The 143,162-nt window shown below is 46.4% G+C and overlaps 4 protein-coding genes across 6 annotated transcripts; 1 reads left to right on the top strand and 3 right to left on the bottom strand.

The window, feature by feature from the left end:
• Positions 1–15,938: 15,938 nt before the first annotated feature.
• Positions 15,939–29,556, bottom strand: KCNJ4 (potassium inwardly rectifying channel subfamily J member 4). Its single transcript, XM_040233302.1, has 2 exons — positions 29,474–29,556; positions 15,939–18,076 (listed from the first exon to the last, which is right to left on the bottom strand). The coding sequence occupies exon 2, from the start codon at positions 18,035–18,037 to the stop codon at positions 16,703–16,705; it is 1,335 nt and encodes a 444-aa protein (XP_040089236.1). The 5' UTR covers positions 18,038–18,076; positions 29,474–29,556; the 3' UTR covers positions 15,939–16,702.
• A 21,137-nt stretch (positions 29,557–50,693) lies between these two features.
• On the top strand, positions 50,694–63,835 carry KDELR3 (KDEL endoplasmic reticulum protein retention receptor 3). Its single transcript, XM_040233319.1, has 5 exons — positions 50,694–50,979; positions 56,377–56,477; positions 61,098–61,256; positions 62,066–62,318; positions 63,128–63,835. Exons 1-5 carry the CDS (start codon positions 50,889–50,891, stop codon positions 63,166–63,168), a joined length of 645 nt encoding a protein of 214 aa, XP_040089253.1. The 5' UTR covers positions 50,694–50,888; the 3' UTR covers positions 63,169–63,835.
• A 349-nt stretch (positions 63,836–64,184) lies between these two features.
• Positions 64,185–81,904, bottom strand: DDX17 (DEAD-box helicase 17). 2 transcript variants are annotated; one of them, XM_040233288.1, is made up of 13 exons: positions 81,463–81,850; positions 77,296–77,446; positions 76,752–76,851; positions 76,038–76,171; positions 75,666–75,731; positions 74,285–74,426; positions 73,577–73,737; positions 73,321–73,493; positions 72,872–72,982; positions 72,678–72,739; positions 71,853–71,912; positions 67,657–67,893; positions 64,185–66,851 (listed from the first exon to the last, which is right to left on the bottom strand). In XM_040233288.1, exons 1-13 carry the CDS (start codon positions 81,510–81,512, stop codon positions 66,346–66,348), a joined length of 1,953 nt encoding a protein of 650 aa, XP_040089222.1. In that variant the 5' UTR covers positions 81,513–81,850; the 3' UTR covers positions 64,185–66,345. The 2 variants fall into 2 exon arrangements, with proteins under 2 accessions (XP_040089222.1, XP_040089221.1); XM_040233287.1 differs by having other exon boundaries at positions 64,326–66,851; positions 67,651–67,893; positions 81,463–81,904.
• A 17,698-nt stretch (positions 81,905–99,602) lies between these two features.
• DMC1 (DNA meiotic recombinase 1) lies at positions 99,603–134,100 on the bottom strand. Of its 2 annotated transcripts, XM_040233310.1 has the most exons (13): positions 134,016–134,100; positions 133,328–133,372; positions 132,166–132,312; positions 130,326–130,408; positions 124,340–124,392; positions 122,756–122,797; positions 121,422–121,494; positions 116,939–117,030; positions 116,480–116,553; positions 116,241–116,355; positions 115,829–115,889; positions 108,368–108,484; positions 99,603–99,672 (listed from the first exon to the last, which is right to left on the bottom strand). In XM_040233310.1, exons 1-13 carry the CDS (start codon positions 134,064–134,066, stop codon positions 99,603–99,605), a joined length of 1,023 nt encoding a protein of 340 aa, XP_040089244.1. In that variant the 5' UTR covers positions 134,067–134,100. The 2 variants fall into 2 exon arrangements, with proteins under 2 accessions (XP_040089244.1, XP_040089245.1); XM_040233311.1 differs by lacking the exons at positions 116,939–117,030; positions 121,422–121,494.
• Positions 134,101–143,162: the final 9,062 nt, after the last annotated feature.

The raw sequence follows: 143,162 nt of genomic DNA, 5'->3' as shown, positions 1-143,162 counted from the left end.
TGGCAAATGACTCCCCATCTTGTCTGAGCTCCTAGGGGCAGGGCGGTGCCTGGCATGGGCCCTGCAGGCTCTTAGTGAAGTTTGGGTGAGTGAACAGAGACACGAATGAGTGACAGTTTGGTCTGTGAATGACCCAGAGACATCACCTTATGACTCCCAAGATGCTGTGGATCTGAAAGGTCACAGGGAATCAGCTGAGACTGTGTGGACTAGCTTCCAGAAGGACACAGAGGGACTGCTACTGGTGCTTACCTCTGGATATGGGGGTGGAGAGCGAGGAGAGAAGGAGGTTTACCTTTCTGCTTGAATGCTTATCTTCTCTCTTCTAATGTGCATATATTACAATGTGTTATGATTATGATGCACTGCGCACATGTTTAATACACGAGTTCAGAAGTAAATAGTCACCAGGGGAGCCCCTTCACGTTAGACGCCTGGGCTGCAACTCCAAACGATGCAAGCCGTGGGTCTAGGTGCTGGGGGACTAGGATAAGTTCCCCAGGTGATTCTGTTACAGGTGGCCCTGGGCCACACTACGGAAACAAAATCACCAGCTGGGCCCTCTTCCACTGGCCACCAGCCGGGCTAGTTTGCATGGTCTTTTGCATATATTTGCATGACGTCTCTGGTTCCAAATGAAACCCGCGTCAGCCCTCGTTCTGAGGGAAGCCTCTTCCCTCCCCACCTCGGTCCCCTTCGCTGCTCCCATCCTCAGACCTGGCCAGCCTGGGCAGGCACCTTCCTCCTCATGCTCTAGTCACCAGGCAAATATGTCATCCTTTCACCCCATCCCCACACACTCACCAGAAGCCTTCCCCATCCCCAGCTCCGTCTGTTTCCAGTCCCACACGGTCTCCCTCCTCTGAAATCCAAAATACTCATTGCCTCTCTTATGTGCGTTTCTGCGTACTGACCATTCATGGTGGGCCAGGCCTGGGTCAGGCCCTTCACCCGTCTCGTCCCCACCCAATCCTCCTGAGATCCTGTGAGACCAGACCCCATGAGGCCCATCTTACAGATGAGGAAACTGAGCCTTAGGGAAATCGAATGACTCACCAGAAAGTGAACGCTCCTCCCATTCCATGGACCTGCTTCCTGAAATGCCCTTGCGGTATATTCACTCTTCTCATGGCATGGCAACCCACGCCAGTATTCTAGCCTGGAGAAACCCCGCGGACAGAGGAGCCTGGGGGACTACAATCCATGGGGTCGCAAAGAGGCGGACACAACTGCGCGACTAAGCACGCGTGTTAATTGTATTTGGGTATTGTCTTGTTTCTGTTGCTTTTCATTGGGTCTTTGATATCAGCTGGGTCATACACATTGTAAAACCATGCAAACAACCAAGAAATATTTGAATAAAATATGAATCCGCCCCCACCCCCACCTCAGCATGACACCAACCTGCTGTGAACAATCTGGTATCCCCTTCCAACTTTCGTGTATTTACATACAGATGCGATATAGGCAGATATATAGGGATAGCATTTTTATTGTAACATATACTAGCGAAAGATAAACAATTAAAGAAAAACTATGCAGGCACCCACGTGAAAGTGAAAGTCGCTCAGTCGTGTCCGTCTCTTTGAGATCCCATGGACTGTATAGTCCATGGAATACACCAGGCCAGAATACTGGCGTGGGTAGCCTTTCCCTTCTCCAGGGAATCTTCCCAACCCAGGGATCCAACCCAGGTCTCCCACATTGCAGGCGGATTCTTTACCAGCTGAGCCACCAGGGAAGCCCAAGAATACTGGAGTGGGTAGCCTATCCTTTCTCCAGGGGATCTTCTCAACCCAGGAATTGAACCGGGGTCTCCTGCACTGGATTCTTTACCAGCTGAGCTATGAGGGAAGCCCAGACACCTATGTACTCACCACCCATAAACATTGCCGGCACCTTAGAAACCCACCTTGTGCTCCTTGGAAGGTGCACACGCCTTCCTCTTCTGACTTTCCTTACAGGTTAGCCACATATATATGTGCTCTTACATAACAAAATTATAACTGTTCAACTATTGTGTGTGCAACATGTTCAACTTTATCAGGCAAGGTGCAACTATTTTCTGAGGAGACTAAACCAATTTTTACTCCCACCCAAAGGGAAAGAGAGTCCCCACTGAGCCATATCCTTGCCAAATGTGGAACTGTTCAACTTTAATTTTTGCCAAGCTAGTGGGAGTAAAATTCCAACTTGTTATTGGCTTTAATTTAATGCCCCTGTTTGCTAATGATATTTGATGCCTTCTTAGATGTCTTCCGTATCCTTAGTGTTTCTTTTATCTTCTTGATATATCAGCCATTGAAAGAGTTGTGATAAAAATATCTAATTTTGATGATGGATTTGTTTAATTCTCTTTGCCTTGTTTTATACATTTTGAGGTTGTGTTATCAGGTACATAAGAATGTAGAATTTTTACATCTTCTTGGAGTTAAATATTCCTTGTTTCTAATAATGCTTTCATCTTAACTGTCTAAATAATAATAAATCTTTTGATTTTGGTCTTTTTACAGGTAAAGGACTATTCACTTCCCTTTTTCTTCTTATCTGGGCCAGATCACTTCCAAACTACCTCTCTCTTCTTAGTGAGAGGTGATTTGACTTCTTATTTTGAAAATATTCGTATTACGGAAAATTTTTGACATATACCAAAGTACAGAATTTATAAAATGATCTCTCATGTAACCATCAATCAGTTTAGACATGTACCAAATCAACATAAATATTTATACCCACCAGCTCTGCCATCCCATATTATTTTGAAGCAAGTCTCATGTCATATAAATTAATGCTTAAATATTTGTATATATATCTTTAAAAGGACTTTAAAAAACCCAAGTCCCATTATCATCCTGTAACAATATTTCCTATCATCATCAAATATAATTTTTTACTTTGAGTCAAGACCCAAATAAAGACTGTGAAAGCCTGTCATTGGTCAATGTCTCCTAACTCTCATTCAATTTATAGGTTCCCATTGTCTTTTATTTTTCTTGCAACTTGTTTGTTGAAGAAATCAGGCCACTTATCCTTTGTATAAAAATATTTTGTTTGATGGGTTATATAGGTAATGTTCTTTTGCAATATATATTGGACATATTTTTTCTCAGAACACGTAAGCCAATTTTGGGTTTTTAACTGATGTTCAAAACTCCATAGTTACTGTTTTTTGAAAATGTCTTATCTCCTCTACTTACCTACTGTATGTACTGGATGAGATAATGCACAGGACAGACATTTTATGAGCACCTACTGCATGGGAACACCAGACCCCCTGACCTGCCTCCTGAGAAACCTGTATGCAGGTCAGGAAGCAACAGTGAGAAGTGGACGCGGAACAACAGACTGGTTCCAAATCAGGAAGGGAGTACATCAAGGCTGTATATTGTCATCGTACTTATTTAACTTATATGCAGAGCACATCACGAGAAATACCAGGCTGGATGAAGCAGAAGCTGGAATCAAGATTGCCAGGAGAAATATCAATAACCTCAGATATGCAGATGACACCACCCTTATGGAAGAAAGTGAAGAAGAAGTAAAGAGCCTCTTGATGAAAGTGAAAGAGGAGAGTGAAAAAGTTGGCTTAAAGTTCAACATTCAGAAAACTAAGATCATGGCATCTGGTCCCATCAGTTCATGGCAAATAGATGGGGAAACAATGGAAACAGTGACAAACTTTATTTTTTGGGCTCCAAAATCACTGTAGATGGTGACTACAGCCATGAAATTAAAAGACACTTGCTCCTTGGAAGAAAAGCTATGACCAACCTAGACAGCATGTTAAAATGCAGAGACGTTACTTGCCAACAAAGGTCCATCTAATCAAAGCTATGGTTTTTCCAGTAGTCATGTATCAATGTGAGAGTTGGACTATTAAGAAAGCTGAGCACTGAAGAACTGATGCTTTAGAACTGTGGTGTTGGAGAAGACTCTTGAGAGTCCCTTGGACTGCAAGGAGATCAAACCAGTCCATCCTAAAGGGAGTCAGTCCTGAATATTCATTGGAAGGACTGATGCTGAAGCTGAAACTTCAATACTTTTGGCCACCTGATCCAAATAACTGACTCATTGGAAAAGACCCTGATGCTGGGAAAGATTGAAGGCAGGAGGAGAAGGAGACGACAGAGGATGAGATGGTTGGATGGCATCACCAACTCAATGGACATGAGTTTGAATAAGCTCTGTTGGTGATGGACAGGGAGGCCTGGCGTGCTGCAGTCCATGGGGTTGCAAAGAGTGGGACACGACTGAGTGACTGAACTGAACTGAACTCTGTGTCATGCCCTATGCCAGATTCTGAGAAATATAACCACGAACAAGCCAGAAGCTAAGCCTGGAGCTTAAACTAAAGCTTTGGTGGTCTGCAGAACCCCTGAAGAGACTTTGTTAAAATGCAGGTCCCCGCGTCCCATCCCAGACAGGGTGTCAGGGGTCTAATGTGGGACACCGGAATGTGCACTTTTCATCAAGTGCTGTCCTGTGGAAATAAGTGAAAGTATCCATTGCTCAGTCCTGTCCAACTGCGTTGGGAAGTGTCAAGGACACTGTGGGTCGTGGCGACTACACGGGACAGCGCAGTCGTGACCTAGGCTGGATGCCCGGGGCCACAGGGGGAGCGGCGCGGGACTGGATAACGACTGAGAAGAGCACTTAGCAGATTCTGGTGCCCCAAACAAAGTATGCGCACAAAGACACCTGAGCTCAGATCCCGCCTCCAGGCTTCCGCCCCTTCCTCGCTGCTTGACCTTGACAGTGGAAGCTTCACCTCCAAGGCTAAACCTCTGAGCCTAGAATGGGCGGATAGTCCTTCCTCGCGATGGTGGAGGAGGGTGTAATGAGCCGGTGTGCGGCGCCCTCTCAGTGTTGGTGAAAAGGAGGCGTCCAGGATGTGCACAGGTTTGGAGATGGAGAGAGGGCGGAGCAGGACTCCCGGAAGAGACCCCGGGAGCGATGGGCGGGGACTCCCCCACCTTGGGGACTGGAGTGAGGGTTCAAGTTCGCCGGGTGCACTCAGGTTGCAGTCCCTGAGGCCACCACGGGGCGGCGCTGTGGGACAGGGACCCTGGGATGGCGCAGGGACCCCTGGGGCTGGCATGGGGCCAGCGAAGAGGAGGCGAGAACTAGGTATTAGTAATCACTTTCCCGGGGAGGGGAGGATGGGATCGTTCTGGTTCCCTCTGCAGCAGGCGGGGAAACTGAGGCGAGGACCAGTTCCTTCCCTCACCTTCTGAAAGTCAACCAGCAGCTGCTGTGATGGAAGGAACTCGAGCTTGAGCGTATTGGTGACGTCCCGGCTCTGACCCGTCCAGGAACCTTGAATCGCAGGCTGTTTAAGCTGCCAGGGCTGTTTTAATACCTGTAAGACAGTACAGGTGTGATGCCGGTACCTCCCAGCGGAGGAGGAGGGCCAGCCACTGCAGGTGATGGCTAGAAAGGGGCTTTGCTAACTATCTGGTAGGGATCCAGGGTCAATACCTGCACAGGGATTAAAAGGTGAACTTCAAAGGCTGAGAGTAAAAAGAACTGCCACAAGCTAAGTGCTTAATCTCCTTTCCTTTGTCATGATAGCCCATGAGGTCGGTACTAATATAGCACCCATGTTACAGATGAGAAAGCTGAGTCTCAGAGACGTGGTGTGGCTTGTCTGGGGTTACACAGCCAGCAGAGCCTGTCTCCTGACTCCCGGGTTCTGTGCTCACATCTGACCAGACATTAGCTGAGGCTGGAGAGGGGGGACCTCTTCCTGCCCAGCTGTTGTCCTTCATCTCTGGTTCCTGGCTTCCTTCCTCCCTTCTCAGCCTCTCTGGCCTCGCCTTCCCCCTCCCCCGCCCCAGGGTGCTAGTCTGGCGACTAAAACAAGGAGCCTCTCTGTGCCCACAACTCAAGTCCACCAGTCAGAGGGGTCCATGCCCCTGGCTGCAGTGGTGGGCTCAGAGGTGGGCATGTGTCTCAAGCCTGGCCACTGAGGCTGGATTCTGGGAGGGCTGGAAGTATTGGAAGAGGGACTCTGCTTTGCCTGCTGGGCAGTTGTGAGCCTGGGCTTCTGGAAAGGTTGCTTGAGCCTCTGATGTTACTTTCAACCCAGAGGAGCCGACTGACCTGTGGGCTTGTGTACTGGGATGCAGCTGAACCATCTGCAGCCTTCTGCCCACCCTGCCCTGCCCCCACCTCCCACCTATCTCCACCGCCTCCCCACCACCAACTCACCAGACCTGGGATCTGAGGTGTGGGTCCCCCATCCCACCTCCACAGGGAAAGTTCCGAGCGCCACACTGACGGGCAAGGCAGGTGTGCTGAGCAAGATATGCGAAGATGCGCAGCTGGTGAGAAGTGAGTGGGCCCAATGGCTGGAATCCCATATTCTCTTCCCATCTAGCAAAGCTCTTGAGCCTCTGCCCAGAGGGTAGTTAAGAGGGTTCAGAATGTGGCACTGGAGACAGACCCCCCTACACACCCCTCCAGCCCAGGCTCAGATTCCAGCTTCCTCACTCAAAAGCGATCTTGAGCAAATTATTTCCCTTCTCTGTGCCTGTTGTCTTCAAAACAAGGGAAACAGTGAAGTCCCCTCGTATCTCCAGAAATCCTAAATACCCTGCCCATTGGCCACAGTCCCCTCTTTGATAAGACCGTGCTTTGCTCCTGCCATCCCTCTGCTTAGATCTCCTTCCAGCATGACCATAGTGGGGCTAAAAGCATGGCCTCTGAGCACAGGCCATCTGTCACCCAGTCGCACCTGGTGATGAAAGAGAAGGGCACTCTGGTCAGGGGAACTGCAGATGCAAAGGCCCTGAGGCGGGCAGCTGCATAGGCCCACAGGGTCTGTGGGGCTGAGTGAGTAAGCTGTGTGTCTGCACTGCTCACCCAGCATCCGTCTCCCTCATTTGCCTCTGTGAGAGCTTCTGCTCCCCCTAAGATAGGACTGTGGACACAGGGACCGGCCTGAAGGCCCCGGGATGCCTCATTTGAAAAACACAATGAAGAACGGGGAGGGCCTGATTCTCATGATGCACCTCTGGAAGAAATGGTGTCCAGGCGGCACCGAGACCCTCCATTAGAACTGGAATAATTGGAACTGAGCCAGGAGGAACAGGCAGCCCAGCCACAGTGGAAGAAGTTAGCAGGAGGCAGGAGGGGCCCAAGGGCACAGCTTGGCCACGCCTGGCAGGATGGGGGGCGGGGAGGGAGGTTGGTGCATGCCCTCGGCAGCCAAACACCCTTGCATGGCGCTCTGGGCCTCTCCACGGAGGAGCTGGAAGCTAAAATAGGACTCTATTTTGGGGGCCCGAGGCGAGCTGGAATCACTTCCCTGCCAGACGAGAGAGGTTGCCGCAGTCTCTCCGAGGCCAGGCTCTCTGCCCAGCAGGAGTGGTGAGGTGTGGGCCTTGACAGTAGGGTGTGAGGTGGTGGTGGGGGGCTCAGGCTGAGAAGAGAGGAAGACAGTGCTGTTCCAGGGCCTGAGGCATTCATTTTCTCTCTCTGTCCTCCCAGTTGCCCTGGGAGAGGGAGCTGGGGCGCTCCCCATTTCTCTGAAGAACAGACTGAGGTTCAGAGAAGCCAAGTAGCTTGTGCCAGGCTGCTCAGTGGCAGTGTCAGGGGCCCGGATGACGCCCGAGGCTGTGTGCTAAACTCAGTGGTGTACCCGAGCGTGACCTCAACATGCAGAAGGCAAAGCCATGTCCTGAGCACCGACTGCGAGTCAACCCCTCTCCCATGCTAGCTCGGTGACCCCCTGAGTTGCCCCTGGGGACAGAAGCCCCTGTGACCCCCCATTTCACAGGTAGACCTGAGGAGCAGGGTCAGGCCTGGGCTGCCCCGGCCACAGCTGGGCCCTGAGTGCACAACACAGCCCAACACGGGCAAGTCCCTTCTCTCCTGGCCTGTCTCCCCAACTGTTCATTTGAAGAGATGGGCTCAAGGTCTGCGTCTCCCAGGGAGGCTGACAGGGAGCGGGGCGGGGGCCTGGAGGGGCTTCTCCAAGCCTAGCCTCTGCTAGCCTCTGCCACTTCCTGTAAACCCATTTCCGGCCCTTCAGGTCAGGCCCACCTGTCTCCGAGGAGAGAGGAACACGTGGAATGGTTATTATCAGTTCGCTTTTACAGATGAAGCCCAGGGAGGGCAAGCAGATGGGCCAGGACAACCCAGAGAGGAAGGGGCGCCGCTGGCCCCTCGCCAACCCTGCCAGCTCCCATCCCTGCCCTCTCTGCCGCTTCTTCCTGATGCCACCGAGAGCCAGGGCCTTCCTGAGCCAAAGGCTGTGCCCCCACCTGCCCCCAGCCAGGGTTCTTGGTTGCCGGGGAGGCAGGTGGCAGCAAGGCCATTGCGGGCCCCTCCTCACCCCCATCTCCCCTACAGAGACCCGGCCAGAAATAGCCCTGTCCTTCCTCACTGCGGGTTCCCACCTTGGCCGCTTGCCGTGCTCAGCTGTGCGTGTCCTCTCCCCTCTCATCTGTTGGGGAGGGGACCGGAGCCACGCACGCCATGTCTCCCGTTTCCCCGTCAGTCACCTGTCCTGCCGCCCCCACCCCCAGCCCTTGCTGAGTCTCCTCCAGCCGCACCCGGAGTTCCTGCCCATCTCGTTGCTGAGCCCAGAAAGCTGCCCCATTGGGCCCCATTGCCCCAGCCAGCTTCCTTCGGAGGCCCAAGCAGCAGCTCACAGGCTGCACTAAGGCCGGGCCCCCTCAGGGCTGCCGCCCTGCTCGCCCGGGTCTGTGGTGCCCTCTCCCTGCCCGCTTCCCACCCGGGCCAACTGGCGGCCGTGTTCAGCCTCCAAAGGCCTCTATCTCTCACTCCTCTGCTGCTAGACCACCCAGGTCTCCCCACAACCTGCAGGGAGAGACCCCTTCATCTGGTGAACTCTCCTCCTCTCCTGGCGCAGCCACCCCGCCTCCTCGAAGTAGCTGACTCCCCTCCACACCACGCCCCTGCCCCATCTTGCTCTCCTCTCCACTGGTGTCCACTGTGTGTGGCTCAGGGCCTGAAACACTATCAACCCCGAGGCCAGAAAGCCTGAGGTGGAGCCCCAAGCTGCTGCGTGACCATGGGTAAGACACGGGGCCTCCCTGAGCCTCCTCATAATAACAGCATTGCCCTTCCAGGGCTGATGGGGGGTGTTGGTCAAATGAGAAATCAGAGGTTAAGAGGCTCTGTAACCTGTAAAGCACGGGCATTTCATTGTGAGGGGTTGTTGAGATTAACTTCAAGTTGTAAAGGGGGTGTGTACACTGGGCGTGAGAGGCAGATTCACCGTGGGGGCTGGAACAGAGTTGCCATGCCCCCACCCACAGGCTTCAGGGACCAGCATCTGTGTTCCCCGTCTTGATGGTCAGGGAAGGGGCTGGGGTCACACAGCTGCTAAGCGAGGGTTGGCACCAGGCCTGTCCCCAGCACAGAAGCTGGGAGTGGGTTTCTTTGTCCCCTCTGGCCTTCTTCTCATTTCCAGCTTGGGTTTTAGTGGCCTCATAGTCCAGCCCCTGTAGGGCCTCAGCAGGGAGTCCAGCCATACAGGGGACCCCAAACTGCCCCCTCACTGGTGCACAGGTCTCTTCATCAGCTGCTCTGTTGGGTCAGGCTGCCTCAGCCTTTTCCACGGAGCTGCCCCTCCGAGGCTTCTTCTTGAGAACGCCCCTTGGGGAGGGGGTCTCCGCTGGCTTCTCTGCCTCACTGAATGCAGGCCTGGAGTTTGTCCAACTTGGGGCCCCAGAGCATCCAGCTCCTTCCCCATAGACCCACCAGGCCCCATGTGTCGGGGAGGCCACCGTCTGCACCCCCAACACATCCCTGCCCTCCACTCTGGCTGAGTGAGGGTCTCCCTGCCGAGCTGGTGCCTCCCTGCCTCCCTCGCTCTGGGCACCTCTCCGCTTGGCTGTCTGAGTTGCCCTCTGCCTCCCTCTGGCTTGCTCAGAACCTCCGTTCTCCCGCAGGCCACCTCCCTCGCCCACCATCCCCGTGTTTCTCCGTCTCTGACTCTGTCACTGACTCTCTGTCTGTGTCTCTCCACCTCCCCCACCGCTGTCACGGCCGCTCCTGCATCGCTGTATAATATGCCTTCCAAGCTGTCCACACTCCCTGAGCCCTCTCCCACCTTCCTGGATCCCTCCTTTAGTCCCTTGGCCCAGGTGTTGGCAGGGAGGTCCAGGAGGAGGAGAGGAAGGAGAGGCTTAGACAGCCTGGAAAGAGTTGAGGAGGGGAGAGAGCCAGCTGAATCTCTGCTCTTCCAGGCAAGGAAGGTCCCGGAAGCACAAGGCACAGGGGCTGGCCTCCGGACTCTCATTCCAGGGAGGCCACATCCCAGGAGGAGGTAATCCTAGTGACAGGTGGGGGGGTCAGGGGTCTGATTCTGAATTTGGGGCTCTGCACCTGCCTCTCTGTATGACATCTCAACCCCCCTCCCTGGGCCTGTCTTCCCCCGTCCATGGGGACCAGGGGTCCCTCTTGGCTTCCTTCCCACTGCAGGCACCGTTAGAGCTGAAGCCAGCCCTCAGCCAGCAGGGGCTCTGGCCTACCTGCCCTGTTGCTATGGTACTTGCAGCGCAATGGACAGCTACGGCGACTGTAACCAAGGATCCCTGGCCGGTGTCCCAAGCTTGAGCATGGAGTGTCGGGAATTGCCCAAGGTCCCATTTGGCACTGGTGGCAGGGCCAAGGCCAGAGGCCTCAGGACTCCCAGCCCACAGCTCTCTTCCAGCGCCATAGCCCAAGGCTGAAAGGCAGCGGGCCCGGGCCCCAGCGCCATCTTTCCTGTTTGGTTCAGTGCTAAATCCTGTCTCCTAGACCAGGCTCTTCCTTGCTCGCTCAGGTGCTCAACAAATGTTTGTTCCAGGAAGAAACAGATGGATGACACAGAAGCCCTCTGAAATCTGCAGAGGGTGGGGCTGAGGCCAGGACCTGGGCAAGCGCCTCTGGTTGGGATCCCAAAGGGCTTATGTAGGGATCTTATAACAGATTTGAGGCAGTGAGTGGAGTGGGGGGGGGGTGCGGGGGGCATTGGAGGTTACCCATAATTGGAGGAGGGAGCCAAACTAGACTTGGGCATCCTCCCAGTTTGGCCAGGTGTCGGTTCTGTCCTTCCCCACCATGTTCCCAAGACCTTCAGTTGTCCTGAAGGATGTTGGAACAGAGCCCTAGGTTGTCAGACGTGTCAGGGCCCTGGAGGTCATTAGTCCAGCGTCTTAACTGTGAAGATGAGGGGAGTGAGTTTCAGAAAATGGAAGCGATTAGCCAGGATCACACAGTAAGTCAGAACCCAAACTCCTTCTCTAGCCTCCGAGTCCTCATGTACTGAGAGCTAAGTGAGCTATCAGGCTTCCCTTTCGTCATGGCTGCCAGGAAGCTCAGAGGTCAGTTTTGCAAACTGTGTCTCGTGTGGTCAGCCCATCAAAATCCTGGCTGGAAAGTAGTTCACACGATCTGGATCCAATAATGTGCCCAAGACCACGCCGGGCCTGGTCACATATGAGATCTCATTTAATCCAAAGAGCAAAGCATGTGACATAGATACGAGTGGCCCTTTTTAACAGATGAGGGAACAGGTTCAGAGCCATAAATCAACTTGCCCAAAGTCACACAGCTGGTAACTGGGAGAGACAGAATTCAGAGCTAGGACCCCCTAGGTCTCATACTCACAGTCTTCATAAATATTGACATAAATGCCGTTGCCCTCGGCTCCGTGCCCCCGTGCCAGCGCTGTGTGCGTTGCCAGTCTCCCGCATCTACTCTCACCCTGTCCACAGGGAGCCCCTTGAGGAGACTGTGGAGGTGGGGCTTGGTTTTGAAACCTCCCCTTTCCAATCCTGGGAGCCCCAGCCCTACACTGTCCTTGTGGAAAGATTCACGTGCTGGGGGTTTGCATTTTTAGAAAGTCTGGCAAACACAGACCAGACAGCCACAAGAAGGAAAAAAAAGTTAAAAAACAAACAAAAAAAGGTACAAAGATGTTGATCACAGCATTGTGTATCTTGGAGAAATACTGGAATTCATCCACGTACAGGAGGGAAAGGGAGCCTTGGAAGAAAAGCTGTGACAAACCTAGACAGAGTATTAAAAAGCAGAGACATCACTTTGCCAACAAAGGTCCATATAGTTAAAGCTGGTTTTTCCGGTAGTCAGGTATGAATGTGAGGGTTGGACCATAAAGAAGGCTGAACACCAAAGAATTGATGCTTTTGAACTGCAGTGTTGGAGAAGATTCTTGAGGGTCCCTTGGACAGCAAGGAGATCAAACCAGTCCATCCTAAAGGAAATCAACCCTGAATATACAATGGAAGGACTGACGCTGCAGCTGAAGCTCTAGTACTTTGGCCACCTGATGCGAAGAGCTGACTCATTGGAAAAGACCCTGATGCTGGGAAAGATTGAAGACAGAAGACGGGGACGACAGAGGATGAGATGGTTGGATGGCATCACCGATCAATGGACATGAGTTCGAGCAAGCTCCAGGAACTGGTGATGGACAGGGAGGCCTGGCATGCTACAGTCCATGGGGTCACCAAGAGTCGGACACGACTGAGCGACTGAACAACAACAATAACCTGTGGTTAGGATTCTGCACTTTCGCTGCTGAGGCCCAATCCAATGTTCAATCCCTGGTCAGGGAACCAAGATCCTGTAGACTGTGCATCACAGTCAAAATAATAAATAAATAGATAAAAAAATAAAACCACCAGTATCACCAGCTACCTCCTCACCCCTGCTAGGGGTTTTCTCAGCAGTGCTGGGCCACAGGGACTCTGTATTAAAAAAAAAAAAAGAAGAAGAAGAAGGAAAATGTGTAGAATCCTTCAATACCAATAAAAACCAGAAAAAGCTACAGTGAGAAAAGCCAGATCCAGGAAGAAGGGGCCAGGGTCACAGCCATGGGAGCTAACTAAAGCCTGACACAGATAAGGGGGAAGATGTGATGGGGTGAAACAGCTGAGTTGAATGCCTTCTAGATTCTTTTCTATTTCTCTTTAAGCAGTGTGAGTTCATAAGGAAAATAAGTTGGTTTTTTTTTTTTTTTTTTTGGAAGCTGGCAGGAAGGAAGCAAGCAAAGATGAACCTACAAGAATTAGGCCCTAGTAGTGGGGCTTTTATTTGGGATGCGGGCGGCTGTCAGCTGCGTGAATGGAACCCTCTTACGCCTCGGCCCCCACCTTGGTCCCCCTTTCTCTCACTTGATGTCCCGCCAGGGCTGTGACTGAAGGAGGCGAGATAGGGGAGAGGCAGGGTCCCCACTCCCTGGCCCCGCAGGAGAGAGAGAGGCACAGGAGCCGAGGAAGGGCTTGACGGCACCTCCAAGGCCCCTTCTGTGACTACAAGCTCGTGATAGCTAATGTTCTTACACCCCCAGATTCCGCCATCTCCCCCACCCCCATTTCAGGGCCGCCGCCCGCCCGGGAGTGAAGGAGTGAAGCGAGAGATCAGAGGAGCTGCCTGCCGGGGAGCAGGGGAAGGGAAAGCAGGTGGGAGGGCTGTGAAGGGAGCAGGTGGGAGAGCCAAGGTGAGTCAGCACTGATGGAGCAGCAGGCTTGCAGCCTGGGGCCTCCCGCAGCTGTGTGCTCGCCTCTGCGCTCTGGGCTGGCTGCGCTGCGCGCCCTGCCCCCTGCGTCCCTGTGCTCCCCACCCCAGTGCCCTCCACTTTGATAGCCCAGAGTCCTTGCTGCGGGCGCTTGTCAAAACTTGCCTACCCTGTATCACGGGCACATCTCAACAGGGACAGGGGCCTTTCTTAAGGAGCCGCTGTAGCGAGTGTCTGAGCCAAGTGGCCAACCAGTGACGAGCAAGGTGTTTAGGAGGGATCTTGCAGGGGCCCCCGTATCGCTCTGGATGGGAGGCCCACTTAGGGTGGACTGCACACTCTGTCCCCCTGTCCTTATGGGTGGAGGGCAGGACAACCTCTACCCTGTGGAAGGTACCCGAGTCTGAGGTCCTCTTTAGCTACTGCCGGCTGCCCTGGGCGCCAGAGCATCACTGAAATGAAGCAGGCAGGAGGGGATGAGGTCAGGGAGTCCTCCCACGGGCCTGCAGGGCTGGAGGGAGGGATGTCACTGGGGTTGGGGAGCAAGGCCCTGGGGTGCGGCCACCTAGGGCCCTTCTGAGAACATGGGCAGGCGAGCAGCCGCACTTGTGTCTGGCTGAGTGGCCCCTTCAAGGCCCCCAAAGATCACGGGTGCACTCTGGGAAATCTGGATAGGGACAAAGGAGGAAGAGAGGAAGCCCCTTCCACCCTCTCTTAGCCTCGACCTCAGGAAGAATGGGAGTGAAGGGGAAGCTGGCCCCGGGGGGCTCTGACAGTTCTCACCTTGGTTCAGACCAGCCCCTTAGTTCTCTGGGCCTCCATTTCCTCTCTGAGACCAAATCCTTGTCCCACTTGCCTGAAAGGTCTTATGCAAATAATAAGAGACAGTGAGATGAGTTGTTGGGCGCTTGGCCCCCTTTTCTAGGAAAGAAGCCTCAGGTTAATTTCTTAAACTTAAAGTACGCAGAATGCACCATGATTTACCCAAATGGCCAGCATGAAATGTGGGGCTTCACAAAGCAGCCAACGGCACTGGATAGCAGCTGAGCCTGCCTCCAGGTTCCCATCTGTGTATGGGATTCCTGGGAACAAGGAGGGTGCCCTCTGCTTCCTTGTACCCTGAATGTTGGGTACACAGTTGGCACATACAATAGACTTAGAGCTGGAAAGAACCCCCGACTCAAAGGTTCTGGGACAGACTAGCAAGGATGACCACAGGGCCACCTGCTGTGTATGCCTTTTGCCAAGGGACGTGACCACGTTCCCAGAGGATGGAGTCAACTTCCTGCCCTTTGAACCGTGACCTGGATTAGCGAATAAAATGCCATGGAAGTGACGTTATACAAGTTCAAGGTTAGACTCAAGAGACCTTGCAGCTGCTGCCTTCACCCTCTTCGACTGCTGCCCCAAGACTCCGTGAAGTGATCTGCTGTAGCCTGTTGGAGGAGGAGAGGCCAGTGGAGGAGAAACGAGGCCCCCAGGCCAGCAGTGAGACCTACTGCCCGACATGCGAGTGAGTGAGGACCTTATGGCCTGGCTGACCTCCACGCTAAGCAAGGCTGCTGGAGTGGCCCATAGAAACAGGTGAGGAGCTCCCGCCAGCCCACCCACACTACCTCAGGAAGAATAAACCAGTGTTGTCTACGTTTAGGGCGGCCTGTTACACAGACAAGCTAACTGAAGCCTGAAGAAGGGAAGAGACCCACCCAAGGCCCCACAGTGAGGAGAGACCAAGTCCAACTATGACCACGTCTCCCAGCTGCCCTGAGAGCCCTTCCCACCGCAGTGTCCTGAAGTCAAGCTCATCAGCCCAGCCCCGTGTGTGTGTGTGTATTTGCGAGGGTGTAAACCAAGTGGGCCCTTGCCAATTTTCCCTGAGTTACAAAGGGCTGGCTGACATCCACACAGGATGTCCTTGAAAGGAGGTATGGTTCATTCCATTCTACGGAGAGTGAAACTGAGGCCAGGAGTTGCTGGGCAACTTGCTGACAGCCACACAGCTTGTTAATAGCAAAGGTCCGACTCAAACCCACTGAGACCTTCTATGCCCATTTAGGACCCTTTCCACTGGCTCCCAGAAAGGAGACCAGCAGGTGATAAAGTTCTCTCCAAGGGTTGGTCTCTCAGAAAAGGGCACACACATATACAACCATACAACACACACATACATACTCCACACACATATAAAATACACATGCCACACCACACACATACACACACATACATTTACACCATACACACATACATACCATACACAAATACATATCACACATACACACCACACACACACACACACACCATGCACACACACACACACTCATATAACACATAGAGCACACACATACATACCACACTCACATGCACTTCACACACAGACACACATCATGCTGGTCTCTCTCTGTCCCTCTTTCTCTCTGTCTCTTCTTCCCAACCCTCCATCTTCAACCAGCCCACCCCTAGTGGACCATATACTTTATTAAAAATATATAGTTACAAACTCCATTGTCAATCTGGCCTGGGCCTATGGGCCCAGAGGGACCGCAGGGAGGGACGGCCCTTATCCTGCTCCTTGGGGTCCCACTTCTACACCCAAACCCAACACTATCCAGGGGCCAAGACAGCTGGCTCTAAGGGCTTCGAGGGACAGCCAGCTGGGTGGGGAGGGGGCGGGGTGCCCAGAGAGGGCCTGCACCGCCTGGTCCTGCGGGCACACATGGCAGAAGGTGGATTCGGTGCCTCCATCTTTCCATTTATAGATATTTACAAAAGAAAGTCATGAGCAACAGACCACAGTCATGCAGAAGAAACGCACCCCCCTCCCACCCTCCCAAACTAGCCAGTGGCCCACCCCAGAACCACAAGATGCCCACCCCCCAACAGTCCAGGCGCCTTCCCCAAGGTTCTGAGAGCAAAGGGGGAATGTCCTTGAAGGGTCGGTGGGGAAAGGGTGGGGGGTCTGGGGTTCCTGAGCTCGCTAGTGGGTAGGTGCTGAGGAATTGGGCCGACCAGACAAAGGGTGTTCTGGCCCTTTCCCAGGCCTGGGTTCTGGAGTCAGTAGGAAGGGCTGTCCCAGTCTTTGAAGCCCCCACGTCCCTCCAGAAGGTCCGGAGCCAGGGTAAGTTCTGTCCTGAGTGTGGAGGGGGTGTCCTGGCAGCACACCCCCTAGCGAGGCTCCTGCGGGAAGCAAGAGGGCGGGCTCGGAGGTCAGATGGCAGACTCCCTGCGGTAGGAGATGTTGTCCAGCGGGAGGGTGGCTTGCATGCGCTCCAGATCCAGGTGGCTGCCAAACTCCAGCATCCGGATGATGCCCGCCTCCTCCTTGGAGCCTGCCTCCAGGCCCAGGCCCGCAGCCACGGCGGCAGCGGCCGCAGCCTCCTCCTCCATCTCCTCTTCCTCCTGGCTCATGAGGGCCAGCTCGTTCTCGTAGCAGAAGGCACTGGGCGGGGGCGGCGGGGCGGGCAGCACGGTGATCTTGCTCTCCTGCAGCTCCCGGGCGGAGCAGCAGGGCGTGCCGGCCACCTCGTAGGTCTTGTGGAAGCGCGAGTAGTCCACCTTGTAGTGGCTCTTCTCCTCGAAGACCACGGGCTCGAAGCGGTGGCCCCACAGGATCTCGCTGGCCAGGTAGGAGCTGCGGGCCTGGGTGGTCATGGCCGTGGCCTCCACCATACCCTCCAGGATGACCACGATCTCGAAGTCCTCCGACTCCAGCTCCTCCTTGCCCATGCCGTAGAGCGGGCTGTCCTCGTCGATCTCGTGGACAATGATGATGGGTGAGACCAGGAAGATGCGGTCCAGGCCAATGTCGTAGCCCACGTTGAGGTCCCGCTGGTCCAGCGGCAGGTACTCGCCCTCCTGGGTCATGTAGGGCTTGATGAGCTGGGCCCGCACGTGCGCCTCCACGATGTGACTCTTGCGTAGGTTGCCCACGCGCCACATGAGGCAGAGCTTGCCGTCGCGCACCGAGATGACGGCGTGGTGGCTGAACAGCAACGTCTGCGCCCGCTTCTTGGGCCGGGCCATCTTGGCCATGATGGTGCCAATCATGAAGGAGTCGATGACACAGCCCACGATAGACTGGACCACCACGGCGATGACAGCCAGCGGGCACTCCTCCGTCACGCACCGGAACCCGTAGCCGATGGTCGTCTGCGTCTCCACTGAGAAGAGGAAAGCGCCCAGGAAGCCATTCACGTGCATAATGCAGGGCTTGGGGGCCCCCGGCGCCGCCCCACCGCCTCCCGCAGGGGCCCCCGCCGCGGCCCCCGCAGGGCCGGCCTCCAGGTCACCGTGGAAGAAGGCGATGCACCAGAAGAGGAGGCCGAAAAAGAGCCAGGAGGCGAGGAAGGCCGCGGAGAAGATCATGAGCATGTAGCGCCAGCGCGTGTCCACGCAGGTGGTGAAGATGTCCGCCATGTAGCGCTGCGACTTGTTGCTCAGGTTGGCGAAGTAGACGTTGCATTGGCCGTTCTTTTTGACGAAGCGGTTGCGGCGTTTCCGCCGGGGCACGTGGGCCTGCCCGTTGCGGCTGTGCCCGTGCATGTCCTGAAGACGGCGTGGTCACCTGGGAAGACGCAGGGCCTGCAGGGGAGAAGCCAGACACATGAGGTGCCAGGGAGCGAGTGGGTACTGTGGGGGATGGCTCTCCAAATGCCCCCAGGGACCCAGGTTCTAGGGTGGCAAGGAACCTGCCCAAAGATGCCCAGGAGGGGAAAAGCGAGGACTAGGACCCAAGGTTTCCTTCACCCCTCGGGCAGAATGTTCAGATGGTTCTGACAGCAGCGAGGAAGTGCCTCTGTGGCCAGCCCAGCTCCCAGGGTTGGGGCCTGCTGGACCAGTAGCTGAGGCCACTGGGATTCAGGTCCGAGTCCCAGCCCCTCATGCTGTACCCTCTGCCCATCATCCCGCCGCCAGAACCTCCTTTGATTGCTCTTCCCTTTCCTTCCAGGAGCTTCCAGACGCCCATCTCGGCACCACCCCCCACCGATCATCTCACTGGCCCTGAACAGAGGCTGTTGTGAATGCTCTGGGCCCTGCTCCCCTCCCTGTGTTCAGCCTCTGCCCTTTGGGTCTCTTGAGGGCTGGACATTGCCTTGTGCTGTCCAGTTCAGCAGCCACTGGCCACCTGTGCCTCTTACATTCAGTTAAAATGAAATAAAACGTCAGCATCAGTTCGCCAGTTGCACTAGCCACATTTCAAGGGCTCTGTAGCCACGTGTGGCTACTGGCTACCATGCCGGACAGAGCAGGTTCAGGACAGTCCCCTCAGTGCAGAAGGTTCTGCTGGGTAGCACTGGGACCCACAGCCCCACATCAGTTCCTGTCCTGTCCCCAGACTTGTCAGGAGCTGCGGTGGATGAAGACTCCGAAGTGGCGGTCAAGACGGAAGGAAGGGGAGCTCTGAGTTTTGACCCCTGGGTAGGCATCCCTATTTCATATCACAGGTGAGGGAATGGGGGGCTTAGAGAGGAAAAGTGATCTATCTAAGGCCACAGAGCAGGTAAGGGGGGTCCAGATCCAGGAGTGTCTAACTCTTCAGCCCGCAGGTGCTGTCATTATCACTGAGTTTACTGTGTGGAGACCCGGGGCGGGGTTAGAGGGAGGAGGGAAGCAGACATACTACTACTACCTGGCTATGTTTATAACTGCAGACAACTCATTTCTCCTCTCTGAGCTTCAGTTTCCTCATCTGTAAAATGGGGATGAAAACCCTGCCTCACAGGAACCCAAGGAGACTGTAGGTGCTCTGTGAAAGCCAGTGCCTCCTGCCTTCCTTCCCGTTTCCCAGGGAGCAGGAGGAAGCTGGTGAGAGGTAGGATTTGCCTGTCAGCGTCCCCAGCTGTTTCAGTGGAGGCGGCCTCTCACCGTGCTGGGTGGCGGGTGTACCAGCTGGGCCCATGGAGGGTAGATGCCCCCATCACCCCTGGCTTCCATGGGGCCCCAAGAGAGAGGGATGGTGCTGTCCAGGGCCCCAGCTGGCTGGCAGAGCCGGGGCTGGGCCCAGGCCCGGGTTCCTAGTAGCGTTTTGGCCCAGAATTATATAAGGCTGGAAGTTTCTATTTTCTGTTCTATTCTTCTTCCTGATCTAATTGTGCATCTGTGGCAATGTTTATACACTCCCCGGTTCAGGACAACTCGGTTGCCGCAGCAACCGGTGCGCGCCAACGCTGTAATTTAGAGATCAACGGCTTCAGCGCCTGCCTCTTCCCAGGAGAAACTCCCTCTCTCAGCCCAGGGAGAGCGAGCCCTGCCCCCCCTCCTCCCCCACGGTCACCCCACCCTGACTCTGGGTTCATCTCCCTTTCCCCCTTAAAATGAGCCCCCTGGATCCACCCAGTCCTGAAGTCCTAGATCCACCATGTAACTTGGGCAAGTTACTTGACGGCTCTGAACCTCAGTTTCTTCATCTGGAAAATGGGACCAGTGAGACCCATGGGTCTGAAGATCTAACAGGTAATGAATGGGGGTGGGCAATGCCGGTCCTTAAGAGGTCCTGGTTTTAGCTGGGAGTCAGGCCTTCTCTGCTACCTCCCCTAGCATCCCAATGGCCAGGGCTCCAGGTGGTAGTTCCAAGGGATTGGGGGCCAGATGTACCTTCTAGGCTATAAATGGCTTTGAGGGAAGTCTTCCTTCACTAAATATGCCCCCTTTCCCTTTGTCTCATCATCGCCAATGCTTCCATGAGCACCACAGAAAGAACCAGAGCCCAAAGGAAGGGTTTCAAGATGAGTGATTTCAAGACCCTCATTTTGGGGTTTGCCTGGTGGCTCAGTGGTAAAGAATCCACCTGCCAGTGTAGGAAACTCAGGTTCGATCCTTGGTCCAGGAAGATCCCACACGCCTCGGAGCAACTAAGCCCGTGCACCACGACTACTGAGCTGGGCTCTAGAGCCCAGAAACCGCAACTACCGAGCCCTCGCAGCACAACTACTGAGGCCCATGCACCCTGGAGCCCACGCTCTGCAACAAGGGAAGCCACTGCAAGGAGAAGCTGAGCCCTGCAACTAGAAGTAGCCCCTGCTCATCACAGCTAGAGAAAAGCTGGGCAGCGGGCGGCAATGTAGACTTAGCACAGCAACCCCACCCCCCCAAAAAAAAAACAACCAAGACCCTCATTTTACACCTGAGGCCAAGGAAGCTCAGAGCTGGGATGAACTTGCTAAGGGTCCCAGAGCAGCTGGGCCAGCCCTGGGTGATCACCTCAATCCCACTCCTGGAAGCTCAAGGTGCTCCTGGAAAGAGGAGCTTCCTCCCTGGAGGGGGTTGGGGTAGGGTGTAGGGTGTGGGAAGAGAGGGCCCCAGTCCAGCCAGGCAGGCCCTAGACCCAGTGGCCGCGGCTTTGCAGGATAGAAATAGAGGGGACAGAGAGCAGTGACTTGGGCTTTGGTGGCTGAAGATGGTGGGGCCCAGAGAGAGGGAGAGCCCTGCCCAAGGCCACAGCAGGGCCCGCGGAGCTGCGGGACTTGTCTGCTGCCCAAAGGGACTGGCCCTGACCTTGGGGATTCCTCTGGTGCTGCAGGACAGGGTTCTCCACGGCGCTCCCCGCACCAGCGATGCCGGCTGTTTCCCATCCCTGAGTGGAAGTGACAGGAGTCTCAGCCAAGCCCCAGGAAGAGGCTCCGCATGTCCCTGACCCCATGCTCTCCACCCTCTACACTCACACCCTCCACTTCAACGCAGCCCCAGCCTCGCCCTCTAATCAGCCCCGCCCCATCGGCCCCGCCCTCCCATCAGCTCCGCTCTCCCGTCAGCCTGGTCCTCCAGCCTCAGCCCCACACGGTAGCCAGGTGGAGACTCTCATCTCCAGGCCCCGTGCCTCCTCTCTCGGTCACAGGACCCCATTTCCCGAGCCCCTGCCCTAGGCCAGGCCCTGGGCCACCCCCGCCGGGTGCATCAGCTCGGGATCAGAAACGTCCACTCCTGGGAGGCTGGGAAAGCAGACACCGAGAGCAGGTGCTGTCCCTAGGCCCGTCACCCTCCACCTCGGGGATCCGGCGTGTGGCGCGTGCCCTTGAAGAACCTGGGCTGGTGAGAGGCCCAGCCCCTCGTCTGCAGTGACCCTTCCAGATACACCGCTGCCCCGTCACCGCAGCCCCTGCAGGAGCGCGGGTCGGGGTTGGAGGCGGGGCTGCGCTGTGCTGCCGGCACCAGGATCACCGCAAAGCGAGGAGTCCGACGCTCGGCGAGGGCCCGCGGATCACTGCGGCCAGAAGATGGCCAGCTTTTCTGTCCCTCGCTTGTCACACGGATCTTCCTGGCGAAGGCACATGGGCCCGAGGGAAAAAGTATGAAAGAGAAAGGGCCACAGACGACGGGAGAGAGGCGACGGGCATTGGCAATTGGGTACCACCCCCCTCCGAATATAGATACTTTATTAAAAGAGACAGCAAGAGAGCCCTGGCTATTCAGTGCCTGCACCATGGCTACAGTTAAGTACTTTTCTGGAAGGCAGGGAGCTGGTCTTACCCGCTTGCACCGAATGTGCCTCATGAGCAAGCACTGGAGAACAGGGTTTCCAGGATGGGGGCCCTAAGGGCTGGCCCCCTGGCTGCCTCCCTGGGTGACCTGGGACAAGCCCATCCCCTTCCTGCTGGGTGCTTCCTGCTGTTCCTGTCCTTTATTCTGAGTGCAGCCTGCAACATCTTTCGTGGTGAAAGTTCTTGCTTTGGGGGAAATGATGGGTATGGGAGATGCTGGTTGCTTTTTTTTAAATGTAATGTCCTTTCTTGGCAAAGTGGAGCATTGACAATGCTGTACAAGTTACTTTATGTGGGCGGGGGGGGGGTGGTTAATTTCGATATGCTGTGAACATCTGGAATCTAGACAACTAGGGAAACTGAGGCTGAGAGCAGGGCTGCAGCACGCGAGTTGGCAGCTGGCAGACACTTGAGCCTCTGGGAGGGAGTGAAGGTGACCAGCAGGGTTGTCAGCTTGCTCTCCTGCCCCTTCCTAGGGAGTTAAGGAGGGCTGGACCCTGCCTGCCAGGGTGTCTGGAGGGGCAGGAGGACCAGCCCGCCCCATGTCCTCTTAGGCTTTACTTATGATTTTATGACACTGAACGCTCCCTCCTTGCCCACAACTCCTTTTGCAAAAAAAAAAAAAAAAGAGAGAAACTACTAAAGTGGCAACAGCTCCTGCAGGCTCCAGCAGCTCAGGCAGGCTGTGGGGTGAGTCTCCCCACAAGCACCCTGCCCCTCGTGGGAGTCACAGTGGTGTCCGCACATCTCAGCGTGGGCCCTGCTGAACCTGCCATCCCTCTCAGTGGCTGCCCTCAGAGAAGGAACACTCTGGAAGTGCCAGCTCTATGCCAGGCGCTGCCTGGTCTCTCTCGCTGAAGCATCACTGCAACTCTTTGTTAATTTAACAAGTATTTATTAAGCACCTACCACAGCAACAAGCAGGGTTATTATTTCTCTTCCCAGCTGAAGAATCACAGGCTGGGGGTGGGGTGGGGATGGGGGAGTAGAGATGGGGTCACACAGCAGATGAGGCAAAACCAGGATTCTGACTCAGGCCCGCTGGCTCCAGGCCCCGGCTCACCCTGATTCCCAGCCTCTGGCCTTCTCTCCACCTCTCATGATGCCCTATGCAACCCAGACCCCCTGGTGCCTCTCCCTGGCCCTCCAAGCTCAGCCCGAGCGCCCCCTCTTCTCTGAAGTCTTCCGAGGCTGCACTGCCAGCTGCCAGCCCTGCTTTCTTGCAGCCCCTTGGCCGTCACTCAACTTCTCTTCAACTGTATGGAAGCATGAGCTGGTTAAAGCCTCACATTTGGGGCTTTAACCAGCACGTTAGGCTCTTGGGCTCAGTTCTCCTTCTAGCATATCCTCTGTGAACCTCAGTTTGCTCATCTGCAAAATGAACATGGTGCTAACAATGCCTGCTGCTGCTGCTGCTAAGTCACTTCAGTCATGTCTGACTCTGTGCGACCCCAAAGACAGGAGCCCACCAGGCTCCCCTGTCCCTGGGGTTCTCCAGGCAAGAACACTGGAATGGGTTGCCATTGCCTTCTCCAATGCATGAAAGTGAAAAGTGAAAGTGAAGTCGCTCAGTTGTGTCTGACTTTTAGCGACCCCATGGACTGCAGCCTACCAGGCTCCTCCATCCATGGGATTTTCCAGGCAAGAGTACTGGAGTAGGGTGTCCTCGCCTTCTCCGAGCAATGCCTACCTCACCTATATAATAGAAACATCGGCTGAGGGGTCAACAGGGCATTGCAGGTAAAACGCAAAGAATGAGATGAGATGAAAATGATGATGACGAGGATGAGGTAAGAACTCTGGCCTGGAAGACCAGAAACCCAGCTTCAAGACCCAGCTCCACCACTAACTGTTCCAGCCAGGGGCTCCTTCTCTCCATCTATAAGATGGGGGACCTTAATAGCTCTCCAGCAGGGGAGTGGGGAAGAAGGAAGTGGAATGAAAGAAGGGCCCAGCACAGTGTCTGTAATTAGGCAGGCGATGAGGTGGGTGCTTCTGAGTCTAAGCAGCCTCCCCCTGCCATGAGCCCTTCGTGGGCCTGGACGGGAGACTGACTCTTCTCCAGAGGGCGAACCCACAAGGCAATGTGGGTGGTGCAGGGCCAGGATGGGAGGTATAATTTCCCTGAGGGAGGTGGGAGAAATTAACTCCACTGTCCCATTTCCCAGCCCTCTGAGGAGCACAGGGCCTCCCTCTACCCCAGCTCTGACTGAGGCCTCTCAGGCCTGGACTATCTGGTTGAGGGATGGGGGGATCGTCCTTTAATCATATACACCCAGGGATTTGGAGGAGGAAAAAGACTTAATGCAGGCAGCTGAGCTCAGTGCCTCCAAGAGTAAGAGGCAGCTGGGGATGGCAGCCATGAGGGTGTCCCATCCTGCCCACGGCTCTCTGCGGGCCTCTGTCCCGCTCTGCAGGCCCCCTAAGAGGTTGAACTACCTTCTCTTGATGATTCTCGAGATCCCACACCTTCCCCCTCCCAGGGAAGTGACTCTGACTCTGGAGTCTCTGTGCCATTTTCTGACTGTGTGACCTTGGGCAAGTTACTTAACCTCTCTGGTCCCTGCGAGCCACATCCTTAGGTGGGACGAATAGTATGCCTCACTGAGGAGTAAATGGGATCATGCACAGGTGCCAAGCACAGAGTAAGAGGTTGATAAGTGATACAAACAGTTCTTTCCTGAAACTCCATCCCTGGATTTCAGATGTCCTGCCCTGCAGCCCACCCTGCACCATCACGTGGCCCCATCCAACTTTTCTTCCACCAGCACAAGGGAGCAGGTGAATAAGAGCAGTGGCCTCAGACTCTCACAGAGCTGGGCAAGAGGCAGGCTCAGTCCTGTCTGGCACCAGCAGGATCCTTGACCTCTAAGCTTCAGTGTCTTTATTTGCAAAGGAACATAGTAACGCCTACCTTGCAGGGTGGTGTCCTGAGGGCCAGAAGCAGATTGTCAACTGTCATAAAAGTGCAGGCCACACTGTGGGGACTCAAGAAATGCTCTTCCTCCCCGACACCTTCTTTGGTACCCCTAAATCCCCCTGCACGCACAGTCCCTCCCCCACTGGGCACGGTGTGACGGAGCAAAATCCACACAGAGCAGTTAGTATGCACTTGCTCTGGGCGGGCACTGTTCTGAGTGCTTTACGCTGATCAATTCCTGCCGTCCTCACCGTGACCTCAGAGGAAGTTTCCATTTTCAGCCCTACTTTATTTATTTATTTATTTATTTTTGGGCTACACCTCGTGGCTTGTGAGCTCTTAGTTCCCCGACTAGGAATCAAATGTGTCCCCTGCAGTGAAAGTGTGATTCCTAACCACTGGGCCACCAGGAAACTCTCTGTCCCTGCTTTAGAAGTAAGAAAACCAAGGCACAGAAAGGTTCCTCAAGTTGCTGAAGGTCACACAGCTCACAAGTGGTAGAGCCAGGATTTGGGCCCAAGCAGTTGATGCCAGCGCACATTCGTTAGACAGTCTGCTCTCCTGGCCTTGGAGTAATGCTGTCACATCCAAAGTCTCTTCCACTTAGTAAGCATTTTTCACGCCTGCCCTTCTACGTGCCGAGTTCCGTCCAGTTCAGTCTTGTTGGGAAAGGAGAAACTGGGTCAGAGGGCAAGTTGGAGCCAAGCTCTGGGTCCCTGACTTCAGGCCTGGCCAGGTCTGAGCAGTGTGGGGCCAACTGGCTCATTCTTCCAGCTCTGCACCTCACCTCTCCCTCCAACCATTTAGCCCCCCAGTGAGCAGGTTCAGAAAGCGAATTCCCCCAAATGTCCAGCTGGGCCTTCCAGTCATGGCCAAGTGGCAGGAGGATCCAACAGCCCGGCTCTAACCTGCAGGGATGCCCTCTGCTGAACTGCCGAGGCCTGGCCCCTTCCATGACTGATAGCGGCTCCCTACCCACAAAGGAACCCTTTCTGTTGGCCAGACAGTCCCACCAAAGAGGCCCCTCAAACACTTTTGTCCTCTTCCTTACAGGAATTTGAAGGCGGATCCCCAAAGGCTTCTCTTTCCCAGAACAACCTCAGCTCCCTCACTAGTGGGGGAGCCAAGGCCTTGCTGTGGCTTCTAGGGACCCTCTCTGCTGCGTGCTCATCCCTCAAGGGCACTCACTCCTACTGCACACTTGCCTTGGGTCAGGCACTGGCGTGGACTCACCCAGCTTCTACGTAACACATAACAAGCATTTGCCTGGGTGGCAGCCATGGATTGAAGCGAGCTGCTTGAAGGAAAAGTATGGGGCAATGTGAGAAAGAAGACAACGGGCCCTGCTTTGATGCAGGTCCCTGAAGGCCTCGTTGAGAAAATGACGTTTAAAACTGAGACCTGAGGAGTAGGTAGATGCCAAGACAATATGAAGAGTTGTGTATCTGTGTGAAAGATGGGTGTAGAACATTCCAGAAAGAGAATCTGCAGTAAGACCAGAGAGCAGGAGTGAAGTGAGCCAGAGGGAGGAGAGCTGCCCCAGAGGAGGCCCCGGGGAGTGGGGCGCAGGGTTGTGGAATTCACCCTCGTGGTTACGGGAAACGGCAGGCGGTCAGGTTCTGCCTGGTTTGATCCTTTAAACTTTCACATGACATCTTTAAGGCAACTAGGGCTAAGCAGTCATTATAATAGACCCTTGTGTATCCACCACTGGGCTTCAGGAAAAAAACATCCTCAATATGGCCCCAGTGGCACCCCTGCCCTTGTCTGGCCTCAGAGGCCACCGCTGCCCGAGCGTGCCCGCTTACTAGGGGATGAGATGTGCCAGGATGCTGTGTGGGGCACAGTGGAAGCTGGAGGTCGGCAAGAGGGCTACTGCTGCTGCCCAGGCGGGTGATGATGGGCGGCTTGGAGCTGCTAGGGTGGTGGCAGTGTTGCTCAAGAGAAGTAAGCAGACTGGGGACACATTCTGGACAAAGAGCCCCCAGGCTGTGGGGGTGGGCTACGTGGAGGGCAGGGAAGATGGGTGTCAGGAACAGGTGATGGTGAGATGCTGAAAGAGGACCAGGTCTAAGGAGCAACAGTTCCCAGTGTGCAGTGGCCTTGGAATGGCCACATGGGGAAGTCCAGGAGACTCTTCTGACGGGCACGCCTCGGGGAGGTTGTAAGGTGTGAGAGTGGATGAGATGTCCTAGGCAGGAATGCTGGATGAGAAGAGAGTGGGGCTTGAGACCCAGCCCCGAGCATCTCCTGCATGTCAGTGAGAACCCGGCTCAGCAGATGGAGGCCAAGAGGCAGACGGAGGGGAATGTGAGGACAGCGGGGCCCCTGAAGCCGGGAGAAGGGGAGAGGTGAACAGAGTTGACCAGTTGACCAGCCCAGCCCACCAAAGCCAGTGGCTCCACCTGCCTTCCCCACTAGGATACATTCTCTCTCCCCAGACACAAACAGGTGAAGACTCCTCATGGGCAGAGGAGAAGGCAAGGTGCTGGGCAAGCTTGGGGAGGAGGGGAAGGCAGGGGGGAGGAGGGGAAGGCAGGGGGCAGGAGCAGAGGTGACTTTAGGACAGCCCACGACTGCCCTCCCCACCCCAGCCGGGATGTGGATGGAGATCCTGGCCAGCCCCTCCCCCATTGTCCCCAGGACCAGCCCTTTCCCCATTGTCCCATTTTTGGCTGCTCAGCAAACACATCTCCAGGAGCGGGCTGGGCAGGTAGGTCTCTCAGACTTGGGGGAGTCAGGGCTGATGCCCCTGGCTCACCCAGGATTCCCCGGATTCTCCACAGGGTTCACAGGCCAAACCTGAGAAGAGGTGTATGCAGCGGGGGTGGGTCAGGGGATCAGAGTTGAGTGCCGGGGTAATTCAGCAGAGGCCACCCCGGGTGGCTTCGGAGAGCCACAGGACTGCCTGCGACAGTTGTGTGGGCTCCTGGGACCCGGGCCTGCAGACAGTCCTGCACTCGAGGAGCCAGGTGCCGGGTGTGCCCGGCCCAGACTGGAAGCAGCCCAAACAGGATGGCGCGCCATGTAGCCAGGAAAAAAGGAGGGGGAGGCCGGTCAGGAGCCGTGTGGGTCTCTAAGATGTGTTTTTAAGTGAAAAAAAAAGGCAACCGTGGGGAACACTGAGTATAGTATCTACCATTTGTACAAAAAAGGAGAGGGAGGAAATTTACAGATACACATATTTGCTCATCTGGGCTTGTCTGTGGATGGGGACCCAGGAAACTGGTGACACGGGCTGCCTCCGGGGAGGGGAAGCAGGTGGCTGGGGAAGGGGTGGGAGGAGGAACTCTCACTGTATTCCCGTTTGTGTCTTTTTAATTTTAGAACCATTTGAATGTATCACCTACAACAACAAAAAAAAGACACAGAAAACTTTCAAATTACTGTGCACATATGTGTAGAAGGGTCATAGCATTCATAAGGTCCTCAAAAGGGACTGTGATCCTGGAAGGGGAGAGAACAAACACGACTTAGGTGCTGACTGGCCGTGGAAAAATGTCTTAACCTCTCTGAATTGCTTCCATAAAAAGGGGAGGGATTACGCCCACTTCACAGGCATGTTGCAAAGATGAAAAGTGACCTTGGAGGGTAACGCGTTATCAGCTGTGCATAGACGCTTCTTGAAGGGGATGACTTGTTATCCAGCTCTCTCTACAGCCCCTCCAAGACTCCTATGAGCCCACGGTCCTCCCAGCGGTTCTCACGGAGGCCGCTGGCTCGCCCCTGCCCCCCTCCTTGAGTCTTCCAGGTCGAGGGCCTCTCTCTGGGTCACCCCTCTCCCAGCCTCTCTGTTCAGAACCCACTCAGTGTCCAGGCTCAGCCTCCACTCAAGATACCACCTGGCCCCGATCGCCCTCCCAAGACAAGCAGATTTAACTCCTGCTCTGGGGTCAGAAGGCATCTAAGAGGCATCGTGAACCCAGCACAGCCAAGATGGGAGGATCGCCCTTCCCCTGACTTCCCCATCTCACTCTGTGACCTCCTGGGGGCCGCTCAGGCATCACACCTTCAACCCTCCTCAAACCCAAGCATCAGGATAACATCACAATAACCAACATTAGTGTTTACTCTCCCTGGAGAAGGAAACCACGGACAGAGGAGCCTGGTGGACTGCAGTCCCTGGGGTCGCAAAGAGTTGGACACGACTGAGCGATTAAAACGAGTGTTTACTCTGGGCCAAGCCCTGGAGGCTCCTTTGACCCTCATGACATCCCAGAGTTGGGTGCTGTTATTTTTATTCCCCACCGTCCCTCCCGGAGTTCAGGAGCTGCCCCCAGTGGGTGAACGGAGACACTGAGACCTGGACTCGGGCCCCACGCTGAGTCCATCCAGCCTGCAGCACCCTCCCTGCAGCCAGCCACACCCCTGCCGGCAACTCCGTGTCTCCGCACGGGCTGAGGACCCACGTCATGCCTGAGCGCGGAGCTCGGCTTCTCACTGAGTCCTCCTGCCCTCTGACCTCCCCTCTCCGCTTCCACCCTGACCCCTCAGCCACGCAGGCCCTCCTTCTTGCCCCTCTGGGTCTGTACGCTGGCCATCCCTTTTGGATAAGATCCTCCGAGACTCCCCGGTTCGTACCTTCCTACCGTTCCAGTCTTGACTCAAAGGCTGCCTCCTCCGAGAGGTCCCCCAGGTGCTCTCCGTCTGCGTCCTGATCTTCCACACAGCGTTTGTCTGATCCAAACCTATCTCACCCGCAATCTCTGCAAGTGCTGAGGGACCTCCACCCTCGGCTTCACCCCGAACCCCAGTGCCTGGCACACGGGGACACTTTATAAACATCCGACGACTGCCAAAACCAAGATAATTTCAGCTTGTCATAATTCCCGTAAAGGACCTACGGAGGGTGATGTGACAGAACGTGACCAGGAGGAGCTATTTTTGTCACCAGAGTCAGGGGAACCTCTCAGTGGAGGTGGCCTCTGAGCGGAGACCAGAAGGAGAGCTTCTGCGGTGCTGGAGCGGGGCAGGATGTCTGGGGCCTTGGGCCTGCACCTCACGCTCTCATGGAGCACTGGCTTCTTTGCAGGTGTCCCCAGGTGTCCTCCCAGTGGGGTGCCCAAGGTCCTAGGCCCAGAAGAAAAGCTCCAAGAACAGGAGGGGGCAGTGGTGGTGTGGGCTACAGGCAGGGCCAGCAGGAGAAAGTGGTAGACAGGCCTCGGAAGGGCCAGAGACAGTGGTAGGAACAGTCCTGCTCATCCACGGCCACGAGGGACTGTTGCTATCAGAATGCCTACTATGTGCAGGCAAAGAGCTACAAGCTCACCGTCATCTTTGACCATCTGAGCGGGCTCCTGATGCCAGACTCTGACTCCATTTATTCATTCCTTCATCACCCTAAAAACACGCTGAGCTGGAATGGCAACTGCCCTCATGCCTGATGCTAAAGCTGAAGCTCCAATACTTTGGCCACCAGATATAAGAGCCAGCTCATTGGAAAAGACCTTGATGCTGGGAAAGATTTAAGGCAGGAGAAGGGGACAACAGAGGATGAGACGGTTGGATGGCATCACCGACTCAATGGACCTGAGTTTGAGCAAATTCTGGGAGATGGTGAAGGATGGGGAAGGCTGGTGTGCTGCAGTCCATGGGGTCACAAAGAGTCGGACACGACTTAGTGACTCAACAACTGCCTGGTGTGTGTCCAACACTGTCCAGTGCTTTCCCTCAGAGAGCACTCTGTAAATTATTGTGGAATGAATAAGCATTTATTGAGCACCTACTGTGTGCGGGGAGAAAAAATGAATACGACAGCACTCTGCTTTGCTGACTCCTGTGTACAACTATCTGCAGACAGGAGGAAAGGGTCCTCATGGCCAGAGGGCTTAGAGAGAAGGTCCCCAGAAAGACATGGAGCAAAAGACATTCCCCAAAGGGGAGTCAGGGCTGGGAGGGGCAGCAAGTGGGACCTAGGCCTCAGGGTGGGATGATTAACCAGGAGGCTCAGGGGCCTGGAGCTAAGTGGGCAAAGACAGAGGGGTCTGAGGAGAGAAAAGCAGCAATTCTTGGCACTTACATTCTCAGAAACCAAACATCCCAGAAAAAAAAAATCTGGACACTCAAGCCTCTCTCAGTGGCACCTCCAAGATTTCTACACAGAGGAGAAGCTTTCCAACTTTCTGATCAAGACCCAGAGTGAAAGCGAACATACTGTACTTGTTATACAATATGGTCCATATATTTTAAAAGCTGAAATAGGAGCCTCACCCTATTCACTCAGCCAGTAAAGAGTCTGACTGCAATGCAGGAGACCTAAGTTCGATCCCTGGGTCAGGATGGTCCCCTGGAGAAGGAAATGGCAACCCACTCCGCTGTTCTTGCCTGGAGAATCCCATGCACAGAGGAGCCTGGCGGGCTACAGTCTATGGGGTCGAAAGAGTCGGACAAGACTGAGTGACTTGCACGCACAGGAGCATCACAAAGTAATATTTGCCCTCACATATAAGTGTTTGAAATTTTTTTATTTCATTAAAAAAAAATAAGTAGTGGACCCACAAACTCAATTTCACAACCATTAATGGGTCAGGACGTGGACACAGGTTGAAAAGCACACACCTTCGTGGTGCTTAGGAGCTGTGAAGAGTTTGAGATGGGATCTAGAGCTTATCTTGAAACTGTGAGTGACCATTCTTGGATTGTGGGCTTTTGTGGGGGGACAACTGTGGGGTGAGTTGTTGGAGGCCAAGGGGGAATATTTGGACAAGACTGTCAGATCCTCAGGGTCATAGGACCACCACGCTGTGGCCCAGACAGGAGGGACTTCAGGTTCTGGGTCCAATCCCTTCCCCGGTTCTGGGCTAGAACCCACTGATGTCCCCTACAACAGATGCCAGAGCAGTTGCTTGCCCACCTCCCATGATAGGGATCTCAGCCGCTTCTCAGCAGCTCACTCGAGTGTGGGGAGTGAGGCTGTGCCAAGCTATTAAGGCAGCTGATGACTGGAAGTCCTTCCCAGGGCTGACTGTTCTCGCTGTCCCCTGGCCTGTTATCTCAGGGATTCGGGCCAGCTTGAGCACGAGGCTATGGCCTGCTCTCTGCCCCACTCGGGTCCCTCTCCTCCCTGTGGCCTGGCTCCTGCCCTGTGTCTCCGGGGTGGCCCTGGGGCCCAGCTAGAGAGAGGCTCCTTCCAAGGTCAGCTGGCCTCAGGATCTGCAGCTGCACAGCCCAGCGCTGGTGCTCAGCCAGCCCTGCACCCCCACCCAGCAGGTCTGGAGGGCTTAGCGGAGAGGTCAGGTGCCAACACTCAACACGGCCAGAGCAGCAGAGCCTGAAGGTGATGGCTGAGGACCTGGAAGTTTGCCAAGAGTGGCCACTGAGTGGGCGGGACACACAGAAGCCTGTGTCCACAACAGGCCAGGTTATACTCCCAGGCTCACGAGATCTCCCTGGAGACCCGCAGGCGCAGGGGCACTAGCCCACCCAACGAGTCAGGGGATGGAGGCTCGGAGGGGTGGAAAGGCTGCTGAAGGCCACACAGCCTCTCCGGGGTACAGTTGGACTTAAACCCAGATTTTCTGTCCCTCACCCACAGGGACAACGGAAGCCAAAGGAGTGCAGCCTCACGGGGAGCAGGGGAGAGCTGGTCTGCCTCTGGGAGGGGAACAGGCTGGAGTCCTCAGGCCCCAGGGTCAGAGCCAAGGCAACAGGGCCAGGCAGGTAGCAATTAGCTGAACCTTCCAGACACAAGTGGGCTGCCCCAGGAGGTGGGGAGCTCCCCCTGAAAAGGGTGCAGGGGGCTCTGATGCCCATGGGTGAGTGACTGCAGCCGTGTCTGCCCCCTCCACGTCACCCACAGCAGGGTCCCTCTAACTCTGGGCCTCCCACCTCCCTTGGGTGGCCTCATGGAGTTCCCAAATTTCTGACTCCCATCCCATCTGTGCCCCAGGCTGAGTGGCACCTTAGCTCTTCCAGGCTGGGGATGGAGGGCTAAATTTCTCAGGGCTGCAGTGGGAGAAGGGAGGCTCCAACAGGAATGTGGGGTGGGGGTTAAAGAGGAGTTGCCGGGTTGGGTGGGGAAGAGACTTCACTGGGGCATCCCAGAAGCCAGACGGTAAAACTTGGTGCCGATTCTGCCTCCGAGACAAGGTTGGGTGAACGCCCCTCGGGAGGCCTCAATCTCCCCATCAGTAAAATGGGATCAGCCCCTCATGGTGGACATAGGCCCTCCTCCTTGGCCTCTCTAAGGTCCTCTCCTATCCTAGTAGCCTGGGTGGGGCTGGGTGGGCACAAGAACAGATGGGGTAGCAAAAGGAAAAAGCCAGGCTCTCCTCACCCAACTCCATCACCATAGGTTGTCCCTTTACACAGAGGAGCAAAGAGAGGTTCCCAGGGGATGTTGACCTGGTGAATGTCACTGGGAATAAGTAAGTGATCCAATCCAGGCCTACCTGACTTGGGCAAACTTCTTCACTCAGCTGCACCCACTGTGACAAGGGGGGCTACTGCCCCTGCCCTTCTCTCCCACCTAGAGGTTTTCCCAGGAGATCAGCTCATCCCCCACGTAGATACTGGGAGCATCTCACGAGACAGGGTGTGTCGGCAGCCCTAGGAGGGGAGAGGCAAAGGAATCAGAAGGAGTCCTGCGCTCTGGTCCAGCCCCAACTCTGTCACCCTTGCTGTGTGACCTTGGGCAAATCACTGTGGTCTCTGGGCTCCCAGCAGAGTGCTAGAGAAACAACAGACACAGGAGCAGGCCAAGGCTTCAGGGTAAAGGTGAGGAGGGTGGCCTCCATTGTCCAGGGGCTGTTTCTGCCCAGCTCCACCCATACTCCACCACATCTTGCCCCTGCCCTCCTGAAGTCCCTCAGACCCCACACCAGGCCCACCCAAGCAGGCCTAGACCCAAGCTGCTGGGTGATGGGTCACCACGGCAACGCTGACTCCCCACACAGCTCCAGCTGGGGTCTGGACCACCAGGGCCTACCTTTATTGGTAGCCCCGCTCCTTGACCTGTCAGTGCCCCTCATGGATGCCTCCCCCTGCTCATGGGCCAGATGTTCCAGCATCTGGAGTAGGGCTGGTCAATGACTGGCCAGGTAGCCACAGGCGCAGGGTGGGGAGGGGATGGGCACAAGGAGAGGAAGGAGAGCCCTGGCTGGATGGGGTGCACCGTCTTTCCCTCAGGGGGCCAAATGGAGGGGTGAAGGATGCCTAGAACTGGGGCTGGGTGCATTCCCAGCAGGACAAACAACACATGGCTCTTTCTACCTGTCGGACCTGGAGCAGACTCTTCCTTCTCACTGAGCCTCAGTTTTCTCATCTGGGAAGTGGGAGTGATGGCCTTCACAGGGTGCTACGGAGGATTAAGTGAGATCACAAACATAAAGTTCAGTGTAGAGCCTGGCACATCGGACCGTGTCCCACTCCTGCAACTGGACCTCTGGGAAAACCTCTGTCACCCCAGCTGCCATCCATCAGAGCCGTTCACATGTATGAGTGTGTGAGTGAACAGATGTGAGTGTGTGCAAGCATGTGAGAGAAATTGTGTGATAGTGGGCCAGAGAGCTCAGGAGTTAGAGGGGGTGTATGTGAGTTGGGATGAGACTGGGGAAACATGGGTGGGGGCCCCGGGGGCTGCACCCCAGCACTCCTCCCACCCGTTTGTCTGGTCTATGAGTCCTGAACAGAAGCAGTGGTCTGGGAGCCTGGCAAACCCCTTCGGTTTCAAACCGGTGTCTGGTCGCTTTCCATTTGTGTCCAGTCGGCCCCTCCCCCTCGCGGAACCTTAGTTTCCGGGTCTGTGAACAGACAGAATCATCGAAGCCCAAGTCAGGTTCAACATGGGGACCAGACGGCGGGCTGGGCTGCGGGGGCAGAACTGGCCCAGGCCTTTGGGAATGAGGCGGGGCCGGGGGGTGGGGGGCGGTGAGGAGGGAGACCCAGAGCTCGCTGGAGCGTGAGCTCTCCCGCCCCCTGGCTGCACCCCACCCACCACCCCGGCAGTCCCTTGCGCGCGCTCTAGATCGCGCGCACGCGCGCGCGCGCGCGCGCGCGTGTGACTCAAGGTCTATTCATAGCTGAGCTCCACCAGCTGCAGCGTCACAAGCAGAGGGGCCTCAGCCCATATTATTATTTCAATTACCATCTGAATTAAAAGTTTGAGCAGCGATCAGCCCACGTAGCGAGGAGAAGAGGGAGCAGGAGAAAAATAAAGATGAAAAAGAGAAGAAGGGCTGTGCTCCGAGATTTCCCCCCCACACACACACACACACTCCAAGGAGGACTGAGTCTCTGAGGAGGCTTAAAGGTTATGCCAAGCCCCAGGATTCCTGCCTGCCCCTCGCCCGGGGCCCAGGGTCCTCGTGGGAATGGGAGGAGCGTTTCTAGAGGACAGCCCAACCACAGCTACTTTGTGGACACAGATCACTCAGTCCAGACTCTTCACACGGATGGGCACAGCAAGCTCAGAGAGGGTGAGGAACTGATCTAAGGTCACACAGGGCGCCACACCCACGGCTCCTGGCTCCAAGACCCTCTCTCTCACCAGACAGGCCCCTTCCACGGTTTCGCTAGACCTCGCGTGTTGTATGACACCGACGGCTGTGGGCGGCCCTAGGGCAGGACCAGGGAGGACTGAGGTGGGCCTGACATCCCCACTGGTTTCTCTTCCTGCTCCCTCCTCCCTGTTCCCAAGGCTGGCTCCCCTAGCCCAGAACCACGCACGCAGCTCTCTGCCAAATCACCCGCAGTCTGCACCCCTAGCCCCAGACTTCACTCCACCATCAGCCCAAAGACCCCTCCTTGCCACCAGTGCAGGGGACAGAGCCCTGGCCCAAATCTAACTGTCCAGTCACCTTTGGGCAGGCCATTTGCTGTCTCTGAGCCTCCGTCTTCCCCTTTGTAAAATGAGTTTTCCTCCTAGGCGCATGTCTATTTCTCTGTCTTCAGAACGGAGCCCTCAGAGGATCTCTGAGGGGGTGTCATATTGTGGGGGCGACACGCCATCTCTTGCCAAGCCCCAGCCCAGGGGAGGGACATTTTCCAATCTTCCTCAAGGAAGTCCCAGGGACAGCCCCAGAGAATTGGACTGGCCCGCACTCAAATCCAGGCTCCTCCACTTCCCTGCTGTGTGACCTTGGACAAATCACAGAGACTCTCTGAGCCGTGGCTCCCCCATCTGTAACACGGGGACCTCAGCTCGACATTGTGGGGTTGCTGGGAGGGTTAAATGAGAAGGCTTTTTACAAAGGCTCCTAGCTTGATGTCTGGTGCGACGCCGTTTCTTTCTGGAAGCTGGTAAGTGACGGGGCTGCCTCCCAGCCCCTCCTAGGGACAGCAGAGACCCTGGAGATCTTGGAGATGAGGATGTTATCAACCTCACCCAAAAAGCAGGAGTCACCAGCTCAGGACCCTGGCAGGTACTCATCTGGTTCTGTCTGAATAGCTCCCGGAATGAAGAGCTCACTACTTCACAAAATATCCACAGAAGCACCTCCAGCTCTGGGAATCTTCTAGAAGGGGCCAGAATCTTCCATCTTAACCCCCAATCCAGCCTGTCTCTGATGGAGACTGCCTGAAACTGCCTTGAAAATGAGTCTGAAAGACAGCTCTTCAAATAGACTACACAAGGGATGGGATTAATGGTCAGGGAAGGTGGGGGTGGGACAGCCAAGAAGCAGGGAGGGAGGAGGGAGGGACCAAGGGTCTCTTAGAGCTCCTCAGAGCTCCTGGGTTCTGTCTGGGCTGGGCTCAGCCTTCCACAGGAGGCGTGTGCCTGTCTGTCTCTCTGCTTGCAGCTGGGGCTGGGAGCCAGAAGCTCTGGGTTCAGGCCCTAGATCTGCTTCTTCCAACCCCAAACCATTACTGTGACCGGGGTGGGGCGGGTCTAATTCCCTCTCTGGGCTTAAGTTTTCACTTTTGCAAAATAAATAAATAAATAAGATCATCAGATCAGTGATGTAAGTGCCAACCCTTCTGTCTGAATTGAAACCTTGTCTTGTCAGTGGCTGCTCAGCTTGCACCCCACCTCCAGGCTGGCGTTCCAGGAGCCAAGGGGTCTCCGAGTGTCTGGTTTCAAGCTAGAGACCTTGTCTCTTCCCCCATGCTCCTCTTTTGTGTCTAGTACCTTTTTCACATCTAGTGCTTTTGAGGGCTCTATCAGCCAGCCCTATTTTACAGGTGAGGAGATGGAGGCCTAGGGAAGTGAAGTCACTTGCTCAAGGTCACAGAGAGCCGAAGTTCAGAACTCCAACTCTGTGACCAAGAGAGCAGCAGGACTCAAGGGCATCTGTTTTCAGGAGAGTCACCAAGATCTCGAATGGCCAACTGTTCTCTATCCAGATGTAGGCTTTGCCCAGGGTGGTTGTGTCAGGGGGCTGCCCAAGGTCACACAGGCCAAGCAATGACAGATTGGGGTCCAGAACCCAGGCTCCCTGCCTCCCGGGCCTCACCCTGCCAGGGGGACAGCAACACGGTCTGACCTCCTGCCCTGTCCAGGGATCGCCACGATTAGACCCTCATCCTGCCTCGAGGCCTGACTTGGCGGCTTCCAGAAGCCCTCAACACCTGAGACTGAGGGGGAAGAGTAAGCAGGAAGACAGGAAAGAAAGTTGAGGGTTGGCCGCTTGCCCCCAGCCCTCTGTCCCTCCCTCTCCTTCTCTCCTCGTGCAGGGGGAGCGGCGCTGATGTAATGCACTCAGCTTTGGTCCCGGTGCCAATCTCAGAAGAGAGACGACAGATTGCGTGAGCCAAATTTGGCATCCTAGGGGGAGAGGCATGAAAAGTGGAGATGTGGAGGAGAGGAGCGAGGAGCCTGGGAGGTGTGGGAGAAGGCCCCCTGCCCAGCAGACCCCCAAATGCCTCCCTCCTTCAACTCCGGCCCCCTCCTCCTCCCCAGCTCAACCTGGGCTCGGGGCCTCCCCTCCTCACTCTGAGAGGCCAGCCTGGCTGCTCCCCGGACCCTCCAGGCCCGGTGCTGCTGGTCCTGCCCGCCCCCCCACCCCCTCACAACACACTGCTCCAGCTCCATTTCCCACCGCCGCTAGTCTCCTGGTTACCATGTTGCTGGTTGTCATGTCGCTTACATGTCCTCGTGACTCAGTGGTCCCCGCAGAGGGGCCCCCTCCTCCTCACACCCCCCACAGCACACGCCCCCGCCTCCCCCAGATCCACATTAAGAACCAGCCCGCCCTGTAAGCCTACACGGTTCCTCCTCCCCTTCCCTCTTAGATCCTAAGCTGAGAAATTTTTTCACAGCATCTCCTGAAGCGACTTCATTCTCAGCTCTGCAAATGTCTGTTAAGAACCTACTATGCTCTGGGCTTGTGTCCGCTGCTTCCCGAGACCTGACATTGTCTATAAATCACTCAGCAACCCAGTGAAGGCAGTACCATCAGTACCACTCTCCAGGTGGAGAAACTGAGGTTCAGAGAGGTCAAGCGAGAGACCCAAGGTCACCCAGCAGAAATTCAAGGCCAGCTCTGTCTATTTCGAGTCACCCCCAAAACTTTTTATGGGAGAAAAGCTTCTCATTCAAGGGTAACCCAAAGGTTCCTGAGAACTAGCTCTCAAACCCCAAGTCCCTCCTCTAATTCTGAACACTACTCTTCTTGGTCAGCCCTTTTCCAGGCCATATTCCCCTCTCCTCATTAGCTCTCATCTTCCCAAAGGTAAAAGGAATCCTCACTCCCAACTGCTCAGTGCATTCCCCAGCCTGTGAACAGCTCTCAGCTCATGTGAGCCAAGGCCCCCCCACCCCGACTTGGAGGTCAGTGGGACACGCAGTGGTGTCCTCATTCCACAGATACGGAGGCTGAGGGTCAGGGAGAAGAGGGACTTGTCCACCGTGCTGGCTCCTCAGCTAGCTGAGCTGATTTCTAGGAGCCTGAATGGAGGATATACAAGGCCCACTGCCTGGCATGGAAAACCCCAGAGAAAGCCCATCCTCTTGGTGGAGAACAGAGTAGAATGTTCTAGGTTCAGCCTTCCGATTTGGCTATGGGTCAGCTCAACAGCCAATAGCCTTGGCTCCTGCCATGTTGCACCTCAGCCCTTACCCCACCGCTGTCTTCTAAATTTTGTTCCCTTCATCCTTGCCCAAGCTGGGACCACAGTTTGACTCTCAGGCCTCCAAATACTGCTAAGGGCTCCCCCAAATCTGAAAGCCCTGGAGGTCACAAGACTGGATGTGGGGGAGAAGCAGAATAGACATTTTACACACACACATGCACACACACTCAGCGGTCCGGCTCCTCTCTGAACCTTGCATGGATGGCTCTTGGGCCTGCCTCTCTTAGTTCCCCAATACCTCAACATGCTTCTTGACACTCTACTGCTCTTGAGGCCCTCGCCTGCCAACTTAGCCAGGCTACCCTCCACCTGTCTCTCCCCCACCCCAACCCCTCCCCCTGGTAGAGCCTGGGCTCTGGGGACAGAAGTGTGATGGAGATGCTGGTGCGGGGAACGCTGGACACTGTCGCAGTTGCAGGGAAGTTTCCCTACTCCAGGGCTCATTCAGACCTCTCTTTCCTGGGGGTTCTCTGTCTGGACAGGGAAAAGCAGTCTAGCCTTTCTCCACAGCCTGCCTCCCACACTGTGAAACATGAACTGCCTTCTTCCCTGGATACCCGTCCACCCACCCTAGGGTCTTGGGGTCCAAAGTAGGTACTCAAAACACAAGTGGGATTTTGTTCAAGCAGGGCCCTTTGCCAACAGGCTGCAGTTGGGGAGATGAAAAGGAGACGGACCCTTACCCCCTCCCCCCTTGCCACAAGTCACCTGCCTCGAAACTCCTCCAACCCAGTGTGACAACTGGAGGTGGGTGGAGGCAGGGAAAGGTCATGGCCGGGACAGGAGGTCAAGGCGCCTTTCCCTCACCTCTACCCCCGTTTTCTGGCAGAAACCCAGACCTCGATGCTTCCGACGACGACGGATAGAGGACAAAACTCACCAGATCCCGGGGAATCGCCTGACCGCGTTGAACGCGCGCCTGGCAGCGGGAACCCAGGTTAGAGATCAGGTTCAGAGCGAGCGGGGCCCGAGCCGCCAGGTCCCGGGACACACAGACACGCACGAGACCGGACAGACAGACGGAGAGCACCAGCGGCGAGCGCGGGCCCGGCTTACCGCGGGGCGCAGGGTCCGACGAGTCTCCGGGAGGCGGCGAGCCGGCTTTACATCCCAGGCGCAATCGGGCGGGCGGCGTCCCGGGCGGGGAGAGGGGAGTCCCGGCGCCCCCTCCCCGCGAACTCGGCGGGCCGGCCCCGCCGCCCCTTTCCGGCTGTCTGTGGGTCTGTCCGTCGGTCCCCGGGTCTCCTGGTCTCCGGGCCGTCCCGCGCCGCTCCCCGCGGGCCGCCCAACTTTTCAGCGTTGCCCTGTGCCGCGCCCTCGGCGCCGCCTCGGCTTCAGCATCGTCGGGCCCCGGGGCCGGGGCTCAGAGCGCAGGGGTCCGGGGGCCCATGGCGCTGGCGCCCCCCCGCCCCCGCCTCGGGCGCCTTCCCTTCGCCGCCCCCACCGTCCTCTCGCTGTCTCCTCCGCGCAGTCGCCCGCCTTGCGCTCCGATCCCTGCCCCGCGGCGCTCGCCTCCAGCCCCTAGACCCCCGCGGCCGGCCGACCCGGGCTCCGCCGCCACCTCCCCGCCGCGCGCTGGGCTCTGTCTCTCCCGATCTCTGCCGCCCCCTGGGTCTCTCTCCCCGCGGGTCCCGGTCTCCGTCTCCGTCGCCCTCCCAGTCTGCTCCCTGCCGTCCTCCACCCCTGCCCGGTCTCTCCCTTGCCTGTCTCTCTCTCTCTGTCTCGCTCGGGGTCTCTGTCTCTCTCTCCCTCCCACTCTCGCTGCGGCCCCCCGAGCTTTCGGACCCAGGCCCCCGTCGCCTGCGCCGCGTCCCCGGCCCGCCCGGGAGCCCGAGCTCCCGCCGCCCGCGGCGCGCCGAGAACTCCCAACTCGCGGCACCCGCTCCGCTTTGCGAGACTTTCGCCCCTCCTCACACGTGACCCGCGCCCCACTGCGGAGGCCGCGCCCCCCACCCTCCCAGCCCCGGAGCTCCGGGCGGCCCGCGGGGCCCGGCCCTGCCCCTTTCCTCTCCGCCTAACCGGGCATCACACCCCGGTCCCAACCGCCCGCCGGCCGGGGCCGAGCCCGGGCTGGGGGCCCGCGCGGTCCGCTCCTGCCCGAGATCCTGCCCGGGTTTTCCTCCTCGCTCCGGGAGCGCTCCTGCCGGAGCCCATTCCGACAGTCCGCTGCCGGGTTTTTTCGTCCCCCTCACCCCGCTAGGGGCAGGTGGAGAGGGTTCCTCCGTGCAGCGAAGGGACTGTGGGTGGGAGAGGGTTGGTACCCGGCTCGGTGGCGCCGGGTCGCCCCCCTCTGCGGTCCCCTTCCGCTCCTGAAGGACGGGCAGTTAAGGACCCTACACACCCCGCTCCCGTCGACGGAGGTGTGGCTCTTCTGGAACGACCCTCGCAATCAGCTAGGTAGCACTGCCCCGTTTTACAGACAGGGAGACTGAGGACCAGAGAGGGTCACAAGCTTGCCCAAGGTCACCCAGAGGTGGACCAAACCCCAGGCTCTCTCTGTCTGCATCCCCATTACCCCCAGAGTGTCTCTAAAAGGGAAGATCGCACCTTCTCGCACTGAGTAGCGCCAAGGTTTGGGCCCCACACTCTGGACGTGGGGCGAAGACCACAGCGCTTCGTAGTCTCTGGCTAGTCAGCCACTTCCATGGCCTTTCTGTCACCTCACTCCAACACTCTCAGGATGCAGGAGGTTGGAAGAGGCAGGGTAGGAGGATGAGAGAATACCTGCAGTTAGACAGCCAGAAGGACTTCCCTGGGAGCCTGGACATCTCTGACTGGCCCCAGTTAAGAGAGAGAGACTGAGGCACCCCAAAGCCAAACTGAGAACTTATTGAATACGAAATCTCTGGCTCCTCCTTCAAGCCGATTCTCTGAAGTTGCGCCAGCCGCAGGAACCAGAGCACGTGGACCACCATGACGGTTTCCAATCCCCGCAGACCCTCCCCACCCGAAAGGATCCAGTCCCATCTCCTCCACATGGTGTACAGTCAGGTCCCACCTTATCCCACACCCCAGATACCCACACATACACCCTGGTTCCTATGGATTCCAGAACACACCAGATGCCTCCACACCTCTCTGCTTTTGCACATGCTGTTCTTCCTGCCTGAAATGCCCTGAGAATTCCTGTAGTTGCCCAGTGCAGCCTCCACGCTGCCTCCCCTAGGAAGGCCTCCTGCTGCCCTCAGCAGAAATCACCCATCACCTCTTCATTCACTCATCCAGCACTGGGCACAGGTTTGGTTCTTGTTAAGTGGGCTTGGGAGTCAGGCCAACCTGGGCTCAACAGCACCTAGGAGCTGCATGAGCTTGAGCAAATTTTTGTATTTAACCTGTCTGTAAAATGAGCACCCTCACCATTGTGAGCACCTCACAGGCACAGATCAAGTGAGGTGGATGCACTAGAAACACACAGCTCATAGTAGGTGCTCAATAAACAGGACCATCCCTTCTCCGTCCTCCCTTCAGCCCCGTGCAGAGCTCCATAGCGCATGGCCCATCCCATGCCCCGCTTCCTCATTACCCTGCTGTGCCCTCCCAGGCAGGCAACTAGGACCAATGTCCCATGGAATGAGTCTTTGATGTGTGAATGGCTGGGGAATTCAGGCAGCCTGAATGGTCAGCGGCCATGTGTGCCTGGTAGCTATCATTCCTTTTCATGAATTGAAAGTGGGAGATGACGCAGGTGAGACAAATGGCCTGTGATCTCTTCACCTGGCCAGAGGCTTAGCCTGGTCGCTGCCTTGGGGGTGAGGGGTTCAGGGGAAGGAAGAGGAGTGGAAAGGAGGGGGAGATGGGGACAAGGGTATCTTTAGACCTTGAGCGTCTGTTTTCCTGGGATCGAACCCAGTGCTAGGTCTCTGGGGGGCAGCTTAAGGAGAAAGTGGGGACTCAGGGGTAGTGACTTCAGTGAAAGGGGAGGAGGAGGCCTGGTGGCTGTGAGTCACAGGGGTTGAGAGGAAACCTCTGGTGATGGTCCACTTGCTAGGCCTGGGGCTGCAGTCTGTGGCCTCCCCTGCTACGGAGTCCTCTGGAGGCTTAGGGTGGGCTGAGGGGAAGTGCAGAGGGGCTAAAAGGGGACCTCCGGGCAGGGAGAGCTTTACGGACTCCAGAGAAGAGTCTCTTCAGCACCACCCACTTCCGTGTGACTCTAAACAACTCACCTCACCTCTTTGGGCCTCAATGTCCTCACATGTAAAGCAGGGAGGATAATATCCATTTGAAGGGGCTATTCTGAGGATGATTAAAGGCTAAAGAAGAATTTGCCATTCTTGCATAGCAGGCCGGGGCAGGGGTGGGGAGTTGGGGGGAGGCTTGAGAGACAGAGGCTGCAGGAGGTAGGCTTGGGTGTCAGAAGCTGGGTGACCCTGGGCAAGTTGCTCGTCCTCACTGGACTTCAGAGGCCTCAATCTGTCACGGAGCAATCCGGCCTGGGGTCCCAAAGGGTAAATAGGCTTTGTCATGATGCCGGGAAAGATTGAAGGCAGGAGGAGAAGAGGACAACAGAGGATGAGCTGGTTGGATGGCATCGCCGACTCAGTGGACATGAGTTTGAACAAGCTCCAGCAGTTGGTGATGGACAGGGAAGCCTGGCGTGCTGCAGTCCATGGGGTCTCAAAGAGTCTGACACGTCTGAGTGACTGAACTGAACTGAACACAGAAGCAAGCCTCCTTTGAGTGCCTGTCATCAGCCAGCCCTGCTGTAGGCCTTCACGAGTGTTGTCTCATTTAACCTTTACAGGAGCTCTACGACACAGCACTTGTTACCAGTGGGGAAACTGAGGCATGTGGCCTGGCCCTGGGTGGCCGGGAACTGCTCTCTGCAAGGGTGAGACTTGCTCTGAAGTCTGATGCGAATGATAGTAAAAACCTTCATTTATCTATACATTTTGCCAAAGCTTCCTGCCCATTCTCTATTCTCGCATTTGACCCTGATAACAACTCACTGAGGTGGAGACTCTGACTACCCAGGTAAGTTCACAGGTAAGAAACCTGGAGAGAGGAAGTGGCTTGCCTGGGGTTGCTCAGGGTGTTAGCAAGTGTCTGAGCCACGATTTGAACCTTCTCCTATTTTCTGGGGAAAGGTCACTCCAGGCCAGCAGAGCACCCACTAACTGACTCACTCTGGGAGCCCAACCAGGCCTCCCTGGTTCAACAGGAGCCCTGAGAGCTTGTGCAGAGAGCTAGGTGGACTGGAGGGGAAAGGAACTTGGGCCAAGCAGCTGGGACAGCTGGGGAGGGGAGGGAAAAGTCTACCTCGAAATAGCAGGGTCACAGAGTCCAGAAATTTTCACCTAGAGAGTTTCTTAAAGTCAGACAAGCCCATTCTACAGATGGGGCAAACTGAGGAAGCCCAGCTGCTTAGATTAAAAATCACCTCAGGACACAGCTGGCCTGTCTCAGGGCTCTAAAGCCCCAGCAGTTCTGAGGGGTGAGGACCAGAGGTGGGGAAAGGGACATTGGGGGTTCATCCTAGCAAGCTGTGCCCTGGGAACAGAGGACTGCAGGGGTCTCTGTCGCCCTCCACTCCCACCCTCACCCACCCCCCAGCACTCACTAGTCACCAGGGTGGAATATTTTAGCACCTATAGAAAAACCGCCACAGACGGCCGTGGCAGCTGTTGCTAAGGAGACGCTCCCAAAATAGCCCCCCTCCGCCAACCTTTCCCGCTGCTGCTCCTGCTGTGGGGAGGGGAGGAGGCCAGGCAGAGAGGGGGTGGCACACGAGTCCTGGCCCTAGGTTCATTCACCTACCCTTTGCCCCCAATGCCCACACTGGTCAAAGACCCAGGCAAGCTCAAGACCTGGACAGCCACAGGTCTGCAATGAGGGCAAGAGCAAGCAGAAGGATGCCTGTGGTCTCAGCCACAGTCCTTAGCTAGGAGAAGGTCACCCAGATGAAGGGAGATGGGACAGAAAGAGTCCCTGCACCCAGGACCCCCAGCACACTGGCACAATCACAGACCTCACAGTTTCACACACCCACTTGTGCACACCACAAATACAAAACCCACAAATGTCCACCTAAATATGCATAAACAGCATCAAAGACACAAATAGATGCATGGGTAAACACATATGCCACAAATATACAACACACACCTGCAAGCCCTTAACACATACCACACAGCCCTTAATACACACATTTACATACACACACTCAAATACACATCCCAAGTACATACACACACACTCACACCCCAACATACACATGCCGGGCACATGTGTACACATACACACATATACACCAAAATATATAGCCTCACGGCACATGAATACACAACTGTCCAAACACGCCAGGCGTGAGGCGTTCAAGGGCACTGAGGATTGTAGTCCTGGGTTCTGTTCCGGGACCTCAAACGTTCTGGAACCTCCAGATGTCCTCCTGTAGTGGAGAACCCCTGTGATCCAGCCGCAGGGTGGAAGATTAGGAGGGTGGGTGGGGGTGATGTCTCTGTGAACCCCTTTAAATGGACAGTCTGGGGACCAAAGGATCCCTGGTATCTGGGAGAGATCTCAGAGCCCATTTCTTAGGAAGCAGGAAATGGGGGCAGGGAACTCTCACCTGCAGACTGGAAATCTCCGGGCATGGAGAGTTCCCGGCCCCAACTTCACGTGCAGCTGGCTGTCACCCAGGCTGTGGTTGAGGCTGGGGTGATGATAAGCAGAAGGCAGTAGGTTAGCGATGGTCATGGTCCTTGACACACGCAAAGCACTTCAGAGTTTATAACACCTTTACACCCCTGATTTCACATACTTGGTAGCAGCTATGCTGAGATGGTGATATTGTCCCCATCTCTGAGACCCAGACAAGAGAGGGGACCGACCACATAGCAGGTCACTAGCAGAGTCGGAACCAGACCCCAAGGAGATGCCGGCACACAGCCCTATGTGCCATCCATTTGGCTGCCAGACACAACTGGAAAGCAGGCCACCAGGGTGCCGCGCTTGGCTTTGACCCTAATTTGCTCTATGATATAGGGGAGTAGTCAAGCCCTCCATCTCCCCACCTGGAAAGCCGAGAAGGAATCCCTAGGGATGGATGAGTTCAAGCAGCAGTTTATGGCCACGGCCAGGGCTGGGGAGTGGAGCTTGCCGGATGCCCTCGGAATGCCAGCGCAAGGACAGGGCGCGGAGTCTCTCCCCTCCGCCCTTGGCCAGCCGCCCTCTCCCTCCAGCCTCGCTCCGTGGCTCCCGTTCCGTAATCCGGACTCCGGGGCTTCGGTGGCGCCTCGTCACTCGGGAGACGCGGCGAGAGCGGCTTGCGGTTGCCTTGGGAACCTCGCCCAGGCTCTGGTGCGCGGTGCACGACTCCCGGCTCAGAGCGCTTTACCTGCGCTGCGCGCGGAGATTGGCCTTGGGACTCTCCGAAAGACACCTGTCGCCAGCGGCGAAGGAAGGGGGCATCGCGGCCAGGGTTGGTTTCTTTTACTTTAGGTGTAATTAAACGGTAATACATGCATCTCAAGTGTACAGCTCAATGCATTTCTTACATATGTTAAATACCCATGTAACCACCACTCGGATCTAGATACAGAACACTTCCAGAGCCCCAGAAGGCATCCTCGGGCGAGAGGTTACCAATAGTAATCTTTTTTTGCACTTCTCGGGGAATAAACCAGAAAAGGACTGATCGCTTCCCGAGGACATGGCATTTCTGTGTTTTCTCCTAGCTCTGCTTTGTTTCGTTGGGCTTCGGTGTCCTGTAAACGGGACCCGGGGCCGGCGTTTGTTGCGTGGTTTATTTCTTGCAAAGCGCTTTAGAAACCTAGCTGACTTTGACCCTGATATTTACCCTCTGAAGTCAGTACTTGGTTTACACTCAAATGACCGATGAGAACACTACGACTTGGAGAAATGAAACAAACTGCCCAAATTCAGACAGCTCATAAATAGTAGAGCTTGAAAAATCTTAGTTCCCTCATGGGGGATTGAGTTTAGTCCATGAGCGACTTCACTTTCACTTTCTTTCACTTTAAAAGGTCAATGAATGAGTTGGGGCACGGCCTGGGAAGAGAGAGGAGATGGGACTTCCCCGGAGGTCAAGTGGTTAAGACTCCATGCTTTCACTGCAGAGTGCTACAAATAAAATATGCTGGGAGAGTCAGTGGTATTAGGCACATGTCTGCACCTTTGCACCTGTAGTTCTTTCTACTTGGGACTGTACTCTCTTCCCCCTGGCTTTGACCTGAAGGCAAGCTCCTACTCATCCTTCAGAGCCCACTCTGGCGTTCTTTGAAAGCCTTCCTAACTGCAGTTCTGCCTCCTGACTCCCCCCAGCCCAGGGTAATTACTCTCTCCTCTGCACCATATCCAGCCCTTGCACAGGCACCTGTCCCCGACGGCGCCCCAGGGGCTCCTTAGGTCTACACCTACAATAGCAGCAAGGCACCTGGCACACAGCAGGTCTTCAATAAATGTGCTTGGGACTGAAAGCGGAGGAGAGGCTTTGGAAACTTGGTTTCCCGCCCTGTAAATATGGGGCACACACTAGTTCCTACAGAACGTCACTCAAAATACGTTGAGCAGAGTGGGAAGGGGGGAACTTCCGAAACACCTGCCTGGGAAAAGCTCCTTCTTTCCCCAGGGGGTGGAGGAGCGTCCACTCGTTGCTAAGAACAGAAAAAGCATAGTGGCCCCCAGGAACTCAAAGAGAGTCCCAGGAGCCCAGACCCATAGCTTCCTCTTCTTTCCAGGGTCCTGCACAGCCAGAGGCGGCTGATTAGGGGGCTAGGCGTCCTCATGGTTGTGATTTTCACCTTACATCCACATTGAATTTGAGGCAGTTGGCAGGATATTCAATACAGTGGTGCAATGTAACAAAAGGCTAGGACCAGGAAGGAAAAAAAATCTGTATATACATTTTCCCCTCTATCATTGAACAACTCCCCCATTCTCTCTCCCATAAATCTGACTTTGAAAGCATACAATCTTCTTTCTTCATGAGGAAAAAAGAATCCTTATCCTTTGAACTGAAGGAAATTTCCCTCTTGGCTTCCCCTCCATTTCATTCCTAGAGTAGACAAATTTCAGGTGTCAGGAAAAGTGAGGCTTAGAGGGGTGAGGGACTTGTCAGGAACCCCCCAGCATCCGGGAGAGATAGGTCTGATGGTGCAGGTGGTTGGAGTGCCGGCATGGGCTAGAAACAGAGCGGGTAAAATGAGGAGGGGATTTTCCCTGTGCTTCATGGGGAGCTTTGAAAAATGCAACACCTTGAAGATGGGGTAGGTATGAAAAAGGTGGGGCCGATTACTACGGCCAGAGTGATAGAACTTTGGGGAGAAGAGGTCTATGTGACCTGTGGGAGCAAGAGACAAGTTTGAGCCTCAGTTTTCTCATCTGTAAAATGGGAGTGATGAGCTCCCTGTCCTGAGACATAGGGAGTATCAGTTTCATAGGGAAACTGGGAAGACTAGCTGTAAGGGGGACCAAGTAACCAGTTAGCAATACTTCTTCCTCTTCTTCTTTTTAATATTTTGTTTATTTGGTTGTGCTGAGTTTTAGTTGCAGCATGTGAGATCTAGATCCCAGACCAGGGATGGAACCCAGGCTCCCTGCACTAGGAGCGTGGAGCCTTAGCTACTGGACCACCAGGGAATCCCCAGTCAGCAATACTTCTATCTTCATTATCCCCATTAACAGATGGGAAAGTGAAGGCCCAAGGAGGAGACATGGCAGGCTCAAGGCCACTGTGGCAGGCCCAGGACAAGCCCTTGGCCCTGGGACCACCCAGCCTGAGTTCTTCTCCTTCCACCACCATGATGGTCCCTCCTCAGACTTCCTCTGGCCAGGGCCAGTTCCCCTGTGGTCCCCCTGGAGAAAGAGAGGAAGATTCGAGCCCGTTCCAGCCCCCGCTGGCAATTGGGGCTGCTTCTCAGGAGGACAGATGTTTCACCAAATGGCAAATGCACGTGCTTTTCCCTGGCTTGGGGAGGAGGTGGGCGCCTAGGAGGGGATGCCAGCTGGTTGGGCAGAGAGAACTGTAGCCACACCTGAGGGATTTAAATAGCCGCCGCCTTCTCTGGGGTGGGGAGGCATCTGGGCAGGGTTTGGAGGGAGCAGGGAACACAGCAGCCCATTCAGAACCTGTCACAGCCCTGGGATGAGTGCCTGGTTCTTCCTCCCACAGGAACTTGGACCACACAGCTCATTTTGCTGGGTCTCGATAGCCTTTACCTGCAAAGTGAGGCTTTAAAACCTGCTTCAGAAGGTGACTGTTGGGGCCAGAGAACCTAATATGCCTGACCCATGCCTGGTACCCACTACCCAGTAGGTGCTCAATACTTGCTGGTTATCCTCACCAGGGCAGGAGTCCCCACAGAGCATTCTTGACAAATGGGCACCCCCACCCCACCCTGCTTACTTACCTCTCATCACCTCCCATGACAACCCACAGTGTAATGTAATGATTTAATTGCATGAACACTGGAATCAGACTGTGTGTGGGAATCCAGGGGCCACTATTTAGTGTCTGTGTGATGTTAAGCAAATTGCTTAACCTCTCTGTGCCTCAGTGTTCCCAGTGTAGAATGGGAATTATAGTACCGCCTTCTTAGTTTTGCTTAGTTCGGTGCTTCTCGAACTTTCGTGTGCACACACATCACCCAGGGATGCCGTTTAACAGCAGATTCTAATTCAGTGGATCTGAGGTGGGGCCGGAGATTCCGCAGTCCCAACAGGCAATACAGATGCTACTGGTCCTTGGACCACATTTTGAGTCTCGAAGGACTGCCATGCCCTGGAGGCATGGTGAAGGGGCCATGGGAGTGTTACAAGTAGAGGAGGGATAGATTTAATCAGGGCAGAGCCTCTCTGGCTGACTGGGATGGGGGAGGGGGCAGAGAGGAAGTCAGTAATTTAGGGAGACGTCGAGGTCCTGAGTAGGAAAACGGGCTACAGGGGTCAAAAGCGGGGAGCACATGTGACCCATTACTACAGATGCAGACACCAAGGCCCAGAGAGGGTGGCCGGTCTGCTCAGGCCACACAGCACTGACAGGACTCCTCCCCTCCATTGGTCCTTCACCCTTCACCCTCCCAACTTGCTGGCCCACCGCCCTCTGGAGTCTCTCCTGGCCTGTGCCCCTGTTTGACATCTTGTCACACCAAGAAGAGGGAGACGCTAGTGAAGATCCTGCATCTCCCTGATAGACCTGACCTCTTCCATGCTCACGGTCATCCCATTTTACAGATGAAACAACTGAGGCCAAGAGAAGGAAAGTCTCTCAGCACCCTGGCTGGAACCGAGGCCCACCTGACTCCCAACCAGAGAGTCTTTGGTTACTGTTGCCCAACAGGTCAGGTCAGGACAAGGTGGCTCCTGAAACAAACAGGTGAGAGGAAGGGGAAACTGGCTCCAGCTCTTCTCCCTGCGGGAGAAAGGAGTTCAAATCCCAGTCTGATGATGACCATAGCAGTGGGTCACCTGTTTCTGGGGGCTTCCAACCTGCTAAGCCCATGCCAGGCAGTGGCACGTGGGACCCCACTTCACCCCAGAACGGGTCTTCTGAGCTCTGTGTACAGATGAGGGAACCAAGGCAGAAAGAGGGGCCCAGTGGCTCACCCACGGTCACCCTCGGTTCCAAGCAGGGAAGGCAGGGGCCCGGACTCCCGGGACCCCTCTCAGGGGTGTCGGCGGAGTGGGACGTGGCAGGCACCCCGTGGACACAGAGCGGCCCGGGGCGGCAGTCGGCGAGCCCAGGCCGGAAGCCCCCGGCCCGCGGGACGGCCCGCCCCGGGAGCCGAGGCGCTGGGCTGGGCCGGGAGGCGGGATCTCGGGCGGCGGCGCTTCCTGGCTCCCTGGCACGGCCGCCGGCCCGGCCACGTCACCGCCCGGCCAAGAGCGCGCTGGCGGAGCGGCCGCGCCCGGACGGGAGCGCGGAGCTCGGGGGCGCAGGACCCACAGGCCGGGGCCGGGGCCGGGGACGTGGCAGCCGCCTCGCCCGCCAGAAAAGTTTCCCAGGAGTTGGCTGCGCGCGGGCCGGACCATGAACGTGTTTCGGATCCTCGGCGACCTGAGCCATCTCCTGGCCATGATCTTGCTTCTGGGGAAGATTTGGAGGTCCAAGTGCTGCGCGGGTAAGGGAGCGCGTCCCGGGCGGGAGGTGGGGGCGCCTCGGACGGGAGGTGGGCAGCCCCACGCCCCTGCTGCGAGGCTGGAGGGGAAGAGGCTCCTGAATGTCTCTGCAGATTGGGGACTTCGGCTTGGGGGTGCTTGAAACTGTCTTCGCAGAAATTAGCTTCCAAAGAAAATGTACAATTGTACAGTATCAGAGGAAACGGACACGTGGAGGTAACGGAGGATTGCCTCCCTCCCTCCCCCAACACTTGGCACGGCCGCTGGTGGTTGGAAGAGGGGATAGAGAGGTGACAGCCCTTTTGCTGCCCAGGAGCAGCACCGCTTGGGCCCTTGTGCCCTCTACCCTCACTCAGGCCCGCGGTGGGGAATGGGAGGTGGGGGCCAGGAAGGCGAACGCACAGGAAGTGGCTCCAGACTCTCAGGGTCTTCTCTTGCCCTCCCCCCCCCTCCCCCCTGCCCCCTGCCAGACATCCCCCCATCCCACCCCCACCCCCCAGCTGGGCCCTCTTTCCTTGTGATGTGGCAGGAGAGGCATCAGCTAGGCCCATGTGGGCACAGAGCTGCCCATGAGCAGAAGCACAGAGAGGGTGGGAGGGGGTCCCCCTTTTGCCCAGCAGTCTGGCGGCCCCGCTAGGCGGTCAGAGACATCTCAGGGCTGGACCGGTGGTAGCCAAATAGACCCAGTGCATTAAGAGGCTGCCCGAGCGGCCTGAAGCCATCTTTGTCCACTAGTGTCCTGGAGGTGCCTGCCCTGTGCTTGGCGCTGGGGTGAGGGCCTACAGAGAAGGGCACGGACTCCTCGTGGGGGCCAGCGAGGCAGGGAGTGGACCCCTGAAGACTTCATGGAGGGAGCAGCTCTGTGCTGCTCTGTCCTAGAAGACAGGCAGTGTGTCACACAGGAAGGGCTTGTGGTGTCACAGACGGCAGGGCATGTCCTGGAAACGGGAAGCAGCCTGTCTTCAGGGTGGTCCTGGGGGGAGACCAGTCCACGGGGGTAGGAGGTTGATCAGATGTGAAAGGGCCTTGTCTGATGGGCTAGGGAGTTGGGACTGGGAGCCAAGGAAAGTTTGGAGCAGGGGAGGGGGCTTGTAAGGGGACTCTGGAAGCTGTGGGAGAGGCTGAGAGAGCAGCATCGAAGCAGGAGGGAAGGGGTTGGGGGTAAGAGGTGGGTGCTGTGAGCGTCATTGCAGTGGGGCTGGAGGCCTTTTGGGTTTGGGGTCTCCAGGGAGACAGGCACTCACAGGTTGGTTCTTGGGTTCCCACTTAGGGCAAGTGGGCTAGGAATGCTGAGACAGGCTCCAGTGAGGGGTAGAATCTAGCCTGGACCTGTCCCTGTGGGGAAGTGCCCTGGACAGGGTGAGCCACTGTGACCAGGAGAGGGCGCTGTTCCCCACCCGCTCTGCCAGGCACCTGGGATAGAAGCTGGCCACACAGGCAGAGATCCTGGCCTGGTGGGGCTGAATTTAGAGATGGCAGGCTGTCAGCCAGCAACGGTGGTAGCAACCAACTAAATTATATGGTTTGTCAGAGATGCTCAGTGGCTCAGTGGTAAAGAATCTGCCTGCAATGCAGGAGATCTCTGAGTTGGGAAGATCCCCTGGAGAAGGAAATGGCAACCCACTTCAGTATTCCTGCCAGGAGAATCCCATGGACAGAGGAGCCTGGTGGGCTACAGTTCATGGGGTCACAAAGAGTTGGACACGACTGAGCGACTAAACAACAGCAATGGGAAAAGCAAAGGGCGGATGAGCGGGAGGGCCCTTGTGTGTATGCAGAGGGATCAGCACAGGTCTGGTTGGGAACAGAGGAGGTGAGCGCCTCCCCCAGGAGCAGGCCTGGGTGACACCCCAGCGACCCAGCCCCAAAGGCAGGAGACTGGCGCTCCCTTTGCACTCTGCTGCTGACTCCTTGTGTGACCTGGGGCCTCAGTTTTCTTTATCTGTCAAAGGGTAGGAGGTCTGCACCTGGTCAGTGGGTCCCCCAAGGGACTCTGGCCAGGTCCAGGCTCCTGTTCTCCTTTCCGTCCTGAGGTCTCCGTGTGTGGCTTGCTTTGGTGTAAATTATTCACTGGTTTTTAAAGAGTGTGGAAAACCAGTGTGCTGAAGACCGCCAGCATTCCTGAAACGCTAGGGAAAATGTGAGTGAAGCCCAGGGGCCTGGCCGGCTGGGGATGGAAAGAGGGGAGGAGTGGAAAGAAGCTATGTGGGGGATAGCCCTGTGTTGCCCACTGGAGCCTCCTACTGGACCCTCCTGAATGGGGTTGAGGCCCCCTGCACCGGCCAGACCTAAGTGCGGGCTCTGGGAGGTGGTGTAGACAGTCTCAGCCCAACCTGGCCCAGTTACTGCCTCCTGGACTCCATCCCCTCCCCTAGAGGGCTCCTTCCCCCGCAGCCAGGCCCCCTGCCAACCCCCCAAGAAGACACTTGTATTCCACATTGAATCCTAGTTAGGCCTCATGTCAGTGCATTTTACAGATGCCAAGTGTGATCAGGCTTGCCATGCTGGTAGGAAAGCTGGCACATGGACCCAGAGCCCTCCAAAATGTGAGGGGCTTCAGCAGTGTTCATCCTCAGGCATTCAAATTGTCCCCCCCCTCCTTCCCCAGAATGAATGTCTCCCACCAGAGGGATCATTAAAAAAGGTACCAATCAGGCATACAAAGGAGTCAAACCCTGAATCAGGTCATGTCACTTCTGGGTGTCCAGCTACCCAATCAACCCATCACCTTTAGAGTGAAGTCCAGAGATGAGGGGACAAAGGTGAAAGAGACTCAAGGATGGCTCTTGGTTTTCTGGCTTGAATGTGGACGGAATGGTGGTGGCGTTTATGAAGGACGGAAGACAGGAGAAGGAGGGGATTCAGGGGGAGATGGTGGGCTCTGCCAGGTAGAAATATGTAGGTCAGAGAACCAAGGAGAGTCTGGAGCTGGAGGTGTGGGATGGGATGAAAGAACAGAGGGAGAAGAGAGCTTACCCTCTGAGGATTGGGGTTTGAGGAGGACAGGAGCAGCCAGGGGAGGTGAGAAGCTGGCAGTGTGGGCAGTGGCAGAAACCTGGAGAAGGGTGTGGTTGGAATAGATGGAGTGCCCCACTGACTCTTGAACAGTTGGGTGAGTGAGGACAGAGTTGTTGTTTGGATGCAGAAACGTGGGTATCATGGGCCATAGGAGTGGGTTGGTGATGGATCCAGACCGCTGTGGGTTTAACGGGGCGAGAGAAACAGGAAGCAGGGCAGCCGCTCGCTTCACCCTGGAACCACCTCCATGACCATGTATCAAAAGTGGCTAAAAGTTGACCGAGGAGCATGATGGCTAAATGCAGCCTGGAATCCTGGGTCAGCATCTGCAACAGGAAAAGGGCATCAGTGGGCAAACGTGAAATCTGAATAAAGTCTGGTGTTTAGTCAACGGTGCTCTGTGCTGTGCTTAGTCACTCAGTCATGTCCGACTCTTTGCGACCCTATGGACTGCAGCCCGCCAGGCTCCTCTGTCCATGAGGATTCTCCATGTAGGAATACTGGAGTGGGTTGCCTTGCTCTCCCCCAGGGGATCTTCCCAACCCAGGGGCTGAACCCAGGTCTCCCACATTGCAGGCAGATTCTTTACCGTCTGAGCCACCAGAGAACCCCAAGGATATGGGAGGGAGTAGTCTGTCCCTTCTCCAAGGGATCTTTCTGACCCAGGAATCGAAAGGGTCTCCTGCATTGAAGGTGGATTTTTTACCAACTGAGCTACCCAGCTCACTATTGGGAGCTATCCACTGCCCCAGTAGTGCTCTACTGATGCCAGTTTCTTAGTTTTGGCAAATGTTCGGTTAGAATAGGAAACAGGAGTCCAGAATGACGGTGGCTAAAAGATAAGGAAGGGAAAAGTCCGGGAAAATAGAACAAAGGAAGGCCCGAGGACCTGAGTGAGGACCTCAGGTAGAACAAACAACACTCCTGGCTGGCCCAATTTACATAGGGTAGGCCCGGGGGGTGGGGCTGGTGTGGGGGAGGAAAAGACCTATAAAAAAGAGGAGCCAAGGGCCGGGGTCTCTCTCTCTCTCCTGCCTGCTGGGGCGCTCTTCTCTTTGAGTCTTTGGGTCTACATGCCCTCACACCTGAAGGATGGTTTTTCCTGCTATTTTCTAAATAAAATAGAGCTGTAACACAGAGCTTTAACACTGATTTGTCTAAGAGCTATAACACGGTCTGTTCGAGACCTCAGAGCTGTGACACGCCGATGGCTTTAATGTGCATCACTCCAATCACTCCGTGACGTCACTCTGTGACAAGACAGAACCGAGGAGCATACGCTCGCCTGACATCATGCAAGGTGTTAACATTAGGGGAAGCCAGGTGAAGGGTGTATGGGGCCTCTCTGTACTGTCTACAACTCTACTGTAAACCTGAAATTATTTCCAAATAAAAAGTTCAAAAAGGAAAGAGACCAAAGCAGATGAGAAAATAGCGTGGTAAGTAGGAACCCAGTTTTGTCAGTTTGAGCGTCCATTGTGTGTTGTGTATGCACGTGTGTGTTGTGTGTATGTGTGTGCCAGCAAAGATCAGGAAGGTTGTACACACAGGCTTTGTGATTCAGAAGACTGCTGTTTTTAAATTCACATTTCTGTGTATAGTTCCCCAGGTGGCTCACGGGTAAAGAAGCTGCCTGCCAAGCAGGAGACTCGGCTTGGGTTCAGTCCCAAGGTCAGGAAGATCCCCTGGAGAAGGAAATGGAAGCCTACTCCAGTATTCTTGCCTGGGAAATCCTATGGATGGAGGAGATTGGCAGGCTACAGCCCATAGAGTTGCAAAGAGTCAGACACAACTTAGCGACTAAACATGTGTTACCTGGTTTTTGTTTTACAAAGGGTAAAAATAGTTGTAACTTTTATAACTAGAAAAAAAAACTTTTTTACTCAAAATTTGGAAATAGAATGCTCCCCTGGCCGTGCGCCTTCCTCCACCTGCTGTGTCTCCCTGGTGAATCAGTGCCTTGTAGAGCCAGTGAGCTGTTCCAAAAAAAAAAAAATGGAGCTTTGGGGACCGTCAGTGGAACGATGGAGGTGGAATGAAGAGAAGCCTTGACACCTCTCCTCTCAAGCCCGACTCCCACCACCCCTACACCCTCCCCAGGGCAAGAACTGAGGCAGGCACCTGCAGGGGCCCTGGGAACTCGGTACCCATGTCTTTATTTGGAGACTGGGCGACAGATTACAGTCTGGTGAGAGGAATAGATTCAAGTGATCAACAGGAAGGCGTGTTTCCTGACCCTCGGGGGTGACAGTGCCCTGGACAGGGTGTCACCACTAAGCGGGCACTCTAGAGGCCTTTCCAGCTCAGGCTCTGGGCTTCTGGAGTGTGTGTGAGCCTGGGAGCCTGTATTCTTATTGTCTCTTGTCCCTATCCAACCGCAGGCATCTCTGGGAAGAGCCAGATCCTTTTCGCTCTCGTCTTTACCACCAGGTACCTGGACCTGTTAACCAACTTCATCTCCATCTACAACACAGTAATGAAGGTGAGGGGGATGGGCAGCCATGGTGGGGGGGCCTGCTGAGCACCCCCAGATGGTGAGACAGTTTATGCTTGGGGACTCAGGCTGGGGAACCAGCCAATCTTAGGTTTGATTTCTGGCTTTGCTGTTAGTAGCTATGGGGCCTGGGCTTGGGCAAGGCTTCTGGCCTCTGTGTACCTTGGTTTCCTCCTCTGCAAAATGATCGTTGTACTTGCCTCAGAGGGTTTTGTTGTGAAAATTAAACAAGGTAATACATGTAAATATACAATAGCTATCATATATTTAAAAACTCAATAAAAACTATTACAGTGGTTAAAAAATAAGCAAAAAAGGAAACAGGATGTTGTGAGCTTTCAGAGACCTTATTGGTCCATTTCTCTGACAAATATTTATTGAGCACCTACTGTGAGCTAAGAGGGCTTCCCAGGTGGCCCAGTGGTGAGAAATCCTCCTGTCAGTGCAGGAGACACAAGAAACACAGGTTCAATCTCTGGGTCAATCTCTGATCTCCAGGAAGATCCCCTGGAGTTGGAAATGGCAACCTATTCCAGTAGGTTGCCTGGAGAATCCCATGAACAGAGGAGCCTGGTGGGCTACAATCCATAGGGTAGACGAGCACCCAACTGAGCAACTGAGCATGCATGTGAGCTAGGAAGCTGAAGGAGAAATACAAGACACCCATACTCATGGAACCTACAGTATAACTGGGGAGACAGATAATGAAACAAGTAAGAAAAACTGGCTAGGGAGAAGGCTATGCAAATAATTAAAATGGGATGCTGTTTCCTTTTAATTATAAAGACAAAAATTTTAAAAGCAGAGTTACATGATAGAGATTGGCTAGGAAGCTATTTGGAAAAGACCCTAATGCTGGGAAAGACTGAGGGCAGGAGGAGAAGAGGCTGACAGAGGATGGGATGGTTGGATGGCATCACCGACTCGATGGACATGCGTTGGAGCAAGCTCCGGGAGTTGGTGATGGACAGGGAGGCCTGGCATGCTGCAGTCCGTGGGGTCACAGAGTCGGACACGACTGAGCGACTGAACTGAGAGAGCTATTTAGAGAGTGTGGTCAAGAAGGGCCTCTCCAAAGAGGGGATGAGAGAGGGGATGTAAACTGAGATTTGAATGACACAGGAAACAAAGCTCAGAGGAAGACATTTCCAAGCAGAAGGAATAGCTGGTGCAAAGACCCCCCAAGACAAGAACAAGCTTGATGTATTCAAAGGGCAGACAGAAGGCAGACTCAGTGGGAGATCAGCAGGCGAGGGCTGCCTGCTGGTGGTGGGGATGCCCACAGAGGGCTGGGTGAGGGCGGATGGTGCAGGTGAACCATTTAGATTCCATTTGCAGTGGGAAGCTGTTGAAGTTTGGTCCTATTTCACAGAAGGAGAAGCTGAACATCTTTCAGCCCTGGGTCCTGGCTGTGAGGTTGTGTTGGAGTGAGACATTTTCTGAGGCTTTAACCAATCATCCAACACAATTTAGTGGAAAGAGCCCAGATTTCAGAGTCAGTAAAATGGGATGTAACTGGATGCTGGTAGCAGAGATGTGGGTTATTTTAATAAGGTTAGGATTTATTTTTACCTCACTCATAAAACAAAATCTGGAAGTGGGTAGTCTAAGCCTGGAATGGCAGTTCCTTTTAACTTTCTGCTCTGCCGGCTTTAGTGTGACCAGTACTTGAGTTTGTTACCCATGCAGTTGCTCAGAAGGGCCTTATGCTTGGTTTAATGCTTTGCTGTTGCCATTTTGAAATTCTTATTTTTTAACAAGAAGCCCTGAAAATGATATAGCTAGCCTGAATGTGATATCTATCCTTAAGGTTGCCTCAGGGTCACAAAATAGGTACTCCTACCATCACATCACATTTGGGATAGCAAGGAGGAGGAAGGAGAAAAAGAGCAATAGGGTGCCTGCCATCTGGGTAAGCCCTTTTCATAGAGCTTTCCAGTGACTACCATCTGCATGTCACTGACCATCCTTATCTGCAAAGGAGGCTGGAATATGTAGTTTTTAGCTGGGCACATTGTCTAATAGGAGTCCTGTTTTTAAGGTAAAAAAGCTACATGGGCAGAATCCTAACTATCTTGCCGGGCTATTGTGAAGATAACATGGGAATCTATGTAATATACCTACCTCCCAGCAGATATTTAACTAAAAGTGAGTTCTCTCTTTCTCCATATCAGAGATGTCCTTTTGGGATTCTGGGCATCTTGCTCCTAGAATTGGTAGAATGGAGGATGCTCTTACTTGTGGTGTGTTGAACTCAGTGTGAACTTCAGTCTGAGGTACTGAAATCACTGTTTACTTCAATCCAACAAAGAAGTAGCAAACACTGCCTGCTTAGTTAATTTCTCTTCCCAAGGCTTTGACTTGGGCAGTCCTGGCAAGAACTGTAGACCCAGCCCTTGCCATGGCTGAATGAGGTCTAGTCTTCAAAGAGGCCAGTTTCCAAATGTGTGAAATGAAGAAGTGATCTCTACTTCATTGATTCATTCACCCATTCCAGCATTTGTTTGGGGCCCTGAGTTAGATTCAGAGGCAGACAGGGCATGGACCCTCTTAGGGAATCTCCTCCCCAAGGGGAGACAGGCTGGTCCATAGACATTTACAGAACATATGATCACAAGCAGCAATGAGTCTTGTTACATGGGGGTATGGTGACACAGAGTACGTGTGCCTCTTTCTGGTGAAAAAAAGGCTTTGAGGAAATAACCTGAGTTTTGAAGTGCAAACACTTTTCCAGGCCACTGTTTTCCTGGACCACCAGCAGCAGTATCACATAGGAACGTGCTAGAAATGCAAAATTCTCAGGCCTACTCAGACTCACTAAGTGAAACCCCCTTGCCCCTGAGGGTAGGGCAGGGGCAGCCCTCTATATTTTGATGCACATTCAGGTTTGAGAACCTCTGGCCTAGGTTAGAGGCCAATTATAAAACCATTATATGCTGGAGGACAGCTACTCTAGTAGAAAAAGAGCACTTTTCTGAAGGATTGATCATCACCTGATTCAAAGAATTTTAGTCTTTGTGGAAGTATGCTCTCAATTCACTGATGCAGACCCAAGAACTTGAGGCTTTAAAAGAGCCCTGAAATGCTACTGCTGAATCACTCGACAAAGACCAGTTCTCTTTTTTTTGGCCTAATGCTCCACAGTGAGAGGACACCTGGGCACCTCTGGGTCATCATGGTAGCACTATCAGTCCCAGTTAGAAGCATGGAGTCACTTAACAAAAAGACCATTAGCTTCAGATTCAATTCAGAAATTGCAAACACACTTTACCTTTTCCAACTGAAGTCAGAATACTCGCCCTCAGGTTTGGTAGGTCCCAACTCAGGCAACAGTACATGAACCATGAACTTCCAGATGTTCAAACTAGATTAAGAAAAGGCAGAGGAACCAGAGATCAAATTGCTAACATCTGTAGGATCATTGAAAAAGCAAGAGAGTTCCAGAAAAACACCTACTTCTGCTTTATTGACTATGCCAAAGCCTTTGACTGAGTGGATCACAACAAACTGGAAAATTCTTCAAGAGATGGGAATACCAGACCACCTGACCTGCCTCCTGAGAAATCTGTATGCAGGTCGAGAAACAACAATTAGAACTGGATATGAAACACCAGACTGGTTCCAATTTGGGAAAGGAGTATGTCAAGGCTATATATTGTCACCCTGCTTATTTAACTTATATGCAGAGTACATCATGCAAAATGCCAGGCTGGATGAAGCACAAGCTGGAATCAAGATTGCTGGGAGAACTTTCAATAACCTCAGATATGCAGATGACACCACCCTTAATGGCAGAACTAAAGAACTAAAGAGCCTCTTGATGAAAGTGAAAGAGGAGAGTGAAAAAGTTGGCTTAAAACTCAGCATTCAGAAAACTAAGGTCATGGCATCCGGTTCCATCACTTCATGGCAAATAGATGGGGAAACAATGGAAACAATAAGATACTTTATCTTTTTGGGCTCCAAAATCACTGCAGATGGTGACTGCAACCATGAAATTAAAAGATGCTTGCTCCTTGGAAGAAAAGCTATGACCAACCTAGACAGCATATTAAAAAGGAGAGACATTACTTTGCCAACAAAGGTCCGTCTAGTCAAGGCTATGGTTTTTCCAGTAGTCATATATGGATGTGACAGTTAGACCGTAAAGAAAGCTGAGTGCCCAAGAATTGATGCTTTTGAACTATGGTGTTGGAGAAGACTCTTGAGAATCCCCAGCAAGGTAATCCAACCAGTCCATCCTAAAGGAAATCAGTCCTGAGTATTCATTGGAAGGACTGATGCTGAGGCTGAAACTCCAATACTTTGGCCATCTGATGCAAAGAACGGACTCATTTGAAAAGACCCTGATGCTGGGAAAGATTGAAGGTGGGAGAAGGGGACGACAGAGGATGAGAGGGTTAGATGGCATCACCGACTCAATGGACATGAGTTTGAGTAAACTCTGGGAGCTGGTGATGGACAGGGAGGCCTGGCTTGCTGCAGTCCATGGGGTTGCAAAGTCAGACATGACTGAGCAACTGAACTGAATTTAGGGTAACTTTGAAGCCCCCAAAGTAGGTTGGGAAATGACTCCATTGATTCCTGTGTGTCTGTCTCCCTTTTCAGATGGTTTTTCTCCTCTGTGCCTATGTCACAGTGTACATGATCTATGGGAAATTTCGGAAAACGTTTGACAGTGAGAATGACACATTCCGCCTGGAGTTTCTTCTGGTCCCTGTCATTGGCCTTTCCTTCCTTGAGAACTACAGTTTCACTCCTCTGGAGGTAAGGGAAGGGACCTAGAGTACTCATTTCCAAAGGTAAACACATTCCCTAAAACCCTCACCTTGGTAATATCAGGGCTAGCTTTCTACAACTGTGGCCATTGTTTGTTAGTTTAGAAATTACCAATAAGCTAGCTACAGTGCTCTTCTTAAAAATAGGCATGTCTAAGTAGTCGTGTTCATAAACAAAGCAGGCATCACAGTACCACGTAATTCTGAAACCCTCTGTTCAACAGGTGATTAATGGATACTAAAGCACAGTCCAGACCGTTTTCAACTCAGTGGGTCTGGCCTCTGACTCAAGAATCTGTGGGGCAATAAGCATCTGGGGGGATTCTGATGGTGATGTTCATGGATTGTATTTTGAGTAACCATAGCCTCAATTAAGGCGAGTTTATATGATAGAATTCTGCAACAAAAATTTTTCCATAGCAACATTCATACTGTTCTGGAAAAAGCAGTACACTTAGATCTTTTAAAATATTTTTTTTACTTTCAAAGAAAGGGGTTGAATGATACACTGATGAAAACATTTGAAAATTTCAAGAACATGATTCTGGGAGTTCCCTGACCATGATGAATGGGTTTCCAGGCTTTCACTCACTGCCTGTGTGGCCTTGGTTCAATCTCTGGTCCTGCAAGCTGTGTGGAGTGGCTATTAAGTAAATAAAACCTGAAAAAAGTGTGAAATCGTTCTCTTTAAAAAAAATTGGTTTTGCTTCACTATATTCTCACCAATAAACATTGTTTTGGTAACTAAAGGTGGCCCCTTCTTGATCAGCCTCCTCTGGATCCTTCTCTTTGGCTCAGATCCTCTGGACTTTCTCCATCTACCTGGAATCAGTGGCCATCCTGCCCCAGCTCTTCATGATCAGCAAGACTGGCGAGGCTGAGACCATTACTACTCACTACCTGTTCTTTCTTGGGCTATACCGAGCCCTCTACCTGGCTAACTGGATCAGGCGATACCAGACTGAGAATTTCTATGACCAAATTGCAGTGGTGTCTGGGGTAGTACAGACCATCTTCTACTGTGACTTCTTCTACTTGTATGTGACCAAAGGTAGGTGCTGGGAGAAGTGTCACTGGCGCCGGCTCAAGATTAACGATCCACTCAGTACTCAAGGGGATATGGAAGTGAATACAGGCAAGTCTGTGCACTTCATGGTGCTTACGTTCTAACACAGGAGACAAATGTTTTCAGGAACCTAAGCGCTATGAGAAAATATAGACCAATAATCCTATTTTTATATACAGTGTACAGGGAAGACAGTTGAGAGATGACGTTTGACACTTGGGTTAGGGCAATGAAGGACAAATATTGATACATTTCTAAGTTTATGTGTAAGCCCCAAGGCAGAAACCAGCCTGGCATGATACAAGACAAAAAGGCTAGTATGGTCAGAGATATCCAGAGTAGGGTCTCAGTAAGTCAGGGTAAAACATTCACAATGCATTCTAAACACAAACAGCAGCAACTGGGTCCTCTGAAAGCCAGTCCAACTGCTGTGTAGGATAAAAGGCAACCAAAGCAGGGAGATATGGGGCAGTTGTAATTGCCCAGGAGCTGGTCATCAGTGGAGAGATGGTGACATTTCTCAGGAGTGTAGCTGATGAAAACCATTGATGTGCTGTGAGATGTGAAACAGAATTAAGGACAAGTGCTAGATTCATGGCCTACCAAAAGAGGGGGTGGTGGTATGTGTCTAAGGTGGAGTCAGTGTATCTGTAGTTAACCTGCAGCGGCATCTTCCCTTGACTTTTAATATCTAAGTGAACACCTGTGAAAAGGGCATTAGATACTAAGATTATACAAAGTTAGTTGTAAAGGAGTCCTTTCATGAAAAATTCTAACTTCAGCTTTTCTTCTAGTCCTTAAAGGAAAGAAGTTAAGTCTTCCAATGCCAATTTGAAGGCCATCAGAGATGTTCTACACCCTAACAAGGACACAAAGCAAACCATCTGACGTGCTCCTGGGCGATTTAGACACAACTGACCAAATGTTAAAACTGAAGTCAGAGAAATACTTCATGTGGAATTTAGCAAAGCACTGATCCTTCTATTTTCTCATCACCATCTCCCTTAAATTATAGAGGTAATTAAAACGGGCCAATCATGCAAGTATGGTACACCCTCACAATGTCAACTGAACCATCAAGCAAACCTTAGAATGGATGGAGTCAATTGTTGTTCCCTGGCATGAGACTCATGCTAACCAACAGCCAATCCCAATCTGGAAATACACCCTACTGTGTATGAGGCAAAAGCCCCAAATGAGTATACTGTTAATTTTTTACTTTCCAGGTAGGAGACCATCATGTTTAGGGTGTCTAAGATACAAAGGTGTCACAGGTGGGAAATGTTATGAGGAAACACCCCAGGCTTTTTACCTACTAGGTATTGTCTTGATGCTTTGTGACTCAAATTCTTTTCACATTAAGACCAAGTAATCCCACCTCCCTTTCACAGTTTTAGGTGCTAAGGTGTCAAGTCAATTGAACATGGTCTTGAAGCAAATAAAAATAAGAGACTGTCATTAGGTTACACCTTTTTTTAAGGCAATAAAAATCTCACACCTTATTGTCAACAGTGTTTTATTTATACCTACAAAAGAAACAAGATGGTATCAAAAGGACAATTTACCAACTAAGAATAGTAACATAAGCTCTTAGCATCCTGTGCCTGAACATCACACATCTACAAATCTTTCAAGTCTTAACGCAACAGGAATGTGTTCAGAGACCAGCAAGGACATAAATAGAGAGCACTGATCCCAAGCAAAAGCCACCAACCTTTTAGATGAGAGAAGTCCACACAATGAATTGTTAGGGAGCAATGGGGAGAAGCAGCCCCACAGCTTAATGTAGAACTAACTCCTTCCCCTAGATGAGTTTCAGTCATGACTGCAATTATTAGCATCAAATGAGAATTCTGCTCATGTTCTGAAGCAAAGGCAGAACCTGAATCATGAGTGGCAGACACAAAGACAGAAGACTTCACTCTGGAGCTATATAGGAAAAGCTCAGTAATACTAAGATTTTAGCTGTGCTCAGGCCACAACAGCTTTTGAGTTTGGGGATATGCTGTTATTTTGACTTTACCATAACAATCCCTGGTGGAAAAAGGGAAGCAAGCAGACCAAATACTTACTGCTCCTTTGCCCCAAGACCTTTCTCACAAAAGGATGCTTTCAGAGTTACAAGAGAGGACACCCCCATGGTGGCACCTTTGTGTTAAAATCAGATTTTGGTGTATTAAAAAAATGTCTACAGTGGACTCATCAGTGCTGAGACACACTTCTCTCATAGGGAGACACTTTGGTGTGAAGCACAGAGAAGAGCTGCCGTTGCTTCTCCTGTGCCTACCACCCTCCCTCAGCCTCAACTTCCATGAGGAGGAGAAAGAGAAGTTAGCAAAGAGGAAAGTAGGGGAAAAAAGATGTCAAGTTCTCACATGCATGTATCTCGGCTTATGCTGACAACCTACCTGTATGCTGCACATTCAACCCCACTTTTCAGTACCCCTCAGAAACAATCCCTTCTCTCTCCCTGAAGAATTTTAAGAGGAAAACAAAGACCTCAAAGATTTAGATATTTTGATCTTACAAACTAGTAAGCACTCTCAGGCCTAAGCCAAAGAATGCAATGAAGCCTTCCCCTTTAACTACACCATCAACAATACTGATAACACCAATAAAAAATTAACAGTCCCACACTGGACATGAAGAGATTTCTGAGGCTGTCTGATCTCCTTGTCCTCTTTACAGAGAACACAAGAACAGAAATTTCTTTCCAGGCCCATCTGCTATAGAAGTCTCAGTAAAACAGTTGGTATTACTACAAAAGGGATAATCTCACCTACCTTTCAGGTGGAGGAAAAGTAAAAGGACTTGGGCTTTAGTCCTCTAACTTTTCTTAAGCGCTACCTACCTGTAAAAAGCTGAGTGCGAAAGGATGCTGAGGAAATTCGCATCCAAAAGTTGTTACAAAGCACTGAAGAGAACACAGTGTGAAGACAGGAAGAGTTCTTTCTCAATAAACCCTTTAGACCTTCAAGGTAACTTGGCCAAAAGGGCTGAGTAGCCAATAGAGTTGCTGTTACTCTAGCTCTACAAATACTGGGTTTAAAAAGAAAAAATTTGCCCACTGACTATATCGTTTATTTAAACGTAGTTCTTACACTGCAGGTGAATGCATATTTAACCGGTTAATAAATTTCCAGTGAGCATTTATGTTCATTCTGCTCACAGCAGCTGTCTGGTTAGGAAGATATATTTCAGATGGTCCCTGGTCATGGGGAAGAAAAACAGGCAGCTCCCACCCAGATGCTGAGACACTACATTTAACCACTGCAATAAACATTTGGGTTTTTGAGGATACACTTAAAAAAACTCTTATCTCAGCAATTTAATTTCTAACCTGACAATTAGAAAGTTGTTTCAGTACTTGGGAAGGGGGAAGGCAGAATGTAAAGGAGACAAAGCCAATTAGGATTTTTCTTTAAACTATCAAATGCACTTAAGAAGCAATCAGCCAAAATGACAATGGCAAAGCAGAGTCTTAAAAACTCATCAGGCCTAAGGAACCTTGTTCCAGCTTGAAAAAGACCAAAGGAAAAAAAAATACAGAAAATGTGTAGGGAACTCCCTCTTGGTTTTCTATCCCAGTATGAGAGCAATTTAAAGCACAGGCGCCATCTTCTGCAGAGTTCAACCCTCCACCCCAACCCAAACTCAGGACCAAAAAAAAGGGGGGGGGGCTCCCACAAAAGGGCCTAATACCTTACTTTTTCTTTTAAGATGAAAAATAGCTCAAATATCCTCAACATGCAAGAAGCTGGGGGGAAACCTCTTCCAGTCGGCTATACATACATATATATACTTTTACAAAATCTGTTATTACAGACTGGATCATTTTGGCAGGCAGAAGAAACCTGGCAGTGAATCCTAACTAATCTGCATTAAAGACAAATCACAATGGTTGGGGGAAAAAATTATAAAAGAGAAAGAAAAAAGGAAGAGAAAAATAGGAAAAGATAGCGTTCCTTTAAATGTAGTTAAGTCTGCACAAGTCACTACCACTTGAGTGGCTTCATTTCCGTGAAGGAGGGGGAGGAGGAGGAGGAGGGGGGTACTGGTAGGCAGTCTGCCCCATGTAACCTATCATATTAGTAGCTCCTGGAGGCTGTGCAAACTGCTGTGACATCAGTGGCTGTGGCTGCTGCCCAGACCGGCCTATCCCACTAAACTGCTGGCTAGAGCTCTGTGAACTTCTCCCAGTTGAGGTGGTGCTACTGGCCCCGTAAGTGCCAGCACCATATTCTTGGGCTGTGTAACCACTGGTGCCATAAGCAGCTGCCCCATAGGTGCCTTGACCATAGGTGTATTGGCCTGCTTGTGCTCCAAAGGCAGAATTTGGACTTCCATAGCCACTGCCGTTAGCATAACCGGCTCTATCGGTTTCACCACGATCCCGATAGCTTGCAGAGTCTCTCCGGCCACCATCTTTGACCCCTCGAAGCCTCCGGTCACACTCATCCTGATACATCAAATTGGGATTGTTGGCTGAAGAAGTGGTCCGGTATCGAGAACGGCCGCCTGATGAAGACACAAGAATTTTCAACGCCAGATATATGATCCAAATACAACCACATGTAAAAATGTTACTAGATACGGTTCTTTCTTGATCTTTAGCTAAGTCAGTTTCCAAATAACTACTTTAAAAATATAATTTGATTCTTTAAGAAGATACCTTCAAAGAATGGTAAACATTAAAGGATATTCAACTTTTCATCTTTGGGTTTTTTTTTTTGAGGATTACCAAGAAACACACTCTTAAAAATGTAGGGGAAATGGTAAGGATGATTTAAAAACAAAAAAGCCCCAAGCAGCTAGGTTCATACGACAACAAAGGAATCCTCTACTAGCGCACACTGGTTCTCAAATGTTACTTTCCAGACATTAATTGCACCAGAGTAATCTCTCAAGCTTTAGGGTTTTGAAACGTCCAGGTTCCTAGTTCAATTCCAAGCCCACTTAAAGTCTTTACTTTTAAAAATTTCTAAGGGAATCTTGATGTAGAGCTTCAACATATAGTAAGCTGAGGGAAGGGGCATGAAACACAGATCCTAGTCAGTATATTTCACAACTGTCCAATTCAGATCCAGTAACTTTGCCCATATAACATTACTGATTTCTCCATATGGATAACTCAAAACTTAATATACTACAACATACTACCTAAGGCTATGACAGTCACTCACACCTCTGTTTTACTCAAAAGAGATTATGAACAATTATTAAGCAATGTAACATTAACCTCCACTGGATTAACAAACAAGGCACAATGAACACAAAAAAGATACCTTGGCAGTACCTGGAAAACTCCAGGACTTACCCTTACCCCCTCCTCCGCCGCCTCCTCTGTGGTCCACCAGCTGCATCAATTTTGGATTGATAGCCTGATTAGCCTCTTCTAGCACTTTGATCAACTCTCGGGCCTGCTTTAGGTTCCCTGGGGTAAAGAAGGTGTAGGCAGTGCCCTTGTTGGTACTACGGGCTGTTCGGCCAATACGGTGCACATAATCCTCTGAGCTGTTTGGATAGTCATAGTTGATCACAAACTTGACATCTTCCACATCTTCAAAGCCAACGTTGAGTCAGTGTGTAGGTTGATGTGGCAGGGAAAGAGAAGGTAAAGGACATGCCAACAACAGGTGGGAAGCACGAATGCAGATGACAGCAAGAGGAGAGAAGACCAAGTTAGTAACCACTCTGAACAGGAACAAAAAAGACTCATCCCAACAGAGTACAAGAGTATTAATGATGCTTGGGACATGCAGAGAAAGCATCAGCTGTAAAATCCTAAGGGAATCCCATTCAACTATTCAAACTCCTGCCTCTTTCATATTTTAACCAACATACTGACAGGAGTTGTACTAAATTCCAGTTCCATCCTTTTCAAAACTGGAATGTTTAAGGTAATACCACCATTAAGCTACAAGGCCAAATCACTTCTACTCTGTTGGGAGAGCCTGGCAAAATCTACCAGTAATATAACAAACTTACCTTTAAACCAGTCACAGAGCAAAATGAAAACAAAAAACAAAAAAACAAAAACTTCATATACTTTATTACTGCATTTACATGGAGACTTAAGATTTTTAGATTAAGAAATTTTTGCTTATATTAAAAAAAGACAAAATTGATCAGAGCCAAAGTTAAATACACTTATTTTCCTTTGCAGAAACATCCAAATTATCTTTCTTCTTTCAATTACCACAAGAGCACATTACACTAAAATTTCACTGTACTACCAAGCCCAGCTCTTGCCAAATGAGTTTTTTTTCTCAACTCAAGGTTACTTCAACTCAGTCCTTACTTCAATTATCAAAGATTATCTACATAACCTGGAAAATTAAATAGCCAAAGAGTGTGGGAAAACATCATGAAACCTTGAGACACAAGTTTAATGTTCTGTCCACTGCTGGGAATTGAATTGAACAACCTCCTAAACTTTTAAGTATGTAAATGTTAGTGTAATGCTTCCAACTAAATGTATATTTTTACCTACTTAAACAAACAAATTTAAGAATATAACAAAGAATCCTAATGTTTTGTGGAAAAAAATCTGCATTTTACAAAGAATATTCAGAAAATATCCTAGATAAAACACAGATTTTTGTGATATAAATAATTAAAAAACATTCTCTGTTTGTTACCAGACCGATGCACACTCCCTCCTCCTTTGGGAAACCGCTGCAGCCGATCCCGTCTCTTTGCCTTTTATTTTTGGCGGCCTCCTTTCGAAAACTCCGCCTTCTGACACGGGACCACTGGAGCGCGGGGAGCATGCATCAAGGGTCCGTGGCAGTGAGAAGTCCCCACACACGCTCGCTCTGTGAACTGGCTTAGATGCTTCTCTGTAGCCCCATTTGGTTGCCAAGCGCCGGAGAACCTGGGTTCGGGTAAAAATTTCAGGTCCTCCAACGCCTCCCCCAAGGATAATTGGGGTGATTGTAGAAAAAAATAATTAATAAAAAAATGTAAGTTACATCCAAAGGGTCAGACTGCATCTATTGCCCAGACTGGATTAATTTCAGGGGAAAGGGGAGATGATTAAAAAAAAAAAAAAAATTCAGCTGTTGTTAAAGGGCCTGTGAAGAAAGGGGCATTATGTCTGTTTCTTATTACAATAAAGGCTCCTCAGTCTTTACTGACCCCTAAAGTCCTGAAATCACACCAGAAAGACGAGAAGGCAGTTATCACAGGGGGCAGCGTGAGTCTCCGGCTAGGGTTGATGATGTAACAAAAGGAAAACAAAAATTTACAGGGCCAGGATGGATGTGAGATGGGGCAAGTGGGGAATTATGCTCCACGATCGCATCTTCAGAGCTAGAACGCTCCTTAGTCAGTCTCATTGTGTATGACCACAGGCAGCAGAGCAGGCTGAATTACTGCACTGGACGCAGATTTGTGCTTTCCTACTAGAAAGCACTGGGGACTGGAGTCAACAGTTCAGGTACTAACACTTGGGAGTATTTCTGGAGAGGTTCAATGTGGGGCAGACACGGTGCAAGTTCTTCATACTAGAAAGGTGTCTTGTATGTGCACATATGGCAGGCTAAGGGCATGTAAGAGCAAGTGCAGAATTTGGTTTCTCCAGTCAGCCTGCCCTGATGTTATTTGTGCACTGTCACAATATTACCTTGGTGGCTTTAGAGAAGATGCTGTTGCAGAGTAAGAAATCAAAAAGTTAATATTTTAGCCAGCTGCCTAGGGTAAGAACTTTTTGTCTGACAAGCCCTATGACATGGCCTGAATCTCCAATCACTAATTGGGAGGGACTGAAACTAGCCAATAGGCTCATCTAGAGCTGCTTCCGGCCAATGTAGATTTGCCCCGGCCATGTACTGAGTGATCTGCAGCTGCTATCAAAGCTTCTGTTAAAAAACAAAACAAAATAAATTCAATACTTTTAGCTTAACAGTGTGCAGTTTAAACAAAAAAAAGGAAAAATTAAAAATATCCCATTGGAAGGGGAATAAATAGAATGACTATTATAAAGATGACTATTATTTCCTGAGGACGACTATTATAAAGTTATGGGAATCAGAACTTACCTGAAGGGAATATTTAAGAGGCCATCGCTCGACAGGAAGTGAAAAAAGGCCTGGTGACTCAGCTGAAAATTGCACCCCTGTCTATGAGGTAGAAGCCTTCACTTTCCAGGATCTTGTAGGACCTTGGTCAGCATTCTGCCATTTTGGTGGGTTTCCCCCTTCCTTTTGATTTTTACAAGGCAGCAAACAAAGGGGCCCAAAACAATCACTGATGTTGAGTAACAAGAAACAGACTCAGATACGTTCCCTCTCCCCTCTCTTGGATGAGTGGGGGTGGGATGAAGAGTCTAAGTTATTCTAATGGCAGCCAATTGATTTGGTTTAGAAATGCAGGGGGACATGGAACAAATATTTTAAATTGTCTAGGCAAGATGCACAAAGAAGCTACCAGCACATAGCAAGCCTGTTTAAAAACCACCATCACTGAAAGCTTTTATGTAAACTGCTTTCAGGCTTCAGCCTCTTCTCCCAACAGGCCCAAGTTCTAACCGCACAGATCCAGACATGACCTCAGAGGGTAGAGACAATTTTTCAGTCATGGCTGCAAGTCACCACTTCTGAAGGAGGGAATACGATGAGTGCAATGTATAAAAAGCCTTCATTACTTTTGTAATCCAGTTCAAATACTTGCTTTATGTTGAGTATCATAGGGAATATGGTTGCTTCTTGCCTTACTCAGCAAGAAATATGTCAATAATTTAAAAATATCTTTGTAATAGAAATACTCTTGTCATTTTTTAAGATTAAGTTTTGAATTACACCTATTTTTCTCAGAATGGGCTAAAGTACCACAAAATATCTCTGCATAAAATCATAATGGGTTTAAACTTCACAACATCAGCTTCAGATTAAGATCTTAAATTGGAAGACAGCAAGCACATCAATGATATGAGTATGGGTGGGAAGAGGGGCTGACTGAGTGCTCATGATAATTTTACTTCAGTAAATTAAACTGGGCAAAGCAGATTTAATTGCTGAAAGGTATTGTATTTATAGACTTACTAAATCCCAAGAATATATTAGCATTCATGGAATTGTACCTCCACAGATATATTCGTAGAGGGGAAAAAAGTAACTGAAGAAACTAGCTTCTAGTAGCTAGGTTCAATCAGGCTCATTCTATTCACCCAGAAAATAGAATAAAACCAGGAAGAAGTTGAGCTGTTCAACTGAATGTCTCCTCTCCCTCCAACTGTTTAATAGTCATGCCTAGGCCTTGCTGCAGACCAAAGCCTGTTTGTTAGGAGCAGGAAGAGACTTTGAAAATAAAAAGAAAATAAAAAACAAACAAAAAACCCACCAAGGTTTAAAAAAAAAAATGTGGGGGGTGGGGGGAAATCACGTACTTTGTATGTAATTCTTCTCTTTTAAATATTTATCTAAACACATGTATATGCAACTCTAATGTGAAATGACAAGCAAATCTTTAAACCAAAAGATATATATACCATTGACAGAGACACCTATCTATACAAACCTAGCCCACGGGAGGCTACATCTGTGGCAATGAGAATGGGAGCCTTTCCAGAACGGAACTCTGCAAAACAAGGATAACATCATGAAAACCAAGTTATAAAATCAAAGCTATGTGATATATCTTAAAAAGTGACCAAATAAACATCCCCAGCTCTCTGGCCTTTTCTACCATGTTAAAATTTGAAGTAATGGTGTCAGAACATACCAAGCTCTTTTAAATTTAAAGTTAATAGTAGAGGTCTCTTATTCTAACGAAATGACACTTGATGGGCTCCAGAATAGCTCCTGGACAGAAGTTGGTCACCAGAAAGACCAAGCTGTGATTGGAGAAGTGTGGAACTTTGAGCCCCACTCTCAATCCTCAGAGGAGATGGAGACTGAGTTAACATGATGAAGCCTCCATTAAAATTTCTGGGAGCTCCCAGGCCACTGTACGTATCTATAAAGGCAAGAACTTATTAGATAGAGTGGTTTAAGTGGTGAAAAAGTAGTATAAAGACCCAGCATTACTGACATTTAAAAGTACAGTGGAGATGACAAAAATGCTCTCAATATTCAAAAAACCAGAGCAGAGCTAGGCAAACTCTGGTCTATGGATCAAATGTGGTACAAATCCCACTTTTGCAATAAAGTTTTGCTGGAAAACAGCCAGGCTCTCTTTACATAATGTCTATGGCTATATTTGTGCTGCAATAACAGTTAAACAGTTGTGACACAAACCACTATAAAATCTGCAAAGCCAAAAATATTTACTACCTGGCTCTTTACAGAATGTTTACCAATCCCTGAAATACACTGGAAGGACAACGCTTAGTTTTGAACTCACCATTAAGTACCCAATCTCTTTCTGGTTGACTCTTGTCTCCATGGATACACATAGCTGGCCAACTGTCAGAAGAAAAAAGCCAAGTACATATTAGGAATTATTGAAATATTATACAACATTAACAGTACCAATTTACAAATTCCTACTGAATTATAAAATCCGAGGCAAATTAATTACATCAGTGCTGCACTTACCCATCTCTGCGCATCCTTCGAGTGAGGTCATCACAGCGTCTCTTCGTCTCTACAAATATTATGGTTTTATTTTCCTTTTCAGCCATTATTTCTTCCATAAGTTGGATTAACCTGAAAACCAGATGAAACAATGAAATCATCTAGAGAAGACCTCCTTATACATTATGCAGAAGCTATGTTTCCAGTATGAACCCTTCAGAGTTTTAGGATCTTTTCAAATTACCTTCAATACAGCTGGGAATTATCAGAGCTGGTCAAATTTAAGAATCCACAATTCCCGCCTTTAACCTCATTGCTCTGGTTACATACATATTGGATTGTTGGAAAACAATGCTTTTAATGTGTTCAAGGCTAGGAAATACTGGCTTCTATGAATAACACTTTAATTTTAGCAGATTATTAGAGGAAAAGTTTTATCAGCATTATCAAGACAGTGAAATCTCTCATACTTGTGGTCTTTTTCGCTTTCCATGCAGACGTCCACAATCTGGAGGATGTTGTGGTTGGCACTCAGCTCCAGATTACCTACGTTGATCTGGGTGTAATCACGAAGAAAATCCTCTGCCAGCTGTCTTACTTCTTTCGGCCAGGTGGCACTCCACATTAATGTCTGCCTATCGGGCTATCAGGAAAAGACAGACTTTCTTTTAGATTAAGGAACCACTATAGGCAAAGGGTATTAAAAAAAACATAAGCATTACACACCCTGATTTGGTCAACAATTTTACGAATCTGGGGCTCAAAGCCCATATCAAGCATTCTGTCAGCTTCATCCAGTACAAGGTAAGTACATCGGCGAAGATTTGTCTTTCCTGACTCCAGGAAATCTATCAGACGTCCAGGAGTAGCTATACAGATCTCAACACCTGTAAAACCAAACCAAAGATCTATTCAACTAAGAATTCTTTAAATGCTGTTCAAGCTTCAGCAAGTACCTGGAAAAAACATGACGTAAGAAGGCAATGGCACCCCACTCCAGTACTCTTGCCTGGAAAATCCCATGAATGGAGGAGCCTGGTAGGCTGCAGTCCATGGGGTCGCTAAGTTGGACATGACTGAGCAACTTCACTTTCACCTTTTGCTTTCATGCATTGGAAAAGGAAATGGCAACCCACTCCAGTGTTCTTGCCTGGAGAATCCCAGGGACGGGGGAGCCTGGTGGGCTACCGTCTATGGGGTTGCACAGAGTCGGACACGACTGAAGTGACTTAGCAACAAGAATTTACGTATAAAAACCACGTTAAGTCTCTAGCCACACTGGACTTTCATAAAATAGCATTTTAACCGCATTGGAGAATTTCTAAGCTACTAAAATACTGATCCCCCCGACCCCACCAGAATCCACTATTTTCCTGTTCTTTTTCATTTACAAAACCTGGTAAAATAAAACTAAAAATGCTGTTTTTTTCTTACCTCTCTCCAAATCTCGAATCTGGGGACCTTTAGGAGCACCTCCATAGATGCAAGTGCTCTTCAATCTGGAACATTTGCCATAGTCATCAGCCACCTGCTGTACTTGCTGGGCAAGCTCTCTGGTAGGAGCCAGAACTAGACACTAAAGCAAACAAATCATTTGAGACACCACCCCAAGTTTAAGGGGAACAAAATGAAGTACAAAAAGGTTACTTAATTCTCTATTGTCTAATCTGGGGTAGGGGTCTGGGAAGGCAGCAGGTTTTAGATACTGCACTGTAACGTGGCTAAAAATTATATCCCTAACATCTTACAGAAAAACCTGAATGACTCTTTTGGTCAATCCAATTTGAGAACTAATATTTGCCATGTAGTATGATGGTTGACTTTTGATACAATTCATTAATGTGTGCTACATAAGATTTATAGACTGTATTACCTAGTTTTAACTAAACAACTCACAAAATGAGTAAGTAGCTACAATATTCCTGTAACAAAACCAGGTTAAGTCTCAAACTTTACTTAATTATCAGAACAAGAAAAGAGCAGAGCTGACATTTTTCTGACATCTAGTTTAAGCTCTTGGCCAGGCAAATCTGGCAAAAACAAGGATGATTTATACACAATGTGACAAGTTGGTCAAATAAAATTGAGACACTTTGAAACAGGAATCATATATGCTGGTAACAATAACTCTCACTTGGTATATCAATCCATTAGACATTAGTTAATGATAATATTGCTAACTCCATTAGCCGTATGAAATACATATTATGTAATGAAAAATTAATGCACTACTTCTTGTGAAGCATTAAGACATACTGTATAATGTACATATTTATAAACATATAGTGAGTGCAAGCTCTATTAAAAAAATGTTAAGAAAGTACATTCAAAATGTTTGAAGACCACTACTGAAATCTTACAGTAAATAGCATTAACTGAAAATGATCAAACCAGAAAATGGTGCTGGTCTATGAACATTCCAAAAGCATTACTTAAACACAAAAAATAAACATCCCAAACCTGACTTATATCCACAGAGCAAGAATCTCATTTTACACCTTTGTATCCCTCACAGTATCAATGGGCAATTAAGCAATCCACCTGTATTTAATGCACAGAAAATGCCTACATATGAAGGTAACAGGTACAGTAGTTAAAAGTAAGACTGATTCAAATTCCAGCTCAGCAATTTAATTATTGTCTGACCCTGGGCAAGTCACTATACCTAAGATTTACCAGTAAGACAATATTTCCTCCAGATATGAAAGGTGGGGTAGCGAATGAAATCTGAGAACACATGTAAAGTACAGTGCCTGAAACATAATAATAAACTGTAGTTATTTTTCGAAGTATACACAAACTGAAATACACTTACAATTGGGCCATCTCCTCTTTCCAAGTAAGGCTGGTGGTTAATATGAACAATTGCAGGTAGCAAATACTGGAGGAGAAAAGAAGGACAGTCTTATACCAAAACTAAGCCATTATAGTAACTGTTCTAAGTTATCACAGTAATTGATAATGTCTAAGTAAAACCAGGAAAGGGAAAACAGAATTCACATCTCTTACATATATATGCAACGCAAATGTGAACATAAAATGCTTCCACATATTTCAGATAGCTAAAAAGCTGAAATATTACTTCCACTATCTGAATCAGAATTTTAAACACTGAGAATATATGTAATATTTACAACAGCAAAATAAGTTACCACAATATGAAAAGTCTTCTCTTGTAGGTACATACCGCCAATGTCTTCCCAGAGCCAGTCTGAGCAATGCCCACCATATCCCGGCCACTAAGAGCCAAGGGAAATCCCTGGCACTGAATTGGAGTTGGTTCTGTAAAGTGCTGATCCATCAACACATCCATTACATATTCTGTACAAGAACAGATATTATTGCTTTTAGGTAAAACTAAGAAGTGAACCTACAGCCAAAAGAAATTATACATCTCTCCAAGAGAAGCAGTAGTTTTGTCTTCAGTTACTGAAATTCAGTTATCTGACCTGCCGACTACTTCTCAAGAAGGCTACTGCCATAGCCATCTACCCTTATTCTCGAAAACTTGAAAACCATTGGTCTAAAGTATCTAAGGTACAAGGCATAGGCACCTAATAGCCACCTATTGCTAATCTAATCCAAATTTCATCCAGGTAGAAAGCAATTTTATTTTGCTATTTTTCTAAAATGTAGAGGCAAAACCCCAAGGAAAGATGAAAACCAACCAACCAATCAAACAAAAAACCCTGCAAAAGACCCAAAAAAGTTCTAAACTGAGAACACACGAGCATTAAAAAGACAACTCCTCCCCTAAAATACTTGAAGAACTTTTGTGAAAGGTTTCTATTTGTCTTTTCAACAAAATCCCGAGCTGGGTCAAAACCTTTAAATAACTTATGAGCACAGTGACCATTCAAGCTAAATTAATAATTAATATACTGGACTGAAAAGCACTTACGTGGGAAGTTAGCATGATGGAAGGCAAACACAGGTTTAGGACAAACATCTCCCCCTCTCACTGTAATCTCTTTCTTTCGGCGTAATTCATCAACCTCATACTATTTAAGAAACAAAGTAAGACAAATCAATAACCAATTTATTCTAAACATGCAAAACTTTATGTTCCAATATAGCATAACAATGATCAAATTCACAATTACAATGGAAAACATGTTTAACACTTCTTACAGTGTTTTTCATGTATGTTCAACTTCACCCAACTTTCTAAGTCAATGAAGCATGCAGTAAGTTTCATTTTCCACATGAGAACAGTTAACTCAGAAAGATGAAATATAACCAACATATGAGAATCAAGTGCTTTCTCTTACAAGTATCAGCTTTCCTAACAAGAACCAAAGAAAAAGCCCCACCACACCAGAATAAAAAACACAAGAGTAAACTTTGTATATATATATGTATGAGTAAACTTTGGCTAATTTATCTACTTGGTTCATTACTGTTATGTAAAAAAAAGGTAAATAAATACCGCCTCTCAAACTTACTGGAGTCAGTCTTGCCACTTCTGGATGTTCGACATAAAAATTCTTCTCAAACTTGGGGAGCTCACTCAAATCCCACTTCTTTTTACGTAGACGCTCCCCAGGATTACCAAATTTCTTTGGGGGAAGGCCACCACCACCTCTTGCTCCAAATCTAGAAACATAAAAATTTTCAGTTTATTAGTATTTTTAAAGCAAAATATTTCAGGTGTCATAAAAACATGCAAAAAGATACAACTCTTAAGATACTACCAGCCCCCTCCAAAAAATAACTGTGTTAAGTACTGGCATAGTAAACAGTACAAATTGGCATAATTGTATTCATTCAACAAATAGTTACTGGGTATCAACTATAAAGTGGTGCTAAAAATAGGCGGGAGCCTGGTGGGCTGCCATCCATTGGGTTGCACAGAGTTGGAGACGACTGAAGCGACTTAGCAGCAGCAGCAGAAATACTAAAGTGAACAGAAATTGCTACTTTTATGTAATATTCTGAAATGAAGCTAAGTGAGGACATTAAGTTTAAATTAGGGCAAAACTATGGACAGGTAGAAAAAGTTATCTAAGGTCTTTAAAACAATCTAAAAATCATTCTTTTTGCTTTATCTTGCTTTCACAACAGACAAATTCAACTGGAGTACAAATATGGCCATTAGCCAAACTTGAAATGTTTTGTTTCCTAAGAAGAATCCTAAGATGGTCTTCATTTCTGTATTTCAACCTATTAAAATGCAGGACATTGTTTTGGTGTACAAATATACAATGTTTTCATCCCATTTCCTTACTCCTGAAAACACTACACCAAATTTAATTCTCCTTTTCTACTCTAACTCATTCATAACATCATCTTGCAAGTGGTTCCACTAGTTTACTAATCAAATGGCAGTAGATGTACTAACCATTCTAAAGCACATCAATTTCCTGGAACTCAAAATGCTCTTAAAATTTCTTGGCTTAAAGAGCCAGCTAGATATTTCTCTAAATAAAAATACACAAAGACTGATGGCAGGAAATTTGGGACCATTAAGTATTTACATTCAAAAAGACAGAACCTGGCAGATTCCATTTATATTACAGTTGATCAATACCAATCGACACCTTCAATACGTCCTCAGGCTTAAGACCAAATAGGAGACTGACTCCTCCTCTCTCCCTCTTAGGTGAAGTAACTAACACAGTTCTATCAATAAATAAGGTTCTCTACAAATAAAAAAGCCAAGTCTTTAAACTGTCAGTCTTGCAAAGAAAAATGACCAAAGACTAACTTTCAGAGGTTGGCTGCCTAATTATGTGGTTCTTCAGAAAAGACCTTAATGCTGGGAAAGATCCAAGGCAGCAGACAGGGGAGGGAGAGGATGAGATGGTCCGATAGCACCACTGATTCAAAGGACACGAATCTGAGCAAACTCTGGGAGACAGCAAAGACAGGGAAGCCTGGTATGCTGCAGTCCACAGGGTTGCAAAGAGTTGGACACAATTTAGTGACTGAACAACATATGTGGTTCCTAAAAAATGCCATTTCAATGCTGCTGCTGCACTCCAATATTACTCAGACCTCAAAATTAACAACCTAGAAGAAAACAGAACTTTTGAAAAAAATGTCCAAGACTTATTCAAGATAGCCCTTATTTTTCAAAGTTTTTCCTTTTCCCCTATTGCCTTGGCTATTTATCCAAGACATATCATTCTTCTCTAAAGATATACTGTAATTTGAAACATGGGATTCTTAAAAAAATACACTTTCTACCACCTTTCTAAGGTTGACTACAATATCCAATAGAGCCTTTCCTCTTGTAGAACCTGAGTGCATTTGTATAATCATTTAAATATCCATATATCCTAACCTCTTGCATACTATGCTGCTCCTTAATGTTTTTGAGTATTAATTTTGATTTGCAATAAAAGCCAGTTTCAAAGATTTACACATTAACATGCAGAATCATGTACAATGCATTTGGACTGTACATGTACATACACTGCGTCACCCAGTCCCCTTTCTGTACATTTAAGAACAAAACAATAGCAATTCAAATAACAAAAGAAATTTCATAGTAAAGGTGGAGTTAGGGCACAGACCTTACGAAAGTGCCATTTTGTTTGAAACATTATTTAAGTCTTTTCTTAATATCTGATACTTAAGAGTCAATATGGGACAAACAGTATGGATCAGCAATTCACTTTTTCTGCCTTTCAGATAATAAATCTTTTCTTATTAAAGCATATATATGGTAAATATAAAACATCCATGGTAAAGAAATAATATTATATTTTGATAGCTTCTATGTGCCTATCTCAAGTTTAGAATCCCCATCATACCAATGAGTACCTTGAATTTTAGCCATTCCCTTGTATTCTGGTCTTGTCATCTGTTAGTTTACTTACGTTATCCTTCTAGGACACCTTGTATTTTTACTTAATATTATGTTTGTGAATCATACATGCTGATATAAATTTTTCTTTTTCACTGCTGTACTGTATTCTATGGGACGAATTTATCCAGACATTTGAGCTGTTTCTAATATTCTGTCATAAACAACACTGTTATAAACATGGATACTGAAGAACATGTACAAGGGTTTTTCTAGGCCTATGAGTCTAGGGTATAAAGCTTGAGAGGAATTTTGGGTCGTTTTCATTTTACTAGGAAACATTAAGTTCTTTTTCCTAAGAGGCTGTATTGAAATTCATTATAAATTTGGCTATACTGTGAAACACTAAGCAAACATTCCACTTATAGTCTTCTGAATTTAAAGCTAAAATCAAGTATTTCCTTTCCGAACAAAGAGTAAGTCAAAATAATCCTTTTTATTTAGTAAGTGAAAGACGCTCAGTCGTGTCTGACTCTGCGATCCCATGGATTATACAGTCCACGGAATTCTCCAGGCCAGAATACTGGCGTGCTAGCCTTTCCCTTCTCCAGGGGACCTTCCCAAGGTAGGGATCGAACCCAGGTCTCCCGCATTGCAGGCGGATTCTTCACCAGCTGGGCCACAGTAAATCAAATAATTGAGGAGCGTGTGACTATTAGGTCTGGTAGTTATGTATTTGAACCACAAAAGACAAAAATGTTTGGAGAAAACAGCTTTAACAGGATGCCTACTACAGAGAGACAATTACACACACTATCTCAATTCTGGGGAACAATGCAATTACTATCCCCATCTTCGGAAGAGAAAATCTGTTCACAAAGGTTCAGGATCGTGCCCAAGGTCACACACATACAATCTATATATATTAAGACGTGGCGTCCCCAAAATTTTTATCCACAGATAAAAAATTTTTTAAAGCGACTTTTTCGATTAAGAGGAACCTTAAGATTTGAATCTCAATATCTAGGAGGACTTCACGTTTAATCCTGTTAACTTCCAACCCAGTAACCGTGGCATTACTAGATCAAAAAATTTCAAGTTAAACCAAGACGTTAATGGTTCAGGCCAATTAGAAAAGAAAAAAGAAATGTTATAACAAACAAAAAACTCCTCCCTCCCGCCAAACGACGGTTTTAGACAGCAAATAATATCAGCAAATGTCGCTGGCATTCCAATGTGCTTCCTTAAAGTACAACTAAACGTAATTTTTAAATATTTTAAAATCTGCAAGTCCGCTTCTTAAAAGTCCCTAGTTTCGAACCAGGTTTCCAGTTCCATAACCAGGGAAGCCATTTGCCGTTAAAAGACTTTCCCAGGGTGAACTCGGAGACCTCATCCTTCTCTCTCAGCAAGAACATCCGCATTTCACGATGAACACTAGCCCTGGAGAGATCAAATGACTTGCTCAAATCCGCCGGGCTCGAACGCCGGGAAACTGAGGAGGCCCGGGCTGGGTCGGCCGCTTCCAGAGGTCCCCTCCTGCTGCCTGTGGGGCTGAGGCCCGGCCGCGCCGCGCCACGACGACCGTCCGCAAGCAGGGGCTGGGGCGTCGCCAAGCCGCCGCCCCCTCCCCCCACCGCCCCGCCAGCGACCCGGGGCCCAGGCCCACAAGAGGCCCGCGCCCTAAACTGCTATTAAGTCCCGGGTCGCCTCGCTTCCCAGTCGGGAGCTTCGCTCCTAGGCCCGCAGTCAGCTCCCCAGTTTTCTTTCCGCTTGACCGCAGGCTGCGGTCTCCTCAGGAAGCAACCTCCTCCCCGCCCCCCGCGCACACAAGGCCTTTCCTCTCCTCCTCCCCCCTTACCCTCCACGGTCACGATCCCGGTCCCGGTCCCCAAAGCCGCCTCCGCGCATGGTCCCAAACGGATAGAGATCTGGGAGCGGGGCACGGATGGCCGGGCTCGGGAGGGCCTGCGGCTCCGGTCTGGTGACGACCGATGGCGGCGGCGCCTCCGCTGTTGGGGCGGCGGCAGGCGCGGCGCTCTCTCGCTCCGACGCGCTGTCTCCCGTCGCAGACGCCACCGTCGCCGCCTCTCTCGTCGGAGACGGGAGCAAAACACAGAGAATCGGGGTTATAAAAGCAGTGGGTAGGTTTGGCTACGCTCAAACCCGGCACTGCCGCGGCTTAGGCGTCTCCTTCCCTTCCCAGCGACTGCACAAAATGGCGGCCGCCGCTGAGACTGCTCCAGCTTAACGCTACGTACGTCGGAGCCAATACGTAAACAGCGTCTCGGAATAGCCCGAGGGCTTCGCGGAGTACTACGGATATTCTTGGAAACGTTTTACGTCAATTGCGGAGATGGACGCACTTCGCGGTCTGTAGCAGAAAAACAAAGTACGGATTGGGCGTAGAGTTCTCGCGCCTCCTGAACCAGAACTAGGGGTGGGGAGGGGAGGGGGAGAGCTACGTAACATTCTTGGCGTCGTTAGCCGGCCCACTGTTGCGAAGATGCGCAGTGTGCGTAACGCATTCTGTTTAGAGAATAGAGGATTTTGCCGGGTTCCGACGCGAGACAAAATCAGGGCCTGCTCGTACAAATCGGTCTGCAGAGACAATAACCGTCCTCCATATTGCAGGCGTCAACTTTCACGGTTTCTAGGTGCTAAAATCCGAGGACCGTCTTCAGGGACCCTGGCTGGCGCTCCTAGACGGTCTTGGCCAGCCCTCTGGTCCCGTCGCCCTGGACCTGGCGAGACTGGCCGCGCGTCCCGGCGCCATTTCCTATCAGTTGCCGCTCAGCGCTGTCGCCGGCGGCCATGATGGAGGCGCCTGGTCCTTTCTTAGGGGGAGTTGGTCAGGCGCCGAGGTCCCAGCTGAATTAGACCGCTATCCTACGCTTCGTTCACAGTGAAGTGCATTTTGTGAACAGAATATTTACATTGTACCCGGCTGGACACGGTTGACTTAACAAAGAGCTGAAGTGTGGGTGGAGCCCCTCTTTTAAGGTAGACGCTGAGGCCCCTGGGCCGACTTTAAATGGCTCTGCCTCAGAAGACCCGTTACTGGCTCTTCGCGCTCTCCCCAGAGGAAAAGATTTAGTTTAAAAGCGGTGGTCTTCAGATACTGAAAAGGTGAAGGCATAAGTACATGTTTTTAAACAGGAAACAGGCTAGACTGCCTTCTCTCTCAATCCATCTAAGCTGACTTCCTTCTCCCTGCTTCCTTCTCTTTCCAATTTCACTTTTAAAGTCTCACAAGCTTGGCCAGACGGCGTCACAGGATTGTCAGCTGCTATGGCCCTTGCGGAGTAGCTTATGGAACGATTCTTATTTCTACAGGTGGTAAAGCCCCCATTTGGGGTGTTGAGTGGAGTCTCCTACTCTTCTGAGTGATTTCCCAAATTCTTAGAGAAGTAGCATAAGAAAAGGGCTTCCCAGGTGGCACTAGTGGTGAAGAACCCGCCTGCCAATGCAGGAGACATAAGAAATATGGGTTGGATCCCTGGGTTGGGAAGATCACCTGGAGAAGGCAGCCCACTCCAGTATTCTTGCCTGGAGAATCCCATGGACAGAGGAGCCTGGTGGCTACAGTCCATGGGCCTGCAAAGAGTTGGACTCAACTTGAAGCGACTTAGGCAGCAGCAAGCAACATGAGGGAAGGTCCTGACCTGCGAGAAGATGTCACTTAGGCTGTAAGGAAAATGGACAGTCATGGATTTACTGGACCAAGTGTTGAAAGTCTAATGGTCCACACACTGTGCCAGCTACTGTGGCACAGCAGTGAACAAATGAGATCCTGCACCTGTGCCGTTAACACTCTAGATGGGAGAGAGACAAATATCAGGCAATTGCTAACTAAAACAAATTTAAAGCATAGAAAAGGGATAGTGTTGGCGGGGGAGTGGGGCGGAGCGACGAATACTTGTAAGAGTGTTTACATGGGCTGTCTTGAGAAGGCCTTCGTGATCAAATGACGTTTTAAAAGACTTTATTTTTATTTTTGGCTGAAGTGGGTCTTCATTGTTGCACACGGGCTTTCTCTAGTTGACTCAAGTGGAGCTACTCTCTAGTTGCCCTGGGAGGGCTTACTTGCTCCATAAGCGTGTGGCATGTGGGATGTTAGTGTTCCCTGCATTGCAAGGGGAATTCTGAACCACTGGGCCACCAGGGAAGTCCCATTATGTATAGTCTTTTCTAAAATTGATACGACTGAGAAATTTTTAAAAAATTGCACACTTCCACTTTACAAACAAAAATATTTCTACTCAAAATCTCACAGGTGACAAATAGAAGGACAATGGAAACAGTGTCAGATTTTATTTGGGGGGGGCTCCAAAATCACTGCAGATGGTGATTGCAGCCATGAAATTAAAAGACGCTTACTCCTTGGAAGAAAAGTTATGACCAACCTAGATAGCATATTCAAAAGCAGAGACATTACTTTGCCAACTAAGGTCCGTCTAGTCAAGGCTATGGTTTTTCCTGTGGTCATGTATGGATGTGAGAGTTGGACTGTGAAGAAAGCTGAGCACCAAAGAATTGATGCTTTTGAACTGTGGTATTGGAGAAGACTCTTGAGAGTCCCTTGGACCGCAAGGAGATCCAACCAGTCCATCCTAAAGGAGATCAGCCCTGGGATTTCTTTGGAAGGAATGATGCTAAAGCTGAAACTCCAGTACTTTGGCCACCTCATGGGAAGAGTTGACTCACTGAAAAAGACTCTGATGCTGGGAGGGATTGGGGGCAGGAGGAGAAGGGAACGACAGAGGATGAGATGGCTGGATGGCATCACGGACTTGATGGACGTGAGTCTGAGTGAACTCCAGGAGTTGGTGATGGACAGAGAGGCCTGGCGTGCTGTGATCATGGGGTCGCAAAGAGTCGGACATGACTGAACGACTGAACTGAACTGAACTGTATATTGTGAAAAGAGTAATGACTTCATAACATATCCTTTTGCAAATCAGAAGAATTCTGGTTCTTAGTTTTCAACAAAAGAGGAGGAGGACTACAGGGAATTTTCAGCTGATCTTTTAATTTCTTAAGATAGATTACTGGATTTCTGCCCTATAACTTGGAAGAAGATCAAATAATTGAGGGACACTACCATAACAAAACTCTTTCCAGTCCCACCTACTAAACTGTGTGATCAAAGTTTCTCAGCTCTTAATGGCTATAGAAAGGGAGAAAAAAATTGTCAATATAATATTTTTCCATGGATACAGGAGGATCCTGTATATTATTAGTATGCAGGATACTATTTTTAGTCTCTCTTATTAAAAGAGGCATTTCCATTAAAATTTTAATTCCTGTTTGATAGTTATTAAGGTTGTAATATATTACTTTGCTTAACTGCATTTCAATAATTGCAATAACAATCCAAAAGAAATTTTAATACACAAAGAAAATGAAATGATGAATAAGACATTTGATATGAAACTACAATATAAAATTCTAGAAAGAAAATAGGATTTCAAAGAGAAAAATGAACCATATATTAATAAAAGGTTCAATTCTTAACTTTTTTTTTTGTCATGAGGCATGCAGGATCCTAGTTTCCCAACCAGGGATGGAAACTGTCCCCTGCGGTGGAAGGCTGGAATCAACCACTGGACCACCAGTTCAGTTCAGTTCAGTCACTCAGTTGGTTCCCACTCTTTTTATCCCCATGGACTGCAGCATGCCAGGCCTCCCTGCCCATCACCAACTCCCAGAGTCCACTTAACCTCATGTCTATTGAGTCAGTGATGCCATCCAACCATCTCATCCTCTGTCATCCCCTTTTCCTCCCACCTTCAATCTTTCCCAGCATCAGGGACTTTTCAAATGAGTCAGCTCTTCACATCAGGTAGCCAAAGTATTGGGGTTTCAGCTTCAACATCAGTCCTTCCAATGAATATTCAGGACCGATTTCCTTTAGGATGGACTGGTTGGATCTCCTTGAAGTCCAAGGGACTCTCAAGAGTTTTCTCCAACACCACAGTTCAAAAGCATCAATTCTTTGATGCCCAGCTTTCTTTATACTCCAACTCTCACATCCATACATGACTACTGTGAAAAACCATAGCCTTGACTAGATGGACCTTTGTTGAGAAAGTAATGTCTCTCTCCTTTTGAATATGCTATCTAGGTTGGTCATAACTTTTCCTCCAAAGAGTATGTGTCTTTTAATTTCATGGCTGCAGTCACCATCTGCAGTGCCTTTGGAGCCCCCAAAAATAAAGTCAGCCACTGTTTCCCCATCTATTTGCGAAGAAGTGATGGGACCGGATGCCATGATCTTCGTTTTCTGAATGTTGAGCTTTAAGCCAACTTTTTCACTCTCCTCTTTCACTTTCATCAAGAGGCTCTTTAGTTCACTTTCTGCCATAAGGGTGGTGTCATCTGCATATCTGAGGTTATTGATATTTCTCCCGCAATCTTGATTCCAGCTTTTGTTTCTTCCAGTCCAGCATTTCGCATGATGTACTCTGCGTATAAATTAAATAAGCAGGGTGATAATATACAGCCTTGACGTACTCCTTTTCCTATTTGAAACCAGTCTGTTGTTCCATGTCCAGTTCTAACTGTTGCTTCCTGACCTGCATACAGATTTCTCAAGAGGCAGGTCAGGTGGTCTGGTATTCCCATCTCTTTCAGAATTTTCCATAGTTTATTGTGATCCACACAGTCAAAGGCTTTGGCATAATCAGTAAAGCAGAAATAGATGTTTTTCTGGAACTCTCTTGCTTTTTCCATGATCCAGCGGATGTTGGCAATTTGATCTCTGGTTCCTCTGCCTTTTCTAAAAATAGCTTGAACATATGGAAGTTTACGGTTCACGTATTACTGAAGCCTGGCTTGGAGAATTTTGAGCATTACTTTACTAGAGTGTGAGATGAATGCAATTGTGTGGTAATTTGAGCACTCTTTGGCATTGCCTTTCTTTGGAACTGGAATGGAAACTGACCTTTTCCAGTCCTGAGGCCACTGTTGAGTTTTCCAAATGTGCTGGCATACTGAGTGCAGCACTTTCACAGCATCATCTTTTAGGATTTGAAATAGCTCAACTGGAATTCCATCACCTCCACTAGCTTTGTTTTTAGTGATGCTTCCTAAGGCCCACTTGACTTCACGTTTCAGGATGTCTGGCTGTAGGTGAGCGACCACACCATTGTGATTATTTGAGTCGTGAAGATCTTTTTTGTACAGTTCTTCTGTGTATTCTTGCTACCTCTTCTTATATCTCCTGCTTCTGTTAGGTCCATACCACTTCTGTCCTTTATTGAGCCCATCTTTGCATGAAATATTTGTTCCCTTGGTATCTCTAATTTTCTTGAAGAGACCTCTAGTCTTTCCCATTCTACTGTCTTTCTCTATTTCTTTGCACTGATCACTGAGGAAGGCTTTCTTATCTCTCCTTGCTCTTCTTTGAAACTCTGCATTTAAATGGATTTATCTTTTCCTTTTCTCCTTTGCTTTTCGCTTCTCTTCTTTTCACAGCCATTTTGCTTTTTTGCATTTCTTTTTCTTGGGGATGGTTTTGATCCCTGTCTTGTGTACATTGTCACAAACTTCCACCCATGGTTCATCAGGCACCCTGTCTATTGCAACTGGCGGTCTCAGTGCCGCCTGAGTTTCTGTCTTTCTAGTCAGACCTCCATGTCACAGTCTCCTTTCCAGTGTATCCAGGATCTGAGGGTGAGCTCAGTTCAGTTCAGTCGCTCAGTCATGTCCGACTCTTTGCGACCCCATGAATCACAGCACGCCAGGCCTCCCTGTCCATCACCAACTCCCGGAGTTCACTCAGACTCACGTCCATCGAGTCCGTGATGCCATCCAGCCATCTCATTCTCTTTCGTCCCCTTCTCCTCCTGCCCCCAATCCCTCCCAGCATCAGAGTCTTTTCCAATGAGTCAACTCTTCCCATGAGGTGGCCAAAGTACTGGAGTTTCAGCTTTAGCATCATTCCTCCCAAAGAAATCCCAGGGCTGATCTCCTTTAGGATGGACTGGTTGGATCTCCTTGCGGTCCAAGGGACTCTCAAGAGTCTTCTCCAATACCACAGTTCAAAAGCATCAATTCTTCAGCACTCAGCTTTCTTCACAGTCCAACTCTCACATCCATACATGACCACAGGAAAAACCATAGCTTTGACTAGACGGACCTTAGTTGGCAAAGTAATGTCTCTGCTTTTGAATATGCTATCTAGGTTGGTCATAACTTTTCTTCCAAGGAGTAAGTGTCTTTTCATTTCATGGCTGCAGTCACCATCTACAGTGATTTTGGAGCTCAAAAAATAAAGTCTGACACTGTTTCCACTGTTTCCCCCATCTATTTCCCATGAAGTGATGGGACCAGATGCCATGATTTTGTTTTCTGAATGTTGAGCTTTAAGCCAACTTTTTCACTCTCCACTTTCACTTTCATCAAGAGGCTTTTTAGTTCCTCTTCACTTTCTGCCATAAGGGTGGTGTCATCTGCCCATCTTAGGTTATTGATATTTCTCCCACAATCTTGATTCCAGCTTGTGTTTCTTCCAGTCCAGCATTTCGCATGATGTACTCTGCATAGAAGTTAAATAAGCAGGGTGACAATATACAGCCTTGATGTACTCCTTTTCCTATTTGAAACCAGTCTGTTGTTCCATGTCCAGTTCTAACTGTTGCTTCCTGACCTGCATATAGATTTCTCAAGAGGCAGGCCAGGTGGTCTGGTATTCCTATCTCTTTCAGAATTTTCCACAGTTTATTGTGATCCACACAGTCAAAGGCTTTGGCATAGTCAATAAAGCAGAAATAGATGTTTTTCTGGAACTCTCTTGCTTTTTCCATGATCCAGCGGATGTTGGCAATTTGATCTCTGGTTCCTCTGCCTTTTCTAAAACCAGCTTGAACATCTGGAAGTTCACAGTTTGCATATTGCTGAAGCCTGGCTTGGAGAATTTTGAGCATTACTTTACTAGCATGTGAGATGAGTGCAATTGTGAGGTAGTTTCAGCATTCTCAGTATGAAAAGGGCCACCAGGGAAGTTCCTTATTCATGTATTTTTAAAGCATGATGTTGGTATCAAACTGCGTGGTATTTAAATTCCATTGGCCACCTGATGCGAAGAACTGACTCATTGGAAAATACCCTGATGATGGGAAAGATTGAAGGCAGGTGAAGGGTATAACAGAAGATGAGATGGTTGGATGGCATCACTGACTCGATGGACATGAGTTTGAGCAAGCCCCGGGAGATGATGATGGACAGGGAAGCCCTGGCGTGATGCAGTCCATGGGGTTGCAAAGAGTTGGACATGACTGAGTGAACTGGGATGCATTTAAAAGAGTGATATGACAGCTTCATTTAAAAATGTTAATGTTTCAGTGTATCATAAATTACATCCTTTAAAACAATTTAAACTGATAATTTTAAAAGTTTAGGCAGCAACCTATTTTTTCAGAATTTTTTTAAGCAAGTATGATTTGAAGGGCATTAATCTAAAAAAGCGAATACAGACCAGGTAGGGCCTGAGGGAGCTGGAAAGCCATGCTCCATCTAAAGCAGCTGCTTTACTGTCCAGCCAATTATTGCCGAGCAGAAATTTAGGCACAGAGTTGTTGATTATTAACTAATAGAATGTGTGTGTTAGTGACTTCTGTATTAAAGAGGCATAGAAGAATGGAATCCCAGGTGTTTTGCAGTTTTGCTAGTCTGTAAGTGTCTTGTTTCCTGTGACCTAAAGACGGAGCTTTAGCTCCACAGTCTGACATTCAGGGCTTCCAAATTCTGCCTCCAACCTCATCACCTCCCTGCTTTAACAAACCTTTATTCTCTACTACCCACCCCACCCCCCGCATTTCCCCCCAACCTTTGTGATTATTTTTTTGTTAATCCCTCTAGAGGCATGCAAATAGGAAAACTCAAGGTTCACTTCTGCTCCTTCCCCCACCTTCGAATCTTAGCTATGTGATCTCCTGTCCTGTGGCACTTAGACACCACCTGAAAATGATATACATATATATATTTTTTCTGTTCTCTTTATAGATAATGGGGGCAGCTGTTCAGTTCCTCTGCTCAACACACAGCACACACGCTGGCTGAAAAAGAGTGTACAGACTGTACAGTCAGCTCACTAGGGTTGAAACAGAATTAAAGAGAATGACTCAGAGAATAACAGTATTAATACATCTTGAAAGCTCTAAATGAGAAAGGGGGATAATTAGCAAGGTGTGACAAATACTACATTCACACACAAATGTTTGGCACTTATCTTTAGGAAAGCACAGGGTGCTTCATCCACAGTGCCCTTTGCCTCAGCACATGGACCTTTCTAATTAGCGTGGGAGAAAAAAATATTATTTGATGCAAAAAATTGTTATAGTTCCCTAGCAGCCTTCTAAGTTAGGGAATCCTAATGGCTGAAGCCTCTTTGGTTTGTTGAATATAAATGAATTTAAAGATGGTGTTGCCTTTTGCCTTCTGAGATGGCCTACACTCTGTCTGTGGGCCATGTTTCTCCCAAGGCCATTCTTGCCTTTTGACACGGATCTGCTCTATCTATGGAATGTCTGTCTCTCTAAGTAAATACACAGATACACTTCTTACCTCTCACTTTGTATCTCACTGATTCTTTATGAGATGAGACATATACCTACTGAGCTTCAGTCCTGAAAACAGATGGTTCTTATTTTAATTTCTTAAAGATGGGTTTTGATGAATTTCAGACTCCAGGTGGATGATGTTCTTTCTTCTAATCTCTTGGTTCTGGAATCTGATCCTGGTTTGAAACTGAGCAGGACCCTGTAGGGCTCCCAGGAACTAAGGCCCCCACCTAGGTGGAGGATGGCAACTTCAAGCTTAGCTCAAAATTCCTGGAACATCATCCTGCTACCTCCTCACCAGTCAGAAGAAAGTCACCCACCCTGCAGTCCTCACCCCAAATTTTGCCTAAAAACTTCTCCCCCAAAACCATAGGGGAATTTGGAGTTTTTCAACATGAGCCACTTATTCTCCTTGCTTGGGCCTGAAATAAAGCTTTCTATGCTCCAAAAATAAAAAGCAAGATAAAAGACAATGTTAAATGATGGGAATGGGAGAGTAAAATCTGAGAAGCCAGAGAAAGTAAAAAAGTTTTATATGGGCAAAGTGGGGGAAGAAAATAAGATAATGACTTCACCTTCAATAATTGTTTAGTCACTCAGTTGTGTCCGACTCTTTGCCACCCCATGGACTGCAATACACCAGGCTTCCCTGTCCTTCGCTATCTCTCAGAGTTTGCTCAAACTCATATCCATTGAGCCAGCAATGCCATCCAACCATCTCATCCTGTGTCTTCCCCTTCTCCTCCTGCCTTTAATCATTCCCAGCATCAGGGTCTTTTCTAATGAGTCAGCTCTTCACATCAGGTTGCCAGCGTATTGGAGCTTCAGCCTCAGTCCTTCCAATGAATATTCAGGATTGATTTTCTGCGGGATTGACAGATTTGATCTCCTTGCTGTACAAGGGATTCTCAAGTCTTCTCCAGCACCAGTTTGAAAACATCAATTCTTTGGTGCTCAGCCTTCTTTATGGTCCAACTCCCACATCCATACATGACTACTGGAAAAACCAGAGCTTTGACTATACAGAGCTTTGACTATACAGACCTTTGTCAGCAAAGTGATGTCTCTGCTTTTACTGTCTAGATATGTCATAGCTTTCCTTCCAAGGAGGAAGTGTCTTAATTTCATGGCTGACAACAACATCAACACTGATTTTGGAATCCAAGAAAATAAAGCCTTTCACTGTTTCCATTGTTTCCCCATCTATTTGCCATGAAGTGATGGAACCGGATGCCATGATCTTAGTTTTTCTGAGTTTTAGCCAGCTTCACTCTCCTGTTTCACCCTCCTCAGGAGGCTCTTTAGTTCTTCACTTTCTGCCATTAAAGTGGTATCATCTGCATATCTGAGGTTGTTGGTATTTCTCCTGGCAATCTTGATGCCAGCTTGTGATTCATCCAGCCTAGCATTTCACATGAAATGGGCTTAGGAGGGCTCAAGAATTAAAGATCAGACCTGCCAGTTAGACTATGCCTGCTGGTGCCTGGGAGGCCCTGGGAGTCTCTCGAACTATATAGAAGGGTCTTGTCTTTGCTGGGAAATACAGACAAGTCTTTCTTTTTCCTTGAAGAAAACCAAGGTGATTTGAGATTCTTGGTTTGCTTCTGACAAGCATAAAGAGGAAAGTCAGTCCTCAAAGGCTGGAGGGAAGGAGTGTATGCTGAGTTGTTTCAGTCATGGCTGACTTTTTGTGACCCTGACTGTAGCCTGTCAGGGTCTTCTGTCCATGGGATTCTCCAGGCAAGAATACTGGAGTAGGTTGCCATGCCCTCCTCCAGGGGATCTTCCCCACTGAGATTGAACCTGCATCTCTTATATCTCCTTCATTGGCAGGCGGGTTCTTTACCACTAGGACCACCTGGGAAACCTAGAGGGAGGGAGTAAGTAAATGCTAAAATACAGACCAAACTCAGTAGCTGAGCAAGAGTTAGAGAGGTGGGTTCATGTTTTTTAATAGATTACTCTGTGTTGCTCAGATAGATACAGCAGTGTTGAAAAGATATGGAGCTGAGTGGAGAGTCAGAGAGGAAAGTTGGCAACATCCTTCTAAGAAATAGAATGGAAAGGAAGAGAATTGACCCCAAAGTATATAATTATGTTACAGTCAATTGTATTCTAGAAATAGACTTAATAATGTTAAGAAAAACAAATTGGCATCAACAATTAGAACATAAGGACAAAGACTGAAAACATCAATAGGTCAGTTAAACACCAACTGGTGTCTCTAAGATATTAATGAGAAGGAAAACTCTGGTATTTACATAATTTTGATCACAAAGGCAAAATATAATTTGCACACACTTAGAGGAAAACCAACTAGCATTAGGGTTATCTTTGATAAAAGACTGTACCAAACAAGGACATCAATCCCAAATAAACGCACAGCCCTACCTGATCCGGAGGTGGTTCCTATTGGTACTGGGTGGAAATCAGTTGGAATCGAAAGAAGGGGCTTTTGCTTTTGTATGCATATGTAATTCTAGACATGTTTGAGAATTTATGGAAGTGCTGCAGCTCTGTTGTTTCCCCTTAAAATGACTCCTGCTCAGAGTAATGAAGGGGACTTTCCTGGTATCTCAGTGGTAAAGAAACCGCCTGCCAATGCAGGAGACTCGAATTCGATCCCTGGGTCAGGAAGATCCCCTGGAGAAGGAAATGGCAATCCACTCCAGTACTCTTGCCTGGAGAATCGCATGAACAGAGGAGACTGGTGGGCTACAGTCCATGGGGTCACAAAGAGTCAGACATCACCGAGTGAGCACACACACACGCACTTCATAATACACTGAAAATATACATTGAATGAATGAAGATCAATGTAATGGGCTACCAGAACCCATTAATAATTCAAATTTTATGTCCAAGCAGCCTTATTCTGAATCTGTGTCCATCAAGCATATTTAGCTTCAAATGAACTTGCTCACTGAGGCAATGGGCTGGCTGTTCAGGTCAATCTTCACATCTGGTCTGCTTGACATTATATTCTACTCTTCAGTGTCACTGGCGTCCTGGTATACTCTCCCTGGCAGCTTGTGTGTTTAGTCAGGCTGAAGTTAATTTCTCTAGAAATTAACCAGTACTAGGGCACTAAATGGGCTTCCCTGGTAGCTCAGCTGGTAAAGAATCTGCCTGCAATGCAGGAGACCCCATTTCGATTCCTGGGTTGAGAAGATTCCCTGGAGAAGGGATAGGCTACCCACTCCATTATTCTTGGACTTCCCTGGTGGCTCAGATGGTAAAGAAACTGCCTGCAGTGCTGGAGACCTTGGTTTGATCCCTGGGTTGGGAAGATCCCTGGAGGAGGGCATGGCAACCCACTCCAGTATTCTTGCCTGGAGAATCCCCATGAACAGAGGAGCCTGGCAGGCTGCTGTCCATGGGGTTGCAAAGAGTTGGACACTACTGAAGCGACTCAGCATGCATGCACCCAGGGCACCAAACATACTGAAGATGAATGCTGAAGGCCTGACCCTGAGGCATGGAACATTCACCCCCACATGAAATCTCCTGGGAAAAAAATCCAACTAGCTTTTCCAAGTTGAAACCCCTTTCTCTGGGCCTGCCTTCAGACTTCCATAGTCTTTAAAATGTTATTTAAATATTGAAGTCATGAGTTTCTATTTAACTTTCCAAGAGTTTGTCTCACATCCCTGACCATATTGTAAGTTCTTGAAGACAAACGCCCCACCCCAAAGGGCTCAAAACAGTACCCTGTAGAAGACTGTTGTACTGATGACCTCCAAGAAAGCACATTTCTTGGTATTCAAGCCCTGGTGTAATCCCCTCCCACAATGACTCTGGACCTCTTGTGTGATTTGCTTTGGCCAATGAGACAGTAACAAGCATAAGGCAAGTAGAGGCTTGCTAAGCATTTGCCCTTTTGGAACCCAGTTGCCATGTAAAGCAGCTCAGGCTAGACTACTGAATGATGACAGACGTCTCACTTTTTCAACCATCCCCACAAAGATACCAGGTATACAGGGAAAGCCATCTTAGACCCTCCAGCCAAACCACAAGCTGAATGCAGCTGTATGGGTGAGCTATTTCCTTGCTCCTGAAAGAATACCTTGTCTTTATCTAGATGTTTTCAAGTTAAGATGTGAAGGCAGAACTTCCATAGTCATCTTCTGACCAAAGTGGGGCTTTTAGAGACCTATAACCATATGAGGGGAAGTGAAAAGAAAGAGTATGAACCCTTGATGATATTACAGATTTGCTGAATTAACTAACATAGCAGTTGGTTGACTTCTGCACTTTTTATTATATGAGATAGCATATTTCCTCATTGTTTAGGCTACTTTAAGTTGGGTTTTCTGTTACTTGCAGCTGAGGGCATTCTAACTGATATACTCCTCAACCAGCTTTACTCGTACAAGTATAAAACTCCTGAAGTGCTCTGCCTTGTATATAGTAATAGACATTTGAGAAATTTGTCATTGCTGAGAAAGTAAAAGATGATTTTGTGGTAGAAACTGGTAGTTGCTTACCAATAGCCATTTTCTTTCCTCCTTAATTATAGAACTACGATTTTCAGCTGGGGATACTGCTGCTTACAACAAAAGACAGTATTTCCCACGTCCTTGTATATTGATAGAGCCATATGACTGAGTTCAGGCCAATGAGATGTAAGCAAAAGGTTTTTTTGGGAGAGGGCTTCATAGGAGCTGACTCAGCTGGAAAGGACCCTTTTTGGCCCTTTTACCTTTCATTTTTATTTCCCCAACTTGATCTCTCTGATCATAGTTCCAGTATCATCTTAGGCTATGAGCTGATGCTGAAAATGGAAGCCAAGAGCAGGATGGAAGCAGAAAGCCTGGAGTCCTGATTACAAAGTAGGGCCACTCTAATAGTTCTGGACTTGCCTGGCTTCAGATTTCTGTCTACAAGAGAAAAATAAACCTTGATTTTGTTTAAGATACTATTATTTGGGGTTCAGTCAAGTAAAATTCTGACTAATAGTCTTTTCAACAACTTCCCTTTTAAAATATTGAAGACTGGTATAGAAGAGTATATGAATAATGAGGAATCATCCACCTGAGTATTAAGTAAGCCCTTCCTGGCTTTCTTTTTTTCCAGTCCCCTGAAGCAGCATTTGGCTGTCACCTTGGTTGGAGTTCTAGACTGCAAGTGATAGAATCTAACTCTGACTAGTGAAGCAAAGATAAATTTATCAGGACATTAGGAGTCATTGAATTGTCAGGAGGCTGGAGAACTACCATAGGAAAGGACAGGAGTCTAAATAACTGTGCAGTTTAGGAGTCAGAAGCCTGCAGTCTAGTAGCAGGAACAGCTTGTTCAGGTCAATGCCACTGCTGCCAGCCTTCCTGCCCTTTCTGTCACTACATGTATTAGTGACCTCTAATCCATGCTCTCATCCTTGTGACCATTGCTCAGTATCCAATATCTCAGGATAGACTACATGAATTGGGAAGAGGTGACTAAAAGAAAACCAGAGTGTTATTATGATGGATAAAGGAAAATTGTGCAACCAAACAGTGATAAACATTCACCATATCCTACAAACCTGAGTCAGGTGAAGGAGACAACTGGCTGAAAATTGGTGTCTAAGGTTCTGATCTCTCTCCTCTCCATGAAAGATATCCCTTTTCTGAGTCTGGTATACTGTATTCCCTATTTTTGGCTTGACCACCCTATTCTGATCTCCTAGCTTTCTGTCCTTGTTTTCCTTTGTTCTTTATTTCAAACTCTTCATCTTCTAAATATATACTAGGTTTCCCCAGATTTTGCCTTCCATGTTTCTGACTAGCAGGTATTGAGTTCAGGTTGTATCTAGTGCATCCTGGTGTTTGACCATTAACTGTGTCTGATTCCTACCATACTTCTTTGTGTCCACCTTAAAATTCATATGTTGAAGTCCTAACCCCAATTCATCAGCGTGTGACCTTATTTAGAAATAGGGTCACTGCAGATGTAATTAGTTAAGCTGAGGTCTTACTGGAGTACGGTGGGCCTCTAATCCATTATGACTGGTATACTTATAAAAAGAGGAAATTTGGACAAAAAGACAGGCACACAGGGAAAAAACCATGTGACGATGAAGACAGAAATCAGTGTGATTCTTCTACAAGCCAAAGAATACTGAAAATTACCAGAAGCTAGGGGAGAGGCATGGAACAGATTCTCCTCGCAGCCCTGAGAAGGAACGAATCTTGACCTTGGCCTTCTAGCCTCTAGAACTGTGAGACAATAATTTCTGTTGTTTAGACTTATGGTTGCTGGGGGGAAGGGACAGTTAGGGAGTTTGGGATGGTCATGCACACATTGCTGTATTTCAAATAGATAACTAACAAGGCCCTATTGTATAGCGCATGGAACTCTGCTCAATGTTATGTGGCAGCCTGGATGGCAGAGAGGTTTGGAGGAGAATGGATACATGTGTATGTATGGCTGAGTCCCTTCGCTCTTCACCTGAAACCATCACAGCATTGTTAATCAGCTATACTGCAATACAAAATAAAAAGTTCAAAAACAATAATTTCTGTTGTTTAAGCCATCTAAGATTGTGGTGCTTTATTATGGCAGCCTTAGCAAACTAATAGAAACCTACCCTCCCAGGTAAAGTCCTTAGTCTTTATTTGACACTTCTTCATTTGTATTCATGATACAAACATAATCTCCTCTCATAGGTTAAAGAAATTTGTCAAGTCACCTGTGACTCTGCCTTCTCTTCCTCTCTTTATATTCAGTCTCACGCTAAATCTTAACTACCTTTTTGAACTGTCTATCCATTTCATTGCTACCACCCCAGGCCCATTCTTTATCACCTAACAACTGATTTATCATAACTGTTTCCTAAATTAGCTCCCTGATGCCAGTATTATTTCCCTTATCTGTTTTCCACATCTCTATCAAATTAATCTTCCAACTCTCCATGCCAACAGCCTCCAATCAGAGCATACCTGAAGCCTTTCCTTCTTTCCTCTATAAAGCCTTCCCATTCTTCTGCCTGCCTTTGCTTCTCTACCAAAAGTAAATTAAGGTCACAGACTCTGGCTGTAGCAACTCTGAATAAATAGCCTCTGTTCTCATTTGGTGGTTTTTGCTTGTTTCCACAGAATGAATAATCTGTGGAGGAAAAAGGCATGCCTTTTCTAGTGGGATGTAAGTCTAGAGCTACAAGCAGCATTTTGGTTACTTACTATGTGGGGAGAGCCTGAGAAAGAACAATAGCAGCATGCAAATGAGCAGAGCAGGAGACAGAGGCAGAGAGAAATGTCCTGATGATTCTGTCAGACATCTTGGCTCCAACCATGGATGGCTAAGGTCATCACCTCTACTTCTGGACTTTTCAGTCTCTTGAGCCAATAAATTCATGTCTTACATTTGCTAGTTTGAGTTTCTGTGGCTTGCAATCAAAATAGTCCTGACCAACAGCATCTCTTTTTTGCCCCTTGGAATAAGAAGCCAAAGTGATTTCTATAGTCAGATGGAGGAGGAAGACTGGAAAGACTTAATACTTTGGTCAATGGTGACAAATAGAACCTGGCCTAGAAAAGTTCAGTGGGCACTGCACAATCTGCTATGCTTTCCCAAAGTTGGGCCCCAAGGTTATAGGGTTTTTCTTTTTAGTGCACATTCACATGCTTAGCTACTGTTCTCTAAAGCACGACATATAAGAGTGGCTCGATCCAGAGAGGTTTCCAGCCTTAGCCATGTGCCACATTGAAACCAGCCTTTCCCACAGAACGGTAGTCCTTGTGTTTCCACCTCTATACCAATGGGTAAATTCTTCTTTTCTGGGCGTACTCAGCTTAACCTAGAACATTTTCCTGAATTTCAAATCTTAAGAGCTTTATTTCCTGTCCTACTAAGAAAGCTCTGGGCTCCTAAACAGATTAGTCCATTCCCTCTCCAAGAATTGGCATACCAAGGAATCTCTTGGAAATGCTCAGTTTTTATCAAGTAGTAAAACCTTCCCCTCCTCAGGAAAAAAGTGTGTATTTATATTTGCACACTAAAAAAAGGCCAAAAAGTGACTTTGCAAAAATATAAAATGACTTTAACTTCTGCTTATTCAGGGGAGCAGCTTCTGAGATTTAAAAATAATAGTAAAATTTAAAAGTTCTTATTTCCCATTACTTCACACTATAAACAATTTCTGCTTGCCAAGTTGGTCTCTGTTCCTAAATCCTAGCTTTTATACATCTGCATATGCTATCCCACAGCTTAACTGTTCCTCCCCCGCTTCTGGAATCACAGAATCCAAAGTATTTTTTAATCATTTGCTCTTTCATTCTTTCATAAACATTAGGAGTTTCTTTCAACTAGTATATACATTCTTTGGAGGGCAGGAACCATACTTCTTTTGTAGATTGTTTAGACTTAACATTCACTTGGTGAGTGAATGATTTAATGGATAATCAAATACCTTTTGTAAGAAATGGTACTTTTAGCACTTGAATTCTCATACAAGTGGATGCAATGTAAGAAATTAAACCTTTTTGAGACCTATAAAGACTGTCAGTTTAAATATTATTACTGTTTTAATTTATAAATATTTTTATTATACATACATTTTGAAAACCAGATTTTATTTTTAACACTTAGAAAAAACAATATTTTTACACATTTATAAAATGAGTACACAAAAATTTTACATTTCAATTAACCTTAGTATTTTAAAAAAGATTTTGAATTCTCTACCCAAAACTTAAAATATAAAAGTCACACTATATTGACCACCTAAAATTGTAAAGATCCTAATTACCTTTGCTTTTATCTTCCCAATCAGAAGTACATTAAAAAAAAATTTTCAATTTGTTTAAAAGTCAAATGATTTTAAAATTTAGCTTAATTTAGGGACTTCCCTGGTGGTCCAGTGGTTAAGACTCTGTGTTTCCAATGCAGCGGGGCACAGGTTCAATCCTGCGTCAGGGAACTAAGATTCCACAAGCCATGTGGCCATAAATAAATTTAAAAAATATATTAAAAAAAATTAGCTTAATTTAATGTTTCATTTCTGTTGCTGAAAATGTGAATGTACAGTTTGATATCATAAATAAAAAAGCTTTTTTGTGTGTGTCCTGTAAACATTCCTCCCTCCTTTGTAAGTTTATTCACTTTTGTGTTCATGGGGAAGTTGCAGGAGAAGGGGACATTTCTGAGCTCTTAGACTTTCCATCTGCTTAGTGGCTCACTTTGTAGAGCTAAAGTGAGGTAATCCCTCCCTAACTAATTCTCATAATGTTTATTCATTCATACACATATTTATATTCCTGAATTGACATATAATGTATAGTTATTATAAATCAGAGACTTTTAAAATAAATATGAGTTAAATCTCTTTTGCTGACTTTCCATTAGTAACACATGAAAAAAAACCAAACTCTTACTTCAAGATCTGAAATTTAAGACTGCTTTTCCATTTCTTCAGCTCCTAATAAGCACTAAGAAGCAATCTGCATCAATTTGCCACCTACTCCTTGGCATCCCCAATTCCTCCAGCAGTTATTGCGAAGGTGGCTTCATTTTCAGGCATCTCAGGGCTAACAGAATACAAGGGAACAGAAGTTTATAAAAAGCTCTATTGCTATAAATACTGTATTCATGTCACAGGCATCATATTCCTATTAGTCTGAGTCTCCTGAGACATGTGAGTTGGTACAGCTAAATGTGGATTGCAGAATTTATCTACAAGTATTATCAACTGTCACAAACATTTATAGAATAACTTCTATATAATAACTTCTAAGGTTCTGGATGTCAAGAAAAATTACCCTAAACTTGGAAGTAGGCAACAGGGATAATTGGGTGTTCTTACAGTGCACTATCAGGCATTGTGCAGAAGACCTTTAGGGGCTTACTGATTCTAAATGGTATGTACCTCATACAGCTCAATAACAAAAAAACAACCCAACTGGAAAATGGGCAGGAGACCTAAACAAACATTTCTCCAAAGAAGACATATAGATGGCCAATAGGCACATGAAAAGGTGCTCATCATCACTAACTGTCAAAGAAATGCAAGTCAAAACTGCATTGAGGTACCACCTCACAGTGGTCGAAATGTCCATCATTAAAAAGTCTACAAATAACAAATGCTGGAGGGGATTTGGAGAAAAGGGTACCCTCCTACATTGTCGGTGGGAATATAAATTGGTACAGCCACTATGGAAAACAGTATGGAGGTTCCTTTGTTTTTTGGAGGTTCATTGAAAAACCAAAAACAGAGTTGCCATATGATCCTGTAATCCCAGTCCCGGGCATATATCCAGACAACACGATAATTCAAAAAGAGACATGCACTTCTATGTTCACAGCAGCATTATTTACAATAGTCTAGACATGGAAACAACCCAATGTCTATTGACAAATAAATGTATATATGTGTGTGTATATATATGTTTATGTCATATATATATATATATATACACATAATGGAATATTACTCACATAAAAAAATAAAATAATGCCATTTGCAGCAACATGGGTGGATTTACAGATTATCATACTAAGCAAAGTAAATCAAAAAGAGAAAGACAAATACCATGATATCACTTATATGTGGAAACTAAAATAAGACACAAATGAACAAACATATGAAACAAAATAGACCCACAGATAGAACAGACTTGTGGCTGCCAAGGCAGGGTGGGGAAGGGAATGATTGAGAGTTTGGTATTAATAGACGCAAACTATTTTATCTAAAATGGATAAACAACAAAGTTCTTCCTCATAGCACAGGGAACTATATTCAATATCCTGTGATGGAAATGAATATGAAAAAGAATACATATATATGTATATCAGAATCACTTTTACAGCAGAAATTAATGTAACACTGGAAATCACTTATACTTCAATACAATTTTTAAAAAATAATAAAATAAATAGTGTGCATCTTTCCATGACTAATGTAGGGAAAAACTGTGAAAGACTTTGAAATGAACTAAAAGATTACTGAGTACCTTCAGTGGAAAAATAGGTTGCCTAACACATCTTTCCAGGTTATACAAATCTATGAGGATTCCATGGTTTTCGTTGTCTTTGAGCCATTTTACAGCTCCATGAGCTGCAGAAAACTATGAGTAATACAAATTATTCTTGTCCATAGAAATGTAAATTATGTGAAGAGGAATGCAATTGATTATTGTCCTATGGATACTGACCCATTTTTATCAATTTAGAATTCATTTCAGCATTATTTATATGACTGCATCTGTGTGTTAATTTGATTTTCCCTTTGATCTGGTTATAAAATCTTACTGGTTCCTGCATGACTTACTAAATATGATCTTTGACATTTTATATTTGTACGAGTCATGATTACAATCTCTTTATTTTTTTACCCCCCACTACAAGCTCTTTTAAATTTTACATTTTAATTTATTTTACAACTCTATAGGAGTAGGATTTATTTGTAGAAAACCGATAGCAGTGCAAATTATTCTTATGATGCCAGTCTATAACAATGGAAATGAATTTCACTGTGTAGAGAAACAATAGGTTTCTCTCCAGTAGAAACGACAACTTCAAATGTTATAACTTATTGCCTGGTAGGATATTAACCAGTTTTGAATCTATTAGCAAATTTATTTCTTCATTGAATTGACCAACTACATAAATCTCTGTTCCTCAAATTATCCTTTAAATCAGTGGTTTCTTCATTAATTGAGATGAAGAAAATCTCTAACACATGTCTAAAGTAATGTTTTTAATTTTTTTTTAATTTTTTAAAAAATCAGACTTTAGCAAGTACTAGACCCCACAGAATTTATAAAATTGAGACAGCCTTTACTCTCAAGATGGAGAAGGAAATGGTAATCCACTTAGTATTCCTGCCTGGAGAATCCCAAGGACAGAGGAGCCTGGCAGGCTACAGTCCATGCGGTCGCAAAGAGTTGGACATGACTGAAGTGACTTAGAATGGATGTGTGCATTACTCTCAAGAAGCCTAAAAGGTGAACTACGATATAACAAATATGCAAAGTAAGCTAAGTTCCTTAAAGTCAGTATACATTATAGAACTCTAAGGAAAAAAGAAGTTATGCAGGCTAGGTTACTCAGGAAAGGTTTCATAGATTATAAAGGACTTCATAGAGGCCTGTGAGGCAGAAATGGGGGTATTCCATTTCTAGCATGAATTAAGAATAGTGCCATTCATGTAGTGCTCTGTAAAGCATTGTGGAGATGGGTTTTTATTCTGACTCAAGATGAGGAGCTATTGGAGGGTTTTAAACAGAGGATAGATATGACGTGACTTGGTGTTATAAAGGATCATTCTGGCGTCTATGCTTAACATAGACTCTAAAGGGGCAATGGTAATCTAACTACCTGGGACGTTGGTTTTCTCATGTGTTGTTATTGTTGTTTAGTCCCTGTGTCCAACTCTTTTGGGAACCCATGGACTGTAGCTAGCCAGGCTTCTCTGTCCATGGGATTTCACAGACAAGAATATTGAGAGTGGGTTGCCATTTCCTTCTCCAGGGGACCTTCCCAACCCAAGGATCAAACCTGTGTCTCCTGCATTGGCAGGTGGGTTCTTTACCACTGAGCTACCAGGGAAGCCCTTCCTCATGTGTAAATGGAGATAATAATCTCCATTTGGCACAAGGCCTAGCACATAGAACCCGCTCAATAAGTGTTAGCTAGCATTGCTATCATTTTTAGCTTCATGATCTTCTCTATTAAAATGTTTTTTCTAAAGTCAAGGAGAATTCTTTGTGAGAAATCTTTAGGAATCATAAAGAAGGAAGTACAAGCCGCACAGAAAACTATTCTGACATTTTAAGTTCTGATCTGGTTTTGCTATTTTTATTCAAATTTATGGATATCTGACATAATTAACTTCTATGATAATTTTAATTATCCTTTGTTGAATCTGCAGAACCCTAGTGTTCTCTTAGGACCGTAAAAACTTCAGGGGTTATTTGTTCCTAAAAGTTTAGAAGACTTGATTAAATATACAAATGATTGAACACGTAGAGGGAGTTCATTCATTTGTTAATTCAACAAATAGTTATTGAGCTCTTACTAGATGCCAAGTACCATGCAAAGTGCTTGGGACATTAATAAACCAGACTCAATCATTGAAGTGAGAGAGATGTACATGTAATTGGCTGATTACAATTCAGGGTGAAAGATAGTTGGGAAAGTTCTAAGCACAGCAATCTGTCCAAGATATAAACCAAGAAATTTTAGTAAAAAGATGAAACAATCTGACTCTCTACTTAATTCAACAAAGTTCATTTGTAACAAATTTCTAGAGATTGCTGAAGCTCCACAAAACATAGCACTTGCTTATGTCTCATACTCTATGAGGACCAGTGATGAAACGTGAAATGGTCTGAATAAACACCAGATAGAGGGACTTCCTTGGTGGTGCAGTGGATAAAAATCCACCTGCCAATACAGGGGACAAGAGTTCAATCCCTGGTCTGGGGATATTCATGCCACAGAGCAACTAAGCCTGTGCACCACAACCTCTGAGCCCATGCTCTAGGGCCCATGGGCCGCAGCTCCTGAAGCCCGAGCGCCCTAGAGGCTGTGCTCCACTACAAGAGAAGCCACCATAATGAGAAGCCAGAGCACCATAACAAAGAGTAACCCCTGCTTGCTGCAACTAGAGAAAGCCCGTGTGCAGCCATAAAGACACAGTACAGCCAAAAAAAAAAAAAAAAAGCAAAAAACAAACAAACCCAGATAGATAGGGGAACTGATTGCTTAATATTTCATATTTTTAATTACAATACATAATAAGTACTATGATTCATAGCTAAGACCAGATTAAGAGCTCATGTGATTTCTTTTGGCTGATTTTTTCCTCCCTAGGGTTAAGAGTTATTACAAATCTTTACCTTGTTGCCCAAGACTGGCTAATCAGTCAGTCACAAATATTGTGTCTCTGTTATGTCTGAGGCACTAAGAATACAGTGGTAAGCAAGAGAATAGTGTCCCTGTCCTCAGGGTATTTACTGTCTAGTAGGGATGAAATACATAAATCATTACCAATGGAAGGTAAGCTTCATGATGGCAGAGTCTTGTCTCTTTGTTTGGTTCACTGCTCTGTCCCCAGAATGAAGAACAGCTGAAGTGTAATACGTTTCTCTGTAAAAACCCACTAAGCTTGTAACTGTTTTCTTGTACTGTTTGATTTTATTGATTTTTTTACCATGTACATCAATTACCTTGTCAAACTTTATTCATATATTTGCATGTGTTTATATATTATATATATGAAAGTAAAAGTTACTCAGTAGTGTCCAACTCTTTGGGACCCCATGGACTATACAGTCCATGGAATTCTCCAGGCCAGAATACTGAAGTGGGTAGCCTTTCCCTTCTCCAAGGGATCTTCCCAACCCAGGGATCGAACCCAGGTCTCCCACCCAGGTGGATTCTTTACCAGCTGAGCCACCAGGGAAGCCCAAGAATACTGGAGTACATAGCCTCTCCCTTCTCCAGGGGATCTACCCGACCCAGGAATCGAACCAGGGTCTCCTGCATTACAGGTGGATTCTTTTCCAATTGAGTTATCAGGGAAGCCCATGATATATATATATATATATATATATATATATAATACATGCATGTACTACAAACAAAGCTAGTGGAGGTGATGGAATTCCAGTAGAGCTATTTCAAATCCTGAAAGATGACGGTGTGAAAGTGCTGCACTCAATATGCCAGTACATTTGGAAAACTCAGCAGTGGCCACAGGACTGGAAAAGGTCAGTTTCCATTCCAATCCCAAAGAAAGGCAATGCCAAAGAATGCTCCAACTACCACACAATCGCACTCATCTCACACGCTAGTAAAGTAATGCTCAAAATTCTCCAAGCCAAGCTTCAGCAATACGTGAACCGTGAACTTCCTGATGTTCAAGCTGGTTTTAGAAAAGGCAGAGGAACCAGAGATCAAATTGCCAACATCCGCTGGATCATGGAAAAAGCAAGAGAGTTCCAGAAAAACATCTATTTCTGCTTTATTGACTATGCCAAAGCCTTTGACTGTGTGGATCACAATAAACTGTGGAAAATTCTGAAAGAGATGGGAATACCAGACCACTTGGCCTGCCTCTTGAGAAATCTATATGCAGGTCAGGAAGCAACAGTTAGAACTGGACATGGAACAACAGACTGGTTTCAAATAGGAAAAGGAGTACGTCAAGGCTGTATATTGTCACCCTGCTTATTTAACTTCTATGCAGAGTACATCATGAGAAACGCTGGACTGGAAGAAACACAAGCTGGAATCAAGATTGCCGGGAGAAATATAAATAACCTAAGATGGGCAGATGACACCACCCTTATGGCAGAAAGTGAGGAGGAACTAAAAAGCCTCTTGATGAAAGTAAAAGAGGAGAGTGAAAAAGTTGCCTTAAAGCTCAACATTCAGAAAATGAACATCATGGCATCCAGTCCCATCACTCCATGAGAAACAGATGGAGAAACAGTGGAAACAGTGTCAGATTTTATTTTTGGGGGCTCCAAAATCACTGTAGATGGTGACTGCAGCCATGAAATTAAAAGACGCTTACTCCTTGGAAGAAAAGTTATGGCCAACCTAGATAGCATATTCAAAAGCAGAGACATTACTTTGCCAACTAAGGTCCGTCTAGTCAAGGCTATGGTTTTTCCTGTGGTCATGTATGGATGTGACAGTTGGACTGTGAAGAAAGCTGAGCACCGAAGAATTGATGCTTCTGAACTGTGGTGTTGGAGAAGACTCTTGAGAGTCCCTTGGACTGCAAGGAGATCCAACCAATCCATTCTGAAGGAGATCAGCCCTGGGATTTCTTTGGAAGGAATGATGCTAAAGCTGAAACTCCAGTACTTTGGCCACCTCATGGGAAGAGCTGACTCATTGGAAAAGACTTTGATGCTGGGAGGGATTGGGGGCAGGAGGAGAAGGGGATGACCGAGGATGAGATGGCTGGATGGCATCACTGACTCGATGAATGTGAGTCTGAGTGAACTCCAGGAGTTGTTGATGGACAGGGAGGCTTGGCGTGCTGCGATTCATGGGGTCGCAAAGAGTCGGACATGACTGAGCGACTGAACTGAACTGAACTGACATATGTACATACATGTGAAGAGCTGACTCATTGGAAAAGACCCTGATACTAGGAAAGACTGAAGACAAAAGGACAAGGCAGCAGCAGAGGATGAGATGGTTAGATAGCAATGGACGTGAATATGACTCAATGGACATGAATTTGAGCAAACTCCAGGAGACAGTGTAAGACAGAGAAGCCTGGGGTGCTACAGTCCATGTGGTTGCAAAGACTGGTACATGACTTAGCAACTGAAAGTGAAAGTGAAGTCGCTCAGTCGTGTCCGACTCTTTGCAACCCCATGGACTGTAGACTACCAGGCTCCTCCGTCCGTGGGATTTTCCAGGCAAGAGTACTGGAGTGAGTTGTCGTTTCCTTCTCCAGATCTTCCCAACCCAGGGATCGAACCCAGGTCTCCCGCATTGCGGGCAGACGCTTTACCATCTGAGCCACCCGGGAAGACTACATGACTTAGCAACTGAACAATAGCTTCCCTGGTGGCTCAGAGGTTAAAGCGCCTGCCTCCAATTCGGGAGACCCGGGTTCGATCCCTCGGTCGGGAAGATCCCCTCGAGAAGGAAATGGTAACCCACTCCAGTATTCTTACCTGGAAAATCCCATGGACGGAGGAGCCTGGTGGGCTACAGTCCATGGGGTCGCAAAGAGTTGGACACGACTGAGTGACTTCACTTTCACATACTCATGTATGACTCCTTTTGAATTTGGACAGAAAACCCCAATGGCTTCAGTCTCCATAGGAGAAGCTGAAAGTGACATGACTGTCCAGAACATTCCAGCACCATCTTTGCAGCAAGAGACAGGAGAGGGGTAAGATGTACTATGCAAACATTACAGGACATGACAGGTTATTGCTTTTTAACAACAAAAGTACCAGTCTCCTTCCATGCTACATACTTGCAAATCTTGAAAAATTCCATAAAAATCTTTAGTCCCAGCCCAATGCCAGGCTCTTGTTTTGCAGTTCATCTCTAAGTGGCCAAAATATTAGCTTTCTCACTCTAAAGATTGTTTTCTTATTCTCTCCGTTTATTGGCTTCAGAGGCTCAAGGAGCTCTCTCAGGTCAGAGAGGGGCAAGAGCTGGAGCTGGAGTCCTGAAGCCCAGCAACCCTACCAGCTGGGCGACAGCATCCTAGGTGTTGAAGCCCAGCTCCAATAGAAGCCCCCATGCCGACCAGACTCAGGGCTGAAACAAGCGCTCAGAACCAAGGGCTGCTCCTTCCACCTCAGCCTTTCCAGACCCAGTCAAAGGTATGTCTACTGAGGAACAGCTGCAGGAAGGGTAAAGGTCCCCTTCCCTGCCAATCCTTCAGAGATAACAAAACAGGCAAAAATGGGGGAGGTCCACAGAGAAGGGTCAGCAGCAATGCTCAGGAAGGGGTGAGCAATGTCTCCTCAATTCAAATCACTTTAGGTTTCTATTGGTAAAATCTAAGCTTATAACTATTAATTAAATAAGTAAGTACTGTGAAAGAATATAAGGTGTAATATATTAACCTAGACTGTAAGGGTCAGGGAAATGTTCCTTGAGGAAGTGCTGTTTAAATTGAAACCTGAAAAGAAAACTAGCAGAAAGAAGAACATCCCTATAACATGCTGTATATTTCCTGCATTTACCTCACTTAAAGTGGAAATCAATTATTTCATTACCTAGCTTTACTGTGGAGAAGGCAACAGCACCCCACTCCAGTACTCTTGCCTGGAAAATCCCATGGACGGAGGAGCCTGGTAGGCTGCAGTCCATGGGGTCGCTGAGAGTTGGACACGACTCAGTGACTTCACTTTCACTTTTCACTTTCATGCACTGGAGAAGGAAACGGCAACCCACTCCAGTGTTCTTGCCTGGAGAATCCCAGGGACAGCAGAGCCTGGTGGGCTGCCATCTATGGGGTCGCACAGAGTCGGACACGACTGAAGCGACTTAGCAGCAGCAACAGCAGCTTTACTAAGATTTGGAAGGTCAGGGACCAAGCCTATTTGTCAACAAAATCCCCGAATCCTTAGAACCTAGTACATATTAGGGACTCCCCAATGAATTTAATACTTTTTGAGAAGGAAATTCAAGCATGTAGGGTCTGCCCTTGGAATAATTATAGCCTCTCCGGAGAAGTAATTCTATATAACATCATATGCACAATAATCTAATTAAGAATAAAAAAATATTTACCTGTCATAAATCTTAGCAATTCTCAGCTCTCCTCTTCCTTTTCGCAAGCTTATTCTTGTTGTTGAAGCATGCGCCAGAATGTGTCCCCCAATGGGTTTTTTTGGGTCTGCTTGAAAACTGAATTAACAGAACACTTTTCAGGTTTCATCATATGAACTATATACAAAAATACCTGCGATTACAAGGCAACTTTTCTATGGAGAATGGCAAGGGATAAATAAGAAATAAGAAACACCCAACCCTTCTGCATGATGCTCTGATGTAAATAAAAGCAGATTGAAAACCTCTTTCTTGCTCATTAACTGTACATTGGAAGCCTTCAATGTTGTATGGTTCTGAATTTGAGAAGAGTCTCAGAAATATATTTATTGCTGATGTCTAAAGTTTATTCTAAAATAGGATACAGGAAAGATAAGCTCTTACTATGATCATATGGATTCCAAAATAAATTATGATTACAAGGTTATTACAAATACTGACACTCTTGAGAGATAGATATGCTTACTAGGGGACGAACACTCATTTCCAAAGAGAGATGATTTTGAATGAACAAAATGGGAAATAAATGATACGATATGCAAAAGTGCTAAGAAATCAAAATAGGAAAGATAACATGGGGAGAAAATGTCCTAAAAATAACTCATAACGTAAGAGGTTATACTTATTTAAAACAAAGTACAACACAGCACAATAAATAGCCTTAGCTCTAGAGAATATCAAACCAATTCAAATTTTACTTGTTCCATCAAAGTGTTCAGGATTCTGTGTAGAACTTCATGGGGAATTTATGGCTCTTGACTTTTCTTGTAAGTTACCAACACTTTAATAATTTAATAAAAGATATAAACTCTTCCCCAGAAAAATGCACAAATGTATAATACAAAAATTTTCATGTAAGTTTAGGAGATTCATAGTTCCTTCCTGCTCTGGTGTGGACAGGTATTAACAATAATAGTAACAACCAAGATTTATTGAGTCCTTACTCTGTGGCAGACACTCTTTTAGCTCATCTAATTATTTCCCTTTGCTGGGATTCCATATTTAGTAAATAATTTTGGATTAAAATTTGGATTCTGCCTACAGAATCCAAGGTCTGTAGGTCTGCCCACAAAGAGAGAATATCCTGGTCATAAGAACCTCAAATGAAGTTACATTTTTCTTTATCAGTAAACTGGCCCTCTGATCTTTCACTGAGTCTCATAAATTTGATTAATGTGAGTCTGCCCCTAAGAAATGGATTTGTTCTCAGTGGATGACCAAATCAATCCTCTGTAAGGGTAAGGGCCCTGAACTCTGGTCAACTCAACAGGGTCATGGACATATCCTTCCTATCAAATGACAGCATGCTAACCTTTCCCCTGGCATATACAGCTTTAATGTTCTATGTGGCATAAGAGATTTAGAGTTAGACCTGAGTTCAAATTTTGGCTTACCAGCCAGCCATATGACCTCAGGAAACTTGTTATTCATTCTCAATGTCTGTTTCTTGATTTTAAATGGAAAATAATAACTGTATAACTGGTACAGTAGTTGTAAGAATAAAATGAAATAGTTTAGATAAGGCAGTAACCCAGTAACTGAAATTATTATCTGCTTTCCTAATCCTGACTCACTATCTATGTTCCCTTGGGCTAATTATTTACCTTTATGAATCTGTTTCTTTAACTGTAAAATGGGAACCAAAAAAGCCTCTTACTTTTTAGGGCGGTTGTGAAGATTCAAGACGTATTTCATACAACTCATGAGGAGCCTACTACATGCCAGGAACAGTGCCAGATCATTTACAAAGCATTAGCTTTACCCTTCCAGTAATCTCGGCACACAAAAGACATTCAATAAGTGGAGACTATTATTATTTAACTAAATGATTCCGTTAAAAGAGTCACTCTTTCAGTGACATGTAAATCAAGAAATTTTTCTTCAAGCCTATTTGAACTTCTTGAGTGTTTTAGCAATTATAAACATGTCTTGAGGTAAAGTGCAAGAAGGTATAATACCATTCCACATTCATTTAGAGGGCTTTAATTTACTTCTATTTCTGACCAAGTGAAAACAGCTTCAGAAAGCCACCCACGTCCTTCCTTTAGCCTGTTCTCTTATTTCCCCTTCTTCTATATTATCTTTTCTTCTTTTCTCCCTTTCTCAGGGGATGGGGGAGTATGATGAGAAGAAGGAAGAGACAGGGGTAGATATTAGGAGTAGAGAGGCCAAGAAACACTGTTTCATTTATCCTGCTCGAGCTGAACAGGATACAGCATGTTATATCGTTGACGGCAAGACAAAGAACCTCATCTTTCAGCTTCAAATCAGGGTGCAGGGAGCATAAGATTATGGTGATGGTAGGGCAGGTGGCATTTTTCTGGGATGAAACAGGAAAAACAGCACAGTGAGGCTAAAAGAGTATCAGCGTTGCAGTTAGATACCTAGGTTTAAATTCTGGTTCCTGTTTTTTAACTGTGTGATTGATCAAGTAGGCACTCTAAGCCTCTGTTTCCTCCTTTATAAATTAGGAATAACAACAGTGTCTACTTCAAATACTGGCTGGAGTGGAGACCTTGAGAGGTCCAGGCAAGGGCAAATGTGGGAGAAAATTGATACTCCTGGTACTTTTGACTTGCTATGGGGAAAGCTTAAAGATGGAATTTTTTAGCAGGAGTCCATTGAGAGACTAAGTGAACATGTCCAAAAGTGAGGAGGATGTTTTGAGATTAGAGGAAGATGAAGAGAGAAGAGTACTGCCAAAAGAGCGGAATTTTGGCAAAAAAAAAAAAAAAAAAAGGATGGCTTCAAAAAATACAGCGTGTGTAAGTTTTGTTAAATAACCCCACCCACTATTTCCTCTCAAACTATGCAGAAAAATCTACACATTTAAAAAATTTTTGAAGACAGAATTCTGGGTTTTGGGTGGTGAGATGGGGAGAAATGTGGCAATATTTTGAGACTGGCTTCATAGAGAAGGGAAGTCTAGGAGGTGAGCTAAGCCTTCCTTGGTAGCTCAGTTGGTAAAGAATCTACCTATAATGCAGGAGACCCCAATTCAATTCCTGGGTAGGGAAGATCCCTTGGAGAAGGGATAGGCTACCCACTCCAGTATTCTTGGGCTTCCCTGGTGGCTCAGACAGTAAATAATCCATCTGCAGTGAGGGAGACCTGGGTTTGATCCCTGGGTTGGGAAGATCCCCTGGGTGAGGGCATGGCAACCCACTCCACTATTCTTGCCTGGAGAACCCCAGGGACAGAGGAGCCTGGTGGGCCCCAGTCCACAGGGTCGCAAAGAGTTGGACACGACTGAGGGACTAAGCACAGCACAGTAGGCGAGCTTTGAAGGGGTGATATGAGAATTACATGAGATGAGAAGTGAAAGCACTTGGCACATGGTAAGCAACCAATAAATATAAGCGCTCTTAATTTCAAATAATTTAAATGTTGCACAAGGTCAGCATGCTAGTGATCTTGGCTTAATGTTTTTTCTCTACCATATTGCCTCTTCAGTTCAGTTCAGTCCCTCAGTCGTGTCCGACTCCTTGCGACCCCATGAACTGCAGCACACCAGGCTTCTCTGTCCATCACCAACTCCCGGAGTCCACCCAAACCCATGTCCATTGAGTCAGTGATGCCATCCAACCATCTCATCCTCTGTCATCCCCTTCTCCTCCTGCCCTCAATAATTTATACCAATGATGTAGAATCAGTAAATGACATCCTTAAAGAGTAAACTGCACATTTACAGGACTGCAAACATTCTAAGATGACTTTTTGTTTTAGGGAAACAAATACACAAATGAAGTAGGGGGACATCAAGGTCTTATTTGTTGCTTATCTGATTATTTGCTATGGTATGGAGCTTCACAGGCTGATACTTTGACTATTTCCAGGCCTTTATCAACTGGATCATTCTAGTCCTAAAATCTGTATCTGTGAGCCTTATCTAGGAATTACTGCTCTGCTGTATCATATGGCAGCTCCTCGCCTCTATAATTTTGTTCCTTTTTAATACGATGTGCCATCGAGTATAATGCATGGGATATAAGCCTCAATTATTGTCAGTGTACTTGGCGACTCATACCAATTATAGTGATATTTCTCTGACAGGCTCCAGGAGAGCTGCAGCTTGGAGTTCCTTAATACTGAGAAACAAAGATATTTTCTTTATGGAAAGTATTCTAATAGCATTTGGAATTCTTTAGTTTAAAATTTTTTTTAATTTAGTTGTGGCAATTTATGTGCTTTACAGCACACGCATTTAATTTATATTGTCATAATATTAATACATTTTAGAATATACTAATTATAGTGAAACTTGTTTCTGTATAACCCTGCTAGGTGGAGGAGATGCTATTTCAAAGCAGATTCACCAAGCAAAAATACTAGCCTTTGTTACTTTCTTTGGCTCTTTACCTAGCTTCCTTCATTACAAATCTCCTCTGCTCTCTGACTCTTCAATTATCTTCTTTCTGTCACCTCTTTATTTTTCTCTTACTGGAGTCAATTCAAAATGATTTGATTCTCTTCGAAACTTTTTACAAATATAAGAAAAAGAATCCTATCTGACCTAATTTCCACAGACTTCTTTTGCCTTCTAACTCTAGATCGACAGTTTTGGCCTCTTCAATGTTCCCTCCCAACACATGAAGAAAGAACATTGCTCATTGCTCTTTAACTTGTACTGTTTTATTTGAATGCAACCCACTTCCTCCCTCTGAGCCAATGAGTCATTTTCTCTTTTTAAAGTGAGCCTTAAAAATCTTCCATTTCTCTTCAGCTTAAAATTATTCTTTTTGTGAAGTACTTCATGTCCTGTGTTTGAAAGACACCACATAAAACAGAGATTGCCCTAACCACTCAAGGACTACAGACTTTGCATGACATATCAAGACTTTAAAATTTAAATAAAGTGGACATCATGTAGTTTGTTTTTCCCTAGTGGAGGCAAGGCAGATAGTCTAGTTTGTTCACTAGTGAAATCCCAGAATCTTGTTACATAGTATATTTTCAATAAATATATATTGAATGAATAAATAATTTCTCTCTCCCCAGTCATTTTAACATGCTTGGACTTTCCTGGTGGTCCAGTGGTTAGGACTCCACACATCCACTGCAGGGGGCTCAGGTTCAGTCCCTTGTTAGGGAGCCAAGACCCCACATGCCTCAAGGTGAGGCCAAAAAAAATGACCAAACCAAAAAAAAAAAAAAAAAAGTGCTTAAAACCTTTCATGTAGTTAAAACTTTTCACATTGGCATCTCTTGTAATTAAGTAGAAAATAAAAATGGTACTGAAAAGTGAGAGCTATATCAAACTGCAGAAGATGCAGCAACAATCTTAGGCTGAGTTCAGAAAATGCCTAAAGAGAGATACATTCACTTCAGAACAATTTTCAGAATTTACAATATTATATCAAATATCTTCTTATATATATCAATGATTGATTTATCTGCTAACAAATGACATACTGACTCAGTTTTAAAGTAACAGAACTTTGTATTGCAGCCATCACAGTAATAACTGATTTAAACAAGAATCTCCAATAGGGACTTCTCTGGTGGTCCAGTGGCTAGGACTCTGTGCTCTTAACTCAGGGAGCCTGGGTTTGATCTCTGATTAGGGAACTAGATCCCATACGTTGCAACTAAGAGCTCACACGCCCAGTGAAGATAGAAGATCCTGTGTGCCTCAACTAGGAGCCAGTGCAGCCAATAAATCAATAAATAATTAAAAACAAAAGAATCTCCAATAGATGCTAAAATCAATGGGTGCAGAACATAATACTTACATAAGTCTCAAAGTATCACCCCAGAAATTACTTATTAATTACCAAGGGGAAAAGGTTTTTTACAATGGAGAAATCTGGTGAACACCATCTTAATCACATGATCAAACTTAACATCAGTAATAATGGGACAAACTGAAAGAGTGTGCCTCTTGATATGATATATGGAAAAGTGATATATAACATCACTTATATAGTTTTCCTGCCAGATGTGTTTAACATTTTAAATAATGAGAAAAAAATAAACTCCACATTGAGAGACATTCTGAAAAACAATTGGTCTGTGCTCTTCAAAAATGTCACATGCTCCCAATGCAGGCAGCATGGACTTGATGACCCTGTGTGCCGTATGGTGCAACAAAAACATCAATGTCACAAAAAACAAAGGTTGAGGAGCTGTTCTGATTAATGGAAACTAAAGAGACATGACAAGTACATGGAATGCATGTTCCTTCAAACTACAAAGGCTATTATTGGAACAACTGGAGACACTTGAATGTAACTGTACATTAGACAACTAGAACGCCAGTATTAAATTAGCACCGACTGTGCTAATTATGTTGTAGTTATGTACAGGAATGTTCTTCTTCTTAGAAGAGATATGCCGAAGTTTAAGAAGTGAGGTGTCATGATGTCTGCAAATAATTCTCAATAATTCAGGGAAAAAAACTCTCAAAGGTTTCACAAAACATATACATACATATATAAGCCTGTGTACGTATGTAGTATATAGAGAGATTTTACATACACATGCACACACACAAACACATAGAAAAAATATGACAAAATGTTAACAACTGATGAACCTAGGCAAATGATATTACTTGTGTATTTATTGTGCTAGTCTTGCAACTTTTCTCTGGCTAAAAATTATTATAAATAAAAAGCCATTGAAAAGATCTTTAAAAAAGCATAGATTCAGGTTGTTTGGATTGCTTATCCAGATACATACTGCTCAAAATTTTTGATGGTGGCAACTAACCTTTCTTAGAATTCTCTGTTTCACTAGACTACTTTCACTCTCCTTATGTTTCTAATCACTGCCATCTTTCAAGAAGAGGCATCAATATGTAAGTTATATGCACAATACGTCAACAAAAAATGAATATTTCTAACATGGACTAGCATGGACTGAAATTCTGTTTCCTCAAATAGGAGACTTCTCTCATAGGACTTCCTACAAATATACCCCATGTATATCCTGTAGAAAGCCTGCTTTTCTGTTTTCAGGCTAACAGCTTATCGGTGTAACAAAAACCATTCATGTATTTTTGGTGAGAGAAGTTTCCACATCACTTCCTGCACATAATAAATGTCACCTCCCCCCCTGTAAGAAACCATTCATGTATCTTGTATATAAGTTTTTATTTCCAAGATTTTTTCTTATTGTTCTCCAATATCCTTTCAATCTTAGACAAAAAAGAACCTCAAATATCTCTGAAAATAGTTAAAATATTGCTTTGTTTTACAAAGAACTAGAGACAAATAGATCTGGATAACAAATAAGTGATATTTGCAATTATGAAGTAATATGCACTGTGCAAAACATGATTTGTGACAGATTTGTGCCCATATCAAGACTGATCATTTTGGAATTATTTCCTATTCTACACTCTAAACCCTTTTTTTCCCCCACTTTAACCCTTTTGATATTAACTTTTGTGAAATACAAAAGCAGAATATTGGGGCTTACGTCATAGTTGCTCCTGGGTCAGCAGTCATTTGATTGGTCACAAACACAGCTACATTATATTCTGCATCAAGAAATAAAATTAAGAAACCAAGAGAATGGCAATATAAATATTAAAAGTTCATTGCTTAGATTTCAGAGTTTAGAAACATTGTGCCATGAATTTCTTTGATAAACAAGATTACATTCCTGTTTTTTCACTGTTAACACAAAGTTATTGTTATATTATTTAGGTACCTTATTGTTTTAGAATCAGTATTTCTGGTTTTAAAAAAGTGTTGTATCCCCATGAAGGAAATTTTATCTTTTAAAAAACAGATTGTCTCCTGACATTATTCTGAGCTTCTCTGCAAAGCTTATCCAGCAAATAGTCACAGATGCTATTCTGATATCACCGTTTATTTTAAACATCTACCTTCTGAGATTTTTTGGAGTCGTGACAACATCTGGGCCAGTTTTTGCTGCCGTTCAGCCAACTCCCCACGACCACTGAAATCCACTCGGAAAAGTGCCATTATTGAATCAATGATCTGTGTAAATTAATGTAAAAATAAATAATGCATTTGGAAATGGAAGTTAATTTGAACTAAAATCAACAGAAAAAAGATAATATGCTAACTAGCTGCAGATTGAACAGTATTTAAAAGCTTGTACCAGGAGCTTAAAGATGCCAGCTTCTTCATGGAACTTTGCTGCTACATAATCAAGTAGCTCCATCTGATGTTCACCTGATGGGAAACGCAGTGGGAAAATGTTATACAAGCTGGAAGAAGCGGAGACTAAGATCATGTGTGTCCTTGGAACTCAGCAAAAGAGAGCCCCTGAAGGATTTCTTAATTATTACTTTATTAAATATGTAGCATACATACCAAATGATATCGTATCCAAAAGAATGTTACTCTCCATTTCAAAGACATAGAATAAGAAATAATTTGAGAGCATTTCAATGTCTAAGGACTTAGATAATAAAATCTGTGGACTGACTAAATAAATCTGGAGAAAAGTAAAATAGAAAGAGAAAAGAATAATGTCAAAATAAAGTATCGTTCAAATAATACATCAATGCTGCCAACCTTAAAACAGCCTAAGCATCCAATTGCATGGGGTTCTTACTAGTATATGCACGTGCATAAAGTACATTGTCCAGGACTGCATTATGGTCTACATTGAAGCGATCAGCAATGTCCCGAAGGCGATCTGGACGGCTGGAGTATGCCAGATTAAGGATCCAACAAATCAATTCCAAAAAGTTTAGACAACAACTACAAACAATAATGCTCTAAGTAAATGAGAGGCAAAACACTCTACCTGCATAGGTATTCTGAGGATGCTAATAATCACCTAAAATCGATATCAGACTTTATTTTTACTAAGTGCCTTAATTAGGTAGTAATAACAGTGATAGAAATAATGAGACAGTAATTAATTTAAATATCAAATTATCAAATCTAAACAACCACCTTGGAAGTGAGTTGTTGTGGCCTATATTACATTTTACAAATGAGGACACTGACAGAGATTAGGCAAATGACTCAGAGGTAGGCAGCAAATCAGTTATAACAGAAAAACTAGAAATTAAGATTTGTGAACCTCTTTTGTTCTCAATTCTATAAAAATAGATCTCTTCTATGAAGATAATATCACTGAATTATAATTCAAGTCACTTCAAAGTGAATTAATTCACTCATATTCCTCACTTGTTCAACACGCAACAGTTTAATATACCACTAATCACACGTTGCCAATAAATGATAAATTTGACTACATGAACCAAAAGATCAAAAAAGTCACTTTAAGGGTACATACAGAAAGGAATTATCATCATATAGTTTTTCATTTATTTTGGGTTTAAAATCCACTTTCTTCTAAAGGAGTCGTAATAGCATTCTGAAATTAGTAAATTCATAGACGGGACAAATTCGGTGTGCCTGGAAAGGTATTCTAGAAGATGCTAATATTCACTTATATCTATCTAGACTATAAAGAGTATTAATAAACATCTTTTTAGGTCTTTGGTGATCCCAATATTTTCTAAAATGACATAAGATAAAATGCATGTCCATGGACTCATTTCACTTTGTTTACAGTATCTGTGTTAATACTGATCATACTATGCTGTGCTGTGCTTAGTTGCTCAGTCGTGTCTGACTCTTTGTAACTCTATGGACTGCAGCCTGCCAGGCTCCTCTGTTCATGGGGATTCTCCAGGCAAGAATACTGGAGTGGATTGCCATGCCCTCCTCCAGGAGATCTTCCCAACTCAGGGATCAAACCCAGGTCTCCCGCATTACACACAGTTTCTTTACCGTCTGAGCCACTAAGGAAGCCCAAAAATACTGGAGTGGGCAGCTTATCCCTTCTCCAGGGGACCTTCCCTACCCAGAGATCGAACTGTGGTCTCCTGCATTGTAGGTAGATTCTTTACCAGGTGAGCTACCAGGGAAGTATAAACCAAGGACCATTTATAACCTTATTTGTTGACACTTGGAACTAGTTCAGTAAATGTTGAACTGTCTTTAGCATTTCCCAGTCATGCTGCTGCTGCTGCTAAGCCGCTTCAGTCGTGTCCGACTCTGTGTGACCCCATAGATGGCAGCCCACCAGGCTCCCCCGTCCCTGGGATTCTCCAGGCAAGAACACTGGAATGGGTTACCATTTCCTTCTCCTATGCATGAAAGTGAAAAGTAAAAGTGAAAGTGAAGTTGCTCAGTTGTGTCCAACCCTCAGCGACCCCATGGACTGTAGCTTTCCAGGCTCCTCCATCCATGGGATTTTCCAGGCAAGAGTACTGAAGTGAGGTGCCACTGCCTTCTCCATCCCAGTCATCCTACAGCACTGTATGTTTTCTTCAGAGCTACAATGACAGCCACTGAAATCTTCTACTGCTGCTGAGTATACTCAGATGTTACTGGTAGACAAGTCAAAGAAGACAAGGAATGGAAAGAGATAAAAAATTTTTTTTTCACTATGTCAGTTTTTATAAAACCAGGTGACTGACTATATAATCAGGAATGTAAAGTTGGGCTTACACTAAAAGGAAGTTTAAGCCAATTTACAAATGTTTTTTAGCAAATCAGCATATGGAATTATCAGCATATTAACCAATTACCAGTGCAAGGCACTATGGAGGATTTAAGGAGTCATAAGATAATTTATGCCATAAGTAAGTGTAAAATATAATTATGTAGGCAAAATATAAGCACATAAAAAGAAGAATATCAAGATAGAGCAGTATACATGTAAGAGACACTGAAAGAATGAGAACATTTCACTTGGGCCCTTGCACATCCTTGTTCCCCTGCATTCCCTCTTACACATGGCTCTTAGCTGTTTCTACCATTCTGGATAAAATCCAAATTGCCAAATAGTGGCAGATATTCTTCAAGAACAATTCCTCCCTCTCAAAGAACCATATTTAATCAACTATTTCTGAAACTAGCTGAACTCCAGCTGAGCAACTCTTGCTTCAGTCCTATTGTTAAAAGCAATGTCTTCTGAGCCTGACAGCTCTTCAAACTATCGTTATTTCTTCTTCTATTTATTGGTTAATTACACACTACGTCAATTCCTTACTGTTTATTTGCAACAAGTTTCCATCATCTTTCTTTACTGCAAATGGTCTCTTGGACTCCTAATTGCAAATCTCAGTGATCTTTCTCAGTTTACACCCTCTCTCTGTATGGAACCCCTTTTCTTCTTTAAAAAAATTTTTTTTTGGCTTCATGGTGTCTTAGTTGTGGCAGGCAGGTTCTTTTGTTGTGGTGAGGGCTTAGTTGCCCAGGACATGTGGGATCTTAGTTCTCTGACCAGGGATGGAACCCACATCCTCTGCCTTGAAAGGCAGATTCTTAACCACTGGACCACCGGGGAAGTCCCAATCCTTTTTTGAAACTTTCCTTATGCTTGGCATCCACAACCAGATTACTTTGTCTATCCCCTCTTCCTAGACATAGGCATGCCCCAAAGTTATGCTCTCAATTCTCTTTCTGTAAACTCTCTTGCTTTTCCCTGGCCATTCCATCCATATCAAGCTGAGTCCAACATTTTCAACTGCCATATGAATGTCTTTCTGTACCTCATATTCAACATATTAAAATGAAACATCATTTTTTCCTTTGAAACATGAGCTTCTGAATTCTGTCATCATTATTCTAAGTATGTAGACAAACCTATGAATGGTTTCCCAAACCTCTCTTCCCTTTGTCGATCAAGTACAGTCATCAAATCTCATTATTTGCCTAGAATACTGCAAAAGTATCCAATTTACACCCATCATCCAGCTTTAAGGCCCTTCATGTCTAAGAACCACATTTCCAGCCTTGCATTCTGAAATAACTTAATACTTCAACGAAACTGCAATTCTTTTTGTTACCCAAATAGATTCCTTTCTTTTTCCTTTCGTATTTTTGTTCAGTTCAGACCTTTCCTTTATTTGAGACCATGACTTTAAATGAGTCAACAATCTTCTAATTACTAATCTAAATCTTTGGAGAAGTAGGAGGATTAAAAAACAAATAAGATATAATTTCCTCTCATGTATTTGTTTTGTTAATTTTATATCAAACCCATTTGGAGAAGTGAAACCTTTTTAAATAAAACATGATTTGATCATAGAAAAAAAAAAAGCATGGTTACCAAAAAGGAAAAAGCAGTGGGGAGGGATAAATTAGGAGTTTGGAATTAACATATATATGCTATATAAAACAACAAGGACCTACTGCCTACTGTATAGCACAGGGAACTATATTCAGTATTTTCTAATAACCTATAAGGGAAAAGAATCTGAAAAAGAACATATATATATATATACACACACACACACACACACACACACACATATGGGCTTCCCTGGTGGCTCAGACAGTAAAGAATCTGCCTAGGTTCGATCCCTGGGTTGGGAAAACCCCTGCAGAAGGGAATGGCTACCCACTCCAGTATTCTTGCCTGGAAAACTCCATGGACAGAGGAGCCTGGCAGGCTACAGTCCATGGAATCACAAAGAATAGGACACAACTAAGTGATTAACACACACACATGTATACATATGTATGTATATGGGCTTCCCTGGTGGCTGAGAGGTAAAGAATCCACTTGCTAATGCGGGAGATGCAAGTTCGATCCCTGGGCTGGAAAGATCCCCTGGTAAAGGAAATGGCAAGCCACTCCAGGATTCTTACCTGGGAAAGCCCATGGAAACAGGAGCCTGGTGGGCTATAAACCACGGGGTCACAAGAGTTGGACACAACTTAGTGACTAAACAATCACAACAATATACATGTGTGTATATATACATATGTGTGTGTGTGTGTGTATACCTATATGTATATAACTGGGTCACTTTCCTGTATACCTGAAACTAACATGACATTGTAAATCAACTCTATGTCAGTAAAAAAAATACACAATTCTTAAAAAGATTTAAGAGGAAAAAAGTGATTTGAGAACTCAACTAGCAACTGTTTCCTCTTTTTTTTTTTCCATTATTATTGGTTTACAGGATAGTTATAAAAATGACACATTTCAAACAAATTCTCTTTATAGTAATAGTACTATATCACACTATTATGTTTGCAATTTGCATAAATAAAAGGGTTACAAAGTATTTTCTGTATCGATGAAAATAATCTTTCCTCCTGAGTAGCCACCTGCTCCTGGAAGTTGAGCTGTCACTAGGAAGCAATTAAAAATTAATTAATATTAACAAGAGTGAATAAACTCTGTACAAATTGATATACAAATTAACATGGGATTTATTCTGGTTGCAACTCTCTAGCTATCTAGCAAATAATAGTTCTAAATAGCATGTTATATTTTTATATTACTAACCAGTGGTAAAATTATAAGTATTCTTCCAGCATAACAGTAATTCAGCAAAGAATGTCAGTATCTTTCACAATGGGAGATATTCATGAAATTTAGTTCTCCTAAAGAACAGAAGTAGAATAACAAGGTCCTAATGTATAGCACAGGAAACTATATTTAACATCCTGCAATAAACCATAATAGAAAAGAAGGTATATATGTGCATAAATGAGTCACTTTGCTGTACAGCAGAGATTGGCACAACATAGTAAATCAACCATATTTTAATAAAAATTTTTTTAAAATAACAGAGGTAGACTTTAAATATTACTTTCCTCCTATAAGAAATAATCACAAATATAATTTATGCTATGCGACTCATTTAAGTAACTTTTCAATTAATGTATGCATTAATTTTAAATGTATTTTCTTTATATGTAGTATTAACACTAAGAAATTATTTTACATTAAGCACACACATTATTTCATTTATTTTTCAAAACAATCCTAAAATGGCCTATCATTATTCCTATTTTACTGATGGGGAAAATCTGAAAGGTGAAGCAATTTAACCAAGGTCATGCAGCTGTTAAGGGTAGAGCTATTTGGATTCCAGAATCCCCTTACTAAACACTTACCCATGTTCCTTCTACTTAGGTCTAAGAAATGCAGTACAATGACTTTATGTAAAAGGAGATATTTTTGCTTATTTTAAGTCTTTTTTAGTTCCACCCTTACTCTATGGAAAGTAAGGAATTCTAAAGCCTCAATAGATTCTGTGATATTCTTATAAACATGATATACAAAAGACAGAATAAGAAAAATCGAGGCCATGAACAAATACCTCTCTCCACCAATACATTCATATATCCATTTACCTCCTCCCTATTTCCATTCAGGTGTTCTGAGTGCAGTACGTGCAACATGACCTCATGTATCACACATTTACAGACCAGCTCTGGTATTTGTATAACCGTGGGGAGTTAAGTAATCTCTCTGAGTTTTAGTTTCCTTGCAAGTTTGTTCAGATTACATGAGATTATATAAAGTACCAGGCACAAAGTAGATTAGTAAGTAATGGCTATGATTATTATTGTTATTGCTATCATTTTTGTTATATATCCTTACCACAGAGGGTATGAGAGAGTTGGGTTTTTCCAGTTCGAAATTCTGTGAAACATAGGGAAAAAAATAGTTAATACTTAGATTATTTTCATAAAGACTAGATATGGTCTCAGAGTATAGTTTTCTTTTCCAACTGTCAATCTCATACACGAAGTGCCTCTATGTCATGAATGGATTCTGCATATATGAATACCAGTAATAAAAAGAACTTTTTAAAGGTTTTCTTTTTCAGAACTGTCCTTCAGATGATAGTAAAACCCTAATTTTTCTTAGGAATAATCATATAAATGAAAGTGTAAGGCTCCACCACAGGAAAGAGACCCTGGAGTTTTCCCACTGATCTGAGATCCTCAAGGGGAATCCCAGAGTGAGTGAGTGAGTGAAGTCGCTCAGTCGTTTTCGACTCTTTGCGATCCCATGGACTGTAGCCCACCAAGCTTCTCTGTCCATGGGATTCTCCAGGCAAGAATACTGGAGTGGGTTGCCATTTCCTTCTCCAGGGGATCTGCCCAACCCAGGGATCGAACCCAGGTCTCCCACATTGCAGGCAGAAGCTTTAACCTCTAAGCCAGACTTGCCTCCAACCTCAAATTGGTGGTATCTCTTAGCTACCAACAAAAGCAAATACTCTCTAGAGAAAAACATCCCCACTATACCAATTTAGGCCTATTGAACTTCAACAGATTAAAATCAAGAATATGTTCACAAATATCAATAAACACACAAGAAGGTAAATCATTCAAATGGGTTTCCCAGGTGGCTCAGTGCTAAAGAATCTGCCTGCAATGCAGGAAATGCAGTTCAATCCCTGGGTGGGGAAGATCCCTTGGAGAAGGAAATGGTAATCATGCCAGTATTCTTGCCTGCAAACTCCCAAGGACAGAGGAGCCTGGAGAGTTATAGTCCTTGGGGTTGCAAAGAGTTGGACATGATTTAGCAACCAAACAACAACAAGCCATTAAGACTGGGAGTCAACAGAAATAAACAAAGATTTATTTCTCCAAGTCAGCAGAAACATCAACACTGAACAAACAAACAAAAAAACAGATTTGGTTCTCTGAGGACTGAAAATAATGGAACTGTCAGGAGCAGTACATAAAATAGCTATGCATGGATTTCTTTTTTCTTTTTGGCTGCACCACGAGGCTTGTGGGATTATAGTTCCCCAAGCAGGGATCAAACTCAGCCCCTAGCAGTGAGAATGCAGTCCTGACCTCTGGACTGCCAGGGAATTTCCAACTTTTTTTAAAATAGAGGATACAACAAAGAGAAAAATCTATTCTCTGTGTTCCTGAAATATGCATTTCTTAAAAATATTAATAAGATCAGTCTCATTATACAACTACTTTCTGAAGGTATGAGAGGAAAAAATTTTCTTCTATAGGAATCAGAGATAAAAAGATGAAAAATGTCAATAAAACTCATCTTTTAATGTTGGAAAATATTTTAATTGTAGCCCAGAAAGATCTTGCATTATGATAACTGATATTTCATCATAAGTTCCAAAATAGATATAATTTATCATTGATATGGGTGTGTATACATAGATATATTTTTCATATAACAAAATATTAAGCTTTTACCTACCTCCAAAAGCTTCTGTGATTGCCATGCTTTCAATTCCACCTCCTAGCAACTTACTAGAAATAGAAAGTAAGCTTCAGTAACAGGAACAGAAATAGAAATATCAAGAAAGGAGAAAGTGCTAATATCATTGGTATTATTTCTATCTATGTACCTGATGCAAAGAACCAACTCATTGGAAAAGACCCTGATGGTGGGAAAGATTAAAGGTAGGAGGAGAAGGGGATGACAGAGGATGAGATGGTTGGATGGCATCACTAACGAGATGGACATGAGTTTGAGTAGGCTCTGGGAGTTGGTGATGGACAGGGAAGCCTGGCGTGCTGCAGTCCATGGGGTTCCAAAGAGTCGGACACAACTGAGAGACGGAACTGAACTGATCTATGTATCTTTCTATCTATCCAAGATAAACACACATTCTTGGCTGAACAAATGGCTTCCCACCTGCGTAGATCACAGGTTATACTGTGCATGGGTAGGGGGATCAACAAAACAATCTATAAGTCCTGCTGTTCCCACTCCTGTCTACCAACAGGAAATGACCTATGCAGGCCTTATATTTCATTATTCTTTAGAACTGAACTGAGGTTTGAATAAATGGTTTTAGTTATTAATTGGGTTTTTCATACTGTGCTGGTACTATGTTTCTAAAAGTCAACCAAATATCCAAATTTTTTAAAGTACTGAGAAACATGAAAAATAGATATTAGGAGAATCCAATGATTGTCACCATGATTGACATATCTCACACAAGCCAAATTCTATGAAGAACATGTCAGAATAGAAAATATTCAAAGATGTGATGGGTACTGCTAGCAGTTAGAAAAAGAACTGTCAGGTTTTGACAGCATGTACTTAATTGGTAACTCAGTGATTTAGTGCATTTGATATATATTCTTGATATGAAAAGACCTTAAGTTAAACAATCTCATTCATTCATTTAATTCAACAATATTAACTATAGTAATTGCCCTAAGATCTGGTAGGAGCACTTTAAAAATCTTTGTAGTTTGTATTAGCATGACTTTTGGGACATGGTCACAGATCAGACAGAGCTCTAAGAGATGTGGATAATTTAACAGATGTACATTTACATAGTTTGAAAGTAACTTAAATGTAAATTGAAGCAATGTTGGAAGCTGGCCACAAATTTAGTGAGAGCTGTGGACTTCAATGAGAAAAAGAAAAAAATCTAGATACTGAGGCGCATAAACTGAATCTAAAGGACATGCTGGAGAGACCACTCCATTTGAAAGGCATATTCAGAGATTCTATATTTAGAATTTATTTAGATTTTTATTTAGAGATTCTATAAGTCTACTAATTATTAAAGGAAGTTTTACTTGTCCTGATTTTTCATCTTGAGAAAAACCACCCTAAACCTTTGGCTTAGAGAAATTTTAAAGAAATGGCTATAGCCCTGGAAAATCTAAGACAAAATTTCTGGTGGATATTCTGAAAAAATGAACCCCCAATTCAACTGAAAGTGTACCCCAAATTGCTTGGGATAGCGTAACTGTTCCCTTGGGAAACTAAAGAAAATTTAGTATTAGGAATAGAAATAGTGCTTTTAAATCTTGAAAGATTTTAAAATAGAGACAAAAATCAAACTCACAGATTACTATTTTCATATTAATTTTGGGAATAAACTGTGCATATCTGGTACTTGAAAACTCTCATAGTTTGAGAATTTGACATTTTTATAACATAACACATTAGCCTGTAATTGATTAAATGATATAAAGCTGCAGTTTCTAAGTTGGTAGCTAACTTTATACACAGTATTTGAACATTTAAGAGTGTCTAAGGCTCACTATACTTATAAGTTTAATTTATTAAATTTATAGGGGCTTCCCTGGTGGCTCAGATCATAATCTGCCTGCAATGCATTAAATTTATAAGACATTCAAGTAATTGAAAAGATTTTAGTAATTATACAAGCAAAGTTCTGAGGAGAAATATAATTAATTTATAAATATAGGTTAAAATATTCAAGGAAATTTGGTTAACTATATTAGAAAAGTTCCTTAAAATTTGTCAAATTTATAAATGGGCTTGCAGCTTAAGAAAAAATATATTAAGTAATAATATATACTGCGTCTGCTGCTGCTTAGTCGCTTTACCTGTGTCTGACTTTGTGCGACCCTATGGACTGCAGCCTGCCAGGCTCCTCTGTCCATGGGATTCCCTAGGCAAGAGTACTAGAAAATGCCCTCCTCCAGGGGATCTTCCTGACCCAGGGTTCAAATCCAGGTCTCCTGCATTGCAGCAGGCAGAGTCTTTACCACTGAGCCACAAAGGAAGCCCCGATAATATATAAATAATAATGTATATCACTTAATATTATATAAGTAATATATAGAGTAATAATTTCTCTAAGCCAAATTTAAAATTTTTTATTTATTTGTTTGTTTGTTCTGGCTGTGCTGGGTCTTTGTTGCTGCATGTGGGCTTTCTCTAGTTGCAGTGAGTGGGACTACTCTCTAGTATTTTTGGTGCTCTGGCTTCTCATTGCAGTGGCTTTCTTGTTGCAAAGCTTTGGCTCTAGACCATGCAGACTCAGCAGTTGTGGCGGATGGACTTAGCCGACCCGTGTCATACAGGATCTTCCTGGGCCAGGGATCAAACCTGTGTCCGCTGCACTGGTAGGCAGGTTTCTTAACCACTGGGCCACCAAGGAAGTCCAGCCAGATGATTCTTAAACCACGATGTGGTAGAACAACTGGAGAATATCAAGTCATCATTTGAATCAAATTATTTTGATCAACCTGATTTTGACCAATTTGTCTTTTTAAAAAGATATTTATTTATTTTGGTTGTGTTGGGTCTTAGCTGTGGCACGTGGGCTCTTCTCGCAGTATGCAGGCATCATGTGGGATCTTGGTTCTCCAACCAGGGATCAAACCCATGTCCCCTGTTTTGGAAGTTGTATTCTTAACCCTGGACCACCAGGAAAGTACCTGACCCATTAGTCTTGGAGCAAGATTTCCCAAAGACTCTTCTTTAGCTGTTATTTGAACAAAAGGTTCTGTGATTTTAAAAATTTGAGGCAATCCTAGGTTAAACAGGTGTTTTACTTCACTGTAGGAATTCAGACCCTTTAATAAAATGTATAAATCTCTGAGAAATACAGTTTATTGCATTTCCCCAACATATTTTACTATTTGCTTATTCAGTCAATTAGTTATTCCACAAATATTTACTGAACATCTAGTTTGTGCCAGAGATTGCTTTGTGCACTTGGAGTAACGTGTGTATGTGCTCAGTGCTCAGCTGTGTCTAACTGGAGTAAAGCAGTGAACAAAAGAGACAGAGCCATCACTTTGTGGCACTTACATTCTAATGAGAAAACAGACGATAAACAAAAGTAAGTAAAATATGTGGTATGTCAGATGTTATTAGATGGTATGAATAAAAATTAGACCTGGAAAGGGGATAAAAGGTGCAGAGGATGAAGATAGGAAGTTTTCAAATAAACTTTCAAAGAAAATGATCACAGAAGGCCCTAGTGAGACATGGACATTTTAGCAAAGACCCACAGCAAGCCATGTACATAATGAGGAAAGAGTGTTCCAGGCAGAGGGAATGCTAAGTGCAAACGCCCTGAGGTGGGAGTGTGTCTGCCATTTTCTAGGAATAGCAAAAAAAAATAGCACTGTTGGTACACAGTAAACCAGAAGACAAATAAGAGCTTCGATTTGAGATTAGAGAGGATTTTTGGCTTCTGCTGAGCGAGCCTGGGGAGTCATTAGGGTGTTTTGGACAGAAGAGTATTATGATCTGATCTATGTTTTAAAAACATTATTCAGGGGCTTCCTTGATGGCTCAGTGGTGAAGAATCCTCCTGCCAATGCAGGAGACATGGACGGGTTCAAGCCGTGGTCCAGGAAGATCCCACATGCCGCAGAGCAACGAAGCCCTGGTGCCACAACTGTCGAGCCTACGCTCTAGATCCCTGGAAGCGCAACTACTGAGCCCAGTGCCACCACTACTGAAGCCCATGAGCCCTAGAGCCTGGGCTCTGCAACAAGAAAGACCACCGTAATGAGAAGCCTGTGCACTACAATGAAGAGTAGCCCCTGCCCCCAGCAACTAGAGAAAAGCCCGCCCAGCAATGAAGACCCAGCACAGCCAAAAGTAAATAAATAAAATTATAAAAAATTTATCCTGTCATCTATGTGAAGAATAAATGGTAGGGGCAAGGTCTAAAGGAAGGAAGCTAGTTAGAAGTTATTATCAATAATCCAGAAGAGATATTAATAGGTGGTTTAGAACAGTGAGGTAACAAAGGAGAAGGTTGTGAGAAGTAATTAAATTCACATTTTTTTCTCCCTTTCTGTACACATATAGATACAAGTAGGAAAAATATACATATAAACTTTGTATTATGAAAAATTTCAAACATAAACAAAAGTAGACAAAAACATTATAACAATGAACCATCATGTACCTATCCCTCAGCTTTAACAGTTATCAACCATGAATTCATGGCCAAAATTTTTTCCATAAAAACTGCCAACCACTTCCCTCCCTTTTCATATTACTTTAAGCAGATATTAGGCAACATATCAATTCATCCTAAATATTTCAGTAGGTATCTCTACAAGATGAAGACGCTTATTTTTTTAATATAACTGCATTACCATATCACATCTAAAAAATTAGTAATTCCTTAATATCAACTATCTAGTAAGTGTTCAATTTCAGTCTCATATGTCTTACTTCCTGTAGTGTGTTTGAATTAGGATCCAAAATAATATCTATGTATTGAGATTAAGTGACATGTCTTTTAAATGCCTTTTAATCTCTAGGTCTTCTCCCTGACTCCACCTCTTTTCTATTCTTTATAATTTATTTGTTGAAGAAACTGGTTGGTTTATTCTAAATACATTTGAAGACAGAGCAGACAGGATTTGTTAATAGATTAGAGTTAGCGTGTGAGGGGGTAAAAAAAGCGCCAAGGATGACACTAAGGTTTCAGATCTGAGGATTAGGAAAGAGATCTGAGCTAAGGGAGATTTTAGGAGGAGCAAATCTGGGGCAAATATTAGAAATTTGGTTTTGGACCTGTGACGTCTGAGCTGCCTAGCAAACATTCAAATGGGGAGGCATATTTGACTATGAAACTCTTTTTTTTCTTGGAGTTTTTGTGAGGTCAAGGTTTTGAGGAAGTATTGAGTATTTGAGGAATACTTTGAGGAAATACTGCTTTGTTCAAATTGCTCTAGGAAACTTCTCTAACTTATGAAATAGTAATTCTGCCTACTAAGGGAAAAAAACACACACACTGTAGTCAACTTGCATTGGGAAGATGGGGACTATGTCTTGGAAATCATAAGATGGTAAAAAAATAAAGGTGGGGAGGAGTTAAAACTGCTGATGCTGAAAAGCGAAAACAACATTGGATTATTTCTTCTAAAATATTCACTCTAACAATTGAATTTTTAAAAATATTTCTTTGGCTGTGTCGGATCTCAATTGCGGCATGCAGGATCTTTGATCCTCAATGGAGCATGCAGGTTCTTTTAACTGGTTGCAGCATATGGGATCTAATTCCCTGAGGAGGGGTGGAACCTGAGCCCCTGGCTCCCTTGCATTGGGAGTTCGCAGTCTTAGCCACTGGACCACCAGAGGGGTCCCTAACAACTGATTTTTAAGGAAAACCAAAAGTGAAATGGAATTTCCTTGATCAATGGAGAATAAAAAGGAAATGGAAAGTTAAACTGATTTCTTTAATGGCTTATTGATTAATACAGACTGATTCAGAAACTACTTATACTTTGGGTCCGAATTTCTTGTGAGAAAGGTAATCCCATTTTTACAAGCAGTCTAAAATTTATTTGCTTCAGTTGCCATTTGAGGGAAAAAAATTCTGCAAAGTAAGAAGCTATTTCTATTGTTTATAGTCAAAATAACAACTCAGATAGAGAAAAGAAATGTAATATTCCAAAGACTGTGCTTAGTGGTTATAAAAAATATGAATACATACTCAAATTCCTGGCTCCCAGTGGTGATATGGAAAACCATCTTCCTCTTCTCACTATACTCAAATGCAGTCAAGAATCCTGGTTCCTACAGAAAGACAAAAGGAAAGGTTAAAAAAAGATATAAGATGAATATCTTAATTTCAAATGCTGCCAAAAAATATATACTTGATTCTCAGTCATCATTTGCTATAAGCTACAGTTCATTTGTCTTTGAAGGCAGCACAAGATCATGGTTAAGAACACAGGCTCTAGAGCCACCTTACCATGGTTCAAACTACATCTCTAACACTTATTAGTTGTGTAATGTGTGGTAAACTACTTAATCATGCTGTACTCTGGCTTCCTCTTTTGGGTCAAATGGGATAATAATAGTGTCTCTCTCATAGGGAAGCTGTAAAGGTTAAATGAGATACATTTATGGCATAAAGCAGACTCGTACTTTACTAAGTGATTCAGTTGATTTCATTCAATGAGGCTGGCCCTCTGTGTTCTTTATTAGCCACTCCAGATCATTCTGATACATACCACTGTACTATGAAATTAACTTTCTCTGTCTCTGTCTCTCCCTCTATATCTCAATCTCTTTCTCTAAGAAAAAACAGTTTCAGTTAAGAGAGGATTAGACTGTTGGTGCATTAGTGGGTACACAAGAAGGAGAAAGATTCTTCTGTTTGGTAATAGAATTACTTTCCAAAGGAAAGAAGACTAATGCCTTGAGCTATAAAGGAGCAGTTTAAATCCCAAACCCTGGGTACTGCACTAGGGCTTCATTAGACACCCTGGCAGTTACGGAACTGCCTTGTGGGTATACAGCCCAAGAGTACTCAGAACATAGAGCAACTGAGTTGTGTTCAGACCAGTTCAGTTGTGTCCTCTCCAAGTTCAGGGCCACACTGACACTTGCATCTGGAAGGAAACAGTTGACTGTTGGTGAAGAGAAGTTCTAGGACTTGGTGAGAATGAGACTTTCTTATACACAAGTAGAAAAGGAGAAGCCTGCTCTTCTGCAAAGAGAGGCTCTGGCCTTTCTGCACATTCTTATTCCCAGAGGTGCTGCCTCTAGTGGCCCCCAAAAGAGCTACACAAAAACTTGGGTCAAAGGCATGTGCTTTTGCTTGGAGCCTATCGGCAGCATAGGTCTCTTATGGTCTATGGACCCAGGTACAAAGTACAAGTTTCACTTAGCTTTATGCTCAGGTGCCTCAATGAGCACATTCTTGGTCATATCTATCTTAACTGCACAAATGTAGACCCAGCCACTGTTGGTCTTTTTCAAATACAATGTTCTCTTATCAAATGCCTATAACAGGAGAGAGCAATTTCTTTGGTGCTGAGTGCTTTACAACAGCCATATACAATGTTTGAGGAGATAGTACAAAAAAATAAGGAGTAGGAAGGTAAAAAAATATGAAAAGGAGGGAATTCCTGGTAGTCCAGTGGTTGGGATGTTGTACTCTCACTGCTGGGAGCCTGGGTTTGATCCCAGGTCATGGAACTAAGATCTTGCAAGCAGCACATCCTAGACAGAAAAAGAAAAAGAAAAGAAGGAAAGGCAGAGGCACAGAAAAGGAAAAAGTGATATAAAAGGAGACAAAAATAAAAGGTTTTATAAAAAATGATTGCCTTCATAGTTTTCTTGGTCTTTTAACCTCTGTCTCATTTTTTTCAGAAATTATTGCTTTGAAACTTACATGATGAAAAGTTAACATAGGGTATATAATATATGGTGATCCACAGGAACTCACAGTTCTCACAATAGTTTCTAGTGTACATAATGAGAAAGGCTACAGAGATTCCCAGGGCCCATTTAAGCTAAAACAACAAAGAATGGATTTTGCTTACAATAAGCTTGTTGGCTGCTTCTTTAATCTTGTCCACTTTTGCTTCTGAGAGTCCTTTGACATTGCATAGGGCTCTTCTTGTTGTCATCTGTATCCCTTTGATGGTACAGATGCCTACTGACTTCAGTTTCTTAATGTCAGCCACATTCTGTAAGTAAAAGAATGGGTGAAGCAGATTGAGAAAATGCCAGCTTGAAAGCTCCCATACTATGTCATGTGCTTTCATGTCCATCTACTTCCATTATGATGCCAATTTTACACAAGCAGCCAGGTGGAACCCACCCACCATGTAGCCAAATGTTCTGGAAATATCTCAGTAGAACATACCCAGCATGCTGCCAAATGTTCTGGCTGTGCCCTGATTTCCCAAGAATGTTAGTGAGACCATGGCAATGTAACAAGGAATTCAAAAGAAGAGTCTGTTGTTAGAAAAGCTAACAAATTTATCACACATTCACCCCCTCAGTTCAGCTCCTTCTTTCTACAGAACTTCATTACCAGTATGTTCTTTAAAAATCTTTTAAGATTTTTTTCTTTACCCTTGGGGAATGCAAATAACTACATAACCAAAAACCCAGCATTTTCTCTTGCTCCAACTTTCTAAATTCAACTGAAAGAGAGTAAATGTGAGGGCTTCAAAGGGTAGCATCAGAGAAGTTTTACTGTCAACTGATTGCTATTGAAATTCATCTAGCTTGTTACTTAAAGCCTGGATTTCTGTTATCACTGACTTGATGGACGTGAATTTGAGTGAACTCTGGGAGTTGGTGATGGACAGGGAGGCCTGGCGTGCTGCGGTTCATGGGGTTGTAAAGAGTCAGACACAACTGAGCGACTGAACTAAACTGTATTTACTCTAATCACATGACACAGAAAATAAATTTTCAGTACATAGCTCTGAATGCCTTCTGTTGGACCAGTGGTTCTCAACTGTGGGCCATTTTGCCCCCTGGGGACACCTAAAAATATCTGGAGAAATTTTTGGTTGTCACAACCAGAGGGTTGCTGGCGGCACAGAGTAAGTGGTTAGGAATCAGGGATGCTGCTATAACACCCTACAATGCACAGGACAGCTGCCTCAACAATAAAGAACTGCCTGGTCCCAAGACTGGCTGAGAAACTCTCAAAGGGACAATTTCACAGAGTCTTGAAAAAATACTTACAATTCCATGTTTTTGTAACAGGTCGATGTCTTGAAACAAAGATTCCTAAAGGAGATGGAACAGGGAAAAAAGTGTTCATTCTTCATATCCAACTGTTTCACATATTTTAAAGGCTTAATTCAGCATTATGAGTCACTTCAAAACGCCTCAAATTCCGCTTCTCTAGACAAATTGAGGTAGGATCAATACTACTTTTTCAAACATATTGTTGTATACTTAAAAGCAGTGCCAACGTTGAAAGCACTAGGAAGCCCAATATGGCACTCAGCCCCCTGCAGTGAAAGCACAGGATCCTAACCACTGACCCACCGGGGAATTCCAACAGTCTCTCCAAACTTTTTAAGACCTTAATCCAAAAGAGTGGAACAACACAAGCTATTTTTAAATATGTTTTCTCAGTCTTCTCCACCAGACCTTGAACTACTTCCTCTGCTATTTGGTACCAATATGGCCATACCAATTGTTAAATTATTAAAATACTTTCATGCCAGCTGCTAAGTAGCTAATCTTAGCTCCCCTTGCCAAACAAGTTGTTACATATTTGTAATAGTGCCTCTCTCCAGAACTATGTTTTATTTCTAATAAATAAAAATAGTTAAGTTTCTAAAAGTAGTAGTTAACAGAGAAGGAACTCCATTTTTGTAGAATGACTGAATATCTATGTATCTTTCCAACATTCTAGGCGTACGTCTTCATCTTGGAATCCCGGTTCTTCCAGCACAACTTGATCCTCCTTCATACTGAAGGGTGAACAGCAGAAAAATAATCAATTCTGGAAAAACAAGAAATATTAATAAGTTGTCACAGATCATATAGTACAAAATCCTTTGCCCATAGGATTTTTTATTTCATTTCAGTCATCAAGGACCAGAAAGATAATTAGACAAATATTAGAGCCCCATGAGCCACAACTAGTGAGCCCAAGCACCACAATACTGAAGCTCGTGTGCCCAAGGCCCGGCTTCACACAAAAGAAACCACTGAAATGAGAAGCTTGCCCACAGCAACTAGAGTAGCCCCTGCTGGCCACAACTGGAGAAGGACAGCAAATAGGAAGACCCAGAGCAGCCATACATAAATAAAATTAAATTTAAAAATTCCTTTAAAAAATTTAGTTTGGAATAACTAGGCTGCTGCTGCTGCTAAGTTGCTTCAGTCGTGTCCGACTCTGTGCGACCCCACAGACGAAAGCCCACCAGGCTCCCCATCCCTGGGATTCTCCAGGCAAGAACACTGGAGTGGGTTGCCATTGCCTTCTCCAATGCATGAAAGTGAAAAGTGAAAGTGAAGTCGCTCAGTCGTGTCCAACTCATAGAGACCCCATGGATTGCAGCCTACCAGGCTCCTCCGTCCATGGTATTTTCCAGGCTAGAGTACCAGAGTGGGGTACCATTGCCTTCTCCATAACTAGGCTGGACTATCTTATTTCTCCTAAGCCTGTGGCATTATTTCTTTTTTCTGGTGTGGTATGTGTGGGTGAGGGGACTAGTTTCATTTATTTCCTCAAAAATGGCCACACTGTATCATCTTTTGATTTCCTATAGCACAGTTAATCATGACTAACAATATCTTTTTTGTTGTCTTGGAAAGTTATTTAGAAGTAGAAACTTACAATTAAATAATGATATTAAACTTTCGTATTTGTTAACAGTCTAAGAACTTTGACCTTAAGTCTTCCTTGCATCCTCCCTGGCACCTAGAACTTAAGTCTATCCTCAATAAAAAGATATTATTTTTTCTCATGTAGGAGGACTCCCTTCTGCTTTGGAATGATGAGGAGCTCTCTTGTAACATATTTTTTTGTTTCATAAAACATTAGATGTATTTCATTTTATAATATTAACTAGCTTCATGATTTTAAGATTTAAAATTATGGTGGATAGTCCATAGGGACACAAGAGAGTCCGACATGACTTAGCAACTAAACAACAATAATCTAGTATTTTAATGATAAAATATTAGGGCCAATAAGCAGATAAAGCCTTTAAGTCAGGAATCTACAAGGCATGACTGTGTTCGTTAGAAAATGTGGTCCAAATAATCAGTTTTGCTCTATTTCATCTCCTCACTGAACACCAAACTAAGTTGGGGCCCAGCCCAGTGGGGAACAAACTTCAGAGGCAGAAGTAGGGTCCTTATCACCTAGTACAAGAAAGTATTCGAGGAGACAAAGTAAACGGAATCTTCTGGAATGCGGTCCCCCTCACGCAAGATAGCTAACCATATACATGATAACCCAAATTCTGTGACTGTCCTTTCTTAATAAAAAGATTGTTCTCTATCTTTCTCAAATAGCAGCTGATGGAATGAACAGTTGAATCTAAAGTAGGGCTCCCAAACACCTTGGCTTAAGGAGCCAGAAGCGGTCCCTTACCGTGGCGAGCGCGGTCCAGGTCACCCTCACCGCCTCCCCAACCCACCGGCCATTTCCCTGACACCGGACTCCCTCATAAGGGGCCCGAGGAGGCCTCTTCAAGACTTAGGTCCGACTTGGTTTAAAATAAGGATTCTGGAAATCCCTCAAGAGCACTCGACGGGGTGGGGATGGGAGCCGAAAAGCACAAAGCCACCAGCCTAGAGCGCAGCAACGACCGTCGAGCACGACCTAAGAAAGGAAGCCCCCACTTCCCCTCACATTCTTCACCCGCCTTCCCCTTTTGCCATAAACACCACTCGTACCCACAGTCTCCCCCAGGTTCTCAAGGTATTCGAATCCCGCCCCCGGTCGGGGCTTTCTAGTCCTCAGGGATTCTGATTCGGAACCAGAACGCTGAGACAGGCGGTCCAACACGTCGCAGACCAAGAGGTTTGGCGCCAAACCGCTAGTCAGGGCTCGCGCCTGGCGTGGGCGGGGCCAGGACGCTGGGGGGCGGCCCCACCAAGGGCCGGGCGAAGATTGAGGGGCGGGGCCCTAGACTTGGAGAAGAACGGAGGTGCGGGTCCCTGGGAGCGTCTTGCAGGAAAGATTCCAGGAGCCGCGAAAGAACCTGTGTGGGTGGCGCGCTGGGGTGAGGGAGCGACGCAGAGGTGGAGAGAGTGCACAGAGGAGAGGCGCTTTGGTTGGAGCGGAGGCTGGGGCGTCTCTAGAGCAGAGGGAGATGCTGATGTCAGGAACGGACTCTGAAGCGGGGGGCTGAGGCGATGTATCGAAATTAGGGGGTATTCATGGGAAATAGATGGGGAAACAGTGGAAACAGTGTCAGACTTTATTTTTTGGGCTCCAAAATCACTGCAGATGGTGATTGCACCCATGAAATTAAAAGACGCTTACTCCTTGGAAGGAAAGTTATGACCAACTTAGATCGCATATTCAAAAGCAGAGACATTACTTTGTCAACAAAGGTCCGCCTAGTCGAGGCTATGGTTTTTCCTGTGGTCATGTATGGATGTGAGAGTTGGACTGTGAAGAAAGCTGAGCACCAAAGAATTGATGCTTTTGAACTGTGGTGTTGGAGAAGACTCTTGAGAGTCCCTTGGACTGCAAGGAGATCCAATCAGTCCATTCTAAACGAGATCAGTCCTGGGTGTTCATTGGAAGGACTGATGCTAAAGCTGAAACTCCAGTACTTTGGCCACCTCATGTGAAGAGTTGACTCACTGGAAAAGACTCTGATGCTGGGAGGGATTGGGGGCAGGAGGAGAAGGGGACGACAGAAGATGAGATGGCTGGATGGCATCACGGACTCGATGGACGTGAGTTTGGGTGAACTCTGGGAGATGGTGATGGACAGGGAAGCCTGGCATGCTGCAATTCACGGGGTTGCAAAGAGTCAGACACGACTGAGCTACTGAACTGAACTGAACTGAACTGAACTGAGGTGGGCGCTGAGGTGAAAACAAGCTGCAGTGAGAGAGAAGGCCCTTAGGTGTGGCCCTTAGGTTCTGAGATGAAGAGAGGCCACTGGAAAGGGGTCAGGAGGTGGAAGACCGTGAGGCAGGGGAGGGGTGCTAAGCAGAGGTGACTGATGTGGTGACAGGTGACGTGCAGAATACTTATCTTAATCAGGATACTCGGGTTCAGTTCAGTTCAGTTCAGTTCAGTCGCTCAGTCGTGTCCGACTCTTTGTGACCCGATGAATCGCAGCACGCCAAGCCTCCCTGTCCATCACCATCTCCTGGAGTTCACTCAGACTCACGTCCATCAAGTCCATGATGCCATCCAGCCATCTCATCCTCTGTTGTCCCCTTCTCCTCCTGCCCCCAATCCCTCCCAGCATCAGAGTCTTTTCCAATGAGTCAGCTCTTCCCATGAGGTGGCCAAAGTACTGGAGCTTCAGCTTTAGCATCATTCCTTCCAAAGAAATCCCAGGGTTGATCTCCTTCAGAATGGACTGGTTGATCTCCTTGCAGTCCAAGGGACTCTCAAGAGTCTTTGATTATATTCTTTGCAGCCAAAGATGGAGAAGCTCTATACAGACAACAAAAACAAGACCAGGAGCTGACTGTGGCTCAGATCATGAACTCCTTATTACCAAATTCAGACTCAAATTGAAGAAAATAGGGAAAACCGCTAGACCATTCAGGTATACTCGGGTTAGGAGGTCGAATATGGCCGGGGCGGGGCGGGGGTGGTTCTCCCTGCTCAAGGCTTTTCTTTTCACTCCAAGTTTTTCATATCTGGCTTCATAATCTGTACCTAATACCTCAGTCAGTGTTCCTAATTTCTCTCCTCTCTTTGTGACTCTCTTACCATTTACCACTCTAGTCTGTGAGTGAAGCACCCAAGGCCCATTCAGGATGGAGAGTAATATTTCTTCCTCTTAACTTGAAATTTTAAGTAGCCAACAGAAGCCAAACATATTTTGGTCCAGCTTTTAAATAGAAACTTTAGGCCAGACTTCATGCCAGCAGACCTGTCTCTGGCAGCATCATACTCCTCCCCTTAAATGGAGACTGACTGAAACATTTCAAAGAGCATCTGTTGAGGTAGAGGCTGTGATGTGTCTTGGATGAGTATCTGTACAAATAGTTCTTTGGGTTTAAGACCTAGTACAGGGTGACCCTTTTTCTTCAGTGTCTGAATCATTCTTTGCTGGAATAAATAGCAAAAAAATTCCACAATAGCAGTTGGCTTTTTGTAGGACTCCCACTTCTACCCCCACCCCCACCCCGACCCAGGTGGGCTGTATAAAGTGCCAACAAATGACTGCCATAGTTCTTCAAAATCTGTTATTTTCCAGAAACATAACCTGTTCAGGTTAAATGGAAACTAATGCCCATTTTTTAGATGAACTGGATGGTCATAATAGGCTTTCACCTTGGGCCTCACCTAAAATAATTATAGTAACTTTTGAGCAACTTGTTAGCTGGAGACATCAACTGTACAGAAGAGCTGCAAAGAGCACAGCAAGATCATTTAGGGAAATATAACATATGTAGTTTGGTGTAGTGACAGCTGGGAGAGAGAAATGTTCATAATATTTGAAGGTTGTGTGCAGTACACTTAAAGAAACTAAAATGAACTTGGTAATGACAAATCGGTGAAGTGAGTATAAAAATCTTGTTTGAATAGGATATTGATGGCTATATACAAATAAAAATTTATTTTTAAAAAATCCAAAACCCTGGGGTGGTTAAAAAGTACACTTGAGAATCTTTTCACTCAAATCAGGACAAAACAAACAAACAAACAAAAAAAGACTAGTCTTTAATATCTTACAAAAATTCTGAATATAATGAAGGTGGTATTTCAAATTTGTGAGGAAATGAATTCAGTGAATGGTGTTGGAACAAACTAGGTAGTCATCTGGAAGAAAAATAAAATTGGAACCATACTTCACACCTTATACTAAAATAAATTCCAAATGGATCAAGAAATTAAGTCTGAAAAATAAAAGTGCTAGAAGAAAGCATGAGAAAAAATGCTACTATCTCAGAGTAAGGAAAGTCTTTTTAAGTATGACATAAAACTTAGAAGCCATAAAAAACTTATAAGAATTACTAAATCCTTTATGGCAGAATGCTACTTTCCTATCCTAGATACAAAGCATGGCAAACCAAGGCTTTGTGTCAGTTAGTAACCAAACAGTAATTGTGTCAATTAGCTTTTCCAGTTTCTCAAATAAGTTTAGCAAGTCCAGGAGCTCTCCACAAAATTTTAAAAATTTGTGTCATTTTATGATATTCTAAGAAACAGAACAGAGAGTGGAATTACAGAGCAACCTGAATTTTAAACCATTACACTGTACTGCCCCTCTGTGGACAACCACCTTATAATCAAATAAACTCATATAATTCCACCATGTACGGTTCAGTTTTTCCAAACTGGTGCCTCTTGATGTGTGTATTCTTGGTTTCAAGAGCTCAAATTCGAAAAATGTTTTAGTAGAAAACTAAAGAATGAAGGGTCATTACAAAAAGAGAATGTCATTGGGTATATCTCCTTTTAAGTTAGCATTTATTTTAAAAAATATTTATTGAACCCCTTCTATTTGACAAGGGCTTCGCAGGTGGCTCAGCAGTAGAGAACCCGCCTGCCAATGCAGGAGATGTGGGTTCGATCCCTGGGTCGGGAAGATCCCCTGGAGAAGGAAATGCAACCCACTGCAGTATTCTTGCCTGGGAAATCCCATGGACAGAGGAGCCTGGTGGGCTACAGTCCATGGGGTCACAAAGAGTTGGACACTACTGAGCAACTAAGCGCATGCATGCGCGTGCACACACACACACACTATTTGTCAGACTGTGCTAGGTGCTGGGTGCCAGAGATTCAATAACAAACAAAATAAAAACTCTAGTATGGGTTATAGATAAGTTTATAGGCAATTACAGTAGCATATATACACATACATACATATCAGTCATTTGAGGCTTTCTCATTTATTTAGATTTCTCTCCAAATTTGAAAAGCTTCCAACTTTGGCACACAGCTGCCCAGAGAGGTATGCTTATGACCGTTTATTTAACCAACATTTATTAAACACTGCTTGGACCCAGCTCTCTGTTGGATATGACGATAAAGACAGGTCTTTGCTCTCAAGGAGAAATGAGTCTAGTAGGGAAGATAGATATAGAAAGAGATAATAACAAACAGGGTGAGCTAAGAGGGATTATAGATACAGATGGGAGCCATGTAGACCTCTCCATGGAAGATCCTCATAGAGGTGGTGACCCTTTATTGGGGACTCAAAGAATAAGGGATTTTCCAGCTGGGTAGGAGTAAGGGCACAGGGAACACAGAGGCTTATTTAGGGAGCTGCAAATTGTTCTGTTGTACTATGAAAAAAGGAACTCTCAGAAACCAAAGGTAGCATTTATTGATAGCTAACATGGAACAACAGACTGGTTCCAAATAGGAAAAGGAGTACGTCAAGGCTGTCTATTGTCACCCTCATTTAACTTATCTGCAGAGTACATCATGAGAAACGCTGGGCTGGAAGAAGCACAAGCTGGAATCAAGATTGCCGGGAGAAATATCAATAACCTCAGATATGCAGATGACACCACCCTTATGGCAGAAAGTGAAGAGGAACTAAAAAGCCTCTTGATGAAAGAAAAAGTGGAGAGTGAAAAAGTTGGCTTAAAGCTCAACATTCAGAAAACAAAGATCATGGCATCCAGTCCCATCACTTCATGGGAAATAGATGGAGAAACAGTGGAAACAGTGTCAGACTTTATTTTTGGGGGCTCCAGAATCACTGCAGATGGTGATTGCAGCCATGAAATTAAAAGACGCTTACTCCTTGGAAGAAAAGTTATGACCAACCTAGACAGCATATTTAAAAGTAGAGACATTACTTTACCGACTAAGGTCCACCTAGTCAAGGCTATGGTTTTTCCTGTGATCATGTATGGATATGAGAGTTGGACTGTGAAGAAAGCTGAGCACCAAAGACTTGATGCTTTTGAACTGTGGTGTTGGAGAAGACTCTTGAGAGTCCCTTGGACTGCAAGGAGATCCAACCAGTCCATTCAGAAGGAGATCAGCCCTGGGATTTCTTTGGAAGGAATGATGCTAAAGCTGAAGCTCCAGTACTTTGGCCACCTCATGGGAAGAGCTGACTCATTGGAAAAGACTCTGATGCTGGGAGGGATTGGGGGCAGGAGAAGGGGATGACCGAGGATGAGATGGCTGGATGGCATCACGGACTTGATGGACGTGAGTCTGAGTGAACTCCGGGATTTGGTGATGGACAGGGAGGCTTGGCGTGCTGCGATTCATGGGGTCGCAAAGAGTCGGACATGACTGAGCGACTGAACTGAACTGAACTGAACTGAATACATACCTATATATACTCCGTAGTGTTATTATTAATAAACAAGTGAATGAAAGAATTAGTAAGCAAATACATGAATGAATGAGGTCACTTTATGCCAATTTAAATTCTAACTTTGGTTCAGGTAGGAGTGGACTTTAATATTCTTTGTCCTATGGAGGGGAATGACTAAATGTATTATTGTATTATTTTTTGTTTTCTTGTTTCTATTTTAGGGTAAATCCAACAGCATGTGAAGACTTCATCCAAAAAGTTCTTTTGATTCTTAGACAAGGATTCATGCAGGTGAGATGGAAGGTGATAGGATAAAGACTGTTTCATTTTTCTGCATTGGATTTGACTTCTTGATCACCTTTTTGTGGGTGAACCATAAAGACACAAAGAGAAGTAGGTTAAAAAACCAATGTGATCAAGAGAATGAAGAAAGGAATTCCCAACAGTATATAAACAGCCTGGAAATGAACCACCTAGAGTGAAGTAGATCAGAAGGCTGGGAAATGGAGGTGAAACTGAGAGATTATGTAAAGTGTCTGAATGTACTGGGAGAATCTGGAGATAGACTGTGAGTATATTAAAAAAGGAAAAAAAGAAAACAAGTAGATTGAAAAGGAGACTTAGTTCCAGTGACAGCAGAGTTTTGCAAGAAACAAAAACAATGAAAGTATATTCTGTAGCTCATGGTAATGGTGTTGATGGTATAGTAATACTGATTAAGGAACCAGCCAAAATCACAACAGAAATACACTGGCAGGATGGGAGAGGGAAAGTGTGTGCATGTGTGAGTCTAGTCCTCACCTTTTTTGTGAGAATTCAATAGATAATGCCGAACACTGGAAAATCAAAGGCACCAGGGTATTTAAACATATGGAGGAAAACAAATAACAAAACAATCAGTTAAGAAAGTGGAAAGTGTTGTTGTGGAATAGGCAAGGGGGTCTGGAAGAGCGCAATTTTTGTAACAAGCTGTTAGCTGAGTTCTCATAAATGTTTTATTAGGAGAGATATAAGATCAAGAAAGCCTGGAGCTGCTGCTGCTGCTGCTAAGTCGCTTCAGTCATGTCCGACTCTCTGCAACCCCATAGACGGCAGCCCACCAGGCTCCCCCGTCCCTGGGATTCTCCAGGCAAGAGTACTGGAGTGGGTTGCCACTGCCTTCTCCAAAAGCTCGGAGACTACTGATTAAAAAGATAGTCAGGATTTCACGCAGAGATAGATGTTTGTGGAAGACTTTGCAAATCCCCTGAAGTACATACATAATTCCATCATGTAGCCCACCATCTGCCACCAGGACTTGAAAAGTCCAAATATGGCCATGTGGTTCCCTGTTTAATATGGTTCATAGATTCCCACCACTTAGATACTAAAGTGGTTTTGCTTAGAAAATTCCTTCATGGTTTGTCCAGGAATCTTCTCCAGGTTCATCTCTCCTAGAGCCCCTCACATACTTCCTTGACCTCCTGCCATGTTATTTGCTGTGTCTGAGTCTTTGCCTCTGCTGCTCCAGACCGGGTCGGGAAGATCCCCTGGAGAAGGGAATGGCAACCCACTCCAGTATCTTGCCTGGAAAATCCTATGGACAGCGGAGCCTGGAGGACTGCAGTTCATGGGGTCACAAAGAA

The sequence above is a fragment of the Oryx dammah genome, unplaced genomic scaffold, assembly GCF_014754425.2.
Source record: "Oryx dammah isolate SB20612 unplaced genomic scaffold, SCBI_Odam_1.1 HiC_scaffold_29, whole genome shotgun sequence".
In the NCBI taxonomy this organism is placed as follows: domain Eukaryota; kingdom Metazoa; phylum Chordata; class Mammalia; order Artiodactyla; family Bovidae; genus Oryx; species Oryx dammah.
The sequence above is the reverse complement of the archived record's forward strand: the minus strand, read 5'-3'. Positions and strand labels throughout refer to the sequence as shown.

Bases quoted from the DNA above. Each gene is read 5' to 3' on its own strand.
- KCNJ4 (XM_040233302.1), bottom strand. From the start codon at position 18,037: ATGCACGGGCACAGCCGCAACGGGCAGGCCCACGTGCCCCGGCGGAAA.
- KDELR3 (XM_040233319.1), top strand. From the start codon at position 50,889: ATGAACGTGTTTCGGATCCTCGGCGACCTGAGCCATCTCCTGGCCATG. The intron at 50,980-56,376 runs GTAAGGGAGCGC...ATCCAACCGCAG, and splicing joins GAGGTCCAAGTGCTGCGCGG to GCATCTCTGGGAAGAGCCAG. The intron at 56,478-61,097 runs GTGAGGGGGATG...CTCCCTTTTCAG, and splicing joins TCTACAACACAGTAATGAAG to ATGGTTTTTCTCCTCTGTGC.
- DDX17 (XM_040233287.1), bottom strand. From the start codon at position 81,512: ATGCGCGGAGGCGGCTTTGGGGACCGGGACCGGGATCGTGACCGTGGA. The intron at 76,852-77,295 runs GTAAGTTTGAGA...TTTCTTAAATAG, and splicing joins AAGTGGCAAGACTGACTCCA to TATGAGGTTGATGAATTACG. The intron at 72,740-72,871 runs GTAAGTGCAGCA...TTCTTCTGACAG, and splicing joins CGAAGGATGCGCAGAGATGG to TTGGCCAGCTATGTGTATCC.
- DMC1 (XM_040233310.1), bottom strand. From the start codon at position 134,066: ATGAAGGAGGATCAAGTTGTGCTGGAAGAACCGGGATTCCAAGATGAA. The intron at 132,313-133,327 runs GTAAGTATTTTT...TTTTACTTACAG, and splicing joins TGTTACAAAAACATGGAATT to AATGTGGCTGACATTAAGAA. The intron at 115,890-116,240 runs GTAGATGTTTAA...TTCTTGATGCAG, and splicing joins ACTCCAAAAAATCTCAGAAG to AATATAATGTAGCTGTGTTT.